The sequence below is a fragment of the Triturus cristatus genome, chromosome 1_1 (assembly GCF_964204655.1).
Source record: "Triturus cristatus chromosome 1_1, aTriCri1.1, whole genome shotgun sequence".
Taxonomy (NCBI): Eukaryota; Metazoa; Chordata; class Amphibia; order Caudata; family Salamandridae; genus Triturus; species Triturus cristatus.
This window is the reverse complement of record NC_140579.1, coordinates 583101168-583245346: the sequence shown is the minus strand read 5'-3', so window position 1 is coordinate 583245346 and position 144179 is coordinate 583101168.

The window sequence follows — 144179 nt, the reverse complement described above, 5'->3', positions numbered from 1 at the left end:
GCCCCAAAAATCTGCATCTGGTGGGGAGTCACAATCTGCAAAGGGAAAAGGCCAAAAGAAGCCCTGGTGCAAATTCTGTAAACAGAAAGGGCACTGGACTTCTGACTGTACAAAGTCCAAAGACCAAACCACCACCACTCCAGCCCCTAAGGCAACTGTTCCCCCTAGTGCAGCAAGTGGTGGAGGTAATACTCAGAATAAGGGTGTAGTAGGGTTGACCCTGGGTTCTGATGTGGACTCTGGCCTAGTAAGAGTACCAACACAGGCAATGCTAGTTTGTGAGGGAGACCTTGATATGTCCTTCCTAGTGAGCCCCAGTAATCTGGGCAAATACAAACAGCAGCCTATCATAAATGGCAAACAGGCTTTGGCATTTAGGGACACAGGTGCTAGTGTCACCATGGTGGCAGAGGACCTAGTGGACCCTACACAGATCATCCTGGGTGAAATGTACCAGGTAACCAATTCAAGCAACACCAGGACCAACCATAGCCTGGCAGTTGTGAATTTCTCCTGGGGAGGGGTAACTGGCCTCAAAAAGGTAGTAGTCAGTGCAGACCTCCCTGTCGAATGTTTGTTGGGCAATGATCTAGAGACTTCAGCCTGGTCTGAAGTAGAATTATGGACTCATGCTGAGATGTTGGGCATACCTGCAGATGTATTTGCTGTGACCAGGTCACAAGCCAAAATGCATAAAGCTGAACCAGCTCTGGATCTTGAAACTATGGACCAGGTGCTACCCAAGAGGAAGAGCAGTAGGGTTGAGGCTGGGCCTTCCCCTCTGTCTCAGATCTCAAATTCCCCTCATGAGGGAGGAGAAGCAGAGCCTGTAGAAGGAACTGCCCCAGAGGAACTTGAGCTTGGTCAGGTTGAGTTCTTGGGGGCAGGGGGCCCTTCCAGGGAAGATCTGAGCAAAGAGCAACAGTGCTGCTCCACTCTTGAACCCCTCAGACAGCTGGCTGCTTCTGAGGCTGCTGGTAGTGCTACTGGGTCCCAAAAGGTTTATTGGGATGAGGGGCTCCTATATTCTGAGGTTAGAGATCCTACCGCTGGAGCCACCAGGAGGCTGGTAATTCCTCAGAAGTTTAGGGGGTTCCTCTTGACCCTAGCACATGATATCCCTTTAGCAGGACACTTGGGCCAAAACAAGACCTGGGACAGGCTTGTACCAAATTTTCATTGGCCACACATGTCTGAAGACACAAAGGAGTTTTGTCGCTCCTGTGTCACTTGTCAAGCCAGTGGCAAGACAGGTGGCACCACAAAGGCCACCCTGATACCACTACCTGTGGTGGGGGTTCCCTTTGAAAGGGTAGGGATTGACATTGTTGGTCCCCTTGACCCACCAACAGCATCTGGGCACAGATTTATACTGGTGGTAGTGGATCATGCCACCAGGTATCCAGAAGCTATACCCCTAAGGACTACCACAGCTCCTGTGGTAGCAAGAGCCCTCATTGGAGTTTTCTCCAGAGTGGGTTTCCCAAAGGAGGTCATCTCTGACAGAGGTTCTAACTTTATGTCAGGATATCTAACTGCAATGTGGAAGGAGTGTGGTGTAAACTACAAATTCACTACTCCCTATCACCCACAATGCAATGGGTTAGTTGAGAGATTCAACAAGACCCTAAAGGGAGTGATTAAAGGACTCCCAGAGAAGCTTAGGCGAAAATGGGACCTTTTACTTCCCTGCCTTCTGTTTGCATACAGGGAGGTTCCTCAGAAGGGGGTTGGCTACAGCCCTTTTGAACTTCTGTTTGGGCACCCTGTTAGAGGACCATTATGTCTGGTGAATGAGGGATAGGAGTTACCTCTCAAGCCTCCCAAACAAGATGTAGTGGACTATGTACTTGGTCTCCGCTCCAGGATGGCTGAGTACATGAAGAAGGCCAGTAAAAACCTTGAGGCAAGCCAAGAACTCCAAAAAGCTTGGCATGACCAAAAGGCTGTCTTGACTGTTTACCAGCCAGGCCAGAAAGTGTGGGTGTTGGAGCCTGTGGCCCCAGCAGCTCTCCAGGACAAATGGAGTGGCCCCCATACAATTGTTGAAAAGAATGGAGAGGTCACCTACTTGGTAGATCTTGGCACTCCCAGGAGCCCCCTTAGGGTGCTCCATGTCAACAGACTTAAAGCATATGTGGACAGGGCTGACATGAGTTTGCTCATGGCAACTGATGAGGACCAGGAGGAGGAGAGTGACCCTCTCCCTGACCTGCTCTCACAGAACCCTGAAGATGGGTCAGTTGATGTGTTGCTTTGGCAAGCAGCCTCACTGAACATCAACAAACTGAATGTAGACAAGTGCTACAGCAGTTTAGACATATGTTTAGCCTGACCCCAAGTCAGACTTCCTGGTGCACCCATGAGGTAGACACTGGAGACAGTCTGCCTGTAAAGAGTAAAATCTACAGGCAACCTGACCATGTCAGGGACTGTATCAGGACTGAAGTCCAGAAAATGTTGGAGCTAGGTGTTATTGAGCCCTCAGATAGCCCTTGGGCTAGCCCAGTAGTCCTTGTCCCAAAACCTCACACCCAGGGCGGTAAGAAAGAGATGACGTTTTGTGTTGACTACAGGGGCCTCAATGCAGTCACCAGGACTGATGCCTACCCAATACCAAGGGCAGATGAACTAATAGACACTTTGGCCTCAGCCAAGTGTCTCAGTACATTTGACCTTACAGAAGGCTATTGGCAAATCAAGTTAGCTGATGATGCCAAGGCTAAAACAGCATTTTCGACCCCTGGTGGGCACTTTCACTTTGTGGTAATGCCCTTTGGTTTGAAGAATGCACCTGCCACATTTCAGAGGTTGGTGAATAAAGTTCTGACTGGTATGGAAACCTATTGCTCAGCATATCTTGATGATATTGCTGTCTATAGTTCCACCTGGCAGGATCACCTGGTCCACCTCAGGAATGTACTGGAGGTCCTGCAGAAAGCAGGCCTCACTATCAAAGCCACTAAGTGCCAGATAGGGCAGAGTCAGGTTGTGTACCTGGGCCACCTTGTAGGTGGATGCCAGGTTCAACCATTGCAGAGCAAGATCCAGACCATAATCGACTGGGTAGCTCCAACAACCCAGACACAGGTGAGAGCCTTCTTGGGCCTGACTGGGTATTACAGGAGGTTTGTTAAGGGATATGGATCTATAGTGACCCCCTTAAATGATCTAACCTCCAAGAAAATGCCAAAAAAGTTTCAGTGGACAGCTAGCTGTCAAAAGGCATTTGATGACCTCAAGCAGGCAATGTGCACTGCCCCCATCTTACAGAGTCCAGATTACAAAAAGAAGTTCATTGTCCAAACAGATGCTTCAGAGCTGGGTGTGGGAGCTGTACTGTCTCAACTTAATAATGAAGGTCAAGACCAGCCAGTAGCTTTTATAAGCAGAAGGCTGACCCCTAGAGAGAAACGTTGGTCAGCTATTGAGAGGGAGGCCTTTGCTGTGGTTTGGGCCCTGAAGAAGCTGAGGCCATACTTGTTTGGCACTCACTTCATAGTTCAGACTGACCATAAGCCCCTCCTATGGCTCAAACAGATGAAAGGTGAAAATCCTAAACTGCTCAGGTGGTCCATTTCCCTACAGGGGATGGACTATACAGTGGAACATAGACCTGGGACCCAACATGCCAATGCAGATGGACTCTCAAGGTATTTCCACTTAGAACATGAAGACTCAACTGGTCAAGGTTAGTTTAATGTCCCTGCGTTTGGGGGGGGGGGGGTTGTGTAGGAGAGTAGGATCTGCACTTGTGTTGCCCCCACTTTATTTCTGATGTATACATTGGTTTCTGGCTATAGTCTGGCTGGGTCCCTGCTAATTAGGGCCCCAGTCTTACTGATCTCTCTAAACAACTTGGTGTGCATATTAGATGCACTAGTGATTGGATACTGTGGTACCTTATGAGCCCCTAGTATTGGTACCTTAGGTACCAAGGGCATTGGTACTTTACAGGCCTACCAGGGGCTGCAGCATGTATTATGCCACCCCTGGGAAGCCCTCACAATCTGACACCACAGGCCTGCTACTGCAGCCTGTGTGAGGTAGTGTTAGCACAACTCACTGAGGTATAGGTTCCTATATCTCACCATACACACACATATAAACCTATCAGTCACCCCTATGGTAGACCCTATCAATCCCAAGGGCAGGGTGCATGGTTTACTATGTGAGGGGGTGCTTCTGCCTGAGCAGGACCCCTCTGCAGCTGGCAGAGTCTATTCTCTGCTGCTGTTTGTGGATGCGGTTAAACCATATACTCTTAAGTGCATTATAACCTCGCGGTAAATGCTAACTTTGGAATGACTGCATCAAAACATGTCGTGTTTTGTGTCAAACAACTTGGAATCCTACCCCCACACCAGTAACTGGTGTGGGAGTAGGATCCCACTCTTTTAGAGGGGACGACATGTACCCACTGTACTACACGGTAGAAATCATCTAGAGCCCTGGCATCACAAAATGGATGCCACCAGCACAGACACCGGGCTGCCCTCCTGCTACTGACCGAAACTCGCAGTGGAGGGAGCCCAACAAAGAGTTTCCTGTCACAGGGAGGTGTCACCACCTCCCAGACAGGATTTAGTGTATTGGAGCTGGGTGGGTGCACTCTTAGAGTGCTTTGAAGTCCTGCACTGGGGGAGCAGTAGGCTCCTCTGTGCATATGCCAGCTCAAACCGGTTCAGGGGCTACCTGCCCCTGCTCTGGTGCAAAACTGGACAAAGGGAAGTGGGTGTAACCACCCACTACCCTGACCCTCCTAGAGGAGTGGTCATAGAGCTAGTCGCTCCCATCTTTTTACTATAAGATACCAAAGCTTGCCAATGCAACTTAGATTACACCTGGACGACGCTCTACTAAGAAGAATCCTGGCCCTTCGACGTTCCACTATCTCTGGAAGACTGAAGAATCTCCCTTGGAGTCAAGGAGTGACTCCCCTGCTTGGCAGGCACCAAAACTCTTCACCAACGGTTGCAAACTTTACCGCTCCCGCCGGAGCCCGAAGTCCCTGCATCCCCTGGAGCAGATTTCCTGACCTCGCGATGGCCATTTTGAGTCCCCAGTGAAGCTGTGGCATCTGGACTTCACGAGTGACGAGAAACAGCAATACCAGGGAACCGTGCACTGATTTCAAGTGCAAGCCCTAATCTACGTTCAATGAAGTTGTGCTTTGGACCACTTGTTGTACAAGTCCCTAGCAGGTCTAGTACCGAAATTCAGTGGCCTACCCCGTTCCGAGTGACCGTGGGCTGTTATTAAACTTTTCCTGCAAAGGCGTCTTTGCGGTTGCTTGCCCATTGGCTAGTAACTCACCTGAAGACTTCCACATCAACTTCAAGAGCTCGACTGATTGCGCTGGGACTGCCCTCACTTACCCTTGCTGGGTAAGTCAATCAGACATTGCTGGTCTGCACCATTGCCAATCTTCACTCTACACAAGACTTGCAGTTGCCAAGGCTTGTTGGTTCCAATCCGGGTGCCGACACTGTCATCAGCTGTAGATTTCATGGGGACCTCCGAAGCCAGCTGCTGGTTGTCATCGATCCCTCCTGGTCCTCGTGAGCGAAGAGACAAAACACCATCATCAACCTGAAGAGACGCGACAGCTGTGGTCATCCGTCTTGCTGGCCACCGGTCACTGGCAAGTGACTCTGAACTCTGTCCCCTCAATTTCTAGGTCTTCTGCAACTCCAATCCATCGTCAGATTCAAACGGACACCTCTCCAGTCGTCACAAGCAGCAAGTCTTCAAGGATCTCCATTGAAAACAGCATCGCGACCCGACACCAAAGGACACCTATGCACCCGGCTTCCCTGGGTGAGGTAACTCATGCACTCCGGTGCCCAAGTGTGTGTTGGCTCTCGAATTACTTACCCTGTAAGTTGCTTGCCTGTTGACTTTTGCGAAGTGCCCTAGAACTGTAAAATACAATCCGCGACATTTGCCATTGAAACGCATTGAAAACCCGCATGTGTGTTTAGACACGGCACGCGTCTCCTGTGGGCTGATTACTTACCTGCTAACACTGCAGAAGTGAAGCCCCAGTGATTCCCAAGGCCCTAGGCCTCTTCATTTTGCAAGTCGAGTTTGTTAACCCATTATTTTAGTATATGGTCTGGTACGCCCCTAGGGCTACAGCCATATTTGTGCTTAATTTATTTAGAACTGTTGATCTTTTGCATGTTTACCTGGCTCTAATCTCATAAAGAGATTATTAGAGTATATTTAGAAATAAATACATATATATTTGATATATATACCTGTGTGGTGTCTTTTCATTTGGTAAATCAAGAGATTATAAGGTAAAACAAGCTGCTTTACATTCCTCAGAGACTTAGCCTGAAGGCTGCTCTCCACAGCTACCACTAGGATAGCTTTCTTTAAAAGGTTGTCTTTAAACCTATCTACCAAGAATCGAATTGGACTGGTGCAAGGTGGCCACTATAACTAGTGACCAGCATATGCCAGGCCAACTTCTCACACCATCCCACTCAGGGGTGACAAATGCAAAAACAACAGTTGATGGATAAAATGCAGAACAATGTCATACATTCACCCCAGTACAGAGATCTGGGCCTAAATCCATTGTTTTTTTGCTCACCATGCCATTCCAGTCTGAACCCAGCCATATGCAAATCAGTCTTGACCCTGTGCCTCATGGGAACAGTCCAGCCTGAACTGCCAAGCCAGGTCCGCCCTAGACTGGAAAAAAGCATCCTAAGACCGGTTTCGGGGTTTCACCCCTCTTCAGTCAGGTTAGCTTGAATCCAGGGGCATGGAGAGCATGGGACCCACGTCTAGCATACCCGTTCCACTCGGGGTGACAAATGCAAAAACAACAGTTGATGGACAGAATGCAGAACAATGTCATACATTCACCCCAGTACAGAGATCTGGGCCTAAATCCATAGTTTTTTTGCTCACCATGCCATTCCAGTCTGAACCCAGCCATTTGCAAATCAGTCTTGACCCTGTGCCTCATGGGAACAGTCCAGCGCGAACTGCCAAGCCAGGTCCTCCCTAGACTGGAAATAAGTATCCTAAGACCGGTTTCGGGGTTTTACCCCTCTTCAGCCAGGATAGCTTGGTTCCAGTGGCATGGTGAGCACGGGACCCACGTCTTGCCATACCCATCCCACTCGGGTGACAAATGCAAAAACAACAGTTGATGGACAGAATGCAGAACAATGTCATACATTCACCCCAGTACAGAGATCTGGGCCTAAATCCATCGTTTTTTTGCTCACCATGCTATTCCAGTTTGAACCCAGCCATATGCAAATCAGTCTTGACCCTGTGCCTCATGGGAACAGTCCAGCCCGAACTGCCAAGCCAGGCCCTCCCTAAACTGGAAACAAGCATCCTAGGACCGGTTTCAAGGTTTCACCCCTCTTCAGCCAGGTTAGCTTGATTCCAGTGGCATGGAGAGCATGGGGCCCACGTCTGGGCATACGCGTCCCACTCGGGTGACAAATGCAAAAACAACAGTTGATGGACAGAATGCAGAACAATGTCATACATTAACCCCAGTACATAGATCTGGGCATAAATCCATCGTTTTTTTGCTCACCGTGCCATTCCAGTCTGAACCCAGCCATATGCAAATCAGTCTCGACCCTGTGCCTCATGGGAACAGTCCAGAAAGAACTGCCAAGCCAGGTCCTCCCTAGACTGGAAACAAGCATCCTAGGACCGGTTTCATAGTTTCACCCCTCTTCAGCCAGGATAGCTTGATTCCAGTGGCATGGAGAGCACGGGACCCACGTCTGGGCATACCTCTCCCACTTGGGGTGACAAATACAAAAACAACAGTTGATGGACAGAATGCAGAACAATGTCATACATTCACCCCAGTACAGAGATCTGGGCCTAAATCCATCCTTTTTTTCCTCACTGTGCCATTCTAGTTCGAACCCAGCGATATGCAAATCAGTCGTGACCCTGTGCCTCATGGGAACAGTCCAGCCTGAACTGCCAAGCCAGGTCCTCCCTAGACTGGAAACAAGCATCGTAGGACCAGTTTCAGGGTTTCACCCCTCTTCAGCCAGGTTAGCTTGATTCCAGTGGCATGGAGAGCATGGGACCCAAGTCTGGGCATACTCGCCCCACTAAAGGTGACAAATGCAAAAAGAACAGTTGTTGGACAGAATAAAGAACAATGTCATACATTCACCCCAGTACAGAGATCTGGGCCTAAATCCATTGTTTTTTTGCTCACCATGTCATTCCAGTCTGAACCCAGCCATCTGCAAATCAGTCTTGAACCTGTGCCTCATGGGAACAGTTCAACCCGAACTGCCAAGCCAGATCTTCCCAAGACTGGAAACAAGCATGCTAGGACAGTTTTCGGGGTTTCACCCCTCTTCAGCCAGGATAGGTTGATTCCAGAGGCATGTAGAGCACGGGACCCACGTCTAAGCATACCCGTCCCACTCGGGGTGACAAATGCAAAAACAACAGTTGATGAACAGAATGCAGAACAATGTCATACATTCCCCCCAGTACAGAGATCTGGGCCTAAATCCACTGTTTTTTTCACTCACCATGCCATTCCAGTTTGAACCCAGCCATATGCAAATCAGTCTTGACCCTGTGCCTCATGGGAACAGTCTAGCCCGAACTGAAAAGCCAGGTCCTCCCTAGACTGGAAACAAGCATCCAAGGACTGGTTTCTTGATTTCACCCCTCTTCAGCCATTATAGCTTGATTCCAGTGGCATGGAGAACACGGGAACCAAGTCTGGGCATACCCGTCCCACTCGGGGTGACAAATGCAAAAACAACAGTTGATGGACAGAATGCAGAACAGTGTCATACATTCACCCCAGTACAGAGATCTGGGCCTAAATCCATCGTTTTTTTGCTCACCATTACATTCCAGTCTGAACCCAGCCATATGCAAATCAGTCTTGACCCTGTGCCTCATGGGAGCAGTCCAGCCCAAACTGCCAAGCCAGGTCTTTCCAAAACTGGAAATAAGCATCCTAGGACCGTTTTTGGTTTTTCACCCCTCTTCAGCCAGGATAGTTTGATTCCAGCGGCATGGAGAGCACGGGACCCACGTGTGGGCATACCCGTCCCACTCGGGGTGACAAAAGCAAAAACAACAGCTGATGGACAGAATGCAGAACAATGTCATACATTCACCCAAGTACAGAGATCTGGGCCAAAATCCATCATTTTTTTGTGCACCATGCCATTCCAGTTTGAACATAGCCATATGCAAATCAGTCTTGACCCTGTGCCTCATGGGAACAGTCCAGCCTGAACTGCCAAGCCAGGTCCTTCCTAGATTGGAAACAAGCATCCTAGAACCGTTTTCGGGGTTTCACCAGTCTTCAGCCAGGATAGCTTGATTCCAGTGGCATGGAGAGCACAGGACCGACGTCTGGGCATACCCGTCCCACTCGGGGTGACACATGCAAAAACTTCAGTTGATGGACAGAATGAAGAACAATGTCATACATTCCCCCCAGTACAGAGATCTGGGCCTAAATCTACCGTTTTTTTGCTCACCATGCCATTCCAGTCTGAACCCAGCCATATGCAAATCAGTCTTGACCCTTTGCCTCAGGGGAACAGTCCAGCCCGAACTGCCAAGCCAGGTCCTCCCTACACTGGAAACAAGCATCCTATGACCGGTTTCGGGTTTTACCCATCATTAGCCAGGATAGCATGATTCCAGTGGCATGGAGAGCACGGGACCCACGTCTGGGCATACATCTCCCACTTGGAGTGACAAATGCAAAAACAACAGGTGATGGACAGATTGCAGAACAATGTCATACATTCACCCCAGTACAGAGATCTGGGCCTAAGTCCATCAGTTTTTTTACTCACCATGCCATTCCAGTCTGAACCCAGCCATTTGCAATTCAGTCTTGACCCTGTGCCTCATGGCAGCAGTCCAGCCCGAACTGCCAAGCCAGGTCCTCCCTAGACTGGAAACAAGCATCCTATGACCGGTTTCGGGGTTTCACCCATCATTAGCCAGGATAGCATGATTCCAGTGGCATGGAGAGCACCGGACCCACGTCTGGGCATACCAGTCCCATTCGGGCTGACAAATGCAAAAACAACAGTTGATGGACAGAATGCAGAACAATGTCTTACACTCACCCCAGTACAGGGATCTGGGTATAAATCCATTGTTTTTTTGCTCACCTTGCCATTCCAGTTTGAACCCAGCCATATGCAAAACAGTCTTGACCCTGTGCCTCATGGTAACAGTCAAGACCGAACTGCCAAACCAGGTCCTCCCTAGACTGGAAACAAGCATCCAAGGACCGGTTTCGGGGTTTCACCCATCTTCAGCCAGGATAGCTTGATTCCAGTGGCCTGGAGAGCACGGGACCCACGTCTGGGCATACCCGTCCCACTCGGGGTGACAAATGCAAAAACAACAGTTGATGGACAGAATGCAGAACAATGTCATACATTCACCCCAGTACAGAGATCTGGGCCTAAATCCACCGCTTTTTTCATACACCATGCCATTCCAGTTTGAACCCAGCCATATGCAAATCAGTCTTGACCCTGTGCCTCATGGGAACAGTCTAGCCCGAACTGAAAAGCCAGGTCCTCCCTAGACTGGAAACAAGCATCCTACGACCGGTTTCTTGATTTCACCCCTCTTCAGCCATTATAGCTTGATTCCAGTGGCATGGAGAACACGGGAACCACGTCTGGGCATACCCGTCCCACTCGGGGTGACAAATGCAAAAACAACAGTTGATGGACAGAATGCAGAACAGTGTCATACATTCACCCCAGTACAGAGATCTGGGCCTAAATCCATCGTTTTTTTGCTCACCATTACATTCCAGTCTGAACCCAGCCATATGCAAATCAGTCTTGACCCTGTGCCTCATGGGAGCAGTCCAGCCCGAACTGCCAAGCCAGGTTCTCCCTAGACTGGAAACAAGCATCCTAGGACCGGTTTCTTGATTTCACCCCTCTTTAGCCATTATAGCTTGATTCCAGTGCCATGGAGAACACGGGAACCAAGTCTGGGCATACCCATCCCACTCGGGGTGACAAATGCAAAAACAACAGTTGATGGACAGAATGTAGAACAATGTCTTACACTCACCCCAGTACAGAGATCTGGGTCTAAATCCATCGGTTTTTTGCTCACCTTGCCATTCCAGTTTGAACCCAGCCATATGCAAAACAGTCTTGACCCTGTGCCTCATGGTAACAGTCCAGACCGAACTGCCAAACCAGGTCCTCCCTAGACTGGAAACAAGCATCCTAGGACCGGTTTCGGGGTTTTACCCATCTTCAGCCAGGATAGCTTGATTCCAGTGGCATGGAGAGCACGGGACCCACGTCTGGGCATACCTCTCCCACTTGGGGTGACAAATGCAAAAATAACAGTTGATGGACAGAATGCACAGCAATGTCATACATTCACCCCAGTACAGAGATCTGGGCCTAAATCCATCATTGTGTTGCTCACCGTGCCATTCCCGTCTGTACCCAGCCATATGCTAATCAGTCTTGATCCTGTGCCTCATGGGAACAGTTCAGCCTGAACTGCCAAGCCAGGTCCTCCCTAGACTGGAAACAAGCATCCTAGGACGGTTTCGGAGTTTCACCCCTCTTCAGCCAGGATAGCTTGATTCCAGTGACATGGAGAGCACGGGACCCACATCTGGGCATACCCGTCCCACTCGGGTGACAAATGCAAATACAACAGTTGATGGACAGAATGTAGTACAATGTCATACATTCACTCCAGTACAGAGATCTTGGGCTAAATCTATCGTTTTTTTGTTCACCATGCCATTCTAGTTTGAACCCAGCCGTACGCAACTCAGTTTTGACCCTGTGCCTCATGGGAACAGTCCATCACGAGCTGCCAAGCCAGGTCCTCCCTAGACTGGAAACAAGCATACTAGGACTGGTTTCGGGGTTTCACAGCTCTTCAGCCAGGTTAGCTTGATTCCAGTGTCATGGAGAGCATGTGACCAACGTCTGGGCATACCCGTCCCACTCGGGGTGAAAAATGTAAAAACAACAGTTGATGGACAGAATGCAGAACAATGTCATACATTCACCCCAGTACAGAGATCTGGGCCTAAATTCATCGATTTTTTGCTCACCATGACATTCCAGTCTGAACCCAGCCATATGCAAATCAGTCTTGACCCTGTGCCTCATGGGAGCAGTCCAGCGCGAACTGCCAAGCCAGGTCTTCCCAAGACTGGAAACAAGCATCCTAGGACCGTTTTCAGGGTTTCACCAGTCTTCAGCCAGGATAGCTTGATTCCAGTGGCATGGAGAGCACAGGACCGACGTCTGGGCATACCCGTCCCACTCGGGGTGACACATGCAAAAACTTCAGTTGATGGACAGAATGAAGAACAATGTCATACATTCCCCCCAGTACAGAGATCTGGGCCTAAATCTACAGTTTTTTTGCTCACCATGCCATTCCAGTCTGAACCCAGCCATATGCAAATCAGTCTTGACCCTTTGCCTCAGGGGAACAGTCCAGCCCGAACTGCCAAGCCAGGTCCTCCCTACACTGGAAACAAGCATCCTATGACCGGTTTCGGGTTTTACCCATCATTAGCCAGGATAGCATGATTCCAGTGGCATGGAGAGCACGGGACCCACGTCTGGGCATACATCTCCCACTTGGAGTGACAAATGCAAAAACAACAGGTGATGGACAGATTGCAGAACAATGTCATACATTCACCCCAGTACAGAGATCTGGGCCTAAGTCCATCAGTTTTTTTACTCACCATGCCATTCCAGTCTGAACCCAGCCATTTGCAATTCAGTCTTGACCCTGTGCCTCATGGCAGCAGTCCAGCCCGAACTGCCAAGCCAGGTCCTCCCTAGACTGGAAACAAGCATCCTATGACCGGTTTCGGGGTTTCACCCATCATTAGCCAGGATAGCATGATTCCAGTGGCATGGAGAGCACCGGACCCACGTCTGGGCATACCAGTCCCATTCGGGCTGACAAATGCAAAAACAACAGTTGATGGACAGAATGCAGAACAATGTCTTACACTCACCCCAGTACAGGGATCTGGGTATAAATCCATTGTTTTTTTGCTCACCTTGCCATTCCAGTTTGAACCCAGCCATATGCAAAACAGTCTTGACCCTGTGCCTCATGGTAACAGTCAAGACCGAACTGCCAAACCAGGTCCTCCCTAGACTGGAAACAAGCATCCAAGGACCGGTTTCGGGGTTTCACCCATCTTCAGCCAGGATAGCTTGATTCCAGTGGCCTGGAGAGCACGGGACCCACGTCTGGGCATACCCGTCCCACTCGGGGTGACAAATGCAAAAACAACAGTTGATGGACAGAATGCAGAACAATGTCATACATTCACCCCAGTACAGAGATCTGGGCCTAAATCCACCGCTTTTTTCACACACCATGCCATTCCAGTTTGAACCCAGCCATATGCAAATCAGTCTTGACCCTGTGCCTCATGGGAACAGTCTAGCCCGAACTGAAAAGCCAGGTCCTCCCTAGACTGGAAACAAGCATCCTACGACCGGTTTCTTGATTTCACCCCTCTTCAGCCATTATAGCTTGATTCCAGTGGCATGGAGAACACGGGAACCACGTCTGGGCATACCCGTCCCACTCGGGGTGACAAATGCAAAAACAACAGTTGATGGACAGAATGCAGAACAGTGTCATACATTCACCCCAGTACAGAGATCTGGGCCTAAATCCATCGTTTTTTTGCTCACCATTACATTCCAGTCTGAACCAAGCCATATGCAAATCAGTCTTGACCCTGTGCCTCATGGGAGCAGTCCAGCCCGAACTGCCAAGCCAGGTTCTCCCTAGACTGGAAACAAGCATCCTAGGACCGGTTTCTTGATTTCACCCCTCTTTAGCCATTATAGCTTGATTCCAGTGCCATGGAGAACACGGGAACCAAGTCTGGGCATACCCATCCCACTCGGGGTGACAAATGCAAAAACAACAGTTGATGGACAGAATGTAGAACAATGTCTTACACTCACCCCAGTACAGAGATCTGGGTCTAAATCCATCGGTTTTTTGCTCACCTTGCCATTCCAGTTTGAACCCAGCCATATGCAAAACAGTCTTGACCCTGTGCCTCATGGTAACAGTCCAGACCGAACTGCCAAACCAGGTCCTCCCTAGACTGGAAACAAGCATCCTAGGACCGGTTTCGGGGTTTTACCCATCTTCAGCCAGGATAGCTTGATTCCAGTGGCATGGAGAGCACGGGACCCACGTCTGGGCATACCTCTCCCACTTGGGGTGACAAATGCAAAAATAACAGTTGATGGACAGAATGCACAACAATGTCATACATTCACCCCAGTACAGAGATCTGGGCCTAAATCCATCATTGTGTTGCTCACCGTGCCATTCCCGTCTGTACCCAGCCATATGCTAATCAGTCTTGATCCTGTGCCTCATGGGAACAGTTCAGCCTGAACTGCCAAGCCAGGTCCTCCCTAGACTGGAAACAAGCATCCTAGGACGGTTTCGGAGTTTCACCCCTCTTCAGCTAGGATAGCTTGATTCCAGTGACATGGAGAGCACGGGACCCACATCTGGGCATACCCGTCCCACTCGGGTGACAAATGCAAATACAACAGTTGATGGACAGAATGTAGTACAATGTCATACATTCACCCCAGTACAGAGATCTTGGGCTAAATCTATCGTTTTTTTGTTCACCATGCCATTCTAGTTTGAACCCAGCCGTATGCAACTCAGTCTTGACCCTGTGCCTCATGGGAACAGTCCATCACGAGCTGCCAAGCCAGGTCCTCCCTAGACTGGAAACAAGCATACTAGGACTGGTTTCGGGGTTTCACAGCTCTTCAGCCAGGTTAGCTTGATTCCAGTGTCATGGAGAGCATGTGACCAACGTCTGGGCATACCCGTCCCACTCGGAGTGAAAAATGTAAAAACAACAGTTGATGGACAGAATGCAGAACAATGTCATACATTCACCCCAGTACAGAGATCTGGGCCTAAATTCATCGATTTTTTGCTCACCATGACATTCCAGTCTGAACCCAGCCATATGCAAATCAGTCTTGACCCTGTGCCTCATGGGAGCAGTCCAGCGCGAACTGCCAAGCCAGGTCTTCCCAAGACTGGAAACAAGCATCCTAGGACCGTTTTCAGGGTTTCACCCCTCTTCAGCCAGGATAGATTGATTCCAGTGGCATGGAGAGCACGGGACCCATGTCTGGGCATACCCGTCCCTCTCGGGGGTGAAAAATGCAAAAACAACAGTTGATGGATAGAATGCAGAACAATGTCATACATTCACCCCAGTACAGAGATCTGGGACTAAATCCATAATTTTTTTGCTCACCATGCCATTCCAGTCTGAACCCAGCCATATGCTAATCAGTCTTGATCCTGTGCCTCATGGGAACAGTGCAGCCCGAACTGCCAAGCCAGGTCCTCCCTAGACTGGAAACTAGCATCCTAGGACCGGTTTCTTGATTTCACCCCTCTTCAGCCATTATATCTTGATTCCAGTGGCATGGAGAACACGGGACCCACGTCTGGGCATTCCTGTCCCACTCGGGGTAACAAATGCAAAAACAACAGTTGATGAACAGAAAGCAGAACAATGTCTTACATTCATCCCAGTATAGAGATCTGGGCCTAAATCCATCGTTTTTTTACTCACCATGCCATTCCAGTTTGAACACAGCCATTTGCAAATCTGCCTTGATCCTGTGCCTCATGGAAACAGTTCAGCCCGAACTGCCAAGCCAGGTCATCCCTAGACTGTAAACTAGCATCCTAGGACCGGTTTCGGGGTTTCACCACTCTTCAGCCACGATAGCTTGATTCCAGTGGCATAGGGAGCACGGGACCCACGTCTGGGCATACCCGTCCTTCTCGGGGGTGACAAATGCAAAAACAACAGTTGTTGGATAGAATGCAGAACAATGTCATACATTCACCCCAGTACAGAGATCTGGGTCTAAATCCATCGTATTTTTGCTCAACATGCCATTCCAGTTTGAACCCAGCCGTATGCAACTCAGTCTTGACCCTGTGCCTCATGGGAACAGTCCATACCGAACTGCCAAGCATGTCCTCCCTAGACTGATAACAAACATCCTAGGACTGGTTTCGGGGTTTCAACCGTCTTCAGCCAGGATAGCTTGATTCCAGTGGCATGGATAGCACGAGACCCACGTCTGGGCATACCCGTCCCACTCGGGTGACAAATGCAAATACAACAGTTGAGGGACAGAATGCAGAACAATGTCAAACATTCACCCCAGTACAGAGATCTGGGCCTAAATCCATCGTTTTTTTGCTCACCATGACATTCCAGTCTGAACTCAGCCATATGCAAATCAGTCTTGATCCTGTGCCTCATGGGAGCAGTCCAGCCGAACTGCCAAGTCAGGTCTTCCCAAGACTGGAAACAAGCATCCTAGTACTGGTTTCAGGGTTTCACCCCTCTTCAGCCAGGATAGCTTGATTCCAGTGGCATGGAGAGCACGGGACCCACGTCTGGGCATGCCCATCCCACTCGGGGTGCAAATGCAAAAACAACAGTTGAAGGACAGAATTCAGAACAATGTCTTACATTCACCCCAGTACAGAGATCTAGGCCTAAATCCATTGTTTTTTTGCTCACCGGGCCATTCCAGTTTGAACCCAGCCATATGCAAATCTGCCTTGATCCTGTGCCTCATGGGAACAGTCCAGCCCGAACTGCCAAGCCAGGTCCTCCCTAGACTGGAAACAAGCATCCTAAGACCAGCTTCGGGGTTTCACCCCTCTTCAGTCAGGTTAGCTTGAATCCAGGGGCATGGAGAGCATGGGACCCAAGTCTAGAATACCGGTTCCACTCGGGGTGACAAATGCAAAAACAACAGTTGATGGACAGAATGCAGACAATTGTCATACATTCACCCCAGTACAGAGACTTGGGACTAAATCCACTGTTTTTTTACTCACCATGCCATTCCATTTTGAACCCAGCCATATGCAAATCAGTCTTGACCCTGTGCCTCATGGGAACAGTCTAGCATGAACTGCCAAGCCAGGTCCTCCCTAGACTGGAAACAAGCATGCTAGGACCGATTTCTTGATTTCACCCCTCTTCAGCCATTATAGCTTGATTCCAGTGGCATGGAGAGCATGAGGCCCACGTCTAGCATACCCGTTCCACTCGGGGTGACAAATGCAAAAGCAACAGTTGAAGGACAGAATGCAGAACAATGTCTTACATTCACCCCAGTACAGAGATCTGGGCCTAAATCCATCGTTTTTTTGCTCACCGTGCCATTCCAGTTTGAACCCAGCCATATGCAAATCTGCCTTGATCCTGTGCCTCATGGGAACAGTCCAGTCCGAACTGCCAAGCCAGGTCCTCCCTAGACAGGAAACAAGCATCCTAAGACCGGTTTCGGGGTTTCACCCCTCTTCAGTCAGGTTAGCTTGAATCCAGGGGCATGGAGAGCATGGGACCCACGTCTAGCATACCCGTTCCACTCGGGGTGACAAATGCAAAAACAACAGTTGAAGGACAGAATGCAGAACAATATCTTACATTCACCCCAGTACAGAGATCTGGGACTAAATCCATAGTTTTTTTGCTCACCATGCCATTCCAGTCCGAACCCAGCCATTTGCAAATCAGTCTTGACCCTGTGCCTCATGGGAACAGTCCAGCCCGAACTGCCAAGCCAGGTCCTCCCTAGACTGGAAATAAGTATCCTAAGACCGGTTTCGGGATTTCACCCCTCTTCAGCCAGGATAGCTTGGTTCCAGTGGCATGGTGAGCACGGGACCCACATCTGGGCATACCCGTCCCACTCGGGTGACAAATGCAAAAACAACAGTTGATGGACAGAATGCAGAACAATGTCATACATTCACTCCAGTACAGAGATCTGGGCCTAAATCCATAGTTTTTTTGCTCACCATGCTATTCCAGTTTGAACCAAGCCATATGCAAATCAGTCTTGACCCTGTGCCTCATGGGAACAGTCCAGCCCGAACTGCCAAGCCAGGCCCTCCCTAAACTGGAAACAAGCATCCTAGGACCGGTTTCGAGGTTTTACCCTTCTTCAGCCAGGTTAGCTTGATTCCAGTGGCATGGAGAGCATGGGGCCCACGTCTGGGCTTACGCGTCCCACTCGGGGTGACAAATGCAAAAACAACAGTTGATGGACAGAATGCAGAACAATGTCATACATTCACCCCAGTACAGAGATCTGGGCCTAAATCCATCGTTTTTTTGCCCACTGTGCCATTCCAGTCTGAACCCAGCCATATGCAAATCAGTCTTGACCCTGTGCCTCATGGGAACAGTCCACCCCGAACTGCCAAGCCAGGTCTTCCCAAGACTGGAAACTAGCATCCTAGGACCGTTTTCGGGGTTTCACCCCTCTTCAGCCAGGATAGTTTGATTCCAGTGGCATGGAGAGTACAGGACCCATGTCTGGGCATACCCATCCCACTCAGGGTGACGAATGCAAAAACAACAGTTGATGGATAGAATGCAGAACAATATCATACATTCACTCCAGTAGAGAGATCTGGGCCTAAATCCATCGTTTTTTTGCTCGCCATTCCAGTCTGAACCCAGCCATATGCAAATCAGTCTTGACCCCGTGCCTCATGGGAACAGTCCAGCCCGAACTGCCAAGCCAGGTCTTCCCAAGACTGGAAACAAGCATCCTAAGACCGTTGTCATTGTTTCACCCCTCTTCAGTCAGGATAGCTTGATTCCAGTGGCATGGAGAGCACGGGACCCACGTCTGGGCATACCCGTCCCACTCGGGGTGACAAATTCAAAAACAACAGTTTATGGATAGAATGCAGAACAATGTCATACATTCACCCCAGTACAGAGATCTGGGCCTAAATCCATAGTTTTTTTTTTCTCACCGTGCCATTCCAGTTTGAACCCAACCATATGCAAATCTGCCTTGATCCTGTGCCTCATGGGAACAGTCTAGCCCGAACTGCCAAGCCAGGTCCTCCCTAGACTGGAAACAAGCATCCTAGGACGGTTTTGGGGTTTCACCTCTCTTCAGCCGGGATAGCTTGATTCCAGTGGCATGGAGAGCACTGGACCCACGTCTGGGCATACCCGTCCCACTCGGGGTGACAAATGCAAAAACAACAGTTGATGGACAGAATGCAGAACAATGTCATACATTCACCCCAGTACAGAGATATGGGCATGAATCCACCGTTTTTTTACTCACCATGCCATTCCAGTTGGAACCCAGCCATATGCAAATCAGTCTTGACCCTGTGCCTCATGGGAACAGTCTAGCCCGAACTGCCAAGCCAGGTCCTCCTTAGACTGGAAACTAGCATCCTAGGACCGGTTTCTTGATTTCACCCCTCTTCAGCCATTATAGCTTGATTCCAGTGGCATGGAGAACATGGGACCCACGTCTGGGCATATCCGTCCCACTCGGGGTGACAAATGAAAAAACAACAGTTGATGGACAGAATGCAGAAGTATGTCTTACATTCACCCCAGTACAGAGATCTTGGCCTAAATCCATCATTTTTTTGCTCACCGTGCCATTCCAGTTTGTACACAGCCATATGCAAATCTGCCTTGATCCTGTGCCTCATGGGAACAATCCAGCCCGAACTGCCAAGCCAGGTCCTCCCTAGACTGGAAACAAGCATCCTAGGACCGGTTTTGGGGTTCCACCCCTCTTCAGCCACGATAATTTGATTCCAGTGGCATGGAGAGCACGGGACCCACGTCTGGGCATACCCATCCCACTCGAGGTGACAAATGCAAAAACAACAGTTGATGGATAGAATGCAGAACAATGTCATACATTCACCCCAGTACAGAGATCTGGGTCTAAATCCATCGTTTTTTTGCTCACCATGCCATTGCAGTTTGAACCCAGCCACATGCAAATCAGACTTGACCCTGTGCCTCATGGGAACAGTCCGGCCCGAACTGCCAAGCCAGGTCCTCCCTAGACTGGAAACAAGCATCATAGGACGGTTTCGGAGTTTCACCCCTCTTCAGCCAGGATAGCTTGATTCCAGTGACATGGAGAGCACGGGACCCACATCTCGGCATACCCGTCCCACTCGGGTGACAAATGCAAATACAACAGTTGATGGACAGAATGCAGAATAAAGTCATACATTCACCCCAGTACAGAGATCTGGGCCTAAGTCCATCATTTTTTTGCTCACCATGCCATTCCAGTCTGAACCCAGCCGTATGGAAATTAGTCTTGACGCTGTTCCTCATGGTAACAGTGCAGCCCGAACTGCCAAGCCATGTCCTCCCTAGACAAGAAACAAGCATCCTAGGACCGGTTTCCGGGTATCACGCCTCTTCAGCCAGGATAGCTTGATTCCAGTGGCATGGAGAGCACGGGACCCACGTCTGGGCATACCCGTCCCACTCGGGGTGACAAATGCAAAAACAACAGTTGATGGACAGAATACAGAACAATGTCATACATTCACTCCAGTACAGAGATCTCGACCTAAATCCACTGTTTTTTTACTCACCATGCCATTCCAGTTTGAACCCAGCCATATGCAAATCAGTCTTGACCCTGTGCCTCATGGGAACAGTCTAGCCTGAACTGCCAAGCCAGGTCCTCCCTAGTCTTGAAACAAGCATCCTAGGACCGGTTTCAGGGTTTCACCCCTCTTCAGCCAGGATAGCTTGATTCCAGTGGCATGGAGAGCACTGGACCCACGTCTGGGCATACCCGTCCCACTCGGGGGTGACAAAAGCAAAAACAAAAGTTGATGAATAGAATGCAGACCAATGTCATACATTCACCCCAGTACAAAGATCTGGGTCTAAATCCATTTTTTTGCTCACCATGCCATTCAAGTTTGAACCCAGCCATATGCAAATCAGTCTGGACCCTGTGCCTCATGGGAACAGTGCAGAACGAACTGCCAAGCCAGGTCCTCCCTAGACTGATAACAAGCATCCTAGGACCGGTTTCGGGGTTTCACCCCTCTTCAGCCAGGATAGCTTGATTCCAGTGGCATGGAGAGCACGGGACCCACGCCTGGGCATACCCGTCCCACTCGGGGTGACAAATGCAAAAACAACAGTTGATGGACAGAATGCAGAACAATGTCATACATTCACCCCAGTACAGAGCTCTGGTCCTAAATCCACCGTTTTTTTACTCACCATGCCATTCCAGTTTGAACCCAGCCATATGCAAATCAGTCTTGACCCTGTGCCTCATGGGAACAGTCTAGCCCGAACTGCCAAGCCAGGTCCTCCCTAGACTGGAAACTAGCATCCTAGGACCGGTTTCTTGATTTCACCCCTCTTCAGCCATTATATCTTGATTCCAGTGGCATGGAGAACACGGGACCCGCGCCTGGGCATACCCGTCCCACTCGGGGTAACAAATGCAAAAACAACAGTTGATGAACAGAAAGCAGAACAATGACTTACATTCATCCCAGTATAGAGATCTGGGCCTAAATCCATCGTTTTTTTGCTCACCATGCCATTCCAGTTTGAACACAGCCATATGCAAATCTGCCTTGATCCTGTGCCTCATGGGAACAGTCCATACCGAACTGCCAAGCATGTCCTCCCTAGACTGATAACAAACATCCTAGGACTGGTTTCGGGGTTTCAACCGTCTTCAGCCAGGATAGCTTGATTCCAGTGGCATGGATAGCACGAGACCCACGTCTGGGCATACCCGTCCCACTCGGGTGACAAATGCAAATACAACAGTTGAGGGACAGAATGCAGAACAATGTCAAACATTCACCCCAGTACAGAGATCTGGGCCTAAATCCATCGTTTTTTTGCTCACCATGACATTCCAGTCTGAACTCAGCCATATGCAAATCAGTCTTGATCCTGTGCCTCATGGGAGCAGTCCAGCCGAACTGCCAAGTCGGGTCTACCCAAGAATGGAAACAAGCATCCTAGTAATGGTTTCAGGGTTTCACCCCTCTTCAGCCAGGATAGCTTGATTTCAGTGGCATGGAGAGCACGGGACCCACGTCTGGGCATGCCCGTCCCACTCGGGGTGACAAATGCAAAAACAACAGTTGAAGGACAGAATTCAGAACAATGTCTTACATTCACCCCAGTACAGAGACCTGGGCCTAAATCCATCGTTTTTTTGCTCACCGTGCCATTCCACTTTGAACCCAGCCATATGCAAATCTGCCTTGATCCTGTGCCTCATGGGAACAGTCCAGCCCGAACTGCCAAGCCAGGTCCTCCCTAGACTGGAAACAAGCATCCTAAGACCAGTTTTAGGGTTTCACCCCTCTTCAGTCAGGTTAGCTTGAATCCAGGGCCATGGAGAGCATGGGACCCATGTCTAGCATACCCGTTCCACTCGGGGTGACAAATGCAAAAACAACAGTTGATGGACAGAATGCAGAACAATGTCATACATTCACCCCAGTACAGAGACCTGGGACTAAATCCACTGTTTTTTTACTCACCATGCCATTCCATTTGAACCCAGCCATATGCAAATCAGTCTTGACCCTGTGCCTCATGGGAACAGTCTAGCATGAACTGCCAAGCCAGGTCCTCCCTAGACTGGAAACAAGCATGCTAGGACCGATTTCTTGATTTCACCCCTCTTCAGCCATTATAGCTTGATTCCAGTGGCAATGAGAACACGGGACCCACGTCTGGGCATACCCATCCCACTCGGGGTGACAAATGCAAAAACAACAGTTGAAGGACAGAATGCAGAACAATGTCTTACATTCATCCCAGTATAGAGATCTGGGCCTAAATCCATCATTTTTTTGCTCACCATGCCATTCCAGTTTGAACACAGCCATATGCAAATCTGCCTTGATCCTGTGCCTCATGGAAACAGTTCAGCCCGAACTGCCAAGCCAGGTCCTCCCTAGGCTGGAAACTAGCATCCTAGGACCGGTTTCTTGATTTCACCCCTCTTCAGCCATTATAGCTTGATTCCAGTGGCATGAAGAACACGGAACCCACATCTGGGCATTCCCGTCCCACTCGGGTGACAAATGCAAAAACAACTGTTGAGGGACAGAATGCAGAACAATGTCAAACATTCACCCCAGTACAGAGATCTGGGCCTAAATCCATCGTTTTTTTGCTCACCATGACATTCCAGTCTGAACTCAGCCATATGCAAATCAGTCTTGATCCTGTGCCTCATGGGAGCAGTCCAGCCGAACTGCCAAGTCGGGTCTACCCAAGAATGGAAACAAGCATCCTAGTACTGGTTTCAGGGTTTCACCCCTCTTCAGCCAGGATAGCTTGATTTCAGTGGCATGGAGAGCACGGGACCCACGTCTGGGCATGCCCGTCCCACTCGGGGTGACAAATGCAAAAACAACAGTTGAAGGACAGAATTCAGAACAATGTCTTACATTCACCCCAGTACAGAGACCTGGGCCTAAATCCATCGTTTTTTTGCTCACCGTGCCATTCCACTTTGAACCCAGCCATATGCAAATCTGCCTTGATCCTGTGCCTCATGGGAACAGTCCAGCCCGAACTGCCAAGCCAGGTCCTCCCTAGACTGGAAACAAGCATCCTAAGACCAGTTTCAGGGTTTCACCCCTCTTCAGTCAGGTTAGCTTGAATCCAGGGCCATGGAGAGCATGGGACCCACGTCTAGCATACCCGTTCCACTCGGGGTGACAAATGCAAAAACAACAGTTGATGGACAGAATGCAGAACAATGTCATACATTCACCCCAGTACAGAGACCTGGGACTAAATCCACTGTTTTTTTACTCACCATGCCATTCCATTTGAACCCAGCCATATGCAAATCAGTCTTGACCCTGTGCCTCATGGGAACAGTCTAGCATGAACTGCCAAGCCAGGTCCTCCCTAGACTGGAAACAAGCATGCTAGGACCGATTTCTTGATTTCACCCCTCTTCAGCCATTATAGCTTGATTCCAGTGGCAATGAGAACACGGGACCCACGTTTGGGCATACCCATCCCACTCGGGGTGACAAATGCAAAAACAACAGTTGAAGGACAGAATGCAGAACAATGTCTTACATTCATCCCAGTATAGAGATCTGGGCCTAAATCCATCATTTTTTTGCTCACCATGCCATTCCAGTTTGAACACAGCCATATGCAAATCTGCCTTGATCCTGTGCCTCATGGAAACAGTTCAGCCCGAACTGCCAAGCCAGGTCCTCCCTAGGCTGGAAACTAGCATCCTAGGACCGGTTTCTTGATTTCACCCCTCTTCAGCCATTATAGCTTGATTCCAGTGGCATGAAGAACACGGAACCCACATCTGGGCATTCCCGTCCCACTCGGGTGACAAATGCAAAAACAACAGTTGGTGGACAGAATGCAGAACAATGTCTTACATTCACCCCAGTACAGAGATCAGGGCCTAAATCCATCGTTTTTTTGCTCACCGTGCCATTCCAGTTCTAACACAGCCTTATGCAAATCTGCCTTGATCCTGTGCCTCATGGGAACAATCTAGCCCGAACTGCCAAGCCAGGTCCTCCCTAGACTGGAAACTAGCATCCTAGGACCGGTTTCTTGATTTCACCCCTCTTCAGCCATTATAGCTTGATTCCAGTGGCATGGAGAACACGGGACACACGTCTGGGCATACCCGTCCCACTCGGGGTGACAAATGCAAAAACAACAGTTGATGGACAGAATGCAGAACAATGTCTTACATTCACCCCAGTGCAGAGATCTGGGCCTAAATCTATCATTTTTTTGCTCACCGTGCCATTCCAGTTTGAACCCAACCATATGCAAATCTGCCTTGATCCTGCGCCTCATGGGAACAGTCCAGCCCGAACTGCCAAGCCAGGTCCTCCCTAGACTGGAAACAAGCATCCTAGGACAGGTTTCAGGGTTTCACCCCTCTCCAGCCACGATAGATTGATTCCAGTGGCATGGAGAACACGGGACCAACGTCTGGGCATACCCGTCCCACTCGGGGGTGACAAATGCAAAAACAAAAGTTGATGGATAGAATGCAGAACAATGTCATACATTCACCCCAGTACAGAGATCTGGGCCTAAATCCATTGTTTTTTTGCTCACCATGCCATTCCAGTCTGAACCCAGCCATATGGAAATCAGTCTTGACCCTGTGTCTCATGGGAACAGTACAGCCCGAACTGCCAAGCCAGGTCCTCCTAGACTGGAAACAAGTAACGTAAGTCCGGTTTCGGGGTTTCACCCCTCTTCAGTCAGGTTAGCTTGAATCCAGGGGCATGGAGAGCATGGGACCCACATCTGGCATACCCGTCCCACTCGGGTGACAAATGCAAAAACAACAGTTGAAGGACAGAATGCAGAACAATGTCATACATTCACCCCAGTACAGAGATCTGCGCATGAATCCACAGTTTTTTTACTCACCATGCCATTCCAGTTGGAACCCAGCCATATGCAAATCAGTCTTGACCCTGTGCCTCATGGGAACAGTCTAGCCCGAACTGCCAAGCCAGGTCCTCCCTAGACTGGAAACTAGCATCCTAGGACCGGTTTCTTGATTTCACCCCTCTTCACCCATTATAGCTTGATTCCAGTGGCATGGAGAACATGGGACCCACGTCTGGGCATATCCGTCCCACTCGGGGTGACAAATGCAAAAACAACAGTTGATGGACAGAATGCAGAACAATGTCTTACATTCACCCCAGTACAGAGACCTTGGCCTAAATCCATCATTTTTTTGCTCACCGTGCCATTCCAGTTTGAACACAGCCATATGCAAATCTGCCTTGATCCTGTGCCTCATGGGAACTGTCCAGCCCGAACTGCCAAGCCAGGTCCTCCCTAGACTGGAAACAAGCATCTTAGGACCGCTTTTTGGGTTTCACCCCTCTTCAGCCACGATAATTTGATTCCAGTGGCATGGAGAGCACGGGACCCACGTCTGGGCATACCCGTCACACTCGGGGGTGACAAATGCAAAAACAACAGTTGATGGATAGAATGCAGAACAATGTCATACATTCACCCCAGTACAGAGAGCTGGGTCTAAATGGATCGTTTTTTTGCTCACCATGCCATTGTAGTTTGAACCCAGCCATATGCAAATCAGTCTTGACCCTGTGCCTCATGGGAACAGTCCAGCCCGAACTGCCAAGCCAGGTCCTCCCTAGACTGGAAACAAGCATCCTAGGACGGTTTCGGGGTTTCACCCCTTCTCAGCCAGGATAGCTTGATTCTAGCGACATGGAGATCACGGGACCCACATCAGGGCATACCCGTCCCACTCGGGTGACAAATGCAAAAACAACAGTTGATGAACAGAATGAAGAACAATGTCTTACATTCATCCCAGTACAGAGATCTGGGCCTAAATCCATCGTTTTTTTGCTCACCATGCCATTCCAGTTTGAACACAGCCACATGCAAATCTGCCTTGATCCTGTTCCTCATGGAAACAATTCAGCCCGAACTGCCAAGCCAGGTCATCCCTAGACTGGAAACAAGCATCCTAGGACCGGTTTCGGGGTTTCACCCCTTTTCAGCCAGGATAGCTTGATTCCAGTGACATGGAGAGCATGGGACCCACATCTGGGCATACCTGTCCCACTCGGGTGACAAATGCAAATACAACAGTTGATGGACAGAATGCAGAACAATGTCATACATTCACCCCAGTACAGAGATCTGGGCCTAAGTCCATCATTTTTTTGCTCACCATGCCATTCCAGTCTGAACCCAACCGTATGGAAATTAGCCTTCACGCTGTTCCTCATGGTAACAGTGCAGCCCGAACTGCCAAGCCATGTCCTCCCTAGACTAGAAACAAGCATCCTAGGACCGGTTTCGGGGTTTCACTCCTCTTCAGCCAGGATAGCTTGATTCCAGTGGCATGGAGAACACGGGACCCACGTCTGGGCATACCCGTCCCACTCGGGGTGACAAATGCAAAAACAACAGTTGATGAACAGAATGAAGAACAATGTCTTACATTCATCCCAGTACAGAGATCTGGGCCTAAATCCATCGTTTTTTTGCTCACCATGCCATTCCAGTTTGAACACAGCCACATGCAAATCTGCCTTGATCCTGTTCCTCATGGAAACAATTCAGCCCGAACTGCCAAGCCAGGTCATCCCTAGACTGGAAACAAGCATCCTAGGACCGGTTTCGGGGTTTCACCCCTTTTCAGCCACGATAGCTTGATTCCAGTGGCATGGAGAGCACGGGACCCACGTCTAGGCATACCCGTCCCACTCGGGGTGACAAATGCAAAAACAAAAGTTGATGGACAGAATGCAGAACAACGTCTTACATTGACCCCAGTATAGAGATCTGGGCCTAAATCCATCGTTTTTTTGCTCACCATGCCATTCCAGCTTGAACCCAGCCATATGTAAATCAGCCTTGACCCTGCGCCTGATGGGATCAGTCCAGCCCGAACTGCCAAGCCAGGTCCTCCTTAGACTGGAAACAAGCATCCTAGGACCTATTTCGGGGTTTCACCCCTCTTCAGCCAGGATAGCTTGATTCCAGTGACATGGAGAGCACTGGACCCACATCTGGGCATACCCGTCCCACTCGGGGGTGACAAAAGCAAAAACAAGAGTTGATGGATAGAATGCAGAACAATGTCATACATTCACCCCAGTACAGAGATCTGGATCTAAATCCGTTTTTTTGCTCACCATGCCATTCAAGTTTGAACCCAGCCATATGCAAATCAGTCATGACCCTGTGCCTCATGGGAACAGTGCAGAACGAACTGCCAAGCCAGGTCCTCCCTAGACTGATAACAAGCATCCTAGGACCGGTTTCGGGGTTTCACCCCTCTTCAGCCAGGATAGCTTGATTCCAGTGGCATGGAGAGCACGGGACCCACGTCTGGGCATACCCGTCCCACTCGGGGTGACAAATGCAAATACAACAGTTGATGGACAGAATGCACAACAATGTCATACATTCACCCCAGTACGGAGATCTGGTCCTAAGTCCATCATTTTTTTTCTCACCATGCCATTCCAGTCTGAACCCAGCCGTACGGAAATTAGTCTTGACACTGTTCCTCCTGGGAACAGTCCAGCCCGAACTGCTAAGCCAGGTCCTCCCTAGACTAGAAACAAGCTCCTAGGACCGGTTTATGGGTTTCACCCCTCTTCAGCCAGGATAGCTTGATTCCAGTGGCATGGAGAGCACGGGACCCACGTCTGGGCATACCCGTCCCACTCGGGGTGACAAATGCAAAAACAACAGTTGATGGACAGAATGCAGAACAATGTCATACATTCACCCCAGTACAGAGCTCTGGGCCTAAATCCACCGTTTTTTTACTCACCATGCCATTCCAGTTTGAACCGAGCCATATGCAAATCAGTCTTGACCCTGTGCCTCATGGGAACAGTCTAGTCCAAACTGCCAAGCCAGGTCCTCCCTAGACTGGAAACTAGCATCCTAGGACCGGTTTCTTGATTTCACCCCTCTTCAGCCATTATATCTTGATTCCAGTGTCATGGAGAACACGGGACCCACGTCTAGGCATACCCGTCCCACTCGGGGTAACAAATGCAAAAACAACAGTTGATGAACAGAAAGCAGAACAATGTCTTACATTCATCCCAGTATAGAGATCTGGGCCTAAATCCATCATTTTTTTGCTCACCATGCCATTCCAGTTTGAACACAGCCATATGCAAATCTGCCTTGATCCTGTGCCTCATGGAAACAGTTCAGCCCGAACTGCCAAGCCAGGTCATCCCTAGACTGTAAACTAGCATCCTAGGACCGGTTTCGGGGTTTCACCACTCTTCAGCCACGATAGCTTGATTCCAGTGGCATGGAGAGCACGGGACCCACGTCTGGGCATACCCGTCCTTCTCGGGGGTGACAAATGCAAAAACAACAGTTGATGGATAGAATGCAGAACAATGTCATACATTCACCCCAGTACAGAGATCTGGGTCTAAATCCATCGTATTTTTGCTCAATATGCCATCCCAGTTTGAACCCAGCCGTATGCAACTCAGTCTTGACCCTGTGCCTCATGGGAACAGTCCATACCGAACTGCCAAGCATGTCCTCCCTAGACTGATAACAAACATCCTAGGACTGGTTTCGGGGTTTCAACCGTCTTCAGCCAGGATAGCTTGATTCCAGTGGCATGGATAGCACGAGACCCACGTCTGGGCATACCCGTCCCACTCGGGTGACAAATGCAAATACAACAGTTGAGGGAAAGAATGCAGAACAATGTCAAACATTCACCCCAATACAGAGATCTGGGCCTAAATCCATCATTTTTTTGCTCACCATGACATTCCAGTCTGAACTCAGCCATATGCAAGTCAGTCTTGATCCTGTGCCTCATGGGAGCAGTCCAGCTGAATTGCCAAGTCAGGTCTTCCCAAGACTGGAAACAAGCATCCTAGTACTGATTTCAGGGTTTCACCCCTCTTCAGCCAGGATAGCTTGATTCCAGTGGCATGGAGAGCACGGGACCCACGTCTGGGCATGCCCGTCCGACTCGGAGTGACAAATGCAAAAACAACAGTTGAAGGACAGAATTCAGAACAATGTCTTACATTCACCCCACTACAGAGATCTGGGCCTAAATCCATCGTTTTTTTGCTCACCGTGCCATTCCAGTTTGAACCCAACCATATGCAAATCTGCCTTGATCCTCTGCCTCATGGGAACAGTCCAGCCCGAACTGCCAAGCCAGGTCCTCCCTAGACTGGAAACAAGCATCCTAAGGCCAGTTTCGGGGTTTCACCCCTCTTCAGTCAGGTTAGCTTGAATCCAGGGGCATGGAGAGCATGGGACCCACATCTAGCATACCCGTTCCACTAGGGGTGACAAATACAAAAACAACAGTTGATGGACAGAATGCAGAACAATGTCATACATTCACCCCAGTACAGAGACCTGGGACTAAATCCACTGTGTTTTTTACTCACCATGCCATTCCATTTTGAACCCAGCCATATGCAAATCAGTCTTGACCCTGTTCCTCATGGGAACCGTCTAGCATGAACTGCCAAGCCAGGTCCTCCCTAGACTGGAAACAAGCATGCTAGGACCGATTTCTTGGTTTCACCCCTCTTCAGCCATTATAGCTTGATTCCAGTGGCAATGAGAACACGGGACCCACGTCTGGGCATACCCATCCCACTCGGGGTGACAAATGCAAAAACAACAGTTGAAGGACAGAATGCAGAACAATGTCTTACATTCACCCCAGTACAGAGATCTGGGCCTAAATCCATCGTTTTTTTGCTCACCGTGCCATTCCAGTTTGAACCCAGCCATATGCAAATCTGCCTTGATCCTGTGCCTCATGGGAACAGTCCAGCCCGAACTGCCAAGCCAGGTCCTCCCCAGACTGGAAACAAGCATCCTAAGACCGGTTTCGGGGTTTCACCCCTCTTCAGTCAGGTTAGCTTGAATCCAGGGGCATGGAGAGCATGGGACCCACATCTAGCATACCCGTTCCACTCGGGGTGACAAATGCAAAAACAACAGTTGAAGGACAGAATGCAGAACAATATCTTACATTCACCCCAGTACAGAGATCTCGGTCTAAATCCATAGTTTTTTTGCTCACCATGCCATTCCAGTCTGAACCCAGCCATTTGCAAATCAGTCTTGACCCTGTGCCTCATGGGAACAGTCCAGCCCGAACTGCCAAGCCAGGTCCTCCCTAGACTGGAAACAAGCATCCTAAGACCGGTTTCGGGGTTTCACCCCTCTTCAGTCAGGTTAGCTTGAATCCAGGGGCATGGAGAGCATGGGACCCACGTCTAGCATACCCGTTCCACTCGTGGTGACAAATGCAAAAACAACAGTTGAAGGACAGAGTGCAGAACAATATCTTACATTCACCCCAGTACAGAGCTCTTGGCCTAAATCCACCGTTTTTTTACTCACCATGCCATTCCAGTTTGAACCCAGCCATATGCAAATCAGTCTTGACCCTGTGCCTCATGGGAACAGTCTAGCCCGAACTGCCAAGCCAGGTCCTCCCTAGACTGGAAACTAGCATCCTAGGACCGGTTTCTTGATTTCACCCCTCTTCACCCATTATAGCTTGATTCCAGTGGCATGGAGAACATGGGATCCTTGTCTGGGCATATCCGTCCCACTCGGGGTGACAAATGCAAAAACAACAGTTGATGGACTGAATGCAGAACAATGTCTTACATTCACCCCAGTACAGAGATCTGGGCCTAAATCCATCGTTTTTTTGCTCACCGTGCCATTCCAGTTTGAACACAGCCATATGCAAATCTGCCTTGATCCTGTGCCTCATGGGAACAGTCCAGCCCGAACTGCCAAGCCAGGTCCTCCCTAGACTGGAAACAAGCATCCTAAGACCAGTTTCGGGGTTTCACCCCTCTTCAGTCAGGTTAGCTTGAATCCAGGGGCATGGAGAGCATGAGACCCACGTCTAGCATACCCGTTCCACTCGGGGTGACAAATGCAAAAACAACAGTTGATGGACAGAATGCAGAACAATGTCATACATTCACCCCAGTACAGAGACCTGGGACTAAATCCACTGTTTTTTTACTCACCATGCCATTCCATTTTGAACCCAGCCATATGCAAATCAGTCTTGACCCTGTGCCTCATGGGAACCGTCTAGCATGAACTGCCAAGCCAGGTCCTCCCTAGACTGGAAACAAGCATGCTAGGACCGATTTCTTGATTTCACCCCTCTTCAGCCATTATAGCTTGATTCCAGTGGCATGGAGAACACGGGACCCACGTCTGGGCATACCCATCCCACTCAGGGTGACAAATGCAAAAACAACAGTTGAAGGACAGAATGCAGAACAATGTCTTACATTCACCCCAGTACAAAGATCTGGGCCTAAATCCATCGTTTTTTTGCTCACCGTGCCATTCCAGTTTGAACCCAGCCATATGCAAATCTGCCTTGATCCTGTGCCTCATGGGAACAGTCCAGCCCGAACTGCCAAGCCAGGTCCTCCCTAGACTGGAAACAAGCATCCTAAGACCGGTTTCGGGGTTTCACCCCTCTTCAGTCAGGTTAGCTTGAATCCAGTGGCATGGAGAGCATGGGACCCACATCTAGCATACCCGTTCCACTCGGGGTGACAAATGCAAAAACAACAGTTGAAGGACAGAATGCAGAACAATATCTTACATTCACCCCAGTACAGAGATCTGGGTCTAAATCCATAGTTTTTTTGCTCACCATGCCATTCCAGTCTGAACCCGGCCATTTGCAAATCAGTCTTGACCCTGTGCCTCATGGGAACAGTCCAGCCCGAACTGCCAAGCCAGGTCCTCCCTAGACTGGAAACAAGCATCCTAAGACCGGTTTCGGGGTTTCACCCCTCTTCAGTCAGGTTAGCTTAAATCCAGGGGCATGGAGAGCATGGGACCCACGTCTAGCATACCCGTTCCACTCGGGTTGACAAATGCAAAAACAACAGTTGAAGGACAGAATGCAGAACAATATCTTACATTCAACCCAGTACAGAGCTCTTGGCCTAAATCCACCGTTTTTTTACTCACCATGCCATTCCAGTTTGAACCCAGCCATATGCAAATCAGTTTTGACCCTGTGCCTCATGGGAACAGTCCAGCCCGAACTGCCAAGCCAGGTCCTCCCTAGACTGGAAACAAGCATCCTAAGACCGGTTTCGGGGTTTCACCCCTCTTCAGTCAGGTTAGCTTGAATCCAGGGGCATGGAGAGCATGGGACCCATGTCTAGCATACCCGTTCCACTCGGGGTGACAAATGCAAAAACAACAGTTGAAGGACAGAGTGCAGAACAATATCTTACATTCACCCCAGTACAGAGCTCTTGGCCTAAATCCACCGTTTTTTTACTCACCATGCCATTCCAGTTTGAACCCAGCCATATGCAAATCAGTCTTGACCCTGTGCCTCATGGGAACAGTCTAGCCCGAACTGCCAAGCCAGGTCCTCCCTAGACTGGAAACTAGCATCCTAGGACCGGTTTCTTGATTTCACCCCTCTTCACCCATTATAGCTTGATTCCAGTGGCATGGAGAACATGGGATCCTTGTCTGGGCATATCCGTCCCACTCGGGGTGACAAATGCAAAAACAACAGTTGATGGACTGAATGCAGAACAATGTCTTACATTCACCCCAGTACAGAGATCTGGGCCTAAATCCATCGTTTTTTTGCTCACCGTGCCATTCCAGTTTGAACACAGCCATATGCAAATCTGCCTTGATCCTGTGCCTCATGGGAACAGTCCAGCCCGAACTGCCAAGCCAGGTCCTCCCTAGACTGGAAACAAGCATCCTAAGACCGGTTTCGGGGTTTCACCCCTCTTCAGTCAGGTTAGCTTGAATCCAGGGGCATGGAGAGCATGGGACCCACATCTAGCATACCCGTTCCACTCGGGGTGACAAATGCAAAAACAACAGTTGAAGGACAGAATGCAGAACAATATCTTACATTCACCCCAGTAGAGAGATCTCGGTCTAAATCCATAGTTTTTTTGCTCACCATGCCATTCCAGTCTGAACCCAGCCATTTGCAAATCAGTCTTGACCCTGTGCCTCATGGGAACAGTCCAGCCCGAACTGCCAAGCCAGGTCCTCCCTAGACTGGAAACAAGCATCCTAAGACCGGTTTCGGGGTTTCACCCCTCTTCAGTCAGGTTAGCTTGAATCCAGGGGCATGGAGAGCATGGGACCCACGTCTAGCATACCCGTTCCACTCGGGGTGACAAATGCAAAAACAACAGTTGAAGGACAGAGTGCAGAACAATATCTTACATTCACCCCAGTACAGAGCTCTTGGCCTAAATCCACCGTTTTTTTACTCACCATGCCATTCCAGTTTGAACCCAGCCATATGCAAATCAGTCTTGACCCTGTGCCTCATGGGAACAGTCTAGCCCGAACTGCCAAGCCAGGTCCTCCCTAGACTGGAAACTAGCATCCTAGGACCGGTTTCTTGATTTCACCCCTCTTCACCCATTATAGCTTGATTCCAGTGGCATGGAGAACACGGGACCCACGTCTGGGCATACCCATCCCACTCGGGGTGACAAATGCAAAAACAACAGTTGAAGGACAGAATGCAGAACAATGTCTTACATTCACCCCAGTACAAAGATCTGGGCCTAAATCCATCGTTTTTTTGCTCACCGTGCCATTCCAGTTTGAACCCAGCCATATGCAAATCTGCCTTGATCCTGTGCCTCATGGGAACAGTCCAGCCCGAACTGCCAAGCCAGGTCCTCCCTAGACTGGAAACAAGCATCCTAAGACCGGTTTCGGGGTTTCACCCCTCTTCAGTCAGGTTAGCTTGAATCCAGTGGCATGGAGAGCATGGGACCCACATCTAGCATACCCGTTCCACTCGGGGTGACAAATGCAAAAACAACAGTTGAAGGACAGAATGCAGAACAATATCTTACATTCACCCCAGTACAGAGATCTGGGTCTAAATCCATAGTTTTTTTGCTCACCATGCCATTCCAGTCTGAACCCAGCCATTTGCAAATCAGTCTTGACCCTGTGCCTCATGGGAACAGTCCAGCCCGAACTGCCAAGCCAGGTCCTCCCTAGACTGGAAACAAGCATCCTAAGACCGGTTTCGGGGTTTCACCCCTCTTCAGTCAGGTTAGCTTGAATCCAGGGGCATGGAGAGCATGGGACCCACGTCTAGCATACCCGTTCCACTCGGGTTGACAAATGCAAAAACAACAGTTGAAGGACAGAATGCAGAACAATATCTTACATCAACCCAGTACAGAGCTCTTGGCCTAAATCCACCGTTTTTTTACTCACCATGCCATTCCAGTTTGAACCCAGCCATATGCAAATCAGTTTTGACCCTGTGCCTCATGGGAACAGTCCAGCCCGAACTGCCAAGCCAGGTCCTCCCTAGACTGGAAACTAGCATCCTAGGACCGGTTTCTTGATTTCACCCCTCTTCACCCATTATAGCTTGATTCCAGTGGCATGGAGAACATGGGATCCACGTCTGGGCATATCCGTCCCACTCGGGGTGACAAATGCAAAAACAACAGTTGATGGACAGAATGCAGAACAATGTCTTACATTCACCCCAGTACAAAGATCTTGGCCTAAATCCATCGTTTTTTTGCTCACCGTGTCATTCCAGTTTGAACAAAGCCATATGCAAATCTGCCTTGATCCTGTGCCTCATGGGAACAGTCCAGCCCGAACTGCCAAGCCAGGTCCTCCCTAGACTGGAAACAAGCATCTTAGGACCGCTTTTGGGGTTTCACCCCTCTTCAACCACGATTTGATTCCAGTGGCATGGAGAGCACGGGACCCACGTCTGGGCATACCCGTCCCACTCGGGGGTGACAAATGCAAAAACAACAGTTGATGGATAGAATGCAGAACAATGTCATACATTCACCCCAGTACAGAGATCTGGGTCTAAATGGATCGTTTTTTTGCTCACCATGCCATTGCAGTTTGAACCCAGCCATATGCAAATCAGTCTTGACCCTGTGCCTCATGGGAACAGTCCAGCCGGAACTGCCAAGCCAGGTCCTCCCTAGACTGAAAACAAGCATCCTAGGACGGTTTCGGGGTTTCACCCCTTCTCAGCCAGGATAGCTTGATTCTAGCGACATGGAGATCACGGGACCCACATCAGGGCATACCCGTCCCACTCGGGTGACAAATGCAAATACAACAGTTGATGGACAGAATGCAGAACAATGTCATACATTCACCCCAGTACAGAGATCTGGGCCTAAGTCCATCATTTTTTTGCTCACCATGCCATTCCAGTCTGAACCCAACCGTATGGAAATTAGTCTTGACGCTGTTCCTCATGGTAACAGTGCAGCCCGAACTGCCAAGCCATATCCTCCCTAGACTAGAAACAAGCATCCTAGGACCGGTTTCGGGGTTTCACTCCTCTTCAGCCAGGATAGCTTGATTCCAGTGGCATGGAGAACACGGGACCCACGTCTGGGCATACCCGTCCCACTCGGGGTGACAAATGCAAAAACAACAGTTGATGAACAGAATGCAGAACAATGTCTTACATTCATCCCAGTACAGATATCTGGGCATAAATCCATCGTTTTTTTGCTCACCATGCCATTCCAGTTTGAACACAGCCATATGCAAATCTGCCTTGATCCTGTTCCTCATGGAAACAGTTCAGCCCGAACTGCCAAGCCAGGTCATCCCTAGACTGTAAACTAGCATCCTAGGACCGGTTTCGGGGTTTCAACCCTCTTCAGCAAGGATAGCTTGATTCCAGTGGCATGGAGAGCACAGGACCCACATCTGGTCTGGGCATACCCGTCCTACTCGGGGTGACTACGCAAATACAACAGTTGATGGACAGAATGCAGAACAATATCTTACATTCACCCCAGTACAGAGATCTGGGCCTAAATCCATTGTTTTTTTGCTCACCATGCCATTCCAGTTTGAACACAGCCATATGCAAATCTGCCTTGATCCTGTGCCTCATGGGAACAGTCCAGCCCAAACTGCCAAGCCAGGTCCTCCCTAGACTGGAAACAAGCATCCTAGGACCGGTTTCGGGGTTTCACCCCTCTTCAGCCACGATAGCTTGATTCCAGTGGCATGGAGAGCACGGGACCCACGTCTAGGCATACCCATCCCACTCGGGGTGACAAATGCAAAAACAAAAGTTGATGGACAGAATGCAGAACAATGTCTTACATTGACCCCAGTATAGAGATCTGGGCCTAAATCCATCGTTTTTTTGCTCACCATGCCATTCCAGTTTGAACCCAGCCATATGTAAATCTGCCTTGACCTTGCGCCTGATGGGATCAGTCCAGCCCGAACTCTCAAGCCAGGTCCTCCTTAGACTGGAAACAAGCATCCTAGGACCTATTTCGGGGTTTCACCCCTCTTCAGCCAGGATAGCTTGATTCCAGTGGCATGGAGAGCACTGGACCCACGTCTGGGCATACCCGTCCCACTCGGGGGTGACAAAAGCAAAAACAAGAGTTGATGGATAGAATGCAGAACAATGTCATACATTCACCCCAGTACAGAGATCTGGTCCTAAGTCCATCATTTTTTTGCTCACCATGCCATTCCAGTCTGAACCCAGCCGTACGGAAATTAGTCTTGACACTGTTCCTCCTGGGAACAGTCCAGCCCGAACTGCCAAGCCAGGTCCTCCCTAGACTAGAAACAAGCTCCTAGGACCGGTTTATGGGTTTCACCCCTCTTCAGCCAGGATAGCTTGAATCCAGGGGCATGGAGAGCATGGGACCCACGTCTAGCATACCCGTTCCACTCGGGTTGACAAATGCAAAAACAACAGTTGAAGGACAGAATGCAGAACAATATCTTACATCAACCCAGTACAGAGCTCTTGGCCTAAATCCACCGTTTTTTTACTCACCATGCCATTCCAGTTTGAACCCAGCCATATGCAAATCAGTTTTGACCCTGTGCCTCATGGGAACAGTCCAGCCCGAACTGCCAAGCCAGGTCCTCCCTAGACTGGAAACTAGCATCCTAGGACCGGTTTCTTGATTTCACCCCTCTTCACCCATTATAGCTTGATTCCAGTGGCATGGAGAACATGGGATCCACGTCTGGGCATATCCGTCCCACTCGGGGTGACAAATGCAAAAACAACAGTTGATGGACAGAATGCAGAACAATGTCTTACATTCACCCCAGTACAAAGATCTTGGCCTAAATCCATCGTTTTTTTGCTCACCGTGTCATTCCAGTTTGAACAAAGCCATATGCAAATCTGCCTTGATCCTGTGCCTCATGGGAACAGTCCAGCCCGAACTGCCAAGCCAGGTCCTCCCTAGACTGGAAACAAGCATCTTAGGACCGCTTTTGGGGTTTCACCCCTCTTCAACCACGATTTGATTCCAGTGGCATGGAGAGCACGGGACCCACGTCTGGGCATACCCGTCCCACTCGGGGGTGACAAATGCAAAAACAACAGTTGATGGATAGAATGCAGAACAATGTCATACATTCACCCCAGTACAGAGATCTGGGTCTAAATGGATCGTTTTTTTGCTCACCATGCCATTGCAGTTTGAACCCAGCCATATGCAAATCAGTCTTGACCCTGTGCCTCATGGGAACAGTCCAGCCGGAACTGCCAAGCCAGGTCCTCCCTAGACTGAAAACAAGCATCCTAGGACGGTTTCGGGGTTTCACCCCTTCTCAGCCAGGATAGCTTGATTCTAGCGACATGGAGATCACGGGACCCACATCAGGGCATACCCGTCCCACTCGGGTGACAAATGCAAATACAACAGTTGATGGACAGAATGCAGAACAATGTCATACATTCACCCCAGTACAGAGATCTGGGCCTAAGTCCATCATTTTTTTGCTCACCATGCCATTCCAGTCTGAACCCAACCGTATGGAAATTAGTCTTGACGCTGTTCCTCATGGTAACAGTGCAGCCCGAACTGCCAAGCCATATCCTCCCTAGACTAGAAACAAGCATCCTAGGACCGGTTTCGGGGTTTCACTCCTCTTCAGCCAGGATAGCTTGATTCCAGTGGCATGGAGAACACGGGACCCACGTCTGGGCATACCCGTCCCACTCGGGGTGACAAATGCAAAAACAACAGTTGATGAACAGAATGCAGAACAATGTCTTACATTCATCCCAGTACAGATATCTGGGCATAAATCCATCGTTTTTTTGCTCACCATGCCATTCCAGTTTGAACACAGCCATATGCAAATCTGCCTTGATCCTGTTCCTCATGGAAACAGTTCAGCCCGAACTGCCAAGCCAGGTCATCCCTAGACTGTAAACTAGCATCCTAGGACCGGTTTCGGGGTTTCAACCCTCTTCAGCAAGGATAGCTTGATTCCAGTGGCATGGAGAGCACAGGACCCACATCTGGTCTGGGCATACCCGTCCTACTCGGGGTGACTACGCAAATACAACAGTTGATGGACAGAATGCAGAACAATATCTTACATTCACCCCAGTACAGAGATCTGGGCCTAAATCCATTGTTTTTTTGCTCACCATGCCATTCCAGTTTGAACACAGCCATATGCAAATCTGCCTTGATCCTGTGCCTCATGGGAACAGTCCAGCCCAAACTGCCAAGCCAGGTCCTCCCTAGACTGGAAACAAGCATCCTAGGACCGGTTTCGGGGTTTCACCCCTCTTCAGCCACGATAGCTTGATTCCAGTGGCATGGAGAGCACGGGACCCACGTCTAGGCATACCCATCCCACTAGGGGTGACAAATGCAAAAACAAAAGTTGATGGACAGAATGCAGAACAATGTCTTACATTGACCCCAGTATAGAGATCTGGGCCTAAATCCATCGTTTTTTTGCTCACCATGCCATTCCAGTTTGAACCCAGCCATATGTAAATCTGCCTTGACCTTGCGCCTGATGGGATCAGTCCAGCCCGAACTCTCAAGCCAGGTCCTCCTTAGACTGGAAACAAGCATCCTAGGACCTATTTCGGGGTTTCACCCCTCTTCAGCCAGGATAGCTTGATTCCAGTGGCATGGAGAGCACTGGACCCACGTCTGGGCATACCCGTCCCACTCGGGGGTGACAAAAGCAAAAACAAGAGTTGATGGATAGAATGCAGAACAATGTCATACATTCACCCCAGTACAGAGATCTGGTCCTAAGTCCATCATTTTTTTGCTCACCATGCCATTCCAGTCTGAACCCAGCCGTACGGAAATTAGTCTTGACACTGTTCCTCCTGGGAACAGTCCAGCCCGAACTGCCAAGCCAGGTCCTCCCTAGACTAGAAACAAGCTCCTAGGACCGGTTTATGGGTTTCACCCCTCTTCAGCCAGGATAGCTTGATTCCAGTGGCATGGAGAGCACGGGACCCACGTCTGGGCATACCCGTCCCACTCGGGGTGACAAATGCAAAAACAACAGTTGATGGACAGAATGCAGAACAATGTCATACATTCAACCCAGTACAGAGCTCTGGGCCTAAATCCACCGTTTTTTTACTCACCATGCCATTCCAGTTTGAACCCAGCCATATGCAAATCAGTCTTGACCCTGTGCCTCATGGGAACAGTCTAGCCCGAACTGCCAAGCCAGGTCCTCCCTAGACTGGAAACTAGCATCCTAGGACCGGTTTCTTGATTTCACCCCTCGTCACCCATTATAGCTTGATTCCAGTGGCATGGAGAACATGGGACCCACGTCTGGGCATATCCGTCCCACTCGGGGTGACAAATGCAAAAACAACAGTTGATGGACAGAATGCAGAACAATGTCTTACATTCACCCCAGTACAGAGATCTTGGCCTAAATCCATCGTTTTTTTGCTCACCGTGCCATTCCAGTTTGAACACAGCCATATGCAAATCTGCCTTGATCCTGTGCCTCATGGGAACAGTCCAGCCCGAACTGCCAAGCCAGGTCCTCCCTAGACTGGAAACAAGCATCTTAGGACCGCTTTTGGGGTTTCACCCCTCTTCAACCACGATAATTTGATTCCAGTGGCATGGAGAGCACGGGACCCACGTCTGGGCATACCCGTCCCACTCGGGGGTGACAAATGCAAAAACAACAGTTGATGGATAGAATGCAGAACAATGTCATACATTCACCCCAGTACAGAGATCTGGGTCTAAATGGATCGTTTTTTTGCTCACCATGCCATTGCAGTTTGAACCCAGCCATATGCAAATCAGTCTTGACCCTGTGCCTCATGGGAACAGTCCAGCCCGAACTGCCAAGCCAGGTCATCCCTAGACTGTAAACTAGCATCCTAGGACCGGTTTCGGGGTTTCACCCCTCTTCAGCCATTATATCTTGATTCCAGTGGCATGGAGAACACGGGACCCACGTCTGGGCATACCCGTCCCACTCGGGGTAACAAATGCAAAAATAAAAGTTGATGAACAGAAAGCAGAACAATGTCTTACATTCATCCCAGTATAGAGATCTGGGCCTAAATCCATCGTTTTTTTGCTCACTATGCCATTCCAGTTTGAACACAGCCATATGCAAATCTGCCTTGATCCTGTGCCTCATGGAAACAGTTCAGCCCGAACTGCCAAGCCAGGTCATCCCTAGACTGTAAACTAGCATCCTAGGACCGGTTTCGGGGTTTCACCACTCTTCAGCCACGATAACTTGATTCCAGTGGCATGGAGAGCACGGGACCCACGTCTGGGCATACCCGTCCTTCTCGGGGGTGACAAATGCAAAAACAACAGTTGATGGATAGAATGCAGAACAATGTCATACATTCACCCCAGTACAGAGATCTGGGTCTAAATCCATCGTATTTTTGCTCAACATGCCATTCCAGTTTGAACCCAGCCGTATGCAACTCAGTCTTGACTCTGTGCCTCATGGGAACAGTCCATACCGAACTGCCAAGCATGTCCTCCCTAGACTGATAACAAACATCCTAGGACTGGTTTCGGGGTTTCAACCGTCTTCAGCCAGGATAGCTTGATTCCAGTGGCATGGATAGCACGAGACCCACGTCTGGGCATACCCGTCCTACTCGGGTGACAAATGCAAATACAACAGTTGAGGGACAGAATGCAGAACAATGTCAAACATTCACCCCAGTACAGAGATCTGGCCCTAAATCCATCGTTTTTTTGCTCACCATGACATTCCAGTCTGAACTCAGCCATATGCAAATCAGTCTTGATCCTGTGCCTCATGGGAGCAGTCCAGCCGAATTGCCAAGTCAGGTCTTCCTAAGACTGGAAACAAGCATCCTAGTACTGGTTTCAGGGTTTCACCCCTCTTCAGCCAGGATAGCTTGATTCCAGTGGCATGGAGAGCACGGGACCCACGTCTAGCATACCCGTTCCACTCGGGGTGACAAATGCAAAAACAACAGTTGAAGGACAGAATGCAGAACAATATCTTACATTCACCCCAGTACAGAGATCTGGGTCTAAATCCATAGTTTTTTTGCTCACCATGCCATTCCAGTCTGAACTCAGCCATATGCAAATCAGTCTTGATCCTGTGCCTCATGGGAACAGTCCAGCCGGAACTGCCAAGCCAGGTCCTCCCTAGACTGAATACAAGCATCCTAGGACGGTTTCGGGGTTTCACCCCTTCTCAGCCAGGATAGCTTGATTCTAGCGACATGGAGATCACGGGACCCACATCAGGGCATACCCGTCCCACTCAGGTGACAAATGCAAATACAACAGTTGATGGACAGAATGCAGAACAATGTCATACATTCACCCCAGTACAGAGATCTGGGCCTAAGTCCATCATTTTTTTGCTCACCATGCCATTCCAGTCTGAACCCAACCGTATGGAAATTAGTCTTGACGCTGTTCCTCATGGTAACAGTGCAGCCCGAACTGCCAAGCCATATCCTCCCTAGACTAGAAACAAGCATCCTAGGACCGGTTTCGGGGTTTCACTCCTCTTCAGCCAGGATAGCTTGATTCCAGTGGCATGGAGAACACGGGACCCACGTCTGGGCATACCCGTCCCACTCGGGGTGACAAATGCAAAAACAACAGTTGATGAACAGAATGCAGAACAATGTCTTACATTCATCCCAGTACAGATATCTGGGCATAAATCCATCGTTTTTTTGCTCACCATGCCATTCCAGTTTGAACACAGCCATATGCAAATCTGCCTTGATCCTGTTCCTCATGGAAACAGTTCAGCCCGAACTGCCAAGCCAGGTCATCCCTAGACTGTAAACTAGCATCCTAGGACCGGTTTCGGGGTTTCAACCCTCTTCAGCAAGGATAGCTTGATTCCAGTGGCATGGAGAGCACGGGACCCACATCTGGTCTGGGCATACCCGTCCTACTCGGGGTGACTACGCAAATACAACAGTTGATGGACAGAATGCAGAACAATATCTTACATTCACCCCAGTACAGAGATCTGGGCCTAAATCCATTGTTTTTTTGCTCACCGTGCCATTCCAGTTTGAACACAGCCATATGCAAATCTGCCTTGATCCTGTGCCTCATGGGAACAGTCCAGCCCAAACTGCCAAGCCAGGTCCTCCCTAGACTGGAAACAAGCATCCTAGGACCGGTTTCGGGGTTTCACCCCTCTTCAGCCACGATAGCTTGATTCCAGTGGCATGGAGAGCACGGGACCCACGTCTAGGCATACCCGTCCCACTCGGGGTGACAAATGCAAAAACAAAAGTTAATGGACAGAATGCAGAACAATGTCTTACATTGACCCCAGTATAGAGATCTGGGCCTAAATCCATCGTTTTTTTGCTCACCATGCCATTCCAGTTTGAACCCAGCCATATGTAAATCTGCCTTGACCTTGCGCCTGATGGGATCAGTCCAGCCCGAACTCCCAAGCCAGGTCCTCCTTAGACTTGAAACAAGCATCCTAGGACCTATTTCGGGGTTTCACCCCTCTTCAGCCAGGATAGCTTGATTCCAGTGGCATGGAGAGCACTGGACCCACGTCTGGGCATACCCGTCCCACTCGGGGGTGACAAAAGCAAAAACAAGAGTTGATGGATAGAATGCAGAACAATGTCATACATTCACCCCAGTACAGAGATCTGGTCCTAAGTCCATCATTTTTTTGCTCACCATGCCATTCCAGTCTGAACCCAGCCGTACGGAAATTAGTCTTGACACTGTTCCTCCTGGGAACAGTCCAGCCCGAACTGCCAAGCCAGGTCCTCCCTAGACTAGAAACAAGCTCCTAGGACCGGTTTATGGGTTTCACCCCTCTTCAGCCAGGATAGCTTGATTCCAGTGGCATGGAGAGCACGGGACCCACGTCTGGGCATACCCGTCCCACTCGGGGTGACAAATGCAAAAACAACAGTTGATGGACAGAATGAAGAACAATGTCATACATTCAACCCAGTACAGAGCTCTGGGCCTAAATCCACCGTTTTTTTACTCACCATGCCATTCCAGTTTGAACCCAGCCATATGCAAATCAGTCTTGACCCTGTGCCTCATGGGAACAGTCTAGCCCGAACTGCCAAGCCAGGTCCTCCCTAGACTGGAAACTAGCATCCTAGGACCGGTTTCTTGATTTCACCCCTCGTCACCCATTATAGCTTGATTCCAGTGGCATGGAGAACATGGGACCCACGTCTGGGCATATCCGTCCCACTCGGGGTGACAAATGCAAAAACAACAGTTGATGGACAGAATGCAGAACAATGTCTTACATTCACACCAGTACAGAGATCTTGGCCTAAATCCATCGTTTTTTTGCTCACCGTGCCATTCCAGTTTGAACACAGCCATATGCAAATCTGCCTTGATCCTGTGCCTCATGGGAACAGTCCAGCCCGAACTGCCAAGCCAGGTCCTCCCTAGACTGGAAACAAGCATCTTAGGACCGCTTTTGGGGTTTCACCCCTCTTCAACCACGATAATTTGATTCCAGTGGCATGGAGAGCACGGGACCCACGTCTGGGCATACCCGTCCCACTCGGGGGTGACAAATGCAAAAACAACAGTTGATGGATAGAATGCAGAACAATGTCATACATTCACCCCAGTACAGAGATCTGGGTCTAAATGGATCGTTTTTTTGCTCACCATGCCATTGCAGTTTGAACCCAGCCATATGCAAATCAGTCTTGACCCTGTGCCTCATGGGAACAGTCCAGCCCGAACTGCCAAGCCAGGTCATCCCTAGACTGTAAACTAGCATCCTAGGACCGGTTTCGGGGTTTCACCCCTCTTCAGCCATTATATCTTGATTCCAGTGGCATGGAGAACACGGGACCCACGTCTGGGCATACCCGTCCCACTCGGGGTAACAAATGCAAAAATAAAAGTTGATGAACAGAAAGCAGAACAATGTCTTACATTCATCCCAGTATAGAGATCTGGGCCTAAATCCATCGTTTTTTTGCTCACTATGCCATTCCAGTTTGAACACAGCCATATGCAAATCTGCCTTGATCCTGTGCCTCATGGAAACAGTTCAGCCCGAACTGCCAAGCCAGGTCATCCCTAGACTGTAAACTAGCATCCTAGGACCGGTTTCGGGGTTTCACCACTCTTCAGCCACGATAACTTGATTCCAGTGGCATGGAGAGCACGGGACCCACGTCTGGGCATACCCGTCCTTCTCGGGGGTGACAAATGCAAAAACAACAGTTGATGGATAGAATGCAGAACAATGTCATACATTCACCCCAGTACAGAGATCTGGGTCTAAATCCATCGTATTTTTGCTCAACATGCCATTCCAGTTTGAACCCAGCCGTATGCAACTCAGTCTTGACTCTGTGCCTCATGGGAACAGTCCATACCGAACTGCCAAGCATGTCCTCCCTAGACTGATAACAAACATCCTAGGACTGGTTTCGGGGTTTCAACCGTCTTCAGCCAGGATAGCTTGATTCCAGTGGCATGGATAGCACGAGACCCACGTCTGGGCATACCCGTCCTACTCGGGTGACAAATGCAAATACAACAGTTGAGGGACAGAATGCAGAACAATGTCAAACATTCACCCCAGTACAGAGATCTGGCCCTAAATCCATCGTTTTTTTGCTCACCATGACATTCCAGTCTGAACTCAGCCATATGCAAATCAGTCTTGATCCTGTGCCTCATGGGAGCAGTCCAGCCGAATTGCCAAGTCAGGTCTTCCTAAGACTGGAAACAAGCATCCTAGTACTGGTTTCAGGGTTTCACCCCTCTTCAGCCAGGATAGCTTGATTCCAGTGGCATGGAGAGCACGGGACCCACGTCTAGCATACCCGTTCCACTCGGGGTGACAAATGCAAAAACAACAGTTGAAGGACAGAATGCAGAACAATATCTTACATTCACCCCAGTACAGAGATCTGGGTCTAAATCCATAGTTTTTTTGCTCACCATGCCATTCCAGTCTGAACCCAGCCATTTGCAAATCAGTCTTGACCCTGTGCCTCATGGGAACAGTCCTGCCCGAACTGCCAAGCCAGGTCCTCCCTAGACTGGAAACAAGCATCCTAAGACCGGTTTCGCGGTTTCACCCCTCTTCAGTCAGGTTAGCTTGAATCCAGGGGCATGGAGAGCATGGGACCCACATCTAGCATACCCGTTCCACTCGGGGTGACAAATGCAAAAACAACAGTTGAAGGACAGAACGCAGAACAATATCTTACATTCACCCCAGTACAGAGCTCTGGGCCTAAATCCACCGTTTTTTTACTCACCATGCCATTCCAGTTTGAACCCAGCCATATGCAAATCAGTCTTGACCCTGTGCCTCATGGGAACAGTCTAGCCCGAACTGCCAAGCCAGGTCCTCCCTAGACTGGAAACTAGCATCCTAGGACCGGTTTCTTGATTTCAACCCTCGTCACCCATTATAGCTTGATTCCAGTGGCATGGAGAACATGGGACCCACGTCTGGGCATACCCGTCCCACTCGGGGTAACAAATGCAAAAACAACAGTTGATGAACAGAAAGCAGAACAATGTCTTACATTCATCCCAGTATAGAGATCTGGGCCTAAATCCATCGTTTTTTTGCTCACCATGCCATTCCAGTTTGAACACAGCCATATGCAAATCTGCCTTGATCCTGTGCCTCATGGAAACAGTTCAGCCCGAACTGCCAAGCCAGGTCATCCCTAGACTGTAAACTAGCATCCTAGGACCGGTTTCGGGGTTTCACCACTCTTCAGCAACGATAGCTTGATTCCAGTGGCATGGAGAGCACGGGACCCACGTCTGGGTATACCCGTCCTTCTCGGGGGTGACAAATGCAAAAACAACAGTTGATGGATAGAATGCAGAACAATGTCATACATTCTCCCCAGTACAGAGATCTGGGTCTAAATCCATCGTATTTTTGCTCAACATGCCATTCCAGTTTGAACCCAGCCGTATGCAACTCAGTCTTGACTCTGTGCCTCATGGGAACAGTCCATACCGAACTGCCAAGCATGTCCTCCCTAGACTGATAACAAACATCCTAGGACTGGTTTCGGGGTTTCAACCGTCTTCAGCCAGGATAGCTTGATTCCAGTGGCATGGATAGCACGAGACCCACGTCTGGGCATACCCGTCCCACTCGGGTGACAAATGCAAATACAACAGTTGAGGGACAGAATGCAGAACAATGTCAAACATTCACCCCAGTACAGAGATATGGGCCTAAATCCATCGTTTTTTTGCTCACCATGACATTCCAGTCTGAACTCAGCCATATGCAAATCAGTCTTGATCCTGTGCCTCAAGGGAGCAGTCCAGCCGAACTGCCAAGTCAGGTCTTCCCAAGACTGGAAACAAGCATCCTAGTACTGGTTTCAGGGTTTCACCCCTCTTCAGCCAGGATAGCTTGATTCCAGTGGCATGGAGAGCACGGGACCCACGTCTGGGCATGCCCGTCCCACTCGGGGTGACATATGCAAAAACAACAGTTGAAGGACAGTATTCAGAACAATGTCTTACATTCACCCCAGTACAGAGATCTGGGCCTAAATCCATAGTTTTTTTGCTCACCGTGCCATTCCAGTTTGAACCCAGCCATATGCAAATCTGCCTTGATCCTGTGCCTCATGGGAACAGTCCAGCCCGAACTGCCAAGCCAGGTCCTCCCTAGACTGGAAACAAGCATCCTAAGACCAGTTTCGGGGTTTCACCCCTCTTCAGTCAGGTTAGCTTGAATCCAGGGGCATGGAGAGCATGGGACCCACGTCTAGCATACCCGTTCCACTCGGGGTGACAAATGCAAAAACAACAGTTGATGGACAGAATGCAGAACAATGTCATACATTCACCCCAGTACAGAGACCTGGGACTAAATCCACAGTTTTTTTACTCACCATGCCATTCCATTTTAAACCCAGCCATATGTAAATCAGTCTTGACCCTGTGCCTCATGGGAACCGTCTAGCATGAACTGCCAAGCCAGGTCCTCCCTAGACTGGAAACAAGCATGCTAGGACCGATTTCTTGATTTCACCCCTCTTCAGCCATTATAGCTTGATTCCAGTGGCATGGAGAACACGGGACCCACGTCTGGGCATACCCATCCCACTCGGGGTGACAAATGCAAAAACAACAGTTGAAGGACAGAATGCAGAACAATGTCTTACATTCACCCCAGTACAGAGATCTGGGCCTAAATCCATCGTTTTTTTGCTCACCGTGCCATTCCAGTTTGAACCCAGCCATATGCAAATCTGCCTTGATCCTGTGCCTCATGGGAACAGTCCAGCCCGAACTGCCAAGCCAGGTCCTCCCTAGACTGGAAACAAGCATCTTAGGACCGCTTTTGGGGTTTCACCCCTCTTCAACCACGATAATTTGATTCCAGTGGCATGGAGAGCACGGGACCCACGTCTGGGCATACCCGTCCCACTCGGGGGTGACAAATGCAAAAACAACAGTTGATGGATAGAATGCAGCACAATGTCATACATTCACCCCAGTACAGAGATCGGGGTCTAAATGGATCGTTTTTTTGCTCACCATGCCATTGCAGTTTGAACCCAGCCATATGCAAATCAGTCTTGACTCTGTGCCTCATGGGAACAGTCCAGCCCGAACTGCCAAGCCAGGTCCTCCCTAGACTGGAAACAAGCATCCTAGGACGGTTTCGGGGTTTCACCCCTTCTCAGCCAGGATAGCTTGATTCTAGCGACATGGAGATAACGGGACCCACATCAGGGCATACCCGTCCCACTCGGGTGACAAATGCAAATACAACAGTTGATGGACAGAATGCAGAACAATGTCATACATTCACCCCAGTACAGAGATCTGGGCCTAAGTCCATCATTTTTTTGCTCACCATGCCATTCCAGTCTGAACCCAACCGTATGGAAATTAGTCTTGACGCTGTTCCTCATGGTAACAGTGCAGCCCGAACTGCCAAGCCATGTCCTCCCTAGACTAGAAACAAGCATCCTAGGACCGGTTTCGGGGTTTCACTCCTCTTCAGCCAGGATAGCTTGATTCCAGTGGCATGGAGAACACGGGACCCACGACTGGGCATACCCGTCCCACTCGGGGTGACAAATGCAAAAACAACAGTTGATGAACAGAATGCAGAACAATGTCTTACATTCATCCCAGTACAGATATCTGGGCCTAAATCCATCGTTTTTTTGCTCACCGTGCCATTCCAGTTTGAACACAGCCATATGCAAATCTGCCTTGATCCTGTGCCTCATGGGAACAGTCCAGCCCAAACTGCCAAGCCAGGTCCTCCCTAGACTGGAAACAAGCATCCTAGGACCGGTTTCGGGGTTTCACCCCTCTTCAGCCACGATAGCTTGATTCCAGTGGCATGGAGAGCACGGGACCCACGTCTAGGCATACCCGTCCCACTCGGGGTGACAAATGCAAAAACAAAAGTTGATGGACAGAATGCAGAACAATGTCTTACATTGACCCCAGTATAGAGATCTGGGCCTAAATCCATTGTTTTTTTGCTCACCATGCCATTCCAGTTTGAACCCAGCCATATGTAAATCTGCCTTGACCCTGCGCCTGATGGGATCAGTCCAGCCCGAACTCCCAAGCCAGGTCCTCCTTAGACTGGAAACAAGCATCCTAGGACCTATTTCGGGGTTTCACCCCTCTTCAGCCAGGATAGCTTGATTCCAGTGGCATGGAGAGCACTGGACCCACGTCTGGGCACACCCGTCCCACTCGGGGGTGACAAAAGCAAAAACAAGAGTTGATGGATAGAATGCAGAACAATGTCATACATTCACCCCAGTACAGAGATCTGGGTCTAAATCCATTTTTTTGCTCACCATGCCATTCAAGTTTGAACCCAGCCATATGCAAATCAGTCTTGACCCTGTGCCTCATGGGAACAGTGCAGAACAAACTGCCAAGCCAGGTCCTCCCTAGACTGATAACAAGCATCCTAGGACCGGTTTCGGGGTTTCACCCCTCTTCAGCCAGGATAGCTTGATTCCAGTGGCATGGAGAGCACGGGACCCACGTCTGGGCATACCCGTCCCACTCGGGGTGACAAATGCAAATACAACAGTTGATGGACAGAATGCACAACAATGTCATACATTCACCCCAGTACAGAGATCTGGTCCTAAGTCCATCATTTTTTTGCTCACCATGCCATTCCAGTCTGAACCCAGCCGTACGGAAATTAGTCTTGACACTGTTCCTCCTGGGAACAGTCCAGCCCGAACTGCCAAGCCAGGTCCTCCCTAGACTAGAAACAAGCTCCTAGGACCGGTTTACGGGTTTCACCCCTCTTCAGCCAGGATAACTTGATTCCAGTGGCATGGAGAGCACGGGACCCACGTCTGGGCATACCCGTCCCACTCGGGGTGACAAATGCAAAAACAACAGTTGATGGACAGAATGCAGAACAATGTCATACATTCAACCCAGTACAGAGCTCAGTGCCTAAATCCACCGTTTTTTTACTCACCATGCCATTCCAGTTTGAACCCAGCCATATGCAAATCAGTCTTGACCCTGTGCCTCATGGGAACAGTCTAGCCCGAACTGCCAAGCCAGGTCCTCCCTAGACTGGAAACTAGCATCCTAGGACCGGTTTCTTGATTTCACCCCTCTTTAGCCATTATATCTTGATTCCAGTGGCATGGAGAACACGGGACCCACGTCTGGGCATACCCGTCCCACTCGGGGTAACAAATGCAAAAACAACAGTTGATGAACAGAAAGCAGAACAATGTCTTACATTCATCCCAGTATAGAGATCTGCGCCTAAATCCATCGTTTTTTTGCTCACCATGCCATTCCAGTTTGAACACAGCCATATGCAAATCTGCCTTGATCCTGTGCCTCATGGAAACAGTTCAGCCCGAACTGCCAAGCCAGGTCATCCCTAGACTGTAAACTAGCATCCTAGGACTGGTTTCGGGGTTTCACCACTCTTCAGCCACGATAGCTTGATTCCAGTGGCATGGAGAGCACGGGACCCACGTCTGGGCATACCCGTCCTTCTCGGGGGTGACAAATGCAAAAACAACAGTTAATGGATAGAATGCAGAACAATGTCATACATTCACCCCAGTACAGAGATCTGGGTCTAAATCCATCGTATTTTTGCTCAACATGCCATTCCAGTTTGAACCCAGCCGTATGCAACTCAGTCTTGACTCTGTGCCTCATGGGAACAGTCCATACCGAACTGCCAAGCATGTCCTCCCTAGACTGATAACAAACATCCTAGGACTGGTTTCGGGGTTTCAACCGTCTTCAGCCAGGATAGCTTGATTCCAGTGGCATGGATAGCACGAGACCCACGTCTGGGCATACCCGTCCCACTCGGGTGACAAATGCAAATACAACAGTTGGGGGACAGAATGCAGAACAATGTCAAACCTTCACCCCAGTACAGAGATCTGGCCCTAAATCCATCGTTTTTTTGCTCACCATGACATTCCAGTCTGTACTCAGCCATATGCAAATCAGTCTTGATACTGTGCCTCATGGGAACAGTCCACCCCGAACTGCCAAGTCAGGTCTTCCCAAGACTGGAAACAAGCATCCTAAGACCAGTTTCGGGGTTTCACCCCTCTTCAGTCAGGTTAGCTTGATTCCAGTGGCATGGAGAGCACGGGACCCACGTCTGGGCATGCCCGTCCCACTCGGGTGACAAATGCAAAAACAACAGTTGAAGGACAGTATTCAGAACAATGTCTTACATTCACCCCAGTACAGAGATCTGGGCCTAAATCCATCGTTTTTTTGCTCACCGTGCCATTCCAGTTTGAACCAAGCCATATGCAAATCTGCCTTGATCCTGTGCCTCATGGGAACAGTCCAGCCCGAACTGCCAAGCCAGGTCCTCCCTAGACTGGAAACAAGCATCCTAAGACCAGTTTCGGGGTTTCACCCCTCTTCAGTCAGGTTAGCTTGAATCCAGGGGCATGGAGAGCATGGGACCCACGTCTAGCCTACCCGTTCCACTCGGGGTGACAAATGCAAAAACAACAGTTGATGGACAGAATGCAGAACAATGTCATACATTCACCCCAGTACAGAGACCTGGGACTAAATCCACTGTTTTTTTACTCACCATGCCATTCCATTTTGAACCCAGCCATATGCAAATCAGTCTTGACCCTGTGCCTCATGGGAACCGTCTAGCATGAACTGCCAAGCCAGGTCCTCCCTAGACTGTAAAAAAGCATGCTAGGACCGATTTCTTGATTTCACCCCTCTTCAGCCATTATAGCTTGATTCCAGTGGCATGGAGAACACGGGACCCACGTCTGGGCATACCCATCCCACTCGGGGTGACAAATGCAAAAACAACAGTTGAAGGACAGAATGCAGAACAATGTCTTACATTCACCCCAGTACAGAGATCTGGGCCTAAATCCATCGTTTTTTTGCTCACCGTGCCATTCCAGTTTGAACCCAGCAATATGCAAATCTGCCTTGATCCTGTGCCTCATGGGAGCAGTCCAGCCCGAACTGCCAAGCCAGGTCCTCCCTAGACTGGAAACAAGCATCCTAAGACCGGTTTCGGGGTTTCACCCCTCTTCAGTCAGGTTAGCTTGAATCCAGGGGCATGGAGAGCATGGGACCCACGTCTAGCATACACGTTCCACTCGGGATGACAAATGCAAAAACAACAGTTGAAGGACAGAATGCAGAACAATATCTTACATTTACCCCAGTACATAGATCTGGGTCTAAATCCATAGTTTTTTTGCTCACCATGCCATTCCAGTCTGAACCCAGCCATTTGCAAATCAGTCTTGACCCTGTGCCTCATGGGAACAGTCCAGCCCGAACTGCCAAGCCAGGTCCTCTCTAGACTGGAAATAAGTATCCTAAGACCGGTTTCGGGATTTCACCCCTCTTCAGCCAGGATAGCTTGGTTCCAGTGGCATGGTGAGCACGGGACCCTCATCTGGGCATACCCGACCCACTCGGATGACAAATGCAAAAACAACAGTTGATGGACAGAATGCAGAACAATGTCATACATTCACTCCAGTACAGAGATCTGGGTCTAAATCCATCGTTTTTTTGCTCACCATGCTATTCCAGTTTGAACCAAGCCATATGCAAATCTGCCTTGATCCTGTGCCTCATGGGAACAGTCCAGCCCGAACTGCCAAGCCAGGTCCTCCCTAGACTGGAAACAAGCATCCTAGGACCGGTTTTGGGGTTCCACCCCTCTTCAGCCACGATAATTTGATTCCAGTGGCATGGAGAGCACGGGACCCACGTCTGGGCATACCCGTCCCACTCGGGGTGACAAATTCAAAAACAACAGTTGATGGATAGAATGCAGAACAATGTCATACATTCACCCCAGTACAGAGATCTGGGCATGAATCCACCGTTTTTTTACTCACCATGCCATTCCAGTTGGAACCCAGCCATATGCAAATCAGTCTTGACCCTGTGCCTCATGGGAACAGTCTAGCCCGAACTGCCAAGCCAGGTCCTCCTTAGACTGGAAACTAGCATCCTATGACCGGTTTCTTGATTTCACCCCTCTTCAGCCATTATAGCTTGATTCCAGTGGCATGAAGAACATGGGACCCACGTCTGGGCATATCCGTCCCACTCGGGGTGACAAATGCAAAAACAACAGTTGATGGACAGAATGCAGAAGTATGTCTTACATTCACCCCAGTACAGAGATCTTGGCCTAAATCCATCATTTTTTTGCTCACCGTGCCATTCCAGTTTGAACACAGCCATATGCAAATCTGCCTTGATCCTGTGCCTCATGTGAACAATCCAGCCTGAACTGCCAAGCCAGGTCCTCCCTAGACTGGAAACAAGCTTCCTAGGACCGGTTTCGGAGTTTCACCCCTCTTCAGCCAGGATAGCTTGATTCCAGTGACATGGAGAGCACGGGACCCACATCTGGGCATACCCGTCCCACTCGGGTGACAAATGCAAATACAACAGTTGATGGACAGAATGCAGAACAATGTCATACATTCACCCCAGTACAGAGATCTGGGCCTAAGTCCATCATTGTTTTGCTCACCATGCCATTAAAGTCTGAACCCAGCCGTATGGAAATTAGTCTTGACGCTGTTCCTCATGGTAACAGTGCAGCCCGAACTGCCAAGCCATGTCCTCCCTAGACTAGAAACAAGCATCCTAGGACCGGTTTCAGGGTATCACACCTCTTCAGCCAGGATAGCTTGATTCCAGTGGCATGGAGAGCACGGGACCCACGTCTGGGCATACCCGTCCCACTCGGGGTGACAAATACAAAAACAACAGTTGATGGACAGAATGCAGAACAATGTCATACATTCACCCCAGTACAGAGATCTGGGCATGAATCCACCGTTTTTTTACTCACCATGCCATTCCAGTTGGAACCCAGCCATATGCAAATCAGTCTTGACCCTGTGCCTCATGGGAACAGTCTAGCCCGAACTGCCAAGCCAGGTCCTCCTTAGACTGGAAACTAGCATCCTATGACCGGTTTCTTGATTTCACCCCTCTTCAGCCATTATAGCTTGATTCCAGTGGCATGGAGAACATGGGACCCACGTCTGGGCATATCCGTCCCACTCGGGGTGACAAATGCAAAAACAACAGTTGATGGACAGAATGCAGAAGTATGTCTTACATTCACCCCAGTACAGAGATCTTGGCCTAAATCCATCATTTTTTTGCTCACCGTGCCATTCCAGTTTGAACACAGCCATATGCAAATCTGCCTTGATCCTGTGCCTCATGGGAACAATCCAGCCTGAACTGCCAAGCCAGGTCCTCCCTAGACTGGAAACAAGCTTCCTAGGACCGGTTTCGGAGTTTCACCCCTCTTCAGCCAGGATAGCTTGATTCCAGTGACATGGAGAGCACGGGACCCACATCTGGGCATACCCGTCCCACTCGGGTGACAAATGCAAATACAACAGTTGATGGACAGAATGCAGAACAATGTCATACATTCACCCCAGTACAGAGATCTGGGCCTAAGTCCATCATTGTTTTGCTCACCATGCCATTAAAGTCTGAACCCAGCCGTATGGAAATTAGTCTTGACGCTGTTCCTCATGGTAACAGTGCAGCCCGAACTGCCAAGCCATGTCCTCCCTAGACTAGAAACAAGCATCCTAGGACGGTTTCGGGGTTTCACCTCTCTTCAGCCGGGATAGCTTGATTCCAGGGGCATGGAGAGCACTGGACCCACGTCTGGGCATACCCGTCCCACTCGGGGTGACAAATGCAAAAACAACAGTTGATGGACAGAATGCAGAACAATGTCATACATTCACCCCAGTACAGAGATCTGGGCATGAATCCACCGTTTTTTTACTCACCATGCCATTCCAGTTGGAACCCAGCCATATGCAAATCAGTCTTGACCCTGTGCCTCATGGGAACAGTCTAGCCCGAACTGCCAAGCCAGGTCCTCCTTAGACTGGAAACTAGCATCCTATGACCGGTTTCTTGATTTCACCCCTCTTCAGCCATTATAGCTTGATTCCAGTGGCATGAAGAACATGGGACCCACGTCTGGGCATATCCGTCCCACTCGGGGTGACAAATGCAAAAACAACAGTTGATGGACAGAATGCAGAAGTATGTCTTACATTCACCCCAGTACAGAGATCTTGGCCTAAATCCATCATTTTTTTGCTCACCGTGCCATTCCAGTTTGAACACAGCCATATGCAAATCTGCCTTGATCCTGTGCCTCATGGGAACAATCCAGCCTGAACTGCCAAGCCAGGTCCTCCCTAGACTGGAAACAAGCTTCCTAGGACCGGTTTCGGAGTTTCACCCCTCTTCAGCCAGGATAGCTTGATTCCAGTGACATGGAGAGCACGGGACCCACATCTGGGCATACCCGTCCCACTCGGGTGACAAATGCAAATACAACAGTTGATGGACAGAATGCAGAACAATGTCATACATTCACCCCAGTACAGAGATCTGGGCCTAAGTCCATCATTGTTTTGCTCACCATGCCATTAAAGTCTGAACCCAGCCGTATGGAAATTAGTCTTGACGCTGTTCCTCATGGTAACAGTGCAGCCCGAACTGCCAAGCCATGTCCTCCCTAGACTAGAAACAAGCATCCTAGGACCGGTTTCAGGGTATCACACCTCTTCAGCCAGGATAGCTTGATTCCAGTGGCATGGAGAGCACGGGACCCACGTCTGGGCATACCCGTCCCACTCGGGGTGACAAATACAAAAACAACAGTTGATGGACAGAATGCAGAACAATGTCATACATTCACCCCAGTACAGAGATCTGGGCATGAATCCACCGTTTTTTTACTCACCATGCCATTCCAGTTGGAACCCAGCCATATGCAAATCAGTCTTGACCCTGTGCCTCATGGGAACAGTCTAGCCCGAACTGCCAAGCCAGGTCCTCCTTAGACTGGAAACTAGCATCCTATGACCGGTTTCTTGATTTCACCCCTCTTCAGCCATTATAGCTTGATTCCAGTGGCATGGAGAACATGGGACCCACGTCTGGGCATATCCGTCCCACTCGGGGTGACAAATGCAAAAACAACAGTTGATGGACAGAATGCAGAAGTATGTCTTACATTCACCCCAGTACAGAGATCTTGGCCTAAATCCATCATTTTTTTGCTCACCGTGCCATTCCAGTTTGAACACAGCCATATGCAAATCTGCCTTGATCCTGTGCCTCATGGGAACAATCCAGCCTGAACTGCCAAGCCAGGTCCTCCCTAGACTGGAAACAAGCTTCCTAGGACCGGTTTCGGAGTTTCACCCCTCTTCAGCCAGGATAGCTTGATTCCAGTGACATGGAGAGCACGGGACCCACATCTGGGCATACCCGTCCCACTCGGGTGACAAATGCAAATACAACAGTTGATGGACAGAATGCAGAACAATGTCATACATTCACCCCAGTACAGAGATCTGGGCCTAAGTCCATCATTGTTTTGCTCACCATGCCATTAAAGTCTGAACCCAGCCGTATGGAAATTAGTCTTGACGCTGTTCCTCATGGTAACAGTGCAGCCCGAACTGCCAAGCCATGTCCTCCCTAGACTAGAAACAAGCATCCTAGGACGGTTTCGGGGTTTCACCTCTCTTCAGCCGGGATAGCTTGATTCCAGGGGCATGGAGAGCACTGGACCCACGTCTGGGCATACCCGTCCCACTCGGGGTGACAAATGCAAAAACAACAGTTGATGGACAGAATGCAGAACAATGTCATACATTCACCCCAGTACAGAGATCTGGGCATGAATCCACCGTTTTTTTACTCACCATGCCATTCCAGTTGGAACCCAGCCATATGCAAATCAGTCTTGACCCTGTGCCTCATGGGAACAGTCTAGCCCGAACTGCCAAGCCAGGTCCTCCTTAGACTGGAAACTAGCATCCTATGACCGGTTTCTTGATTTCACCCCTCTTCAGCCATTATAGCTTGATTCCAGTGGCATGAAGAACATGGGACCCACGTCTGGGCATATCCGTCCCACTCGGGGTGACAAATGCAAAAACAACAGTTGATGGACAGAATGCAGAAGTATGTCTTACATTCACCCCAGTACAGAGATCTTGGCCTAAATCCATCATTTTTTTGCTCACCGTGCCATTCCAGTTTGAACACAGCCATATGCAAATCTGCCTTGATCCTGTGCCTCATGGGAACAATCCAGCCTGAACTGCCAAGCCAGGTCCTCCCTAGACTGGAAACAAGCTTCCTAGGACCGGTTTCGGAGTTTCACCCCTCTTCAGCCAGGATAGCTTGATTCCAGTGACATGGAGAGCACGGGACCCACATCTGGGCATACCCGTCCCACTCGGGTGACAAATGCAAATACAACAGTTGATGGACAGAATGCAGAACAATGTCATACATTCACCCCAGTACAGAGATCTGGGCCTAAGTCCATCATTGTTTTGCTCACCATGCCATTAAAGTCTGAACCCAGCCGTATGGAAATTAGTCTTGACGCTGTTCCTCATGGTAACAGTGCAGCCCGAACTGCCAAGCCATGTCCTCCCTAGACTAGAAACAAGCATCCTAGGACCGGTTTCAGGGTATCACACCTCTTCAGCCAGGATAGCTTGATTCCAGTGGCATGGAGAGCACGGGACCCACGTCTGGGCATACCCGTCCCACTCGGGGTGACAAATGCAAAAACAACAGTTGATGGACAGAATGCAGAACAATGTCATACATTCACCCCAGTACAGAGATCTGGGCATGAATCCACCGTTTTTTTACTCACCATGCCATTCCAGTTGGAACCCAGCCATATGCAAATCAGTCTTGACCCTGTGCCTCATGGGAACAGTCTAGCCCGAACTGCCAAGCCAGGTCCTCCTTAGACTGGAAACTAGCATCCTATGACCGGTTTCTTGATTTCACCCCTCTTCAGCCATTATAGCTTGATTCCAGTGGCATGGAGAACATGGGACCCACGTCTGGGCATATCCGTCCCACTCGGGGTGACAAATGCAAAAACAACAGTTGATGGACAGAATGCAGAAGTATGTCTTACATTCACCCCAGTACAGAGATCTTGGCCTAAATCCATCATTTTTTTGCTCACCGTGCCATTCCAGTTTGAACACAGCCATATGCAAATCTGCCTTGATCCTGTGCCTCATGGGAACAATCCAGCCTGAACTGCCAAGCCAGGTCCTCCCTAGACTGGAAACAAGCTTCCTAGGACCGGTTTCGGAGTTTCACCCCTCTTCAGCCAGGATAGCTTGATTCCAGTGACATGGAGAGCACGGGACCCACATCTGGGCATACCCGTCCCACTCGGGTGACAAATGCAAATACAACAGTTGATGGACAGAATGCAGAACAATGTCATACATTCACCCCAGTACAGAGATCTGGGCCTAAGTCCATCATTGTTTTGCTCACCATGCCATTAAAGTCTGAACCCAGCCGTATGGAAATTAGTCTTGACGCTGTTCCTCATGGTAACAGTGCAGCCCGAACTGCCAAGCCATGTCCTCCCTAGACTAGAAACAAGCATCCTAGGACCGGTTTCAGGGTATCACGCCTCTTCAGCCAGGATAGCTTGATTCCAGTGGCATGGAGAGCACGGGACCCACGTCTGGGCATACCCGTCCCACTCGGGGTGACAAATGCAAAAACAACAGTTGATGGACAGAATGCAGAACAATGTCATACATTCACCCCAGTACAGAGATCTGGACCTAAATTCACTGTTTTTTTACTCACCATGCCATTCCAGTTTGAACCCAGCCATATGCAAATCAGTCTTGACCCTGTGCCTCATGGGAACAGTCTATACTGAACTGCCAAGCCAGGTCCTCCCTACACTGGAAACAAGCATCCTAGGACCGGTTTCGGGGTTTCACCCCACTTCAGCCAGGATAGCTTGATTCCAGTGGCATGGAGAGCACTGGACCCACATCTGGGCATACCCGTCCCACTCAGGGTGACAAATGCAAAAACAACAGTTGATGGACAGAATGCAGAACAATGTCTTACATTGACCCCAGTATAGAGATCTGGGCCTAAATCCATCGTTTTTTTGCTCACCATGCCATTCTAGTTTGAACCCTGCCATATGTAAATCTGCCTTGACCCTGCGCCTGATGGGATCAGTCCAGCACGAACTGCCAAGCCAGGTCCTCCTTAGACTGGAAACAAGCATCCTAGGACCTATTTCGGGGTTTCACCCCTCTTCAGCCAGGATAGCTTGATTCCAGTGGCATGGAGAGCACTGGACCCACATCTGGGCATACCCGTCCCACTCAGGGTGACAAATGCAAAAACAACAGTTGATGGACAGAATGCAGAACAATGTCTTACATTCACCCCAGTACAGAGATCTTGGCCTAAATCCTTCGTTTTTTTGCTCACAGTGCCAATCCAGTTTGAACACAGCCATATGCAAATCTGCCTTGATCCTGTGCCTCATGGGAACAGTCCAGCCCGAACTGCCAAGCCAGGTCCTCCCTAGACTGGAAACAAGCATCCTAGGACCGGTTTCGGGGTTTCACCCCTCTTCAGCCAGGATAGCTTGATTCCAGTGGCATGGAGAGCACTGGACCCACATCTGCGCATACCCGTCCCACTCAGGGTGACAAATGCAAAAACAACAGTTGATGGACAGAATGCAGAACAATGTCTTACATTGACCCCAGTATAGAGATCTGGGCCTAAATCCATCGTTTTTTTGCTCACCATGCCATTCTAGTTTGAACCCAGCCATATGCAAATCAGTCTTGACCCTGTGCCTCATGGGAACAGTCTAGCCTGAACTGCCAAGCCAGGTCCTCCCTACACTGGAAACAAGCATCCTAGGACCGGTTTCGGGGTTTCACCCCTCTTCAGCCAGGATAGCTTGATTCCAGTGGCATGGAGAGCACTGGACCCACATCTGGGCATACCCGTCCCACTCGGGGGTGACAAAAGCAAAAACAAGAGTTGATGGATAGAATGCAGAACAATGTCATACATTCACCCCAGTACAGAGATCTGGGTCTAAATCCATTTTTTTGCTCACCATGCCATTCAAGTTTGAACCCAGCCATATGCAAATCAGTCTTGACCCTGTGCCTCATGGGAACAGTGCAGAACGAACTGCCAAGCCAGGTCCTCCCTAGACTGATAACAAGCATCCTAGGACCGGTTTCGGGGTTTCACCCCTCTTCAGCCAGGATAGCTTGATTCCAGTGGCATGGAGAGCACGGGACCCACGTCTGGGCATACCCGTCCCACTCGGGGTGACAAATGCAAATACAACAGTTGATGGACAGAATGCACAACAATGTCATACATTCACCCCAGTACAGAGATCTGGTCCTAAGTCCATCATTTTTTTGCTCACCATGCCATTCCAGTCTGAACCCAGCCGTACGGAAATTAGTCTTGACACTGTTCCTCCTGGGAACAGTCCAGCCCGAACTGCCAAGCCAGGTCCTCCCTAGACTAGAAACAAGCTCCTAGGACCGGTTTACGGGTTTCACCCCTCTTCAGCCAGGATAACTTGATTCCAGTGGCATGGAGAGCACGGGACCCACGTCTGGGCATACCCGTCCCACTCGGGGTGACAAATGCAAAAACAACAGTTGATGGACAGAATGCAGAACAATGTCATACATTCAACCCAGTACAGAGCTCTGGGCCTAAATCCACCGTTTTTTTACTCACCATGCCATTCCAGTTTGAACCCAGCCATATGCAAATCAGTCTTGACCCTGTGCCTCATGGGAACAGTCTAGCCCGAACTGCCAAGCCAGGTCCTCCCTAGACTGGAAACTAGCATCCTAGGACCGGTTTCTTGATTTCACCCCTCTTCAGCCATTATATCTTGATTCCAGTGGCATGGAGAACACGGGACCCACGTCTGGGCATACCCGTCCCACTCGGGGTAACAAATGCAAAAACAACAGTTGATGAACAGAAAGCAGAACAATGTCTTACATTCATCCCAGTATAGAGATCTGCGCCTAAATCCATCGTTTTTTTGCTCACCATGCCATTCCAGTTTGAACACAGCCATATGCAAATCTGCCTTGATCCTGTGCCTCATGGAAACAGTTCAGCCCGAACTGCCAAGCCAGGTCATCCCTAGACTGTAAACTAGCATCCTAGGACTGGTTTCGGGGTTTCACCACTCTTCAGCCACGATAGCTTGATTCCAGTGGCATGGAGAGCACGGGACCCACGTCTGGGTATACCCGTCCTTCTCGGGGGTGACAAATGCAAAAACAACAGTTAATGGATAGAATGCAGAACAATGTCATACATTCACCCCAGTACAGAGATCTGGGTCTAAATCCATCGTATTTTTGCTCAACATGCCATTCCAGTTTGAACCCAGCCGTATGCAACTCAGTCTTGACTCTGTGCCTCATGGGAACAGTCCATACCGAACTGCCAAGCATGTCCTCCCTAGACTGATAACAAACATCCTAGGACTGGTTTCGGGGTTTCAACCGTCTTCAGCCAGGATAGCTTAATTCCAGTGGCATGGATAGCACGAGACCCACGTCTGGGCATACCCGTCCCACTCGGGTGACAAATGCAAATACAACAGTTGAGGGACAGAATGCAGAACAATGTCAAACCTTCACCCCAGTACAGAGATCTGGCCCTAAATCCATCGTTTTTTTGCTCACCATGACATTCCAGTCTGAACTCAGCCATATGCAAATCAGTCTTGATACTGTGCCTCATGGGAACAGTCCACCCCGAACTGCCAAGTCAGGTCTTCCCAAGACTGGAAACAAGCATCCTAGGACCGTTTTTGGGGTTTCACCCCTCTTCAGCCAGGATAGCTTGATTCCAGTGGCATGGAGAGCACGGGACCCACGTCTGGGCATGCCCGTCCCACTCGGGTGACAAATGCAAAAACAACAGTTGAAGGACAGTATTCAGAACAATGTCTTACATTCACCCCAGTACAGAGATCTGGGCCTAAATCCATCGTTTTTGTGCTCACCGTGCCATTCCAGTTTGAACCAAGCCATATGCAAATCTGCCTTGATCCTGTGCCTCATGGGAACAGTCCAGCCCGAACTGCCAAGCCAGGTCCTCCCTAGACTGGAAACAAGCATCCTAAGACCATTTTCGGGGTTTCACCCCTCTTCAGTCAGGTTAGCTTGAATCCAGGGGCATGGAGAGCATGGGACCCACGTCTAGCATACCCGTTCCACTCGGGGTGACAAATGCAAAAACAACAGTTGATGGACAGAATGCAGAACAATGTCATACATTCACCCCAGTACAGAGACCTGGGACTAAATCCACTGTTTTTTTACTCACCACGCCATTCCATTTTGAACCCAGCCATATGCAAATCAGTCTTGACCCTGTGCCTCATGGGAACCGTCTAGCATGAACTGCCAAGCCAGGTCCTCCCTAGACTGTAAAAAAGCATGCTAGGACCGATTTCTTGATTTCACCCCTCTTCAGCCATTATAGCTTGATTCCAGTGGCATGGAGAACACGGGACCCACGTCTGGGCATACCCATCCCACTCGGGGTGACAAATGCAAAACAACAGTTGAAGGACAGAATGCAGAACAATGTCTTACATTCACCCCAGTACAGAGATCTGGGCCTAAATCCATCGTTTTTTTGCTCACCGTGCCATTCCAGTTTGAACCCAGCAATATGCAAATCTGCCTTGATCCTGTGCCTCATGGGAGCAGTCCAGCCCGAACTGCCAAGCCAGGTCCTCCCTAGACTGGAAACAAGCATCCTAAGACCGGTTTCGGGGTTTCACCCCTCTTCAGTCAGGTTAGCTTGAATCCAGGGGCATGGAGAGCATGGGACCCACGTCTAGCATACACGTTCCACTCGGGGTGACAAATGCAAAAACAACAGTTGAAGGACAGAATGCAGAACAATATCTTACATTCACCCCAGTACATAGATCTGGGTCTAAATCCATAGTTTTTTTGCTCACCATGCCATTCCAGTCTGAACCCAGCCATTTGCAAATCAGTCTTGACCCTGTGCCTCATGGGAACAGTCCAGCCCGAACTGCCAAGCCAGGTCCTCTCTAGACTGGAAATAAGTATCCTAAGACCGGTTTCGGGATTTCACCCCTCTTCAGCCAGGATAGCTTGGTTCCAGTGGCATGGTGAGCACGGGACCCACATCTGGGCATACCCGACCCACTCGGATGACAAATGCAAAAACAACAGTTGATGGACAGAATGCAGAACAATGTCATACATTCACTCTAGTACAGAGATCTGGGTCTAAATCCATCGTTTTTTTGCTCACCATGCTATTCCAGATTGAACCAAGCCATATGCAAATCAGTCTTGACCCTGTGCCTCATGGGAACAGTCCAGCCCGAACTGCCAAGCCAGGCCCTCCCTAAATTGGAAACAAGCATCCTAGGACCGGTTTCGAGGTTTCACCCCTCTTCAGCCAGGTTAGCTTGATTCCAGTGGCATGGAGAGCATGGGGCCCACGTCTGGGCTTACGCGTCCCACTCGGGGTGACAAATGCAAAAACAACAGTTGATGGACAGAATGCAGAACAATGTCATACATTCACCCCAGTACAGAGGTCTGGGCCTAAATCCATCGTTTTTTTGCCCACTGTGCCATTCCAGTCTGAACCCAGCCATATGAAAATCAGTCTTGATACTGTGCCTCATGGGAACAGTCCACCCCGAACTGCCAAGTCAGGTCTTCCCAAGACTGGAAACAAGCATCCTAGGACCGGTTTTGGGGTTCCACCCCTCTTCAGCCACGATAATTTGATTCCAGTGGCATGGAGAGCACGGGACCCACGTCTGGGCATACCCGTCCCACTCGGGGTGACAAATTCAAAAACAACAGTTGATGGATAGAATGCAGAACAATGTCATACATTCACCCCAGTACAGAGATCTGGGCCTAAATCCATAGTTTTTTTGCTCACCGTGCCATTCCAGTTTGAACCCAACCATATGCAAATCTGCTTTGATCCTGTGCCTCATGGGAACAGTCTAGCCCGAACTGCCAAGCCAGGTCCTCCCTAGACTGGAAACAAGCATCCTAGGACGGTTTCGGGGTTTCACCTCTCTTCAGCCGGGATAGCTTGATTCCAGTGGCATGGAGAGCACTGGACCCACGTCTGGGCATACCCGTCCCACTCGGGGTGACAAATGCAAAAACAACAGTTGATGGACAGAATGCAGAACAATGTCATACATTCACCCCAGTACAGAGATCTGGGCATGAATCCACCGTTTTTTTACTCACCATGCCATTCCAGTTGGAACCCAGCCATATGCAAATCAGTCTTGACCCTGTGCCTCATGGGAACAGTCTAGCCCGAACTGCCAAGCCAGGTCCTCCTTAGACTGGAAACTAGCATCCTATGACCGGTTTCTTGATTTCACCCCTCTTCAGCCATTATAGCTTGATTCCAGTGGCATGGAGAACATGGGACCCACGTCTGGGCATATCCGTCCCACTCGGGGTAACAAATGCAAAAACAACAGTTGATGGACAGAATGCAGAAGTATGTCTTACATTCACCCCAGTACAGAGATCTTGGCCTAAATCCATCATTTTTTTGCTCACCGTGACATTCCAGTTTGAACACAGCCATATGCAAATCTGCCTTGATCCTGTGCCTCATGGGAACAATCCAGCCTGAACTGCCAAGCCAGGTCCTCCCTAGACTGGAAACAAGCTTCCTAGGACCGGTTTCGGAGTTTCACCCCTCTTCAGCCAGGATAGCTTGATTCCAGTGACATGGAGAGCATGGGACCCACATCTGGGCATACCTGTCCCACTCGGGTGACAAATGCAAATACAACAGTTGATGGACAGAATGCAGAACAATGTCATACATTCACCCCAGTACAGAGATCTGGGCCTAAGTCCATCATTGTTTTGCTCACCATGCCATTAAAGTCTGAACCCAGCCGTATGGAAATTAGTCTTGACGCTGTTCCTCATGGTAACAGTGCAGCCCGAACTGCCAAGCCATGTCCTCCCTAGACTAGAAACAAGCATCCTAGGACCGGTTTCAGGGTATCACGCCTCTTCAGCCAGGATAGCTTGATTCCAGTGGCATGGAGAGCACGGGACCCACGTCTGGGCATACCCGTCCCACTCGGGGTGACAAATGCAAAAACAACAGTTGATGGACAGAATGCAGAACAATGTCATACATTCACCCCAGTACAGAGATCTGGACCTAAATTCACTGTTTTTTTACTCACCATGCCATTCCAGTTTGAACCCAGCCATATGCAAATCAGTCTTGACCCTGTGCCTCATGGGAACAGTCTAGCCTGAACTGCCAAGCCAGGTCCTCCCTACACTGGAAACAAGCATCCTAGGACCGGTTTCGGGGTTTCACCCCACTTCAGCCAGGATAGCTTGATTCCAGTGGCATGGAGAGCACTGGACCCACATCTGGGCATACCCGTCCCACTCGGGGTGACAAATGCAAAAACAACAGTTGATGGACAGAATGCAGAACAATGTCATACATTCACCCCAGTACAGAGATCTGGGCCTAAATCCATCGTTTTTTTGCCCACTGTGCCATTCCAGTCTGAACCCAGCCATATGAAAATCAGTCTTGATACTGTGCCTCATGGGAACAGTCCACCCCGAACTGCCAAGTCAGGTCTTCCCAAGACTGGAAACAAGCATCCTAGGACCGGTTTTGGGGGTTCCACCCCTCTTCAGCCACGATAATTTGATTCCAGTGGCATGGAGAGCACGGGACCCACGTCTGGGCATACCCGTCCCACTCGGGGTGACAAATTCAAAAACAACAGTTGATGGATAGAATGCAGAACAATGTCATACATTCACCCCAGTACAGAGATCTGGGCCTAAATCCATAGTTTTTTTGCTCACCGTGCCATTCCAGTTTGAACCCAACCATATGCAAATCTGCTTTGATCCTGTGCCTCATGGGAACAGTCTAGCCCGAACTGCCAAGCCAGGTCCTCCCTAGACTGGAAACAAGCATCCTAGGACGGTTTCGGGGTTTCACCTCTCTTCAGCCGGGATAGCTTGATTCCAGTGGCATGGAGAGCACTGGACCCACGTCTGGGCATACCCGTCCCACTCGGGGTGACAAATGCAAAAACAACAGTTGATGGACAGAATGCAGAACAATGTCATACATTCACCCCAGTACAGAGATCTGGGCATGAATCCACCGTTTTTTTACTCACCATGCCATTCCAGTTGGAACCCAGCCATATGCAAATCAGTCTTGACCCTGTGCCTCATGGGAACAGTCTAGCCCGAACTGCCAAGCCAGGTCCTCCTTAGACTGGAAACTAGCATCCTATGACCGGTTTCTTGATTTCACCCCTCTTCAGCCATTATAGCTTGATTCCAGTGGCATGGAGAACATGGGACCCACGTCTGGGCATATCCGTCCCACTCGGGGTGACAAATGCAAAAACAACAGTTGATGGACAGAATGCAGAAGTATGTCTTACATTCACCCCAGTACAGAGATCTTGGCCTAAATCCATCATTTTTTTGCTCACCGTGACATTCCAGTTTGAACACAGCCATATGCAAATCTGCCTTGATCCTGTGCCTCATGGGAACAATCCAGCCTGAACTGCCAAGCCAGGTCCTCCCTAGACTGGAAACAAGCTTCCTAGGACCGGTTTCGGAGTTTCACCCCTCTTCAGCCAGGATAGCTTGATTCCAGTGACATGGAGAGCATGGGACCCACATCTGGGCATACCTGTCCCACTCGGGTGACAAATGCAAATACAACAGTTGATGGACAGAATGCAGAACAATGTCATACATTCACCCCAGTACAGAGATCTGGGCCTAAGTCCATCATTGTTTTGCTCACCATGCCATTAAAGTCTGAACCCAGCCGTATGGAAATTAGTCTTGACGCTGTTCCTCATGGTAACAGTGCAGCCCGAACTGCCAAGCCATGTCCTCCCTAGACTAGAAACAAGCATCCTAGGACCGGTTTCAGGGTATCACGCCTCTTCAGCCAGGATAGCTTGATTCTAGTGGCATGGAGAGCACGGGACCCACGTCTGGGCATACCCGTCCCACTCGGGGTGACAAATGCAAAAACAACAGTTGATGGACAGAATGCAGAACAATGTCATACATTCACCCCAGTACAGAGATCTGGACCTAAATTCACTGTTTTTTTACTCACCATGCCATTCCAGTTTGAACCCAGCCATATGCAAATCAGTCTTGACCCTGTGCCTCATGGGAACAGTCTAGCCTGAACTGCCAAGCCAGGTCCTCCCTACACTGGAAACAAGCATCCTAGGACCGGTTTCGGGGTTTCACCCCACTTCAGCCAGGATAGCTTGATTCCAGTGGCATGGAGAGCACTGGACCCACATCTGGGCATACCCGTCCCACTCAGGGTGACAAATGCAAAAACAACAGTTGATGGACAGAATGCAGAACAATGTCTTACATTGACCCCAGTATAGAGATCTGGGCCTAAATCCATCGTTTTTTTGCTCACCATGCCATTCTAGTTTGAACCCTGCCATATGTAAATCTGCCTTGACCCTGCGCCTGATGGGATCAGTCCAGCACGAACTGCCAAGCCAGGTCCTCCTTAGACTGGAAACAAGCATCCTAGGACCTATTTCGGGGTTTCACCCCTCTTCAGCCAAGATAGCTTGATTCCAGTGGCATGGAGAGCACTGGACCCACATCTGGGCATACCCGTCCCACTCAGGGTGACAAATGCAAAAACAACAGTTGATGGACAGAATGCAGAACAATGTCTTACATTCACCCCAGTACAGAGATCTTGGCCTAAATCCTTCGTTTTTTTGCTCACAGTGCCAATCCAGTTTGAACACAGCCATATGCAAATCTGCCTTGATCCTGTGCCTCATGGGAACAGTCCAGCCCGAACTGCCAAGCCAGGTCCTCCCTAGACTGGAAACAAGCATCCTAGGACCGGTTTCGGGGTTTCACCCCTCTTCAGCCAGGATAGCTTGATTCCAGTGGCATGGAGAGCACTGGACCCACATCTGCGCATACCCGTCCCACTCAGGGTGACAAATGCAAAAACAACAGTTGATGGACAGAATGCAGAACAATGTCTTACATTGACCCCAGTATAGAGATCTGGGCCTAAATCCATCGTTTTTTTGCTCACCATGCCATTCTAGTTTGAACCCAGCCATATGCAAATCAGTCTTGACCCTGTGCCTCATGGGAACAGTCTAGCCTGAACTGCCAAGCCAGGTCCTCCCTACACTGGAAACAAGCATCCTAGGACCGGTTTCGGGGTTTCACCCCTCTTCAGCCAGGATAGCTTGATTCCAGTGGCATGGAGAGCACTGGACCCACATCTGGGCATACCCGTCCCACTCAGGGTGACAAATGCAAAAACAACAGTTGATGGACAGAATGCAGATCAATGTCTTACATTCACCCCAGTACAGAGATCTTGGCCTAAGTCCTTCGTTTTTTTGCTCACAGTGCCATTCCAGTTTGAACACAGCCATATGCAAATCTGCCTTGATCCTGTGCCTCATGGGAACAGTCCAGCCCGAACTGCCAAGCCAGGTCCTCCCTAGACTGGAAACAAGCATCCTAGGACCGGTTTTGGGGTTCCACCCCTCTTCAGCCACGATAATTTGATTCCAGTGGCATGGAGAGCACGGGACCCACGTCTGGGCATACCCGTCCCACTCGGGGGTGACAAAATCAAAAACAACAGTTGATGGATAGAATGCAGAACAATGTCATACATTCACCCCAGTACAGAGATCTGGGCCTAAATCCATAGTTTTTTTGCTCACCGTGCCATTCCAGTCTGAACCCAGCCATATGAAAATCAGTCTTGATACTTTGCCTCATGGGAACAGTCCAACCCGAACTGCCAAGTCAGGTCTTCCCAAGACTGGAAACAAGCATCCTAGGACCGGTTTTGGGGGTTCCACCCCTCTTCAGCCACGATAATTTGATTCCAGTGGCATGGAGAGCACGGGACCCACGTCTGGGCATACCCGTCCCACTCGGGGTGACAAATTCAAAAACAACAGTTGATGGATAGAATGCAGAACAATGTCATACATTCACCCCAGTACAGAGATCTGGGCCTAAATCCATAGTTTTTTTGCTCACCGTGCCATTCCAGTTTGAACCCAACCATATGCAAATCTGCTTTGATCCTGTGCCTCATGGGAACAGTCTAGCCCGAACTGCCAAGCCAGGTCCTCCCTAGACTGGAAACAAGCATCCTAGGACGGTTTCGGGGTTTCACCTCTCTTCAGCCGGGATAGCTTGATTCCAGTGGCATGGAGAGCACTGGACCCACGTCTGGGCATACCCGTCCCACTCGGGGTGACAAATGCAAAAACAACAGTTGATGGACAGAATGCAGAACAATGTCATACATTCACCCCAGTACAGAGATCTGGGCATGAATCCACCGTTTTTTTACTCACCATGCCATTCCAGTTGGAACCCAGCCATATGCAAATCAGTCTTGACCCTGTGCCTCATGGGAACAGTCTAGCCCGAACTGCCAAGCCAGGTCCTCCTTAGACTGGAAACTAGCATCCTATGACCGGTTTCTTGATTTCACCCCTCTTCAGCCATTATAGCTTGATTCCAGTGGCATGGAGAACATGGGACCCACGTCTGGGCATATCCGTCCCACTCGGGGTGACAAATGCAAAAACAACAGTTGATGGACAGAATGCAGAAGTATGTCTTACATTCACCCCAGTACAGAGATCTTGGCCTAAATCCATCATTTTTTTGCTCACCGTGACATTCCAGTTTGAACACAGCCATATGCAAATCTGCCTTGATCCTGTGCCTCATGGGAACAATCCAGCCTGAACTGCCAAGCCAGGTCCTCCCTAGACTGGAAACAAGCTTCCTAGGACCGGTTTCGGAGTTTCACCCCTCTTCAGCCAGGATAGCTTGATTCCAGTGACATGGAGAGCATGGGACCCACATCTGGGCATACCTGTCCCACTCGGGTGACAAATGCAAATACAACAGTTGATGGACAGAATGCAGAACAATGTCATACATTCACCCCAGTACAGAGATCTGGGCCTAAGTCCATCATTGTTTTGCTCACCATGCCATTAAAGTCTGAACCCAGCCGTATGGAAATTAGTCTTGACGCTGTTCCTCATGGTAACAGTGCAGCCCGAACTGCCAAGCCATGTCCTCCCTAGACTAGAAACAAGCATCCTAGGACCGGTTTCAGGGTATCACGCCTCTTCAGCCAGGATAGCTTGATTCTAGTGGCATGGAGAGCACGGGACCCACGTCTGGGCATACCCGTCCCACTCGGGGTGACAAATGCAAAAACAACAGTTGATGGACAGAATGCAGAACAATGTCATACATTCACCCCAGTACAGAGATCTGGACCTAAATTCACTGTTTTTTTACTCACCATGCCATTCCAGTTTGAACCCAGCCATATGCAAATCAGTCTTGACCCTGTGCCTCATGGGAACAGTCTAGCCTGAACTGCCAAGCCAGGTCCTCCCTACACTGGAAACAAGCATCCTAGGACCGGTTTCGGGGTTTCACCCCACTTCAGCCAGGATAGCTTGATTCCAGTGGCATGGAGAGCACTGGACCCACATCTGGGCATACCCGTCCCACTCAGGGTGACAAATGCAAAAACAACAGTTGATGGACAGAATGCAGAACAATGTCTTACATTGACCCCAGTATAGAGATCTGGGCCTAAATCCATCGTTTTTTTGCTCACCATGCCATTCTAGTTTGAACCCTGCCATATGTAAATCTGCCTTGACCCTGCGCCTGATGGGATCAGTCCAGCACGAACTGCCAAGCCAGGTCCTCCTTAGACTGGAAACAAGCATCCTAGGACCTATTTCGGGGTTTCACCCCTCTTCAGCCAAGATAGCTTGATTCCAGTGGCATGGAGAGCACTGGACCCACATCTGGGCATACCCGTCCCACTCAGGGTGACAAATGCAAAAACAACAGTTGATGGACAGAATGCAGAACAATGTCTTACATTCACCCCAGTACAGAGATCTTGGCCTAAATCCTTCGTTTTTTTGCTCACAGTGCCAATCCAGTTTGAACACAGCCATATGCAAATCTGCCTTGATCCTGTGCCTCATGGGAACAGTCCAGCCCGAACTGCCAAGCCAGGTCCTCCCTAGACTGGAAACAAGCATCCTAGGACCGGTTTCGGGGTTTCACCCCTCTTCAGCCAGGATAGCTTGATTCCAGTGGCATGGAGAGCACTGGACCCACATCTGCGCATACCCGTCCCACTCAGGGTGACAAATGCAAAAACAACAGTTGATGGACAGAATGCAGAACAATGTCTTACATTGACCCCAGTATAGAGATCTGGGCCTAAATCCATCGTTTTTTTGCTCACCATGCCATTCTAGTTTGAACCCAGCCATATGCAAATCAGTCTTGACCCTGTGCCTCATGGGAACAGTCTAGCCTGAACTGCCAAGCCAGGTCCTCCCTACACTGGAAACAAGCATCCTAGGACCGGTTTCGGGGTTTCACCCCTCTTCAGCCAGGATAGCTTGATTCCAGTGGCATGGAGAGCACTGGACCCACATCTGGGCATACCCGTCCCACTCAGGGTGACAAATGCAAAAACAACAGTTGATGGACAGAATGCAGATCAATGTCTTACATTCACCCCAGTACAGAGATCTTGGCCTAAGTCCTTCGTTTTTTTGCTCACAGTGCCATTCCAGTTTGAACACAGCCATATGCAAATCTGCCTTGATCCTGTGCCTCATGGGAACAGTCCAGCCCGAACTGCCAAGCCAGGTCCTCCCTAGACTGGAAACAAGCATCCTAGGACCGGTTTTGGGGTTCCACCCCTCTTCAGCCACGATAATTTGATTCCAGTGGCATGGAGAGCACGGGACCCACGTCTGGGCATACCCGTCCCACTCGGGGGTGACAAAATCAAAAACAACAGTTGATGGATAGAATGCAGAACAATGTCATACATTCACCCCAGTACAGAGATCTGGGCCTAAATCCATAGTTTTTTTGCTCACCGTGCCATTCCAGTCTGAACCCAGCCATATGAAAATCAGTCTTGATACTGTGCCTCATGGGAACAGTCCACCCCGAACTGCCAAGTCAGGTCTTCCCAAGACTGGAAACAAGCATCCTAGGACCGGTTTTGGGGGTTCCACCCCTCTTCAGCCACGATAATTTGATTCCAGTGGCATGGAGAGCACGGGACCCACGTCTGGGCATACCCGTCCCACTCGGGGTGACAAATTCAAAAACAACAGTTGATGGATAGAATGCAGAACAATGTCATACATTCACCCCAGTACAGAGATCTGGGCCTAAATCCATAGTTTTTTTGCTCACCGTGCCATTCCAGTTTGAACCCAACCATATGCAAATCTGCTTTGATCCTGTGCCTCATGGGAACAGTCTAGCCCGAACTGCCAAGCCAGGTCCTCCCTAGACTGGAAACAAGCATCCTAGGACGGTTTCGGGGTTTCACCTCTCTTCAGCCGGGATAGCTTGATTCCAGTGGCATGGAGAGCACTGGACCCACGTCTGGGCATACCCGTCCCACTCGGGGTGACAAATGCAAAAACAACAGTTGATGGACAGAATGCAGAACAATGTCATACATTCACCCCAGTACAGAGATCTGGGCATGAATCCACCGTTTTTTTACTCACCATGCCATTCCAGTTGGAACCCAGCCATATGCAAATCAGTCTTGACCCTGTGCCTCATGGGAACAGTCTAGCCCGAACTGCCAAGCCAGGTCCTCCTTAGACTGGAAACTAGCATCCTATGACCGGTTTCTTGATTTCACCCCTCTTCAGCCATTATAGCTTGATTCCAGTGGCATGGAGAACATGGGACCCACGTCTGGGCATATCCGTCCCACTCGGGGTGACAAATGCAAAAACAACAGTTGATGGACAGAATGCAGAAGTATGTCTTACATTCACCCCAGTACAGAGATCTTGGCCTAAATCCATCATTTTTTTGCTCACCGTGACATTCCAGTTTGAACACAGCCATATGCAAATCTGCCTTGATCCTGTGCCTCATGGGAACAATCCAGCCTGAACTGCCAAGCCAGGTCCTCCCTAGACTGGAAACAAGCTTCCTAGGACCGGTTTCGGAGTTTCACCCCTCTTCAGCCAGGATAGCTTGATTCCAGTGACATGGAGAGCATGGGACCCACATCTGGGCATACCTGTCCCACTCGGGTGACAAATGCAAATACAACAGTTGATGGACAGAATGCAGAACAATGTCATACATTCACCCCAGTACAGAGATCTGGGCCTAAGTCCATCATTGTTTTGCTCACCATGCCATTAAAGTCTGAACCCAGCCGTATGGAAATTAGTCTTGACGCTGTTCCTCATGGTAACAGTGCAGCCCGAACTGCCAAGCCATGTCCTCCCTAGACTAGAAACAAGCATCCTAGGACCGGTTTCAGGGTATCACGCCTCTTCAGCCAGGATAGCTTGATTCTAGTGGCATGGAGAGCACGGGACCCACGTCTGGGCATACCCGTCCCACTCGGGGTGACAAATGCAAAAACAACAGTTGATGGACAGAATGCAGAACAATGTCATACATTCACCCCAGTACAGAGATCTGGACCTAAATTCACTGTTTTTTTACTCACCATGCCATTCCAGTTTGAACCCAGCCATATGCAAATCAGTCTTGACCCTGTGCCTCATGGGAACAGTCTAGCCTGAACTGCCAAGCCAGGTCCTCCCTACACTGGAAACAAGCATCCTAGGACCGGTTTCGGGGTTTCACCCCACTTCAGCCAGGATAGCTTGATTCCAGTGGCATGGAGAGCACTGGACCCACATCTGGGCATACCCGTCCCACTCAGGGTGACAAATGCAAAAACAACAGTTGATGGACAGAATGCAGAACAATGTCTTACATTGACCCCAGTATAGAGATCTGGGCCTAAATCCATCGTTTTTTTGCTCACCATGCCATTCTAGTTTGAACCCTGCCATATGTAAATCTGCCTTGACCCTGCGCCTGATGGGATCAGTCCAGCACGAACTGCCAAGCCAGGTCCTCCTTAGACTGGAAACAAGCATCCTAGGACCTATTTCGGGGTTTCACCCCTCTTCAGCCAAGATAGCTTGATTCCAGTGGCATGGAGAGCACTGGACCCACATCTGGGCATACCCGTCCCACTCAGGGTGACAAATGCAAAAACAACAGTTGATGGACAGAATGCAGAACAATGTCTTACATTCACCCCAGTACAGAGATCTTGGCCTAAATCCTTCGTTTTTTTGCTCACAGTGCCAATCCAGTTTGAACACAGCCATATGCAAATCTGCCTTGATCCTGTGCCTCATGGGAACAGTCCAGCCCGAACTGCCAAGCCAGGTCCTCCCTAGACTGGAAACAAGCATCCTAGGACCGGTTTCGGGGTTTCACCCCTCTTCAGCCAGGATAGCTTGATTCCAGTGGCATGGAGAGCACTGGACCCACATCTGCGCATACCCGTCCCACTCAGGGTGACAAATGCAAAAACAACAGTTGATGGACAGAATGCAGAACAATGTCTTACATTGACCCCAGTATAGAGATCTGGGCCTAAATCCATCGTTTTTTTGCTCACCATGCCATTCTAGTTTGAACCCAGCCATATGCAAATCAGTCTTGACCCTGTGCCTCATGGGAACAGTCTAGCCTGAACTGCCAAGCCAGGTCCTCCCTACACTGGAAACAAGCATCCTAGGACCGGTTTCGGGGTTTCACCCCTCTTCAGCCAGGATAGCTTGATTCCAGTGGCATGGAGAGCACTGGACCCACATCTGGGCATACCCGTCCCACTCAGGGTGACAAATGCAAAAACAACAGTTGATGGACAGAATGCAGATCAATGTCTTACATTCACCCCAGTACAGAGATCTTGGCCTAAGTCCTTCGTTTTTTTGCTCACAGTGCCATTCCAGTTTGAACACAGCCATATGCAAATCTGCCTTGATCCTGTGCCTCATGGGAACAGTCCAGCCCGAACTGCCAAGCCAGGTCCTCCCTAGACTGGAAACAAGCATCCTAGGACCGGTTTTGGGGTTCCACCCCTCTTCAGCCACGATAATTTGATTCCAGTGGCATGGAGAGCACGGGACCCACGTCTGGGCATACCCGTCCCACTCGGGGGTGACAAAATCAAAAACAACAGTTGATGGATAGAATGCAGAACAATGTCATACATTCACCCCAGTACAGAGATCTGGGTCTAAATCCATTTTTTTGCTCACCATGCCATTCAAGTTTGAACCCAGCCATATGGAAATCAGTCTTGACCCTGTGCCTCATGGGAACAGTGCAGAATGAACTGCCAAGCCAGGTCCTCCCTAGACTGATAACAAGCATCCTAGGACCGGTTTCGGGGTTTCACCCCTCTTTAGCCAGGATAGCTTGATTCCAGTGGCATGGAGAGCACGGGACTCACGTCTGGGCATACCCGTCCCACTCGGGGTGACAAATGCAAATACAACAGTTGATGGACAGAATGCACAACAATGTCATACATTCACCCCAGTACAGAGATCTGGTCCTAAGTCCATCATTTTTTTGCTCACCATGCCATTCCAGTCTGAACCCAGCCGTACGGAAATAAGTCTTGACACTGTTCCTCCTGGGAACAGTCCAGCCCGAACTGCCAAGCCAGGTCCTCCCTAGACTAGAAACAAGCTCCTAGGACCGGTTTATGGGTTTCACCCCTCTTCAGCCAGGATAGCTTGATTCCAGTGGCATAAAGAGCACGGGACCCACGTCTGGGCATACCTGTCCCACTCGGGGTGACAAATGCAAAAACAACAGTTGATGGAAAGAATGCAGAACAATGTCATACATTCACCCCAGTACAGAGCTCTGGGCCTAATTCCACTGTTTTTTTACTCACCATGCCATTCCAGTTTGAACCCAGCCATATGCAAATCAGTCTTGACCCTGTGCTTCATGGGAAAAGTCTAGCCCGAACTGCCAAGCCAGGTCCTCCCTAGACTGGAAACTAGCATCCTAGGACCGGTTTCTTGATTTCACCCCTCTTCAGCCATTATATCTTGATTCCAGTGGCAAGGAGAACACGGGACCCACGTCTGGGCATACCCGTCCCACTTGGGGTAACAAATGCAAAAACAACAGTTGATGAACAGAAAGCAGAACAATGTCTTACATTCATCCCAGTACAGAGATCTGGGCCTAAATCCATCATTTTTTTGCTCACCATGCCATTCCAGTTTGAACACAGCCATATGCAAATCTGCCTTGATCCTGTGCCTCATGGAAACAGTTCAGCCCGAACTGCCAAGCCAGGTCATCCCTAGACTGTAAACTAGCATCCTAGGACCGGTTTCGGGGTTTCACCACTCTTCAGCCACGATAGCTTGATTCCAGTGGCATGGAGAGCACGGGACCCACATCTGGGCATACCCGTCCTTCTCGGGGGTGACAAATGCAAAAACAACAGTTGATGGATAGAATGCAGAACAATGTCATACATTCACCCCAGTACAGAGATCTGGGTCTAAATCCATCGTATTTTTGCTCAACATGCCATTCCAGTTTTAACCCAGCCGTATGCATCTCAGTCTTGACCCTGTGCCTCATGGGAACAGTCCAGCCCGAACTGTCAAACCAGGTCCTCCCTAGACTGGAAATAAGTATCCTAAGACCGGTTTTGGGATTTCACCCCTCTTCAGCCAGGATAGCTTGGTTCCAGTGGCATGGTGAGCACGGGACCCACATCTGGGCATACCCGTCCCACTCGGGTGACAAATGCAAAAACAACAGTTGATGGACAGAATGCAGAACAATGTCATACATTCACTCCAGTACAGAGATCTGGGCCTAAATCCATCGTTTTTTTGCTCACCATGCTATTCCAGTTTGAACCAAGCCATATGCAAATCAGTCTTGACCCTGTGCCTCATGGGAACAGTCCAGCCCGAACTGCCAAGCCAGGCCCTCCCTAAACTTGAAACAAGCATCCTAGGACCGGTTTCAAGGTTTCACCCCTCTTCAGCCAGGTTAGCTTGATTCCAGTGGCATGGAGAGCATGGGGCCCACGTCTGGGCTTACACGTCCCACTCGGGGTGACAAATGCAAAAACAACAGTTGATGGACAGAATGCAGAACAATGTCATACATTCACCCCAGTACAGAGATCGGGGCCTAAATCCATCGTTTTTTTGCCCACTGTGCCATTCCAGTCTGAACCCAGCCATATGCAAATCAGTCTTGACCCTGTGCCTCATGGGAACAGTCCACCCCGAACTGCCAAGCCAGGTCTTCCCAAGACTGGAAATAAGCATCCTAGGACCGTTTTCGGGGTTTCACCCCTCTTCAGCCAGGATAGTTTGATTCCAGTGGCATGGAGAGTACAGGACCCATGTCTGGGCATACCCATCCCACTCAGGGTGACGAATGCAAAAACAACAGTTGATGGATAGAATGCAGAACAATGTCATACATTCACTCCAGTAGAGAGATCTGGGCCTAAATCCATCGTTTTTTTGCTCGCCATTCCAGTCTGAACAGAGCCATATGCAAATCAGTCTTGACCCCATGCCTCATGGGAACAGTCCAGCCCGAACTGCCAAGCCAGGTCTTCCCAAGACTGGAAACAAGCATCCTAAGACTGTTGTCATTGTTTCACCCCTCTTCAGTCAGGATAGCTTGATTCCAGTGGCATGGAGATCACGGGACCAACGTCTGGGCATACCCGTCCCACTCGGGGTGACAAATTCAAAAACAACAGTTGATGGATAGAATGCAGAACAATGTCATACATTCACCCCAGTACAGAGATCTGGGCCTAAATCCATCATTTTTTTGCTCACAATGCCTTTCCAGTTTGAACTCAGCCATATGCAACTCAGTCTTCACCCTGTGCTTCATGGGAACAGTCCAGCCCGAACTGCCAAGCCAGGTGCTCCCTAGACTGGAAACAAGCATCCTAGGACCGGTTTCGGGGTTTCGCCCCTCTTCAGCCATTATTATTATTATTAATATTTATTTTTATAGAGCGCGTAGTCATCCGTAAGTATCCCAGCGCTAAGATCAGTACAACTGGGGAGTCAGCGGGAGCTGGGAAGGAGGTCGGTTAGGGGAAAAGGTGGGTTTTCAATTTCTTCCTGAACCGTAGGTAATTAGGTTCAGTTCTCAGGAGGTGAGGTAGGGCGTTCCAGAGGCGTGCGGTGTGAACCGAGAAGCGTCTTCCTCCTGTTCGTGCCTTCTTCACTCTGGGAGTGACGATACGATGTTCCTTGTCGGAGCGGAGGGATCTAGGGGCTTTGTAGGGTTTGATAAATTTTTCCAGGCTTGGGGGGCCATTGTTTTGAAGCAGTCTATGTGCCAAGCAGAGGGCCTTGAACATCACACGTTCTCTCACCGGGAGCCAGTGGAGACGCTTCAGAGCTGGTTTGACCGAAGCTCTGGCAGGGGTGTTAGTGAGGATCCGGGCAGCTGCATTTTAGCTTGATTTCAGTGGCATGGAGAACACGGGACACACGTCTGGGCATACCCGTCCCACTCGGGGTGACAAATGCAAAAACAACAGTTGATGGACAGAATGCAGAACAATGTCTTACATTCACCCCAGTACAGAGATCTGGGCCTAAATGCATAGTTTTTTTGCTCACCGTGCCATTTCAGTTTGAACTCAACCATATGCAAATCTGCCTTGTTCCTGTGCCTCATGGGAACAGTCCAGCCCGAACTGCAAAGCCAGGTCCTCCCTAGACTGGAAACAAGCATCCTAGGACAGGTTTCGGGGTTTCACCCCTCTTCAGCCACGATAGCTTGATTCCAGTGGCATGGAGAACATGGGACCCACGTCTGGGCATACCCGTCCCACTCGGGGGTGACAAATACAAAAACAACAGTTGATGGATAGAATGCAGAACAATGTCATACATTCACCCCAGTACAGAGATCTGGGTCTAAATCCATTTTTTTTGCTCACCATGCCATTCAACTTTGAACCCAGCCATATGCAAATCAGTCTTGACCCTGTGCCTCATGGGAACAGTCTAGCCCGAACTGCCAAGCCATGTCCTCCCTAGACTGGAAACAATCATCCTAGGACCGTTTTCGGGGTTTCACCCCTCTTCAGCCAGAATAGTTTGATTCCAGTGGCATGGAGAGCACTGGACCCACGTCTGGGCATACCCGTCCCACTCGGGGTGACAAATGCAAAAACAACAGTTGATGGACAGAATGCAGAACAATGTCATACATTCACCCCAGTACAGAGATCTGGGCATGAATCCACCGTTTTATTACTCACCATGCCATTCCAGTTGGAACCCAGCCATATGCAAATCAGTCTTGACCCTGTGCCTCATGGGAACAGTCTAACCCGAACTGCCAAGCCAGGTCCTCCCTAGACTGGAAACAAGCATCCTAGGACGGTTTCGGGGTTTCACCTCTCTTCAGCCGGGATAGCTTGATTCCAGTGACATGGAGAGCACGGGAACCACATCTGGGCATACCCGTCCCACTCGGGTGACAAATGCAAATACAACAGTTGATGGACAGAATGCAGAACAATGTCATACATTCACCCCAGTACAGAGATCTGGGCCTAAGTCCATCATATTTTTGCTCACCATGCCATTCCAGTCTGAACCCAGCCATATGGAAATTAGTCTTGACGCTGTTCCTCATGGTAACAGTCCAGCCCGAACTGCCAAGCCAGGTCCTCCCTAGACTGGAAACAAACATCCTAGGACCGGTTTTGGGGTTCCACCCCTCTTCAGCCACGATAATTTGATTCCAGTGGCATGGAGAGCACGGGACCCACGTCTGGGCATACCCGTCCCACTCGGGGGTGACAAATGCAAAAACAACAGTTGATGGATAGAATGCAGAACAATGTCATACACTCACCCCAGTACAGAGATCTTAGCATGAATCCACTGTTTTTTTGCTCACCTTGCCATTGCAGTTTGAACCCAGCCATATGCAAATCAGTCTTGACCCTGTGCCTCATGGGAACAGTCCAGCCCGAACTGCCAAGCCAGGTCCTCCCTAGACTGGAAACAAGCATCCTAGGACGGTTTCGGAGTTTCACCCCTCTTCAGCCAGGATAGCTTGATTCCAGTGACATGGAGAGCACGGGACCCACATCTGGGCATACCCGTCCCACTCGGGTGACAAATGCAAATACAACAGTTGATGCACAGAATGCAGAACAATGTCATACATTCACCCCAGTACAGAGATCTGGGCCTAAGTCCATCATATTTTTGCTCACCATGCCATTCCAGTCGGAACCCAGCCATATGGAAATTAGTCTTGACGCTGTTCCTCATGGTAACAGTGCAGCCCGAACTGCCAAGCCATGTCCTCCCTAGACTAGAAACAAGCATCCTAGGACCGATTTCAGGGTATCACGCCTCTTCAGCCAGGATAGCTTGATTCCAGTGGCATGGAGAGCACGGGACCCACGTCTGGGCATACCCGTGCCACTCGGGGTGACAAATGCAAAAACAACAGTTGATCGACAGAATGCAGAACAAAGTCATACCTTCACCCCAGTACAGAGATCTGGACCTAAATCCACTGTTTTTTTACTCACCATGCCATTCCAGTATGAACCCAGCCATATGCAAATCAGTCTTGACCCTGTGCCTCATGGGAACAGTCTAACCCGAACTGCCAAGCCAGGTCCTCCCTAGACTGGAAACAAGCATCCTAGGACGGTTTCGGGGTTTCACCTCTCTTCAGCCGGGATAGCTTGATTCCAGTGGCATGGAGAACATGGGACCCACGTCTGGGCATATCCGTCCCACTCGGGGTGACAAATGCAAAAACAACAGTTGATGGACAGAATGCAGAAGTATGTCTTAAATTCACCCCAGTACAGAGATCTTGGCCTAAATCCATCGTTTTTTTGCTCACAGTGCCATTCCAGTTTGAACACAGCCATATGCAAATCTGCCTTTATCCTGTGCCTCATGGGAACAGCCCAGCCCGAACTGCCAAGCCAGGTCCTCCCTAGACTGGAAACAAGCATCCTAGGACCGGTTTTGGGGTTCCACCCCTCTTCAGCCACGATAATTTGATTCCAGTGGCATGGAGAGCACGGGACCCACGTCTGGGCATACCCGTCCCACTCGGGGGTGACAAATACAAAAACAACAGTTGATGGACAGAATGCAGAACAATGTCATACATTCACCCCAGTACAGAGATCTGGACCCAAATCCACAGTTTTTTTACTCACCATGCCAATCCAGTTTGAACCCAGCCATATGCAAATCAGTCTTGACCCTGTGCCTCATGGGAACAGTCTAGCCTGAACTGCCAAGCCAGGTCCTTCCTAGACTGGAAACTAGCATCCTAGGACCGGGTTCTTGATTTCACCCCTCTTCAGCCATTATAGCTTGACTCCAGTGGCATGAAAAACACGGGACCCACGTCTGGGCATACATGTCCCACTCGGGGTGACAAATGCAAAAACAACAGTTGATGGACAGAATGCAGAACATGTCTTACATTCACCCCAGTACAGAGATCTGGGTCTAAATCAATTTTTTTTGCTCACCATGCCATTCAACTTTGAACCCAGCCATATGCAAATCAGTCTTGACCCTGTGCCTCATGGGAACAGTCTAGCCCGAACTGCCAAGCCAGGTCCTCCCTAGACTGGAAACTAGCATCCTAGGACCGGTTTCTTGATTTCACCCCTTTTCAGCCATTATATCTTGATTCCAGGTGCATGGAGAACACGGGACCCACGTCTGGGCATACCCGTCCTACTCGGGGTAACAAATGCAAAAACAACAGTTGATGAACAGAATGCAGAACAATGTCTTACATTCATCCCAGTATAGAGATCTGGGCCTAAATCCATAGTTTTTTTGCTCACCATGCCATTCCAGTTTGAACACAGCCATATGCAAATCTGCCTTGATCCTGTGCCTCATGGGAACAGTCCAGCCCGAACTGCCAAGCCAGGTCCTCCCTAGACTGGAAACAAGCATCCTAGGACAGGTTTCGGGGTTTCACCCCTCTTCAGCCACGATAGCTTGATTCCAGTGGCATGGAGAACATGGGACCCACGTCTGGGCATACCCGTCCCACTCGGGGGTGACAAATGCAAAAACAACAGTTGATGGATAGAATGCAGAACAATGTCATACATTCACCCCAGTACAGAGATCTGGGTCTAAATCCATTTTTTTTGCTCACCATGCCATTCAACTTTGAACCCAGCCATATGCAAATCAGTCTTGACCCTGTGCCTCATGGGAACAGTCCAGCCCAAACTGCCAAGCCAGGTCCTCCCTAGACTGGAAACAAGCATCCTAGGACCGGTTTCGGAGTTTCACGCCTCTTCAGCCAGGATAGCTTGATTCCAGTGACATGGAGAGCACGGGACCCACATCTGGGCATACCCTTCCCACTCGGGTGACAAATGCAAATACAACAGTTGATGGACAGAATGCAGAACAATGTCATACATTCACCCCAGTACAGAGATCTGGGCCTAAGTCCATCATTTTTTTGCTCACCATGCCATTCCAGTCTGAACCCAGCCGTATGGAAATTAGTCTTGACACTGTTCCTCCTGGGAAGAGTCCAGCCCGAACTGCCAAGCCAGGTCCTCCCTAGACTAGAAACAAACATCCTAGGACCGGTTTCGGGGTTTCACCCCTCTTCAGCCAGGATAGCTTGATTCCAGTGGCATGGAGAGCATGGGACCCACGTCTGGGCATACCCGTCCCACTCGGGGTGACACATGCAAAAACAACAGTTGATGGACAAAATGCAGAACACTGTCATACATTTACCCCGGTACAGAGCTCTGGGCCTAAATCCACCGTTTTTTAACTCACCATGCTCTTCCAGTTTGAACCCAGCCATATGCAAATCAGTCTTGACCCTGTGCCTCACGGGAACAGTCTAGCCCGAACTGCCAAGCCAGGTCCTCCCTAGACTGGAAACTAGCATCCTAGGACCGGTTTCTTGATTTCACCCCTCTTCAGCCATTATAGCTTGATTCCAGTAGCATGGAGAACACGGGACCCACGTCTGGGCATACCCGTCCCACTCGGGGTGACAAATGCAAAAACAACAGTTGATGAACAGAATGCAGAACAATGTCTTACATTCATCCCAGTACAGAGATCTGGGCCTAAATCCATCGTTTTTATGCTCACCATGCCATTCCAGTTTAAACCCAGCCATATGTAAATCTGCCTTGACCCTGCACCTGATGGGATCAGTCCAGCCCGAACTGCCAAGCCAGGTCCTCCTTAGACTGGAAACAAGCATCCTAGGACCTATTTCGGGGTTTCACCCCTCTTCAGCCAGGATAGCTTGATTCCAGTGGCATGGAGAGCACTGGACCCACGTCTGGGCATACTCCTCCCACTCGGGGGTGACAAAAGCAAAAACAACAGTTGATGGATAGAATGCAGAACAATGTCATACATTCACCCCAGTACAGAGATCTGGGTCTAAATCCATTTTTTTTGCTCCCCATGCCATTCAAGTTTGAACACAGCCATGTGCAAATCAGTCTTGACTCTAAGCCTCATGGGAACAATGCAGCCCGGACTGCCAAGCCAGGTCTTCCCTAGACTGATAACAAGCATCCTAGGACCGGTTTCGGGGTTTCATACCTCTTCAGCCAAGATAGCTTGATTCCAGTGGCATGGAGAGCACGGGACCCACGTCTGGGGATACCCGTCCCACTCGGGGTGACAAATGCACATACAACAGTTGATGGACAGAATGCAGAACAATGTCATACATTCACCCCAGTACAGAGATCTGGGCCTAAGTCCATCATTTTTTTGCTCACCATGCCATCCCAGTCTGAACCCAGCCGTATGGAAATTAGTCTTGACACTGTTCCTCCTGGAAACAGTCCAGCCCGAACTGCCAAGCCAGGTCCTCCCTAGACTAGAAACAAGCATCCTAGGACCGGTTTCGGGGTTTCACCCCTCTTCAGCCAGGATAGCTTGATTCCAGTGGCACGGAGAGTATTGGACCCACGTCTGGGCATACCCGTCCCACTCGGGGTGACAAATGCAAAAACAACAGTTGATGGACAGAATGCAGAACAATGTCATACATTCACCCCAGTACAGAGCTCTGGGCCTAAATCCACTGTTGTTTTACTCACCATGCTATTCCAGTTTGAACCCAGCCATATGCAAATCAGTCTTGACCCTGTGCCTCACGGGAACAGTCTAGCCCGAACTGCCAAGCCAGGTCCTCCCTAGACTGGAAACTAGCATCCTAGGACCGGTTTCTTGATTTCACACGTCTTCAGCCATTATAGCTTGATTCCAGTGGCATGGAGAACACGGGACCCACGTCTGGGCATACCCGTCCCACTTGGGGTGACAAATGCAAAAACAACAGTTGATGAACAGAATGCAGAACAATGTCTTACATTCATCCCAGTACAGAGATCTGGGCCTAAATCCATCGTTTTTTTGCTCACCATGCCATTCCAGTTTGAACACAGCCATATGCAAATCTGCCTTGATCCTGTGCCTCATGGGAACAGTCCAGCCCGAACTGCCAAGCCAGGTCCTCCCTAGACTGGAAACAAGCATCCTAGGACCGGTTTCGGGGTTTCACCCCTCTTCAGCCACGATAGCTTGATTCCAGTGGCATGGAGAGCACGGGACGCACGTCTAGGCATACCCGTCCCACTCGGGGTGACAAATGCAAAAACAAAAGTTGATGGACATAAAGCAGAACAATGTCTTACATTCACCCCAGTATAGAGATCTGGGCCTAAATCCATCGTTTTTTTGCTCACCATGCCATTCCAGTTTGAAACCAGCCATATGCAAATCAGTCTTGATCTTGTGCCTCATGGGAACAGTCTAGCCCGAACTGCCAAGTCAGGTCCTCCCTAGACTGGAAACTAGCATCCTAGGACCGGTTTCTTGATTTCACCCCTCTTCAGCCATTATAGCTTGATTCCAGTGGCATGGAGAACATGGTACCCACGTCTGGGCATATCCGTCCCACTCGGGGTGACAAATGCAAAAACAACAGTTGATGGACAGAATGCAGAAGAATGTCTTACATTCACCCCAGTTCAGAGATCTTGGCCTAAATCCATCGTTTTATTGCTCACCATGCCATTCCAGTTTAAACCCAGCCATATGTAAATCTGCCTTGACCCTGCACCTGATGGGATCAGTCCAGCCCGAACTGCCAAGCCAGGTCCTCCTTAGACTGGAAACAAGCATCCTAGGACCTATTTCGGGGTTTCACCCCTCTTCAGCCAGGATAGCTTGATTCCAGTGGCATGGAGAGCACTGGACCCACGTCTGGGCATACTCGTCCCACTCGGGGGTGACAAAAGCAAAAACAACAGTTGATGGATAGAATGCAGAACAATGTCATACATTCACCCCAGTACAGAGATCTGGGTCTAAATCCATTTTTTTGCTCCCCATGCCATTCAAGTTTGAACCCAGCCATATGCAAATCAGTCTTGACTCTAAGCCTCATGGGAACAATGCAGCCCGGACTGCCAAGCCAGGTCTTCCCTAGACTGATAACAAGCATCCTAGGACCGGTTTCGGGGTTTCACACCTCTTCAGCCAGGATAGCTTGATTCCAGTGGCATGGAGAGCACGGGACCCACGTCTGGGCATACCCGTCCCACTCGGGGTGACAAATGTACATACAACAGTTGATGGACAGAATGCAGAACAATGTCATACATTCACCCCAGTACAGAGATCTGGGCCTAAGTCCATCATTTTTTTGCTCACCATGCCATCCCAGTCTGAACCCAGCCGTATGGAAATTAGTCTTGACACTGTTCCTCCTGGAAACAGTCCAGCCCGAACTGCCAAGCCAGGTCCTCCCTAGACTAGAAACAAGCATCCTAGGACCGGTTTCGGGGTTTCACCCCTCTTCAGCCAGGATAGCTTGATTCCAGTGGCACGGAGAGTATTGGACCCACGTCTGGGCATACCCGTCCCACTCGGGGTGACAAATGCAAAAACAACAGTTGATGGACAGAATGCAGAACAATGTCATACATTCACCCCAGTACAGAGCTCTGGGCCTAAATCCACTGTTGTTTTACTCACCATGCTATTCCAGTTTGAACCCAGCCATATGCAAATCAGTCTTTACCCTGTGCCTCACGGGAACAGTCTAGCCCGAACTGCCAAGCCAGGTCCTCCCTAGACTGGAAACTAGCATCCTAGGACCGGTTTCTTGATTTCACACGTCTTCAGCCATTATAGCTTGATTCCAGTGGCATGGAGAACACGGGACCCACGTCTGGGCATACCCGTCCCACTTGGGGTGACAAATGCAAAAACAACAGTTGATGAACAGAATGCAGAACAATGTCTTACATTCATCCCAGTACAGAGATCTGGGCCTAAATCCATCGTTTTTTTGCTCACCATGCCATTCCAGTTTGAACACAGCCATATGCAAATCTGCCTTGATCCTGTGCCTCATGGAAACAGTTCAGCCTGAACTGCCAAGCCAGGTCATCCCTAGACTGTAAACTAGCATCCTAGGACCGGTTTCGGGGTTTCACCCCTCTTCAGCCAGGATACCTTGATTGCAGTGGCATGGAGAGCACGGGACCCACATCTGGGCATACCCGTCCCACTCGGGGTGACAAATGCAAATACAACATTTGATGGACAGAATGCAGAACAATGTCTTATATCCACCCCAGTACAGAGATCTGGGCCTAAATCCATCGTTTTTTTGCTCACCGTGCCATTCCAGTTTGAACACAGCCATATGCAAATCTGCCTTGATCCTGTGCCTCATGGGAACAGTCCAGCCCGAACTGCCAAGCCAGGTCCTCCCTAGACTGGAAACAAGCATCCTAGGACCGGTTTCGGGGTTTCACCCCTCTTCAGCCACGATAGCTTGATTCCAGTGGCATGGAGAGCACGGGACGCACGTCTAGGCATACCCGTCCCACTCGGGGTGACAAATGCAAAAACAAAAGTTGATGGACATAAAGCAGAACAATGTCTTACATTCACCCCAGTATAGAGATCTGGGCCTAAATCCATCGTTTTTTTGCTCACCATGCCATTCCAGTTTGAAACCAGCCATATGCAAATCAGTCTTGATCTTGTGCCTCATGGGAACAGTCTAGCCCGAACTGCCAAGTCAGGTCCTCCCTAGACTGGAAACTAGCATCCTAGGACCGGTTTCTTGATTTCACCCCTCTTCAGCCATTATAGCTTGATTCCAGTGGCATGGAGAACATGGTACCCACGTCTGGGCATATCCGTCCCACTCGGGGTGACAAATGCAAAAACAACAGTTGATGGACAGAATGCAGAAGAATGTCTTACATTCACCCCAGTTCAGAGATCTTGGCCTAAATCCATCGTTTTATTGCTCACCATGCCATTCCCGTTTGAACCCAGCCATATGTAAATCTGCCTTGACCCTGCACCTGATGGGATCAGTCCAGCCCGAACTGCCAAGCCAGGTCCTCCTTAGACTGGAAACAAGCATCCTAGGACCTATTTCGGGGTTTCACCCCTCTTCAGCCAGGATAGCTTGATTCCAGTGGCATGGAGAGCACTGGACCCACGTCTGGGCATACTCGTCCCACTCGGGGGTGACAAAAGAAAAAACAACAGTTGATGGATAGAATGCAGAACAATGTCATACATTCACCCCAGTACAGAGATCTGGGTCTAAATCCATTTTTTTGCTCCCCATGCCATTCAAGTTTGAACCCAGCCATATGCAAATCAGTCTTGACTCTAAGCCTCATGGGAACAATGCAGCCCGGACTGCCAAGCCAGGTCTTCCCTAGACTGATAACAAGCATCCTAGGACCGGTTTCGGGGTTTCACACCTCTTCAGCCAGGATAGCTTGATTCCAGTGGCATGGAGAGCACGGGACCCACGTCTGGGCATACCCGTCCCACTCGGGGTGACAAATGTACATACAACAGTTGATGGACAGAATGCAGAACAATGTCATACATTCACCCCAGTACAGAGATCTGGGCCTAAGTCCATCATTTTTTTGCTCACCATGCCATCCCAGTCTGAACCCAGCCGTATGGAAATTAGTCTTGACACTGTTCCTCCTGGAAACAGTCCAACCCGAACTGCCAAGCCAGGTCCTCCCTAGACTAGAAACAAGCATCCTAGGACCGGTTTCGGGGTTTTACCCCTCTTCAGCCAGGATAGCTTGATTCCAGTGGCACGGAGAGTATTGGACCCACGTCTGGGCATACCCGTCCCACTCGGGGTGACAAATGCAAAAACAACAGTTGATGGACAGAATGCAGAACAATGTCATACATTCACCCCAGTACAGAGCTATGGGCCTAAATCCACTGTTGTTTTACTCACCATGCTATTCCAGTTTGAACCCAGCCATATGCAAATCAGTCTTTACCCTGTGCCTCACGGGAACAGTCTTGCCCGAACTGCCAAGCCAGGTCCTCCCTAGACTGGAAACTAGCATCCTAGGACCGGTTTCTTGATTTCACACGTCTTCAGCCATTATAGCTTGATTCCAGTGGCATGGAGAACACGGGACCCACGTCTGGGCATACCCGTCCCACTTGGGGTGACAAATGCAAAAACAACAGTTGATGAACAGAATGCAGAACAATGTCTTACATTCATCCCAGTACAGAGATCTGGGCCTAAATCCATCGTTTTTTTGCTCACCATGCCATTCCAGTTTGAACACAGCCATATGCAAATCTGCCTTGATCCTGTGCCTCATGGAAACAGTTCAGCCTGAACTGCCAAGCCAGGTCATCCCTAGACTGTAAACTAGCATCCTAGGACCGGTTTCGGGGTTTCACCCCTCTTCAGCCAGGATACCTTGATTGCAGTGGCATGGAGAGCACGGGACCCACATCTGGGCATACCCGTCCCACTCGGGGTGACAAATGCAAATACAACATTTGATGGACAGAATGCAGAACAATGTCTTATATCCACCCCAGTACAGAGATCTGGGCCTAAATCCATCGTTTTTTTGCTCACCGTGCCATTCCAGTTTGAACACAGCCATATGCAAATCTGCCTTGATCCTGTGCCTCATGGGAACAGTCCAGCCCGAACTGCCAAGCCAGGTCCTCCCTAGACTGGAAACAAGCATCCTAGGACCGGTTTCGGGGTTTCACCCCTCTTCAGCCACGATAGCTTGATTCCAGTGGCATGGAGAGCACGGGACGCACGTCTAGGCATACCCGTCCCACTCGGGGTGACAAATGCAAAAACAAAAGTTGATGGACATAAAGCAGAACAATGTCTTACATTCACCCCAGTATAGAGATCTGGGCCTAAATCCATCGTTTTTTTGCTCACCATGCCATTCCAGATTGAAACCAGCCATATGCAAATCAGTCTTGATCCTGTGCCTCATGGGAACAGTCTAGCCCGAACTGCCAAGTCAGGTCCTCCCTAGACTGGAAACTAGCATCCTAGGACCGGTTTCTTGATTTCACCCCTCTTCAGCCATTATAGCTTGATTCCAGTGGCATGGAGAACATGGTACCCACGTCTGGGCATATCCGTCCCACTCGGGGTGACAAATGCAAAAACAACAGTTGATGGACAGAATGCAGAAGAATGTCTTACATTCACCCCAGTTCAAAGATCTTGGCCTAAATCCATCGTTTTATTGCTCACCATGCCATTCCCGTTTGAACCCAGCCATATGCAAATCAGTCTTGACCCTGTGTCTCATGGGTACAGTCCAACCCGAGCTGCCAAGCTAGGTCCTCCCTAGACTGGAAACAAGCATCCTAATACCGGTTCTGGGGTTTCATCCCTCTTCAGCCAGGATAGCTTGATTCCAGTGGCATGGAGAGCACGGGACCCACGTCTGGGCATACCCGTCCCACTCGGGGGTGACAAATGCAAAAACAACAGTTGAAGGATAGAATGCAGAACAATGTCATACATTCACCCCAGTACAGAGATCTGGGTCTAAATCCATCGTTTTTTTGCTCACCATGCCATTGTAGTTTGAACCCAGCCATATGCAAATCAGTCTTGACCCTGTGCCTCATGGGAACAGTCCAGCCCGAACTGCCAAGCCAGGTCCTCCCTAGACTTGAAACAAGCATCCTAGGACGGTTTCGGGGTTTCACCCCTCTTAAGCCAGGATAGCTTGATTCCAGTGACATGGAGAGCACGGGACCCACATCTGGCCATACCCGTCCCACACGGGTGACAAATGCAAATACAACAGTTGATGGACAGAATGCAGAACAATGTCATACATTCACCCCAGTACAGAGCTCTGGGCCTAAATCCACCGTTTTTTTACTCACCATGCTATTCCAGTTTGAACCCAGCCATATGCAAATCAGTCTTGACACTGTGCCTCATGGAAACAGTTCAGCCCGAACTGCCAAGCCAGTTCATCCCTAGACTGTAAACTAGCATCCTAGGACCGGTTTCGGGGTTTCACCCCTCTTCAGCCAGGATAGCTTGATTGCAGTGGCATGGAGAGCACGGGACCCACATCTGGGCATACCCGTCCCACTCGGGGTGACAAATGCAAATACAACAGTTGATGGACAGAATGCAGAACAATGTCATACATTCACCCCAGTACAGAGATCTGGGCATGAATCCACTGTTTTTTTACTCACCATGCCATTCCAGTTGGAACCCAGCCATATGCAAATCAGTCTTGACCCTGTGCTTCATGGGAACAGTCTAGCCCGAACTGCCAAGCCAGGTCCTCCTTAGACTGGCAACTAGCATCCTAGGACCGGTTTCTTGATTTCACCCCTCTTCAACCATTATAGCTTGATTCCAGTGGCATGGAGAACATGGGACCCACGTCTGGGCATATCCGTCCCACTCGTGGTGACAAATGCAAAAACAACAGTTGATGGACAGAATGCAGAAGTATGTCTTACATTCACCCCAGTACAGAGATCTTGGCCTAAATCCATCGTTTTTTTGCTCACCGTGCCATTCCAGTTTGAATACAGCCGTATGCAAATCTGCCTTGATCCTGTGCCTCATGGGAACAGTCCAGCCCGAACTGCCAAGCCAGGTCCTCCCTAGACTGGAAACAAGCATCCTAGGACCAGTTTTGGGGTTCCACCCCTCTTCAGCCACGATAATTTGATTCCAGTGGCATGGAGAGCACGGGACACACGTCTGGGCATGCCCGTCCCACTCGGGGGTGACAAATGCAAAAACAACAGTTGATGGATAGAATGCAGAACAATGTCATACATTGACCCCAGTATAGAGATGTGGGCAAAGTCCATCATATTTTTGCTCACCCTGCCATTCCAGTCTGAACCCAGCCGTATGGAAATTAGTCTTGACGCTGTTCCTCATGGTAACAGTGCAGCCCGAACTGCCAAGCCATGTCCTCCCTAGACTAGAAACAAGCATCTAAGGACCGGTTTAAGGGTATCACGCCTCTTCAGCCAAGATAGCTTGATTCCAGTGGCATGGAGAGCACGAGACCCACGTCTGGGCATACCCGTCCCACTCGGGGTGACACATGCAAAAACAACAGTTGATGGACAGAATGCAGAACAATGTCATACATTCACCCCAGTACAGAGATCTGGACCCAAATCCACTGTTTTTTTACTCACCATACCAATCCAGTTTGAACCCAGCCATATGCAAATCAGTCTTGACCCTGTGCCTCATAGGAACAGTCTAGCCTGAACTGCCAAGCCAGGTCCTTCCTAGACTGGAAACTAGCATCCTAGGACCGGTTTCTTGATTTCACCCCTCTTCAACCATTATAGCTTGATTCCAGTGGCATGAAAAACACGGGACCCACGTCTGGGCATACCCGTCCCACTCGGGGTAACAAATGCAAAAACAACAGTTGTTGAACAGAATGCAGAACAATGTCTTACATTCATCCCAGTATAGAGATCTGGGCCTAAATCCATCGTTTTTTTGCTCACCATGCCATTCCAGTTTGAACACAGCCATATGCAAATCTGCCTTGATCCTGTGCCTCATGGAAACAGTTTAGCCCAAACTGCCAAGCCAGGTCATCCCTAGACTGTAAACTAGCATCCTAGGACCGGTTTCGGGGTTTCACCACTCTTCAGCCACGATAGCTTGATTCCAGTGGCATGGAGAGCACGGGACCCACGTCTGGGCATACCCGTCCTTCTCGGGGGTGACAAATGCAAAAACAACAGTTGATGGATAGAATGCAGAACAATGTCATACATTCACCCCAGTACAGAGATCTGGGTCTAAATCCATCGTTTTTTTGCTCAACATGCCATTCCAGTTTGAACCCAGCCGTATGCAACTCAGTCTTGACCCTGTGCCTCATGGGAACAGTCCGTACCGAACTGCCAAGCAAGGCCTCCCTAGACTGATAACAAGCATCCTAGGACTGGTTTCGGGGTTTCAACCGTCTTCAGCCAGGATAGCTTGATTCCAGTGGCATGGAGAGCACAAGACCCACGTCTGGGCATACCCGTCCCACTCGGGTGACAAATGCAAATACAACAGTTGATGGACAGAATGCAGAACAATGTCATACATTCACCCCAGTACAGAGATCTGGGCCTAAATCCATCGTTTTTTTGCTCACCATGACATTCCAGTCTGAACTCAGCCATATGCAAATCAGTCTTGATCCTGTGCCTCATGGGAGCAGTCCAGCTGAACTGCCAAGTCAGGTCTTCCCAAGACTGGAAACAAGCATCCTAGTACTAGTTTCAGGGTTTCACCCCTCTTCAGCCAGGATAGCTTGATTCCAGTGGCATGGAGACCACGGGACCCACGTCTGGGCATACCCGTCCCACTCGGGGTGACAAATGCAAAAACAACAGTTGAAGGACAGAATTCAGAACAATGTCTTAAATTCACCCCAGTACAGAGATCTGGGCCTATATCCATCGTTTTTTTGCTCACCGTGCCATTCCAGTTTGAACCCAGCCATATGCAAATCTGTCTTGATCCTGTGCCTCATGGGAACAGTCCAGCCCGAACTGCCAAGCCATTTTCTCCCTAGACTGGAAACAAGCATCCTAAGACCGGTTTCGGGGTTTCACCCCTCTTCAGTCAGGTTAGCTTGAATCTAGGGGCATGGAGAGCATGGGACCCATGTCTAGCATACCCGTTCCACTCGGGGTGACAAATGCAAAAACAACAGTTGATGGACAGAATGCAGAACAATGTCATACATTCACCCCAGTACAGAGATCTGGGCCTAAATCCATAGTTTTGTTGTTCACCATGCCATTCCAGTCTGAACCCAGCCATTTGCAAATCAGTCTTGACCCTGTGCCTCATGGGAACAGTCCATCCCGAACTGCCAAGCCAGGTCCTCCCTAGACTGGAAATAAGTATCCTAAGACCGGTTTCGGGATTTAACCCCTCTTCAGCCAGGATAGCTTGGTTCCAGTGGCATGGTGAGCACGGGACCCACGTCTGGGCATATCCGTCCCACTTGGGTGACAAATGCAAAAACTACAGTTGATGGACAGAATGCAGAACAATGTCATACATTCACTCCAGTACAGAGATCTGGGCCTAAATCCATAGTTTTTTTGCTCACCATGCTATTCCAGTTTGAACCCAGCCATATGAAAATCAGTCTTGACCCTGTGCCTCATGGGAACAGTCCAGCCCGAACTGCCAAGCCAGGCCCTCCCTAAACTGGAAACAAGCATCCTAGGACCGGTTTCGGGATTTCACCCCTATTCAGCCAGGATAGCTTGATTCCAGTGGCATGGAGAGCACAGGACCCACGTCTGGGCATACCCGTCCCACTCGGGGTGACAAATGCAAAAACAACAGTTGATGGACAGAATGCAAAACAATGTCATACATTCAGCCCAGTACAGAGATCTGGGCCTAAGTCCATCGTTTTTTTCTTCACCGTGCCATTCCAGTTCGAACCCAGCGATATGCAAATCAGTCATGACCCTCTGCCTCATAAGAACAGTCCAGCCTGAACTGCCAAGCCAGGTACTCCCTAGACTGGAAACAAGCATCGTAGGACCGGTTTCGGGGTTTCACCCCTCTTCATCCAGGTTAGCTTGATTCCAGTGGCATGGAGAGCATGGGACCCACGTCTGGGCATACCTCTCCCTCTTGGGGTGACAAATACAAAAACAACAATTGATGGACAGAATGCAGAACAATGTCATACATTCACCCCAGTACAGAGATCTGGGCCTAAATCCATCATTTTTTTGCTCACCATGCCATTCCAGTCTGAACCCAGCCATATGGTAATCAGTCTTGATCCTGTGCCTCATGGGAACAGTGCAGCCCGAACTGCCAAGCCAGGTCCTCCCTAGACTGATAACAAGCATCCTAGGACCGGTTTCGGGGTTTCACCCCTCTTCAGCCAGGATAGCTTGATTCCAGTGGCATGGAGAGCACGGGACCCATGTCTGGGCATACTCATCCCACTCAGGGTCACGAATGCAAAAACAATAGTTGATGGATAGATTGCAGAACAATGTCATACATTCACTCCAGTACAGAGATCTGTGCCTAAATCCATCATTTTTTTGCTCGCCATTCCAGTCTGAACCCAGCCATATGCAAATCAGTCTTGACCCCGTGCCTCATGGGAACAGTCCAGCCCGAACTGCCAAGCCAGGTCTTCCCAAGACTGGAAACAAGCATCCTAAGACCGTTGTCATTGTTTCACCCCTCTTCAGTCAGGATAGCTTGATTCCAGTGGCATGGAGAGCACGGGACCCACATCTGGGCATACCCGTCCCACTCGGGGTGGCAAATGCAAAAACAACAGTTGATGGACAGAATGCAGAACAATGTCATACATTCACCCCAGTACAGAGATCTGGGCCTAAATCCATAGTTTTGTTGTTCACCATGCCATTCCAGTCTGAACCCAGCCATTTGCAAATCAGTCTTGACCCTGTGCCTCATGGGAACAGTCCATCCCGAACTGCCAAGCCAGGTCCTCCCTAGACTGGAAATAAGTATCCTAAGACCGGTTTCGGGATTTAACCCCTCTTCAGCCAGGATAGCTTGGTTCCAGTGGCATGGTGAGCACGGGACCCACGTCTGGGCATATCCGTCCCACTTGGGTGACAAATGCAAAAACTACAGTTGATGGACAGAATGCAGAACAATGTCATACATTCACCCCAGTACAGAGATCTGGGCCTAAATCCATAGTTTTTTTGCTCACCATGCTATTCCAGTTTGAACCCAGCCATATGCAAATCAGTCTTGACCCTGTGCCTCATGGGAACAGTCCAGCCCGAACTGCCAAGCCAGGCCCTCCCTAAACTGGAAACAAGCATCCTAGGACCGGTTTCGGAATTTCACCCCTATTCAGCCAGGATAGCTTGATTCCAGTGGCATGGAGAGCACAGGACCCACGTCTGGGCATACCCGTCCCACTCGGGGTGACAAATGCAAAAACAACAGTTGATGGACAGAATGCAAAACAATGTCATACATTCAGCCCAGTACAGAGATCTGGGCCTAAGTCCATCGTTTTTTTCTTCACCGTGCCATTCCAGTTCGAACCCAGCGATATGCAAATCAGTCATGACCCTCTGCCTCATAAGAACAGTCCAGCCTGAACTGCCAAGCCAGGTACTCCCTAGACTGGAAACAAGCATCGTAGGACCGGTTTCGGGGTTTCACCCCTCTTCATCCAGGTTAGCTTGATTCCAGTGGCATGGAGAGCATGGGACCCACGTCTGGGCATACCTCTCCCTCTTGGGGTTACAAATACAAAAACAACAATTGATGGACAGAATGCAGAACAATGTCATACATTCACCCCAGTACAGAGATCTGGGCCTAAATCCATCATTTTTTTGCTCACCATGCCATTCCAGTCTGAACCCAGCCATATGGTAATCAGTCTTGATCCTGTGCCTCATGGGAACAGTGCAGCCCGGACTGCCAAGCCAGGTCCTCCCTAGACTGATAACAAGCATCCTAGGACCGGTTTCGGGGTTTCACCCCTCTTCAGCCAGGATAGCTTGATTCCAGTGGCATGGAGAGCACGGGACCCATGTCTGGGCATACTCATCCCACTCAGGGTCACGAATGCAAAAACAATAGTTGATGGATAGATTGCAGAACAATGTCATACATTCACTCCAGTACAGAGATCTGTGCCTAAATCCATCATTTTTTTGCTCGCCATTCCAGTCTGAACCCAGCCATATGCAAATCAGTCTTGACCCCGTGCCTCATGGGAACAGTCCAGCCCGAACTGCCAAGCCAGGTCTTCCCAAGACTGGAAACAAGCATCCTAAGACCGTTGTCATTGTTTCACCCCTCTTCAGTCAGGATAGCTTGATTCCAGTGGCATGGAGAGCACGGGACCCACATCTGGGCATACCCGTCCCACTCGGGGTGACAAATGCAAAAACAACAGTTGATGGATAGAATGCAGAACAATGTCATACATTCACCCCAGTACAGAGATCTGGGCCTAAATCCATCGTTTTTTTGCTCACAATGCCATTCCAGTTTGAACTCAGCCATATGCAACTCATTCTTGACCCTGTGCTTCATGGGAACAGTCCAGCCTGAACTGCCAAGCCAGGTCCTCCCTAGACTGGAAACAAGCATCCTAGGACCAGTTTTGGGGTTCCACCCCTCTTCAGCCACGATAATTTGATTCCAGTGGCATGGAGAGCACGGGACACACGTCTGGGCATGCCCGTCCCACTCGGGGGTGACAAATGCAAAAACAACAGTTGATGGATAGAATGCAGAACAATGTCATACATTGACCCCAGTATAGAGATGTGGGCAAAGTCCATCATATTTTTGCTCACCATGCCATTCCAGTCTGAGCCCAGCCGTATGGAAATTAGTCTTGACGCTGTTCCTCATGGTAACAGTGCAGCCCGAACTGCCAAGCCATGTCCTCCCTAGACTAGAAACAAGCATCTAAGGACCGGTTTAAGGGTATCACGCCTCTTCAGCCAAGATAGCTTGATTCCAGTGGCATGGAGAGCACGAGACCCACGTCTGGGCATACCCGTCCCACTCGGGGTGACACATGCAAAAACAACAGTTGATGGACAGAATGCAGAACAATGTCATACATTCACCCCAGTACAGAGATCTGGACCCAAATCCACTGTTTTTTTACTCACCATACCAATCCAGTTTGAACCCAGCCATATGCAAATCAGTCTTGACCCTGTGCCTCATAGGAACAGTCTAGCCTGAACTGCCAAGCCAGGTCCTTCCTAGACTGGAAACTAGCATCCTAGGACCGGTTTCTTGATTTCACCCCTCTTCAACCATTATAGCTTGATTCCAGTGGCATGAAAAACACGGGACCCACGTCTGGGCATACCCGTCCCACTCGGGGTAACAAATGCAAAAACAACAGTTGTTGAACAGAATGCAGAACAATGTCTTACATTCATCCCAGTATAGAGATCTGGGCCTAAATCCATCGTTTTTTTGCTCACCATGCCATTCCAGTTTGAACACAGCCATATGCAAATCTGCCTTGATCCTGTGCCTCATGGAAACAGTTTAGCCCAAACTGCCAAGCCAGGTCATCCCTAGACTGTAAACTAGCATCCTAGGACCGGTTTCGGGGTTTCACCACTCTTCAGCCACGATAGCTTGATTCCAGTGGCATGGAGAGCACGGGACCCACGTCTGGGCATACCCGTCCTTCTCGGGGGTGACAAATGCAAAAACAACAGTTGATGGATAGAATGCAGAACAATGTCATACATTCACCCCAGTACAGAGATCTGGGTCTAAATCCATCGTTTTTTTGCTCAACATGCCATTCCAGTTTGAACCCAGCCGTATGCAACTCAGTCTTGACCCTGTGCCTCATGGGAACAGTCCGTACCGAACTGCCAAGCAAGGCCTCCCTAGACTGATAACAAGCATCCTAGGACTGGTTTCGGGGTTTCAACCGTCTTCAGCCAGGATAGCTTGATTCCAGTGGCATGGAGAGCACAAGACCCACGTCTGGGCATACCCGTCCCACTCGGGTGACAAATGCAAATACAACAGTTGATGGACAGAATGCAGAACAATGTCATACATTCACCCCAGTACAGAGATCTGGGCCTAAATCCATCGTTTTTTTGCTCACCATGACATTCCAGTCTGAACTCAGCCATATGCAAATCAGTCTTGATCCTGTGCCTCATGGGAGCAGTCCAGCTGAACTGCCAAGTCAGGTCTTCCCAAGACTGGAAACAAGCATCCTAGTACTAGTTTCAGGGTTTCACCCCTCTTCAGCCAGGATAGCTTGATTCCAGTGGCATGGAGACCACGGGACCCACGTCTGGGCATACCCGTCCCACTCGGGGTGACAAATGCAAAAACAACAGTTGAAGGACAGAATTCAGAACAATGTCTTAAATTCACCCCAGTACAGAGATCTGGGCCTATATCCATCGTTTTTTTGCTCACCGTGCCATTCCAGTTTGAACCCAGCCATATGCAAATCTGTCTTGATCCTGTGCCTCATGGGAACAGTCCAGCCCGAACTGCCAAGCCATTTTCTCCCTAGACTGGAAACAAGCATCCTAAGACCGGTTTCGGGGTTTCACCCCTCTTCAGTCAGGTTAGCTTGAATCTAGGGGCATGGAGAGCATGGGACCCACATCTGGGCATACCCGTCCCACTCGGGGTGACAAATGCAAAAACAACAGTTGATGGACAGAATGCAGAACAATGTCATACATTCACCCCAGTACAGAGATCTGGGCCTAAATCCATAGTTTTGTTGTTCACCATGCCATTCCAGTCTGAACCCAGCCATTTGCAAATCAGTCTTGACCCTGTGCCTCATGGGAACAGTCCATCCCGAACTGCCAAGCCAGGTCCTCCCTAGACTGGAAATAAGTATCCTAAGACCGGTTTCGGGATTTAACCCCTCTTCAGCCAGGATAGCTTGGTTCCAGTGGCATGGTGAGCACGGGACCCACGTCTGGGCATATCCGTCCCACTTGGGTGACAAATGCAAAAACTACAGTTGATGGACAGAATGCAGAACAATGTCATACATTCACCCCAGTACAGAGATCTGGGCCTAAATCCATAGTTTTTTTGCTCACCATGCTATTCCAGTTTGAACCCAGCCATATGCAAATCAGTCTTGACCCTGTGCCTCATGGGAACAGTCCAGCCCGAACTGCCAAGCCAGGCCCTCCCTAAACTGGAAACAAGCATCCTAGGACCGGTTTCGGAATTTCACCCCTATTCAGCCAGGATAGCTTGATTCCAGTGGCATGGAGAGCACAGGACCCACGTATGGGCATACCCGTCCCACTCGGGGTGACAAATGCAAAAACAACAGTTGATGGACAGAATGCAAAACAATGTCATACATTCAGCCCAGTACAGAGATCTGGGCCTAAGTCCATCGTTTTTTTCTTCACCGTGCCATTCCAGTTCGAACCCAGCGATATGCAAATCAGTCATGACCCTCTGCCTCATAAGAACAGTCCAGCCTGAACTGCCAAGCCAGGTACTCCCTAGACTGGAAACAAGCATCGTAGGACCGGTTTCGGGGTTTCACCCCTCTTCATCCAGGTTAGCTTGATTCCAGTGGCATGGAGAGCATGGGACCCACGTCTGGGCATACCTCTCCCTCTTGGGGTGACAAATACAAAAACAACAATTGATGGACAGAATGCAGAACAATGTCATACATTCACCCCAGTACAGAGATCTGGGCCTAAATCCATCATTTTTTTGCTCACCATGCCATTCCAGTCTGAACCCAGCCATATGGTAATCAGTCTTGATCCTGTGCCTCATGGGAACAGTGCAGCCCGGACTGCCAAGCCAGGTCCTCCCTAGACTGATAACAAGCATCCTAGGACCGGTTTCGGGGTTTCACCCCTCTTCAGCCAGGATAGCTTGATTCCAGTGGCATGGAGAGCACGGGACCCATGTCTGGGCATACTCATCCCACTCAGGGTCACGAATGCAAAAACAATAGTTGATGGATAGATTGCAGAACAATGTCATACATTCACTCCAGTACAGAGATCTGTGCCTAAATCCATCATTTTTTTGCTCGCCATTCCAGTCTGAACCCAGCCATATGCAAATCAGTCTTGACCCCGTGCCTCATGGGAACAGTCCAGCCCGAACTGCCAAGCCAGGTCTTCCCAAGACTGGAAACAAGCATCCTAAGACCGTTGTCATTGTTTCACCCCTCTTCAGTCAGGATAGCTTGATTCCAGTGGCATGGAGAGCACGGGACCCACATCTGGGCATACCCGTCCCACTCGGGGTGACAAATGCAAAAACAACAGTTGATGGATAGAATGCAGAACAATGTCATACATTCACCCCAGTACAGAGATCTGGGCCTAAATCCATCGTTTTTTTGCTCACAATGCCATTCCAGTTTGAACTCAGCCATATGCAAATCATTCTTGACCCTGTGTCTCATGGGTACAGTCCAGCCCGAACTGCCAAGCCAGGTCCTCCCTAGACTGGAAACAAGCATCCTAATACCAGTGTCGGGGTTTCACCCCTCTTCAGCCAGGATAGCTTGATTCCAGTGGCATGGAGAGCACGGGACCCACGTCTGGGCATACCTCTCCCACTTGTGGTGACAAATGCAAAAACAACAGTTGATGGACAGAATGCAGAATAATGTCATACATTCACCCCAGTACAGAGATCTGGGTCTAAATCCATCATTTTTTTCCTCACCATGCCTTTCCAGTCTGAACCTAGCCATATGCAAATCGGTCTTGACCCTGTGCATCATGGGGACAGTCCAGCCTGAACTGCCAAGCCAGGTCCTCCCTAGACTGGAAACAAGCATCCTAGGACCGGTTTTGGGGTTTCACCCCTCTTCAGCCAGGATAGCTTGATTCTAGTGGCATGAAGAGCACGGGACCCACGTCTGGGCATACCTCTCCCACTTGGGGTGACAAATGCAAAAACAACAGTTGATGGACAGAATGCAGAACAATGTCATACATTCACCCCAGTACAGAGATCTGGGCCTAAATCCATCATTTTGTTGCTCACCATGCCATTCCAGTCTGAACCCAGCCATATGCTAATCAGTCTTGATCCTGTGCCTCATGGGAACAGTCTAGCCCGAACTGCCAAGCCAGGTCCTCCCTAGACTGGAAACAAGCATCCTAGGACCGGTTTCGGGGTTTCACCCTTCTTTAGCCAGGATAGCTTGATTCCAGTGGCATAGAGAGCACGGGACCAACGTCTGGGCATACCCATCCCACTCGGGGTGACAAATGAAAAAACAACAGTTGATAGACAGAATGTAGAACAATGTCATACATTCACCCAGTACAGAGATCTGGGTCTAAAGCCATTTTTTTTTTGCTCACCATGCCATTCCAGTTTGAACCCAGCCGTATGCAAATCAGTTTTGACCCTGTGCCTCATTGGAACAGTCCTTCCCGAACTGCCTAGCCAGGTCTTCCAAAACTGGAAACAAGCATCCTAGGACTGTTGTCATTGTTTCACCCCTCTTCAGCCAGGATAGCTTGATTCCAGTGGCATGGAGAGCATGGGACCCACTTCTGGGCATACACGTCCCGCTCGGGGGTGACAAATGCAAAAACAACAGTTTATGGATAGAATGCAGAACAATGTCATACATTCACCCCAGTACAGAGATCTGGGTCTAAATCCATCGTTTTTTTGCTCACCATGCCATTCCAGTTTCAACCTAGCCATATGCAAATCAGTCTCGACCCTGTGCCTCATGGGAACAGTCCAGAAAGAACTGCCAAGCCAGGTCCTCCCTAGACTGGAAACAAGCATCCTAGGACCGGTTTCATAGTTTCACCCCTCTTCAGCCAGGATAGCTTGATTCCAGTGGCATGGAGAGAACGGGACCCACGTCTGGGCATACCTCTCCCACTTGGGATGACAAATACAAAAACAACAGTTGATGGACAGAATGCAGAACAATGTCATACATTCACCCCAGTACAGAGATCTGGGCCAAAATCCATCGTTTTTTTCTCACTGTGCCATTCTAGTTCTAACCCAGCGATATGCAAATCAGTCGTGACCCTGTGCCTCATGGGAACAGTCCAGCCTGAACTGCCAAGCCAGGTCCTCCCTAGACTGGAAACAAGCATCGTAGGACCAGTTTCAGGGTTTCACCCCTCTTCAGCCAGGTTAGCTTGATTCCAGTGGCATGGAGAGCATGGGACGCAAGTCTGGGCATACTTGCCCCACTCAAGGTGACAAATGCAAAAAGAACAGTTGTTGGACAGAATGAAGAACAATGTCATACATTCACCCCAGTACAGAGATCTGGGCCTAAATCCATTGTTTTTTTGCTCACCATGTCATTCCAGTCTGAACCCAGCCATCTGCAAATAAGCCTTGAACCTGTGCCTCATGGGAACAGTTCAACCCGAACTGCCAAGCCAGGTCTTCCCAAGACTGGAAACAAGCATGCTAGGACCGTTTTCGGGGTTTCACCCCTCTTCAGCCAGGATAGGTTGATTCCAGAGGCATGTAGAGCACGGGACCCACGTCTGGGCATACCCGTCCCACTTGGGGTGACAAATGCAAAAACAACAGCTGATGGACACAATACAGAACAATGTCATACATTCACCCCAGTTCAGAGATCTGGGCCTAAATCCATTGTTTTATTGCTCACCATGCCATTCCCGTTTGAACCCAGCCATATGCAAATCAGTCTTGACCCTGTGTCTCATGGGTACAGTCCAACCCGAGCTGCCAAGCTAGGTCCTCCCTAGACTGGAAACAAGCATTCTAATACCGGTTCTGGGGTTTCATCCCTCTTCAGCCAGGATAGCTTGATTCCAGTGGCATGGAGAGCACGGGACCCACGTCTGGGCATACCCGTCGCACTCGGGGTGGCAAATGCAAATACAACAGTTGATGGACAGAATGCAGAACAATGTCATACATTCACCCCAGTACAGAGATCTGGGCCTAAATCCATCGTTTTTTTGCTCACAATGCCATTCTAGTTTGAACTCAGCCATATGCAACTCATTCTTGACCCTGTGCTTCATGGGAACAGTCCAGCCCGAACTGCCAAGCCAGGCCCTCCCTAAACTGGAAACAAGCATCCTAGGACCGGTTTCGAGGTTTCACCCCTCTTCAGACAGGTTGGCTTGATTCCAGTGGCATGGAGAGCATGGGGCCCACGTCTGGGCATACGCGTCCCACTCGGGGTGACGAATGCAAAAACAACAGTTGATGGACAGAATGCAGAACAATGTCATACATTCACCCCAGTACATAGATCTGGGCCTAAATCCATCGTTTTTTTGCTCACCGTGCCATTCCAGTCTGAACCCAGCCATATGCAAATCAGTCTTGACCCTGTGCCTCATGGGAACAGTCCACCCCGAACTGCCAAGCCAGGTCTTCCCAAGACTGGAAACAAGCATCCTAGGACCGTTTTCGGGGTTTCACCCCTCTTCAGCCAGGATAGTTTGATTCCAGTGGCATGGAGAGTACAGGACCCATGTCTGGGCATACCCATCCCACTCAGGGTCACGAATGTAAAAACAACAGTTGATGGATAGATTGCAGAACAATGTCATACATTCACTCCAGTACAGAGATCTGTGCCTAAATCCATCGTGTTTTTTGCTCGCCATTCCAGTCTGAACCCAGCCATATGCAAATCAGTCTTGACCCCGTGTCTCATGGGAACAGTCCAGCCCGAACTGCCAAGCCAGGTCTTCCCAAGACTGGAAACAAGCATCCTAGGACCGTTTTCGGGGTTTCACCCCTCTTCAGCCAGGATAGTTTGATTCCAGTGGCATGGAGAGTACAGGACCCATGTCTGGGCATACCCATCCCACTCAGGGTCACGAATGCAAAAACAACAGTTGATGGATAGATTGCAGAACAATGTCATACATTCACTCCAGTACAGAGATCTGTGCCTAAATCCATCGTTTTTTTGCTCGCCATTCCAGTCTGAACCCAGCCATATGCAAATCAGTCTTGACCCTGTGCCTCATGGGAACAGTCCACCCCGAACTGCCAAGCCAGGTCTTCCCAAGATTGGAAACAAGCATCGTAGGACCGTTTTCGGGGTTTCACCCCTCTTCAGTCAGGATAGCTTGATTCCAGTGGCATGGAGAGCACGGGACCCACATCTGGGCATACCCGTCCTACTCGGGGTGACAAATGCAAAAACTACAGTTGATGGATAGAATGCAGAACAATGTCATACATTCACCCCAGTACAGAGATCTGGGCCTAAATCCATCGTTTTTCTGCTCACAATGCCATTCCAGTTTGAACTCAGCCATATGCAATTCATTCTTGACCCTGTGCTTCATGGGAACAGTCCAGCCCAAGTGCCAAGTCAGGTGCTCCCTAGACTTGGACACAAGCATCCAAGGACCGGTTTCGGGGTTTCTCCCTCTTCAGCCAGGATAGCTTGATTCCAGTGGCATGGAGAGCACGGGACCCACGTCTGGGCATACCCATCCCACTCGGGGTGACAAATGCAAAAACAACAGTTGATGGACAGAATGGAAAACAATGTCATACATTCAGCCCAGTACAGAGATCTGGGCCTAAATCCATCGTTTTTTTCTTCACCGTGCCATTTCAGTTCGAACCCAGCGATATGCAAATCAGTCATGACCCTCTGCCTCGTAGGAGCAGTCCAGCCTGAACTGCCAAGCCAGGTCCTCCCTAGACTGGAAACAAGCATCGTAGGACCGGTTTCAGGGTTTCACCCCTCTTCATCCAGGTTAGCTTGATTCCAGTGGCATGGAGAGCATGGGACCCACGTCTGGGCATACTCGTCCCACTCGAGGTGACAAATGCAAAAACAACAGTTGATAGACAGAATGCAGAACAATGTCATACATTCACCCCAGTACAGAGATCTGGGTCTAAATCCATCGTTTTTTTGTTCACCATGCCATTCCAGTTTGAACCCAGCCATATGCAAATCATTCTTGATCCTGTGTCTCATGGGTACAGTCCAGCCCGAACTGCCAAGCCAGGTCCTCCCTAGACTGGAAACAAGCATCCTAATACCGGTTCCGGGGTTTCACCCCTCTTCAGCCAGGATAGCTTGATTCCAGTGGCATGGAGAGCACGGGACCCACGTCTGGGCATACCTCTCCCACTTGTGGTGACAAATGCAAAAACAACAGTTGATGGACAGAATGCAGAATAATGTCATACATTCACCCCAGTACAGAGATCTGGGTCTAAATCCATCATTTTTTTCCTCACCATGCCTTTACAGTCTGAACCCAGCCATATGCAAATCGGTCTTGACACTGTGCATCATGGGGACAGTCCAGCCTGAACTGCCAAGCCAGGTCCTCCCTAGACTGGAAACAAGCATCCTAGGACCGGTTTTGGGGTTTCACCCCTCTTCAGCCAGGATAGCTTGATTCTAGTGGCATGAAGAGCACGGGACCCACGTCTGGGCATACCTCTCCCACTTGGGGTGACAAATGCAAAAACAACAGTTAATGGACAGAATGCAGAACAATGTCATACATTCACCCCAGTACAGAGATCTGGGCCTAAATCCATCATTTTGTTGCTCACCATGCCATTCCAGTCTGAACTCAGCCATATGCTAATCAGTCTTGATCCTGTGCCTCATGGGAACAGTCTAGCCCGAACTGCCAAGCCAGGTCCTCTCTAGACTGGAAACAAGCATCCTAGGACCGGTTTCGGGGTTTCACCCTTCTTTAGCCAGGATAGCTTGATTCCAGTGGCATAGAGAGCACGGGACCAACGTCTGGGCATACCCATCCCACTCGGGGTGACAAATGAAAAAACAACAGTTGATGGACAGAATTCAGAATAATGTCATACATTCACCCCAGTGCAGAGATCTGTGTCTAAATCCATTATTTTTTTCCTCACCATGCCATTCCAGTCTGAACCCAGCCATATGCAAATCGGTCTTGACCCTGTGCCTCATGGGGACAGTCCAGCCTGAACTGCCAAGCCAGGTCCTCCCTAGACTGGAAACAAGCATCCTAGGACCGGTTTCGAGGTTTCACCCCTCTTCAGCCAGGTTAGCTTGATTCCAGTGGCATGGAGAGCACAGGACCCACGTCTGGGCATACCTCTCCCACTTGTGGTGACAAATGCAAAAACAACAGTTGATGGACAGAATGCAGAACAATGTCATACATTCACCCCAGTACATAGATCTGGGCCTAAATCCATCGTTTTTTTGCTCACCGTGCCATTCCAGTCTGAACCCAGCCATATGCAAATCAGTCTTGACCCTGTGCCTCATGGGAACAGTCCACCCCGAACTGCCAAGCCAGGTCTTCCCAAGATTGGAAACAAGCATCGTAGGACCGTTTTTCAGGGTTTCACCCCTCTTCAGCCAGGATAGTTTGATTCCAGTGGCATGGAGAGCACGGGACCCACATCTGGGCATACCCGTCCCACTCGGGGTGACAAATGCAAAAACAACAGTTGATGGATAGAATGCAGAACAATGTCATACATTCACCCCAGTACAGAGATCTGGGCCTCAATCCATCGTTTTTTTGCTCACAATGCCATTCCAGTTTGAACTCAGCCATATGCAACTCATTCTTGACCCTGTGCTTCATGGGAACAGTCCAGCCCAAACTGCCAAGCCAGGTGCTCCCTAGACTTGGACACAAGCATCCAAGGACCGGTTTCGGGGTTTCTCCCTCTTCAGCCAGGATAGCTTGATTCCAGTGGCATGGAGAGCACGGGACCCACGTCTGGGCATACCCGTCCCACTCGGGGTGACAAATGCAAAAACAACAGTTGATGGACAGAATGGAAAACAATCTCATACATTCAGCCCAGTACAGAGATCTGGGCCTAAATCCATCGGTTTTTTTTTCACCGTGCCATTTCAGTTCGAACCCAGCGATATGCAAATCAGTCATGACCCTCTGCCTCATAAGAGCAGTCCAGCCTGAACTGCCAAGCCAGGTCCTCCCTAGACTGGAAACAAGCATCGTAGGACCGGTTTCAGGGTTTCACCCCTCTTCATCCAGGTTAGCTTGATTCCAGTGGCATGGAGAGCATGGGACCCATGTCTGGGCATACTCGTCCCACTCGAGGTGACAAATGCAAAAACAACAGTTGATAGACAGAATGCAGAACAATGTCATACATTCACCCCAGTACAGAGATCTGGGTCTAAATCCATCATTTTTTGTTCACCATGCCATTCCAGTTTGAACCCAGCCATATGCAAATCATTCTTGACCCTGTGTCTCATGGGTACAGTCCAGCCCGAACTGCCAAGCCAGGTCCTTCCTAGACTGGAAACAAGCATCCTAATACCGGTTCTGGGGTTTCACCCCTCTTCAGCCAGGATAGCTTGATTCCAGTGGCATGGAGAGCACGGGACCCACGTCTGGGCATACCTCTCCCACTTGTGGTGACAAATGCAAAAACAACAGTTGATGGACAGAATGCAGAATAATGTCATACATTCACCCCAGTACAGAGATCTGGGTCTAAATCCATCATTTTTTTCCTCACCATGCCATTCCAGTCTGAACCCAGCCATATGCAAATCGGTCTTGACCCTGTGCATAATGGGGACAGTCCAGCCTGAACTGCCAAGCCAGGTCCTCCCTAGACTGGAAACAAGCATCCTAGGACCGGTTTTGGGGTTTCACCCCTCTTCAGCCAGGATAGCTTGATTCTAGTGGCATGGAGAGCACGGGACCCACGTCTGGGAATACCTCTCCCACTTGGGGTGACAAATGCAAAAACAACAGTTGATGGACAGAATGCAGAACAATGTCATACATTCACCCCAGTACAGAGATCTGGGCCTAAATACATCGTTTTTTTCTCACTGTGCCATTCTAGTTCGAACCCAGCGATATGCAAATCAGTCGTGACCCGGTGCCTCATGGGAACAGTCCAGCCTGAACTGCCAAGCCAGGTCCTCCCTAGACTGGAAACAAGCATCGTAGGACCAGTTTCAGGGTTTCACCCCTCTTCAGCCAGGTTAGCTTGATTCCAGTGGCATGGAGAGCATGGGACCCAAGTCTGGGCATACTCGCCCCACTCAAGGTGACAAATGCAAAAAGAACAGTTGTTGGACAGAATGAAGAACAATGTCATACATTCACCCCAGTACAGAGATCTGGGCCTAAATCCATTGTTTTTTTGCTCACCATGTCATTCCAGTCTGAACCCAGCCATCTGCAAGTAAGCCTTGAACCTGTGCCTCATGGGGACAGTCCAACCCGAACTGCCAAGCCAGGTCTTCCCAAGACTGGAAACAAGCATGCTAGGACCGTTTTCGGGGTTTCACCCCTCTTCAGCCAGGATAGGTTGATTCCAGAGGCATGTAGAGCACGGGACCCACGTCTGGGCATACCCGTCCCACTCGGGTGACAAATGCAAAAACAACAGTTGATGGACAGAATACAGAACAATGTCATACATTCACCCCAGTACAGAGATCTGGGCCTAAATCCATTGTTTTATTGCTCACCATGCCATTCCAGTTTGAACCCAGCCATATGCAAATCAGTCTTGACCCTGTGTCTCATGGGTACAGTCCAACCCGAGCTGCCAAGCTAGGTCCTCCCTAGACTGGAAACAAGCATCCTAATACCGGTTCCGGGGTTTCATCCCTCTTCAGCCAGGATAGCTTGATTCCAGTGGCATGGAGAGCACAGGACCCACGTCTGGGCATACCCGTCGCACTCGGGGTGGCAAATGCAAATACAACAGTTGATGGACAGAATGCAGAACAATGTCATACATTCACCCGTGTACAGAGATCTGGGCCTAAATCCATCATTTTTTTGCTCACCATGCCATTCCAGTGTGAATCCAGCCATATGCTAATCAGTCTTGACCCTGTGACTCATGGGAGCAGTCCAGCCCGAACTGCCAAGCCAGATCTTCCCAAGACTGGAAACAAGCATCCTAGGACCGTTTTCGGGGTTTCACCCCTCTTCAGCCAGGATAGTTGATTCCAGTGGCATAGCTTGATTCTAGTGGCATGGAGAGCATGGGACCCACGTCTGGGCATACATCTCCCACTTGCAGTGACAAATGCAGAAACAACAGTTGATGGACAGAATGCAGAACAATGTCATACATTCACCCCAGTACAGAGACCTGGACCTAAGTCCATCATTTTTTTGCTCACCATGCCATTCCAGTCTGAACCCAGCAATATGGAAATTAGTCTTGATACTGTGCCTCAAGGGAACAGTCCAGACCCAAATGCAAAGCCAGGTCCTTCCTAGACTAGAAACAAGCATCCTAGGACCGGTTTCAGGGATTCACCCCTCTTCAGCCAGGATAGCTTGATTCCAGTGGCATGGAGAGCACGGGACCCACGTCTGGGCATACCCGTCCCACTCGGGGTGACAAATGCAAAAACAACAGTTGATGGACAGAATGCAGACAATGTCATACATTCACCCCAGTACAGAGATCTGGGCCTAAATCCACCATTTTTTTACTCACCATGCCATTCCAGTTTGAACCCAGCCATATGCAAATCAGTCTTGACCCTGTGCCTCATGGGAACAGTCCAGACCGAACTGCCAAGCCAGATCCTCCCTAGACTGGAAACAAGCATCCTAGTACCGGTTTCGGGGTTTCACCCCTCTTCAGCCAGGATAGCTTGAATCCAGTGGCATGGAGAGCACGGGACCAACGTCTGGGCATACCCGTCCCACTCGGGTGACAAATGCAAAAACAACAGTTGATGGACAGAATGTAGAACAATGTCATACATTCACCCCAGTACACAGATCAGGGCCTAAATCCATCGTTTTTTTGCTCACCATGACATTCCAGTTCGAACCCAGCGATATGCAAATCAGTCATGACCCTCTGCCTCATAAGAGCAGTCCAGCCTGAACTGCCAAGCCAGGTCCTCCCTAGAATGGAAACAAGCATCGTAGGACCGGTTTCAGGGTTTCACCCCTCTTCAGCAAGGATAGCTTGATTCCAGTGGCATGGAGAGTACGGGACCCACGTCTGGGCATACCCGTCCCACTCGGGGTGACAAATGCAAAAACAACAGTTGATGGACAGAATGGAAAACAATGTCATACATTCAGCCCAGTACAGAGATCTGGGCCTAAATCCATCGTTTTTTTCTTCACCGTGCCATTCCAGTTCGAACCGAGCGATATGCAAATCAGTCATGACCCTCTGCCTCATAAGAGCAGTCCAGCCTGAACTGCCAAGCCAGGTCCTCCCTAGACTGGAAACAAGCATCGTAGGACCGGTTTCAGGGTTTCACCCCTCTTCAGCCAGGATAGCTTGATTCCAGTGGCATGGAGAGCACGGGACCCACGTCTGGGCATACCCGTCCCACTCGGGGTGACAAATGCAAAAACAACAGTTGATGGACAGAATGCAGACAATGTCATACATTCACCCCAGTACAGAGATCTGGGCCTAAATCCACCATTTTTTTACTCACCATGCCATTCCAGTTTGAACCCAGCCATATGCAAATCAGTCTTGACCCTGTGCCTCATGGGAACAGTCCAGACCGAACTGCCAAGCCAGATCCTCCCTAGACTGGAAACAAGCATCCTAGTACCGGTTTCGGGGTTTCACCCCTCTTCAGCCAGGATAGCTTGAATCCAGTGGCATGGAGAGCACGGGACCAACGTCTGGGCATACCCGTCCCACTCGGGTGACAAATGCAAAAACAACAGTTGATGGACAGAATGTAGAACAATGTCATACATTCACCCCAGTACACAGATCTGGGCCTAAATCCATCGTTTTTTTGCTCACCATGACATTCCAGTTCGAACCCAGCGATATGCAAATCAGTCATGACCCTCTGCCTCATAAGAGCAGTCCAGCCTGAACTGCCAAGCCAGGTCCTCCCTAGAATGGAAACAAGCATCGTAGGACCGGTTTCAGGGTTTCACCCCTCTTCAGCCAGGATAGCTTGATTCCAGTGGCATGGAGAGTACGGGACCCACGTCTGGGCATACCCGTCCCACTCGGGGTGACAAATGCAAAAACAACAGTTGATGGACAGAATGGAAAACAATGTCATACATTCAGCCCAGTACAGAGATCTGGGCCTAAATCCATCGTTTTTTTCTTCACCGTGCCATTCCAGTTCGAACCCAGCGATATGCAAATCAGTCATGACCCTCTGCCTCATAAGAGCAGTCCAGCCTGAACTGCCAAGCCAGGTCCTCCCTAGACTGGAAACAAGCATCGTAGGACCGGTTTCAGGGTTTCACCCCTCTTCATCCAGGTTAGCTTGATTCCAGTGGCATGGAGAGCATGGGACCCACGTCTGGGCATACTCGTCCCACTCGAGGTGACAAATGCAAAAACAACAGTTGATGGACAGAATGCAGAACAATGTCATACATTCACCCCAGTACAGAGATCTGGGCCTAAATCCATCATTTTGTTGCTCACCATGCCATTCCAGTCTGAACCAAGCCATATGCTAATCAGTCTTGATCCTGTGCCTCATGGGAACAGTCTAGCCCGAACTGCCAAGCCAGGTCCTCCCTAGACTGGAAACAAGCATCCTAGTACCGGTTTCGGGGTTTCACCCTTCTTTAGCCAGGATAGCTTGATTCCAGTGGCATGGAGAGCACGGGACCTACGTCTGGGCATACCCATCCCACTCGGGGTGACAAATGCAAAAACAACAGTTGATAGACAGAATGTAGAACAATGTCATACATTCACCCAGTACAGAGATCTGGGTCTAAAGCCATTTTTTTTGCTCACCATGCCATTCCAGTTTGAACCCAGCCATATACAAATCAGTTTTGACCCTATGCCTCATGGGAACAGTCCTTCCCGAACTGCCTTGCCAGGTCTTCCAAAACTGGAAACAAGCATCCTAGGACTGTTGTCATTGTTTCACCCCTCTTCAGCCAGGATAGCTTGATTCCAGTGGCATGGAGAGGATGGGACCCACTTCTGGGCATACACGTCCCACTCGGGGGTGACAAATGCAAAAACAACAGTTTATGGATAGAATGCAGAACAATGTCATACATTCACCCCAGTACAGAGATCTGGGTCTAAATCCCTTGTTTTTTTGCTCACCATGCCATTCCAGTTTGAACCCAGCCATATGCAAATCAGTCTCGACCCTGTGCCTCATGGGAACAGTCCAGAAAGAACTGCCAAGCCAGGTCCTCCCTAGACTGGAAACAAGCATCCTAGGACCGGTTTCATAGTTTCACCCTTCTTCAGCCAGGATAGCTTGATTCCAGTGGCATGGAGAGCACGGGACCCAAGTCTGGGCATACCTCTCCCACTTGGGGTGACAAATACAAAAACAACAGTTGATGGACAGAATGTAGAACAATGTCATACATTCACCCCAGTACAGAGATCTGGGCCTAAATCCATCGTTTTTTTCCTCACTGTGCCATTCTAGTTCGAACCCAGTGATATGCAAATCAGTCGTGACCCTGTGCCTCATGGGAACAGTCCAGCCTGAACTGCCAAGCCAGGTCCTCCCTAGACTGGAAACAAGCATCTTAGGACCAGTTTCAGGGTTTCAACCCTCTTCAGCCAGGTTGGCTTGATTCCAGTGGCATGGAGAGCATGGGACCCAAGTCTGGGCATACCCGTCCCACTCGGGTGACAAATGCAAAAACAACAGTTTATGGATAGAATGCAGAACAATGTCATACATTCACCCCAGTACAGACATCTGGGTCTAAATCCCTTGTTTTTTTGCTCACCATGCCATTCCAGTTTGAACCCAGCCATATGCAAATCAGTCTCGACCCTGTGCCTCATGGGAACAGTCCAGAAAGAACTGCCAAGCCAGGTCCTCAATAGACTGGAAACAAGCATCCTAGGACCGGTTTCATAGTTTCACCCCTCTTCAGCCAGGATAGCTTGATTCCAGTGGCATGGAGAGCACGGGACCCACGTCTGGGCATACCTCTCCCACTTGGGGTGACAAACACAAAAACAACAGTTGATGGACAGAATGCAGAACAATGTCATACATTCACCCCAGTACAGAGATCTGGGCCTAAATCCATCGTTTTTTTCCTCACTGTGCCATTCTAGTTCAAACCCAGTGATATGCAAATCAGTCGTGACCCTGTGCCTCATGGGAACAGTCCAGCCTGAACTGCCAAGCCAGGTCCTCCCTAGACTGGAAACAAGCATCTTAGGACCAGTTTCAGGGTTTCACCCCTCTTCAGCCAGGTTGGCTTGATTCCAGTGGCATGGAGAGCATGGGACCCAAGTCTGGGCATACCCATCCCACTCGGGTGACAAATGCAAAAACAACAGTTGTTGGACAGAATGCAGAACAATGTCATACATTCACCCCAGTACACAGATCTGGGCCTAAATCCATCGTTTTTTTGCTCACCATGACATTCCAGTCTGAACCCAGCCATATGCAAATTAGTCTTGACCCTGTGCCTCATGGGAGAAGTCCAGCCAGAACTGCCAAGCCAGGTCTTCCCAAGACTGGAAACAAGCATCCTAGGACCGTTTTCAGGGTTTCACCCCTCTTCAGCCAGGATAGCTTGATTCCAGTGGCATGGAGAGCACGGGACCCACGTCTGGGCATACCCATCCCGCTCGGGGGTGACAAATGCAGAAACAACAGTTGATGGATAGAATGCAGAACAATATCATACATTCACCCCAGTACAGAGATCTGGGTGTAAATCCATTGTTTTTTTGCTCACCATGCCATTCCAGTTTGAACCCAGCCATATGCAAATCAGTCTTGACCCTGTGCCTCATGGGAACAGTCCAGACCAAACAGCCAAGCCAGGTCCTCCTTAGACTGGAAACAAGCATCCTAGGATAGGTTTCGGCGTTACACCCCTCTTCAGCCAGGATAGCTTGATTCCAGTGGTATGGAGAGCACGGGACCCACGTCTGGGCATACCTCTCCCACTTGGGATGACAAATACAAAACCAACAGTTGATGGACAGAATGCAGAACAATGTCATACGTTCACCCCAGTACAGAGATTTGGGCCTAAATACATCATTTTTTTGCTCATTTGCTCACCATGCCATTCCAGTCTGAACCAAGCCATATGCTAATCAGTCTTGATCCTGTGCCTCATGGGAACAGTGCAGCCCGAACTGCCAAGCCAGGTCCTCCCTAGACTGGAAACATGCATCCTAGGACCGTTTTCAGGGTTTCACCAATCTTCAGCCAGGATAGCATGATTCCAGTGGCATGGAGAGCACGGGACCCACGTCTGGGCATATCCGTCCCATTCGGGGGTGACAAATGCAAAAACAACAGTTGATCGATAGAATGCAGAACAATGTCATACATTCACCAAAGTACAGAGATCTGGGTCTAAATCCATCGTTTTTTTGCTCACCATGCCATTCCAGTTTGAACCCAGCCATATGCAAATCAGTCTTGACCCTGTGCCTCATGGGAACAGTCCAGACCGAACTGCCAAGCCAGGTCCTCCCTAGACTGGAAACAAGCATCCTAGGACCGGTTTCGGGGTTTCATCCCTCTTCAGCCAGGATAGCTTGATTCCAGTGGCATGGAGAGCACGGGACCCACGTCTGGGCATGCCTCTCCAACTTGGGATGACAAATACAAAAACAACAGTTGATGGACAGAATGCAGAACAATGTCATACATTCACCCCAGTACAGAGATCTGGGTCTAAATCCATCATTTTTTGTTCACCATGCCATTCCAGTTTGAACCCAGCCATATGCAAATCATTCTTGACCCTGTGTCTCATGGGTACAGTCCAGCCCGAACTGCCAAGCCAGGTCCTTCCTAGACTGGAAACAAGCATCCTAATACCGGTTCTGGGGTTTCACCCCTCTTCAGCCAGGATAGCTTGATTCCAGTGGCATGGAGAGCACGGGACCCACGTCTGGGCATACCTCTCCCACTTGTGGTGACAAATGCAAAAACAACAGTTGATGGACAGAATGCAGAATAATGTCATACATTCACCCCAGTACAGAGATCTGGGTCTAAATCCATCATTTTTTTCCTCACCATGCCATTCCAGTCTGAACCCAGCCATATGCAAACCGGTCTTGACCCTGTGCATAATGGGGACAGTCCAGCCTGAACTGCCAAGCCAGGTCCTCCCTAGACTGGAAACAAGCATCCTAGGACCGGTTTTGGGGTTTCACCCCTCTTCAGCCAGGATAGCTTGATTCTAGTGGCATGGAGAGGACGGGACCCACGTCTGGGCATACCTCTTCCACTTGGGGTGACAAGTGCAAAAACAACAGTTGATGGACAATGTCATACATTCACCCCAGTACAGAGATCTGGGCCTAAATACATCGTTTTTTTCTCACTGTGCCATTCTAGTTCGAACCCAGCGATATGCAAATCAGTCGTGACCCGGTGCCTCATGGGAACAGTCCAGCCTGAACTGCCAAGCCAGGTCCTCCCTAGACTGGAAACAAGCATCGTAGGACCAGTTTCAGGGTTTCACCCCTCTTCAGCCAGGTTAGCTTGATTCCAGTGGCATGGAGAGCATGGGACCCAAGTCTGGGCATACTCGCCCCACTCAAGGTGACAAATGCAAAAAGAACAGTTGTTGGACAGAATGAAGAACAATGTCATACATTCACCCCAGTACAGAGATCTGGGCCTAAATCCATTGTTTTTTTGCTCACCATGTCATTCCAGTCTGAACCCAGCCATCTGCAAATAAGCCTTGAACCTGTGCCTCATGGGGACAGTTCAACCCGAACTGCCAAGCCAGGTCTTCCCAAGACTGGAAACAAGCATGCTAGGACCGTTTTCGGGGTTTCACCCCTCTTCAGCCAGGATAGGTTGATTCCAGAGGCATGTAGAGCACAGGACCCACGTCTGGGCATACCCGTCCCACTCGGGTGACAAATGCAAAAACAACAGTTGATGGACAGAATACAGAACAATGTCATACATTCACCCCAGTACAGAGATATGGGCCTAAATCCATCGTTTTATTGCTCACCATGCCATTCCAGTTTGAACCCAGCCATATGCAAATCAGTCTTGACCCTGTGTCTCATGGGTACAGTCCAACCCGAGCTGCCAATCTAGGTCCTCCCTAGACTGGAAACAAGCATCCTAATACCGGTTCCGGGGTTTCATCCCTCTTCAGCCAGGATAGCTTGATTCCAGTGGCATGGAGAGCACGGGACCCACGTCTGGGCATACCCGTCGCACTCGGGGTGGCAAATGCAAATACAACAGTTGATGGACAGAATGCAGAACAATGTCATACCTTCACCCGTGTACAGAGATCTGGGCCTAAATCCATCATTTTTTTGCTCACCATGCCATTCCAGTGTGAACCCAGCCATATGCTAATCAGTCTTGAACCTGTGACTCATGGGAGCAGTCCAGCCCGAACTGCCAAGCCAGATCTTCCCAAGACTGGAAACAAGCATCCTAGGACCGTTTTCGGGGTTTCACCCCTCTTCAGCCAGGATAGTTGATTCCAGTGGCATAGCTTGATTCTAGTGGCATGGAGAGCATGGGACCCACGTCTGGGCATACATCTCCCACTTGCAGTGACAAATGCAGAAACAACAGTTGATTGACAGAATGCAGAACAATGTCATACATTCACCCCAGTACAGAGACCTGGACCTAAGTCCATCATTTTTTTGCTCACCATGCCATTCCAGTCTGAACCCAGCAATATGTAAATTAGTCTTGACACTGTGCCTCAAGGGAACAGTCCAGACCGAAATGCAAAGCCAGGTCCTTCCTAGACTAGAAACAAGCATCCTAGGACCGGTTTCAGGGATTCACCCCTCTTCAGCCAGGATAGCTTGATTCCAGTGGCATGGAGAGCACGGGACCCACGTCTGGGCATACCCGTCCCACTCGGGGTGACAAATGCAAAAACAACAGTTGATGGACAGAATGCAGACAATGTCATACATTCACCCCAGTACAGAGATCTGGGCCTAAATCCACCATTTTTTTACTCACCATGCCATTCCAGTTTGAACCCAGCCATATGCAAATCAGTCTTGACCCTGTGCCTCATGGGAACAGTCCAGACCGAACTGCCAAGCCAGATCCTCCCTAGACTGGAAACAAGCATCCTAGTACCGGTTTCGGGGTTTCACCCCTCTTCAGCCAGGATAGCTTGAATCCAGTGGCATGGAGAGCACGGGACAAACGTCTGGGCATACCCGTCCCACTCGGGTGACAAATGCAAAAACAACAGTTGATGGACAGAATGTAGAACAATGTCATACATTCACCCCAGTACACAGATCTGGGCCTAAATCCATCGTTTTTTTTCTCACCATGACATTCCAGTTCGAACCCAGCGATATGCAAATCAGTCATGACCCTCTGCCTCATAAGAGCAGTCCAGCCTGAACTGCCAAGCCAGGTCCTCCCTAGACTGGAAACAAGCATCGTAGGACCGGTTTCAGGGTTTCACCCCTCTTCAGCCAGGATAGCTTGATTCCAGTGGCATGGAGAGTACGGGACCCACGTCTGGGCATACCCGTCCCACTCGAGGTGACAAATGCAAAAACAACAGTTGATGGACAGAATGCAGAACAATGTCATACATTCACCCCAGTACAGAGATCTGGGCCTAAATCCATCATTTTGTTGCTCACCATGCCATTCCAGTCTGAACCAAGCCATATGCTAATCAGTCTTGATCCTGTGCCTCATGGGAACAGTCTAGCCCGAACTGCCAAGCCAGGTCCTCCCTAGACTGGAAACAAGCATCCTACTACCGGTTTCGGGGTTTCACCCTTCTTTAGCCAGGATAGCTTGATTCCAGTGGCATGGAGAGCACGGGACCTACGTCTGGGCATACCCATCCCACTCGGGGTGACAAATGCAAAAACAACAGTTGATAGACAGAATGTAGAACAATGTCATACATTCACCCAGTACAGAGATCTGGGTCTAAAGCCATTTTTTTTGCTCACCATGCCATTCCAGTTTGAACCCAGCCATATGCAAATCAGTTTTGACCCTATGCCTCATGGGAACAGTCCTACCCGAACTGCCTTGCCAGGTCTTCCAAAACTGGAAACAAGCATCCTAGGACTGTTGTCATTGTTTCACCCCTCTTCAGCCAGGATAGCTTGATTCCAGTGGCATGGAGAGGATGGGACCCACTTCTGGGCATACACATCCCACTCGGGGGTGACAAATGCAAAAACAACAGTTTATGGATAGAATGCAGAACAATGTCATACATTCACCCCAGTACAGAGATCTGGGTCTAAATCCCTTGTTTTTTTGCTCACCATGCCATTCCAGTTTGAACCCAGCCATATGCAAATCAGTCTCGACCCTGTGCCTCATGGGAACAGTCCATCAAGAACTGCCAAGCCAGGTCCTCCCTAGACTGGAAACAAGCATCCTAGGACCGGTTTCATAGTTGCACCCTTCTTCAGCCAGGATAGCTTGATTCCAGTGGCATAGAGAGCACGGGACCCACGTCTGGGCATACCTCTCCCACTTGGGGTGACAAATACAAAAACAACAGTTGATGGACAGAATGTAGAACAATGTCATACATTCACCCCAGTACAGAGATCTGGGCCTAAATCCATCGTTTTGTTCCTCACTGTGCCATTCTAGTTCGAACCCAGTGATATGCAAATCAGTCGTGACCCTGTGCCTCATGGGAACAGTCCAGCCTCAACTGCCAAGCCAGTTCCTCCCTAGACTGGAAACAAGCATCTTAGGACCAGTTTCAGGGTTTCACCCCTCTTCAGCCAGGTTGGCTTGATTCCAGTGGCATGGAGAGCATGGGACCCAAGTCTGGGCATACCTGTCCCACTCGGGTGACAAATGCAAAAACAACAGTTTATGGATAGAATGCAGAACAATGTCATACATTCACCCCAGTACAGACATCTGGGTCTAAATCCCTTGTTTTTTTGCTCACCATGCCATTCCAGTTTGAACCCAGCCATATGCAAATCAGTCTCGACCCTGTGCCTCATGGGAACAGTCCAGAAAGAACTGCCAAGCCAGGTCCTCAATAGACTGGAAACAAGCATCCTAGGACCGGTTTCATAGTTTTACCCCTCTTCAGCCAGGATAGCTTGATTCCAGTGGCATGGAGAGCACGGGACCCACGTCTGGGCATACCCGTCCCACTCGGGTGACAAATGCAAAAACAACAGTTGTTGGACAGAATGCAGAACAATGTCATACATTCACCCCAGTACACAGATCTGGGCCTAAATCCATCGTTTTTTTGCTCACCATGACATTCCAGTCTGAACCCAGCCATATGCAAATTAGTCTTGACCCTGTGCCTCATGGGAGAAGTCCAGCCAGAACTGCCAAGCCAGGTCTTCCCAAGACTGGAAACAAGCATCCTAGGACCGTTTTCAGGGTTTCACCCCTCTTCAGCCAGGATAGCTTGATTCCAGTGGCATGGAGAGCACGGGACCCACGTCTGGGCATACCCATCCCGCTCGGGGGTGACAAATGCAGAAACAACAGTTGATGGATAGAATGCAGAACAATATCATACATTCACCCCAGTACAGAGATCTGGGTATAAATCCATTGTTTTTTTGCTCACCATGCCATTCCAGTTTGAACCCAGCCATATGCAAATCAGTCTTGACCCTGTGCCTCATGGGAACAGTCCAGACCAAACAGCCAAGCCAGGTCCTCCTTAGACTGGAAACAAGCATCCTAGGATAGGTTTCGGCGTTTCACCCCTCTTCAGCCAGGATAGCTTGATTCCAGTGGTATGGAGAGCACGGGACCCACGTCTGGGCATACCTCTCCCACTTGGGATGACAAATACAAAACCAACAGTTGATGGACAGAATGCAGAACAATGTCATACGTTCACCCCAGTACAGAGATTTGGGCCTAAATACATCATTTTTTTGCTCATTTGCTCACCATGCCATTCCAGTCTGAACCAAGCCATATGCTAATCAGTCTTGATCCTGTGCCTCATGGGAACAGTGCAGCCCGAACTGCCAAGCCAGGTCCTCCCTAGACTGGAAACATGCATCCTAGGACCGTTTTCAGGGTTTCACCAATCTTCAGCCAGGATAGCATGATTCCAGTGGCATGGAGAGCACGGGACCCACGTCTGGGCATATCCGTCCCATTCGGGGGTGACAAATGCAAAAACAACAGTTGATCGATAGAATGCAGAACAATGTCATACATTCACCAAAGTACAGAGATCTGGGTCTAAATCCATCGTTTTTTTGCTCACCATGCCATTCCAGTTTGAACCCAGCCATATGCAAATCAGTCTTGACCCTGTGCCTCATGGGAACAGTCCAGACCGAACTGCCAAGCCAGGTCCTCCCTAGACTGGAAACAAGCATCCTAGGACCGGTTTCGGGGTGTCATCCCTCTTCAGCCAGGATAGCTTGATTCCAGTGGCATGGAGAGCACGGGACCCACGTCTGGGCATGCCTCTCCAACTTGGGATGACAAATACAAAAACAACAGTTGATGGACAGAATGCAGAACAATGTCATACATTCACCCCAGTACAGAGATCTGGGCCTAAATCCATCATTTTTTTTCTCACCATGCCATTCCAGTCAGAACCCAGCCATATGCTAATCAGTCTTGATCCTGTGCCTCATGGGAACAGTGCAGCCCGAACTGCCAAGCCTGGTCCTCCCTAGACTGGAAACAAGCATCCTAGGACCGGTTTCTTGATCTCACCCCTCTTCAGCCATTATAGCTTGATTCCAGTGGCATGGAGAAGACGGGACCCACGTCTGGGCATAGCCGTCCCACTCGGGGGGACAAATGAAAAAACAACAGTTTATGGACAGAATGCAGAACAATATCTTACATTCACCCCAGTACAGAGATCTGGGCCTAAATCCATCGTTTTTTGCTCACCATGCCATTCCAGTTTGAACCCAGATATATGCAAATCTGCCTTGTTCCTGTGCCTCATGGGAACAGTCCAGCCCGAAATGCCAAGCCATGTCCTCCCTAGACTGGAAACAAGCATCCTAGGACCGGTTTCGGGGTTTCCACACTCTTCAGCCACGATAGCTTGAATCCAGTGGCATGGAGAGCACGGGACCAATGTCTAGGCATACCCGTCCCACTCGGGGTGACAAATGCAAAAACAACAGTTGATGGACAAAATGTAGAACAATGTCATACATTCACCCCAGTACAGAGATCTGGGTCTAAATCCATCGGTTTTTTGCTCACCATGCCATTCCAGTTTGAACCCAGCCGTATGCAACTCAGTCTTGACCCTGTGCCTCATGGGAACAGTCCATCCCAAACTGCCAAGCCAGATCCTCCCTAGACTGGAAACAAGCATACTAGGACTGGTTTCGGTGTTTCACACCTCTTTATCCAGGTTAGCTTGATTCCAGTGGCATGGAGAGCATGGGACCAACGTCTGGGCATACCCGTCCCACTCGGAGTGACAAATGTAAAAACAACAGTTGATGGACAGAATGCAGAACAATGTCATACATTCACCCCAGTACAGAGATCTGGGCCTAAATCCATCGTTTTTTTGCTCAACATGACATTGAACTCTGAACCCAGCCATACGCAAATCAGTCTTGACGCTGTGCCTCATGGGAGTAGTCCAGTCCAAACTGCCAAGCCAGGTCTTCCCAAGACTGGAAACAAGCATCCTAGGACCGTTTTCAGGGTTTCACCCCTCTTCAGCCAGGATAGCTTGATTCCAGTGGCATGGAGAGCACAGGACCCACGTCTGGGCATACCCGTCCCACTCGGGGGTGACAAATGCAAAAACAACAGTTGATGGATAGAATGCAGAACAATGTCATACATTCACCCCAGTACAGAGATCCGGGTCTAAATCCATCGTTTTTTTGCTCACCATGCCATTCCAGTTTGAACCCAGCCATATGCAAATCAGTCTTGACCCTGTGCCTCATGGGAACAGACCAGCCCGAAATGCCAAGCCATGTCCTCCCTAGACTGGAAACAAGCATCCTAGGACCGGTTTCGGGGTTTCACCCCTCTTCAGCCAGGATAGCTTGATTCTAGTGGCATGGGGAGCACGGGACCCACGTCTGGGCATAACTCTCCCACTTTGGGTGACAAATGCAAAAACACCACTTGATGGACAGAATGCAGAACAATGTCATACATTCACCCCAGTACAGAGATCTGGGCCTAAATCCATCGTTTTTTTGCTCACCATGCCATTCCAGTTTGAACCCAGACATATGCAAATCAGTCTTGACCCTGTGTCTCTTGGGTACAGTCCAGCCCTAACTGCCAAGCCAGGTCCTCCCTAGACTGGAAACAAGCATCCTAATACCGGTTCCGGGGTTTCACCCCTCTTCAGCCAGGATAGCTTGATTCTAGTGGCTTGGGGAGCACGGGACCCACGACTGGGCATAACTCTCCCACTTTGGGTGACAAATGCAAAAACACCAGTTGATGGACAGAATGCAGAACAATGTCATACATTCACCCCAGTACAGAGATCTGGGTGTAAATCCATTGTTTTTTTGCTCACCATGCCATTCCAGTTTGAGCCCAGCCATATGCAAATCAGTCTTGACCCTGTGCCTCATGGGAACAGTCCAGACCAAACAGCCAAGCCAGGTCCTCCTTAGACTGGAAACAAGCATCCTAGGATAGGTTTCGGCGTTTCACCCCTCTTCAGCCAGGATAGCTTGATTCCAGTGGTATGGAGAGCACGGGACCCACGTCTGGGCATACCTCTCCCACTTGGGATGACAAATACAAAACCAACAGTTGATGGACAGAATGCAGAACAATGTCATACGTTCACCCCAGTACAGAGATTTGGGCCTAAATACATCATTTTTTTGCTCATTTGCTCACCATGCCATTCCAGTCTGAACCAAGCCATATGCTAATCAGTCTTGATCCTGTGCCTCATGGGAACAGTGCAGCCCGAACTGCCAAGCCAGGTCCTCCCTAGACTGGAAACATGCATCCTAGGACCGTTTTCAGGGTTTCACCAATCTTCAGCCAGGATAGCATGATTCCAGTGGCATGGAGAGCACGGGACCCACGTCTGGGCATATCCGTCCCATTCGGGGGTGACAAATGCAAAAACAACAGTTGATCGATAGAATGCAGAACAATGTCATACATTCACCAAAGTACAGAGATCTGGGTCTAAATCCATCGTTTTTTTGCTCACCATGCCATTCCAGTTTGAACCCAGCCATATGCAAATCAGTCTTGACCCTGTGCCTCATGGGAACAGTCCAGACCGAACTGCCAAGCCAGGTCCTCCCTAGACTGGAAACAGGCATCCTAGGACCGGTTTCGGGGCTTCACCTCTCTTCAGCCAGGATAGCTTGATTCCAGTGGCATGGAGAGCACAGGACCCAAGTCTGGGCAGACCCCAGCCCACTTGGGGTGACAAGTGCAAAAACAACAGTTGATGGACAGAATGCAGAACAATGTCATACATTCACCCCAGTACAGAGATCTGGGCCTAAGTCCATCATTTTTTTGCTCACCATGCCATTCCAGTCTAAACACAGCCATATGGAAATTAGTCTTGACACTGTGCCTCATGGGAACAGTCGAGACCGAAATACAAAGCCAGTTCCTCCCTAGACTAGAAACAAGCATCCTAGGACCGGTTTCGGGGTTTCACCCCTCTTCAGCCAGGATAGCTTGATTCTAGTGGCTTGGGGAGCACGGGACCCACGACTGGGCATAACTCTCCCACTCGGGGTGACAAATGCAAAAACAACAGTTGATGGTCAGAATGCAAAACAATGTCATACATTCAGCCCAGTACAGAGATCTGGGCCTAAATCGATCGTTTTTTTCCTCACTGTGCCATTCCAGTTCGAACCCAGCGATATTCAAATCAGTCATGACCCTGTGCCTCATGGGAACAGTCCAGCCTGAACTGCCAAGCCAGGTCCTCCCTAGACTGGAAACAAGCATGCTAGGACCGTTTTCGGGGTTTCACCCCTCCTCAGCCAGGATAGGTTGATTCCAGTGGCATGGAGAACACAGGACCCGCATCTGGGCATACCTCTCCCACTTGGGGTGACAAATGCAAAAACAACAGTTGATGGACAGAATGCAGAATAATGTCATACATTTACCCCAGTACAGAGATCTGGGCCCAAATCCATCATTTTTTTGCTCACCATGCCATTCTAGTCTGAACCCAGCCATATGCAAATCGGTCTTGACCCTGTGCCTCATGGGAACAGTCCAACCCGAACTGCCAAGCCAGGTCCTCCCTAGACTGGAAACAAGCATCCTAGGACCGGTTTCGGGGTTTCACCCCTCTTCAGCCAGGATAGCTTGATCACAGTGGCATGGAGAGCATGGGACCCACGTCCGGGCATACCCGTGCCACTCAGGTTGACAAATACAAAAACAACAGTTGATGGACAGTATGTAATACAATGTCATACATTTACCCCAGTAGAGATCTGAGACTAAATCCATTTTTTTTTTGCTCATCATGCCATTCCAGGCTGAACCCAGCCATATGGAAATTAGTCTTGACACTGTACCTCATGGGAACAGTCAAGCCCGAACTGCCAAGCCAGGTCCTCCCTAGACTGGAAACAAGCATCGTAGGACCGGTTTCAGGGTTGCACCCCTCTTCAGCCAGGTTAGCTTGATTCCAGTGGCATGGAGAGCATGGGACCCACGTCTGGGCATACTCGTCCCACTCGAGGTGACAAATGCAAAAAGAACAGTTGATGGACAGAATGAAGAACAATGTCATACATTCACCCCATTACAGAGATCTGGGCCTAAATCCATTGTTTTTTTGCTCACAATGCCATTCCAGTCTAAACCCAGCCATATGCAAATCATTCTTGAACCTGTGCCTCATGGGAACAGTCCAACCCGAACTGCCAAGCCAGGTCTTCCCAAGACTGGAAACAAGCATGCTAGGACCGTTTTCGGTGTTTCACCCCTCTTCAGCCAGGATAGCTTGATCACAGTGGCATGGAGAGCATGGGACCCACGTCTGGGCATACCCATCCCACTCGGGGTGACAAATGCGAAAACAACAGTTGATGGACAGAATGCAAAACAATGTCATACATTCAGCCCAGTACAGAGATCTGGGCCTAAATCCATCGTTTTTTTCCTCACCGTGCCATTCCAGTTCGAACCCAGCGATATTCAAATCAGTCATGACCCTGAGCCTCATGGGAACAGTCCAGCCTGAACTGCCAAGCCAGGTCCTCCCTAGACTGGAAACAAGCATCGTAGGACCTGTTTCAGGGTTTCACCCCTCTTCAGCCAGGTTAGCTTGATTCCAGTGGCATGGAGAGCATGGGACCCACGTCTAAGCAAACGCGTCCACTCGAGGTGACAAATGCAAAAAGAACAGTTGATGGACAGAATGAAGAACAATGGCATACATTCACCCCATTTCAGAGATCTGGGCCTAAATCCATTGTTTTTTTCTCACCATGCTTTTCCAGTCTGAACCCAGCCATATGCAAATCAGTCTTGAACCTGTGCCTCATGGGAACAGTCCAACCCGAACTGTCAAGCCAGGTCTTCCCAAGACTGGAAACAAGCATGCTAGGACCGGTTTCGGGGTTTCACCCCTCCTCAGCCAGGATAGGTTGATTCCAGTGGCATGTAGAGCACAGGACCCATGTCTGGGCATACCCGTCCCACTCAGGGTGACCAATGCAAAAACAACAGTTGATGGACAGAATGCAGAACAATGTCATACATTCACCCCAGTACAGAGATCTGGGCCTAAATCCATCGTTTTTTTGCTCACCATGCCATTCCAGTTTGAACCCAGCCATATGCAAATCAGTCTTGACCCTGTGTCTCATGGGTACAGTCCAGCCCTAACTGCCAAGCCAGGTCCTCCCTAGACTGGAAACAAGCATCCTAATACCGGTTCCGGGGTTTCACCCCTCTTCAGCCAGGATAGCTTGATTCTAGTCGCATGGGGAGCACGGGACGCACGTCTGGGCACAACTCTCCCACTTTGGGTGACAAATGCAAAAACACCAGTTGATGGACAGAATGCAGAACAATGTCATACATTCACCCCAGTACAGAGATCTGGGCCTAAATCCATCATTTTTTTGCTCACCATGCCATTCATGTCTGAACCCAGCCATATGCAAATCGGTCCTGACCCTGTGCCTCATGGGAACAGTCCAGCCCGAACTGCCAAGCCAGGTCCTCCCTAGACTAGAAACAAGCATGCTAGGACCTGTTTCGGGGTTTCACCCCTCTTCAGCCAGGATAGCTTGATCACAGTGGCATGGAGAGCATGGGACCCACGTCTGGGCATACCCGTCCCACTGGGGGTGACAAATGCAAAAACAACAGTTGATGGACAGAATGCAGAACAATGTCATACATTCACCCCAGTACAGAGATATGGGCCTAAATCCACCGTTTTTTTTACTCATCATGCTATTCCAGTTTGAACACAGCCATATGCAAATCAGTCTTGACCCTGTGCCTCATGGGAACAGTCTAGCCCGAACTGCCAAGCCAGGTCCTCCCTAGACTGGAAACAAGCATCCTAGGACCGGTTTCTTGATTTTACCCCTCTTCAGCCATTATAGCTTGATTCCAGTGGCATGGAGAACACGGGACCCACGTCTGGGCATATCCGTCCCACTCGGGGTGACAAATGCAAAATCAACAGTTTATGGACAGAATGCAATACAATGTCTTACATTCACCCCAGTACAGAGATCTGGGCCTAAATCCATCGTTTTTTGTCTCACCATGCCATTCCAGTTTGAACCCAGCCATATGCAAATCAGCATTGTTCCTGTGCCTCATGGGAACAGTCCAGCCCGAAATGCCAAGCCATGTCCTCGCTGGACTGGAAACAAGCATCCTAATACCGGTTTCGGGGTTTCACAACTCTTCAGCCACGATAGCTTGATTCCAGTGGCATGGAGAGCACGGGACCCACGTCTGGGCTTACCCGTCCCACTCGGTTGTGACAAATGCAAAGACAACAGTTGATGGATAGAATGCAGAACAATGTCATACATTCACCCCAGTACAGAGATATGGGTCTAAATCCATCTTTTTTTGCTCACCATGCCATTCCAGTTTGAACCCAGTCATATGCAAATCAGTCTTGACCCTGTGCCTCATGGGAACAGTCCAGACCGAACTGCCAAGCCAGGTCCTCCCTAGACTGGAAACAAGCATCCTAGTACCGGTTTCGGGGTTTCACCCCTCTTCAGTCAGGATAGCTTGAATCCAGTGGCATGGAGAGCACGGGACCAACGTCTGGGCATACCCGTCCCACTTGGGGTGACAAATGCAAAATCAACAGTTGATGGACAGAATGTAGAACAATGTCATACATTCACCCCAGTACAGAGATCTGGGTCTAAATCCATAGTTTTTTTGCTCACCATGCAATTCCAGTTTGAACCCAGCCGTATGCAACTCAGTCTTGACCCTGTGCCTCATGGGAACAGTCCATCCGGAACTGGCAAGCCAGGTCCTCCCTAGACTGGAAACAAGCCTACTAGGACTGGTTTCAGGGTTTCACACCTCTTTAGCCAGGTTAGCTTGATTCCAGTGACATGGAGAGCATGGGACCAACGTCTGGGCATACCCGTCCCACTCGGAGTGACAAATGCAAAAACAACAGTTGATGGACAGAATGCAGTACAATGTCATACATTCACCCCAGTACAGAGATCTGGGCCTAAATCCATCGTTTTTTTGCTCACCATGACATTCCAGTCTGAACCCAGCCATATGCAATTCAGTCTTGACCCTGTGCCTCATGGGAGCAGTCCAGCCTGAACTGCCAAGCAGGTCTTCCCAAGACTGGAAACAAGCATCCTAGGACCGTTTTATGGGTTTCACACCTCTTCAGCCAGGATAGCTTGATTCCAGTGGCATGGAGAGCACGGGACCCACGTCTGGGCATACCCGTCCCACTCGGGGGTGACAAATGCAAAAACAACAGTTGATGGATAGAATGCAGAACAATGTCATACATTCACCCCAGTACAGAGATCCGGGTCTAAATCCATCGTTTTTTTGCTCACCATGCCATTCCAGTCTGAACCCAGTCATATGGAAATTAGTCTTGACACTGTGCCTCATAGGAACAGTCCAGCCCAAACTGCCAAGCCAGGTCCTCCCTAGACTAGAAACAAGTATCCTAGGACCGGTTTCGGGGTTTCACCCCTCTTCAGCCAGGATAGCTTGATTCCAGTGGCATGGAAAGCACGAGAACCACATCTGGGCATACCCGTCCCACTTGGGGGTGACAAATGCAAAAACAACAGTTGATGGATAGAATGCAGAACAATGTCATACATTCACCAAAGTACAGAGATCTGGGTCTAAATCCATCGTTTTTTTGCTCACCATGCCATTCCAGTTTGAACCCAGCCATATGCAAATCAGTCTTGACCCTGTGCCTCATGGGAACAGTCCAGACCGAACTGCCAAGCCAGGTCCTCCCTAGACTGGAAACAAGCATCCTAGGACCGGTTTCGGGGTTTCACCCCTCTTCAGCCAGGATAGCTTGATTCCAGTGGCATGGAGTGCACGTGACCCACGTCTGGGCATACCCGTCCCACTCGTGGTGACAAATGCAAATACAACAGTTGATGGATAGAACGCAGAACAATTTCATACATTCACCCCAGTACAGAGATATGGGCCTAAATCCACAGTTTTTTTATTCCCCATGCTATTCCAGTTTGAACCCAGCCATATGCAAATCAGTCTTGAACCTGTGCCTCATGGGAACAGTCTAGCCCGAACTGCCAAGCCAGGTCCTCCCTAGACTGGAAACAAGCATCCTAGGACCGGTGTCTTGATTTCACCCCTCTTCAGCCATTATAGATTGATTGCAGTGGCATGGAGAACACGGGACCCACGTCTGGGCATACCCGTCCCACTCGGGGTGACAAATGCAAAAACAACAGTTTATGGATAGAATGCAGAACAATGTCTTACATTCACCCCAGTACAGAGATCTGGGCCTAAATCCATCGTTTTTTTGCTCACCATGCCATTCCAGGTTGAACCCAGCCATATGCAAATCTGCTTGTTCCTGTGCCTCATGGGAACAGTCCAGCCCGAAATGCTAAGCCATGTCCTCCCTAGACTGGAAACAAGCCTCCTAGGACTGGTTTCGGGGTTTTACCACTCTTCAGCCACGATAGCTTGATTCCAGTGGCATGGAGAGCACGGGACCCACGTCTGGGCATACCCGTCCCACTCGGTTGTGACAAATGCAAAAACAACAGTTGATGGATAGAATGCAGAACAATGTCATACATTCACCCCAGTACAGAGATATGGGTCTAAATCCATCGTTTTTTTGCTCACCATGCCATTCCAGTTTGAACCCAGTCATATGCAAATCAGCCTTGACCCTGTGCCTCATGGGAACAGTCCAGACTGAACTTCCAAGCCAGGTCCTCCCTAGACTGGAAACAAGCATCCTAGTACCGGTTTCGGGGTTTCACCCCTCTTCAGCCAGGATAGCTTGAATCCAGTGGCATGGAGAGCACGGGACCAACGTCTGGGCATACCCGTCCCACTCGGGGTGTCAAATGCAAATACAACAGTTGATGGACAGAATGTAGAACAATGTCATACATTCACCCCAGTACAGAGATCTGGGTCTAAATCGATTGTTTTTTTGCTCACCATGCCATTCCAGTTTGAACCCAGCCGTATGCAACTCAGTCTTGACCCTGTGCCTCATGGGAACAGTCCATCCCAAACTGCCAAGCCAGGTCCTCCCTAGACTGGAAACAAGCATACTAGGACTGGTTTCGGGGTTTCACACCTCTTTAGCCAGGTTAGCTTGATTCCAGTGGCATGGAGAGCATGGGACCAACATCTGGGCATACCCGTCCCACTCGGAGTGACAAATGCAAAAACAACAGTTGATGGACAGAATGCAGAACAATGTCATACATTCACCCAAGTACAGAGATCTGGGCCTAAATCCATCGTTTTTTTGCTCAACATGACATTGAAGTCTGAACCCAGCCATACGCAAATCAGTCTTGACCCTGTGCCTCATGGGAGTAGTCCAGCTCGAACTGCCAAGCCAGGTCTTCCCAAGACTGGAAACAAGCATCCTAGGACCGTTTTCAGGGTTTCACCCCTCTTCAGCAAGGATAGCTTGATTCCAGTGGCATGGAGAGCACAGGACCCACGTCTGGGCATACCTCTCCCACTTGGGATGACAAATAAAAAAACAACAGTTGATGGACAGAATGCAGAACAATGTCATACATTCACCCCAGTACAGAGATCTGGGCCTAAATCCATCGTTTTTTTGCTCACCATGCCATTCCAGTTTGAACCCAGCCATATGCAAATCAGTCTTGACCCTGTGCCTCATGGGAACAGTCCAGACCGAACTGCCAAGCCAGGTCCCCCCTAGACTGGAAACAAGCATCCTAGAACCGGTTTCGGGGTTTGACCCCTCTTCAGCCAGGATAGCTTGATTCCAGTGGCATGGAGAGCACAGGACCCACGTCTGGGCATACCTCTTCCACTTGGGATGACAAATACAAAAACAACAGTTGATGGACAGAATGCAGAACAATGTCATACATTCACCCCAGTACAGAGATCTGGGCCTAAATCTATCATTTTTTTGCTCACCATGCTATTCCAGTCTGAACCCAGCCATATGCAAATCAGTCTTGACCCTGTTCCTCATGGGAAAAGTCCATCCCGAACTGCCAAGCCAGGTCCTCCCTAGACTGGAAACAAGCATACTAGGACTGGTTTCGGGGTTTCACACCTCTTTAGCCAGGTTAGCTTGATTCCAGTGGAATGGAGAGCATGGGACCAACATCCGGGCATACCCGTCCCACTCAGGGTGACAAAATCAAAAACAACAGTTGATGGATAGAATTCAGAACAATGTCATACATTCACCCCAGTACAGAGATCTGGGCCTAAATCCATCGTTTTTTTGCTCAACATGACATTGAAGTCTGAACCCAGCCATACGCAAATCAGTCTTGACCCTGTGCCTCATGGGAGTAGTCCAGCTCGAACTGCCAAGCCAGGTCTTCCCAAGACTGGAAATAAGCATCCTAGGACCGTTTTCAGGGTTTCACCCCTCTTCAGCAAGGATAGCTTGATTCCAGTGGCATGGAGAGCACAGGACCCACGTCTGGGCATACCTCTCCCACTTGGGATGACAAATAAAAAAACAACAGTTGATGGACAGAATGCAGAACAATGTCATACATTCACCACAGTACAGAGATCTGGGCCTAAATCCATCATTTTTTTGCTCACCATGCCATTCCAGTCTGAACCCAGCCATATGCAAATCAGTCTTGACCCTGTTCCTCATGGGAAAAGTCCATCCCGAACTGCCAAGCCAGGTCCTCCCTAGACTGGAAACAAGCATACTAGGACTGGTTTCGGGGTTTCACACCTCTTTAGCCAGGTTAGCTTGATTCCAGTGGCATGGAGAGCATGGGACCAACATCCGGGCATACCCGTCCCACTCGGGGTGACAAATGCAAAAACAACAGTTGATGGATAGAATTCAGAACAATGTCATACATTCACCCCAGTACAGAGATCTGGGTCTAAATCCATCGTTTTTTTGCTCACCATGCCATTCCAGTTTGAACCCAGCCATATGCAAATCAGTCTTGACCCTGTGCCTCATGGGAACAGTCCAGACCAAACTGCCAAGCCAGGTCCTCCCTAGACTGGAAACAAGCATCCTAGGACCGGTTTCGGGGCTTCACCCCTCTTCAGCCAGGATAGCTTGATTCCAGTGGCATGGAGAGCACAGGACCCACTTCAGGGCATACCTCTCCCACTTGGGATGACAAATACAAAAACAACAGTTGATGGACAGAATGCAGAACAATGTCATACATTCACCCCAGTACAGAGATCTGGGCCTAAATCCATCATTTTTTTGTTCACCATGCCATTCCAGTCTGAACCCAGCCATATGCTAATCAGTCTTGATCCTGTGCCTCATGGGAGCAGTCCAGCCCGAACTACCAAGCCAGGTCATCCCAAGACTGGAAACAAGCATCCTAGGACCGTTTGCAGGGTTTCACCCCTCTTCAGCCAGGATAGCTTGATTCCAGTGGCATGGAGAGTATGGGACCCACGTCTGGGCATATCCGTCCCACTCGGGGGTGACATATGCATAAACAACAGTTGATGGATAGAATGTAGAACAATTTCATACATTCACCCCAGTACAGATATCTGGGTCTAAATCCATCGTTTTTTTGCTCACCATGCCATTCCAGTTTGAACCCAGCCATATGCAAATCAGTCTTGACCCTGTGCCTCATGGGAACAGTCCAGACCGAACTGCCAAGCCAGGTCCTCCCTAGACTGGAAACAAGCATCCGAGGACCGGTTTCGGGGTTTGACCCCTCTTCAGCCAGGATAGCTTGATTCCAGTGGCATGGAGAGCACAGGACCCACGTCTGGGCATACCTCTTCCACTTGGGATGACAAATACAAAAACAACAGTTGATGGACAGAATGCAGAACAATGTCATACATTCACCCCAGTACAGAGATCTGGGCCTAAATCCATCATTTTTTTGCTCACCATGCCATTCCAGTCTGAACCCAGCCATATGAAAATCAGTCTTGACCCTGTTCCTCATGGGAAAAGTCCATCCCGAACTGCCAAGCCAGGTCCTCCCTAGACTGGAAACAAGCATACTAGGACTCGTTTCGGGGTTTCACACCTCTTTAGCCAGGTTAGCTTGATTCCAGTGGAATGGAGAGCATGGGACCAACATCCGGGCATACCCGTCCCACTCAGGGTGACAAAATCAAAAACAACAGTTGATGGATAGAATTCAGAACAATGTCATATATTCACCCCAGTACGGAGATCTGGGTCTAAATCCATTGTTTTTTTGCTCACCATGCCATTCCAGTTTGAACCCAGCCATATGCAAATCAGTCTTGACCCTGTGCCTCATGGGAACAGTCCAGACCGAACTGCCAAGCCAGGTCCTCCCTAGACTGGAAACAGGCATCCTAGGACCGGTTTCGGGGCTTCACCTCTCTTCAGCCAGGATAGCTTGATTCCAGTGGCATGGAGAGCACAGGACCCACTTCTGGGCATACCTCTCCCACTTGGGATGACAAATACAAAAACAACAGTTGATGGACAGAATGCAGAACAATGTCATACATTAACCCCAGTACAGAGATCTGGGTCTAAATCCATAGTTTTTTTGCTCACCATGCAATTCCAGTTTGAACCCAGCCGTATGCAACTCAGTCTTGACCCTGTGCCTCATGGGAACAGTCCATCCGGATCTGCCAAGCCAGGTCCTCCCTAGACTGGAAACAAGCCTACTAGGACTGGTTTCGGGGTTTCACACCTCTTTAGCCAGGTTAGCTTGATTCCAGTGACATGGAGAGCATGGGACCAAAGTCTGGGCATACCCGTCCCACTCGGAGTGACAAATGCAAAAACAACAGTTGATGGACAGAATGCAGTACAATGTCATATATTCACCCCAGTACAGAGATCTGGGCCTAAATCCATCGTTTTTTTGCTCACCATGACATTCCAGTCTGAACCCAGCCATATGCAATTCAGTCTTGACCCTGTGCCTCATGGGAGCAGTCCAGCCTGAACTGCCAAGCCAGGTCTTCCCAAGACTGGAAACAAGCATCCTAGGACCGTTTTATGTGTTCCACACCTCTTCAGCCAGGATAGCTTGATTCCAGTGGCATGGAGAGCATGGGACCCACGTTTGGGCATACATCTCCCACTTGGAGTGACAAAGGCAAAAACAACAGTTGATGGACAGAATGCAGAACAATGTCATACATTCACCCCAGTTCAGAGATCTGGGCCTAAGTCCATCATTTCTTTACTCACCATGCCATTCCAGTCTGAACCCAGTCACATGGAAATTAGTCTTGACACTGTGCCTCATGGGAACAGTCCAGTCCAAACTGCCAAGCCAGGTCCTCCCTAGACTAGAAACAAGTATCCTAGGACCGGTTTCGGGGTTTCACCCCTCTTCAGCCAGGATAGCTTTATTCCAGTGGCATGGAGAGCACGGGAACCACATCTGGGCATACCCGTCCCACTTGGGGGTGACAAATGCAAAAACAACAGTTGATGGATAGAATGCAGAACAATGTCATACATTCACCAAAGTACAGAGATCTGGGTCTAAATCCATCGTTTTTTTGCTCACCATGCCATTCCAGTTTGAACCCAGCCATATGCAAATCAGTCTTGACCCTGTGCCTCATGGGAACAGTCCAGACCGAACTGCCAAGCCAGGTCCTCCCTAGACTGGAAACAAGCATCCTAGGACCGGTTTCGGGGTTTCACCCCTCTTCAGCCAGGATAGCTTGATTCCAGTGGCATGGAGTGCACGTGACCCACGTCTGGGCATACCCGTCCCACTCGGGGTGACAAATGCAAATACAACAGTTGATGGATAGAACGCAGAACAATGTCATACATTCACCCCAGTACAGAGATATGGGCCTAAATCCACAGTTTTTTTACTCACCATGCTATTCCAGTTTGAACCCAGCCATATTCAAATCAGTCTTGACCCTGTGCCTCATGGGAACAGTCTAGCCCGAACTGCCAAGCCAGGTCCTCCCTAGACTGGAAACAAGCATCCTAGGACCGGTGTCTTGATTTCACCCCTCTTTAGCCATTATAGCTTGATTCCAGTGGCATGGAGAACACGGGACCCACGTCTGGGCATACCCGTCCCACTCGGGGTGACAAATGCAAAAACAACAGTTTATGGACAGAATGCAGAACAATGTCTTACATTCACCCCAGTATAGAGATCTGGGCCTAAATCCATCGTTTTTTTGCTCACCATGCCATTGCAGTTTGAACCCAGCCATATGCAAATCTGCCTTGTTCCTGTGCCTCATGGGAACAGTCCAGCCCGAAATGCTAAGCCATGTCCTCCCTAGACTGGAAACAAGCATCCTAGGACTGGTTTCAGGGTTTTACCACTCTTCAGCCACGATAGCTTGATTCCAGTGGCATGGAGAGCACGGGACCCACGTCTGGGCATACCCGTCCCACTCGGTTGTGACAAATGCAAAAACAATAGTTGATGGATAGAATGCAGAACAATGTCATACATTCACCCCAGTACAGAGATATGGGTCTAAATCCATCGTTTTTTTGCTCACCATGCCATTCCAGTTTGAACCCAGTCATATGCAAATCAGTCTTGACCCTGTGCCTCATGGGAACAGTCCAGACTGAACTTCCAAGCCAGGTCCTCCCTAGACTGGAAACAAGCATCCTAGTACCGGTTTCGGGGTTTCACCCCTCTTCAGCCAGGATAGCTTGAATCCAGTGGCATGGAGAGCACGGGACCAACGTCTGGGCATACCCGTCCCACTCGGGGTGACAAATGCAAATACAACAGTTGATGGACAGAATGTAGAGCAATGTCATACATTCACCCCAGTACAGAGATCTGGGTCTAAATCCATTGTTTTTTTGCTCACCATGCCATTCCAGTTTGAACCCAGCCGTATGCAACTCAGTCTTGACCCTGTGCCTCATGGGAACAGTCCATCCCGAACTGCCAAGCCAGGTCCTCCCTAGACTGAAAACAAGCATACTAGGACTGGTTTCGGGGTTTCACACCTCTTTAGCCAGGTTAGCTTGATTCCAGTGGCATGGAGAGCATGGGACCAACGTCTGGGCATACCCGTCCCACTCGGAGTGACAAATGCAAAAACAACAGTTGATGGACAGAATGCAGAACAATGTCATACATTCACCCCAGTACAGAGATCTGGGCCTAAATCCATCGTTTTTTTGCTCAACATGACATTGAAGTCTGAACCCAGCCATACGCAAATCAGTCTTGACCCTGTGCCTCATGGGAGTAGTCCAGCTCGAACTGCCAAGCCAGGTCTTCCCAAGACTGGAAACAAGCATCCTAGGACCGTTTTCAGGGTTTCACCCCTCTTCAGCAAGGATAGCTTGATTCCAGTGGCATGGAGAGCACAGGACCCACGTCTGGGCATACCTCTCCCACTTGGGATGACAAATACAAAAACAACAGTTGATGGACAGAATGCAGAACAATGTCATACATTCACCCCAGTACAGAGATCTGGGCCTAAATCCATCATTTTTTTGCTCACCATGCCATTCCAGTCTGAACCCAGCCATATGCAAATCAGTCTTGACCCTGTTCCTCATGGGAAAAGTCCATCCCGAACTGCCAAGCCAGGTCCTCCCTAGACTGGAAACAAGCATACTAGGACTGGTTTCGGGGTTTCACACCTCTTTAGCCAGGTTAGCTTGATTCCAGTGGCATGGAGAGCATGGGACCAACATCCGGGCATACCCGTCCCACTCGGGGTGACAAATGCAAAAACAACAGTTGATGGATAGAATTCAGAACAATGTCATACATTCACCCCAGTACAGAGATCTGGGTCTTAATCCATCGTTTTTTTGCTCACCATGCCATTCCAGTTTGAACCCAGCCATATGCAAATCAGTCTTGACCCTGTGCCTCATGGGAACAGTCCAGCCTGAACTGCCAAGGCAGGTCCTCCCTAGACTGGAAACAAGCTTCCTAGGACCGGTTTCAGGGTTTCACCCCTCTTCAGCCACAATAGCTTGATTCCAGTGGCATGGAGAGCACGGGACCCACGTCTGGGCATACCTGTCCCACTCGGGGGTGACAAATGCAAAAACAACAGTTGATAGATAGAATGCAGAACAATGTCATACATTCACCCCAGTACAGAGATCTGGGCCTAAGTCCATCATTTTTTTGCTCACCATGCCATTCCAGTCTGAACCCAGCCGTATGGAAATTAGTCTTGACGCTGTTCCTCATGGGAACACTCCAGCCTGAACTGCCAAGCCAGGTCCTTCCTAAACTGGAAACAAACATCGTAGGACCGGTTTCAGGGTTTCACCCATCTTCAGCCAGGTTAGCTTGATTCCAGTGGCATGGAGAGCATGGGACCCACGTCTGGGCCTACTCGTCCCACTCAAGGTGACAAATACAAAAAGAACAGTTGATGAATAGAATTAAGAACAATGTCATACATTCACCCCATAACAGAGATCTGGGCCTAAATCCATTGTTTTTTGCTCACCATGCCATTCCAGTCTGAACCCAGCCATATGCAAATCAGTCTTGAACCTGTGCCTCATGGGAACAGTCCAACCCGAACTGCCAAGCCGGGTCTTCCCAAGACTGGAAACAAGCATGCTAGGACCGTTTTCGGGGCTTCACCCCTTCTCAGCCAGGATAGGTTGATTCCAGTGGCATGTAGAGCACGGGACCCATGTCTGGGCATACCCGTCCCACTCAGGGTGACAAATGCAAATACAACAGTTGATGGACAGAATGCAGAACAATGTCATACATTCACCCCAGTACAGAGATCTGGGCCTAAATCCATCGTTTTTTTGCTCACCAAGACATTCCAGTCTGAACCCAGCCATATGCAATTCAGTCTTGACCCTGTGCCTCATGGGAGCAGTCCAGCCTCAACTGCCAAGCCAGGTCTTCCCAAGACTGGAAACAAGCATCCTAGGACCGTTTTATGGGTTTCACACCTCTTCAGCCAGGATAGCTTGATTCCAGTGGCATGGAGAGCACGGGACCCACGTCTGGGCATACATCTCCCACTTGGAGTGACAAATGCAAAAAACAACAGTTGATGGACAGAATGCAGAACAATGTCATACATTCACCCCAGTACAGATATCTGGGCCTAAGTCCATCATTTTTTTACTGACCATGCCATTCCAGTCTGAACCCAGCATATGGATATTAGTCTTGACACTGTGCCTCATGGGAACAGTCCAGCCCAAACTGCCAAGCTAGGTCCTCCCTAGACTAGAAACAAGCAACCTAGGACCGGTTTCGGGGTTTCACCCCTCTTCAGCCAGGATAGCTTGATTCCAGTGGCATGGAGAGCACGGGAACCAAGTCTGGGCATACCCGTCCCACTTGGGGGTGACAAATGCAAAAACAACAGTTGATGGATAGAATGCAGAACAATGTCATACATTCACCAAAGTACAGAGATCTGGGTCTAAATCCATCGTTTTTTTGCTCACCATGCCATTCCAGTTTGAACCCGGCCATATGCAAATCAGTCTTGACCCTGTGCCTCATGGGAACAGTCCAGACCGAACTGTCAAGCCAGGTCGTCCCTAGACTGGAAACAAGCATCCTAGGACCGGTTTCGGGGTTTCACCCCTCTTCAGCCAGGATAGCTTGATTCCAGTGGCATAGAGTGCACGTGACCCACGTCTGGGCATACCCGTCCCACTCGGGGTGACAAATGCAAATACAACAGTTGATGGACAGAATGCAGAACAATGTCATACATTCACCCCAGTACAGAGATATGGGCCTAAATCCACCGTTTTTTTACTCACCATGCTATTCCAGTTTGAACCCAGCCATATGCAAATCAGTCTTGACCCTGTGCCTCATGGGAACAGTCTATCCCGAACTGCCAAGCCAGGTCCTCCCTAGACTGGAAACAAGCATCCTAGGACCGGTTTCTTGATTTCACCCCTCTTCAGCCATAATAGCTTGATTCCAGTGGCATGGAGAGCATGGGACGCACGTCTGGGCATACCCGTCCCACTCAGGGTGACAAATGCAAAAACAACAGTTTATGGACAGAATGCAATACAAAGTCTTGCATTCACCCCAGTACAGAGATCTGGGCCTAAATCCATTGTTTTTTTGCTCACCATGCCGTTCCAGTTTGAACCCAGCCCTATGCCAATCTGCCTTGTTCCTGTGCCTCATGGGAACAGTCCAGCCCGAAATGCCAAGCCATGTCCTCGCTAGACTGGAAACAAGCATCCTAATACCGGTTTCGGGGTTTCACCACTCTTCAGCCACGATAGCTTGATTCCAGTGGCATGGAGAGCACGGGACCCACGTCTGGGCATACCCGTCCCACTCGGGGTGACAAATGCAAAAACAAAAGTTGATGGACAGAATGTAGAACAATATCATACATTCACCCCAGTACAGAGATATGGGTCTAAATCCATCATTTTTTTGCTCACCATGCCATTCTAGTTTGAACCCAGTCATATGCAAATCAGTCTTGACCCTGTGCCTCATGGGAACAGTCCAGACCGAACTGCCAAGCCAGGTCCTCCCTAGACTGGAAACAAGAATCCTAGTACCGGTTTCGGGGTTTCACCCCTCTTCAGCCAGGATAGCTTGAATCCAGTGGCATGGAGAGCACGGGACCAACATCTGGGCATACACGTTCCACTTGGGGTGACAAATGCAAAAACAACAGTTGATGGACAGAATGTAGAACAATGTCATACATTCACCCCAGTACAGAGATCTGGGTCTAAATCCATCGTTTTTTTGCTCACCATGCCATTCCTGTGTGAACCCAGCCGTATGCAACTCAGTCTTGAACCTGTGTCTCATGGGAACAGTCCATCCCGAACTGCCAAGCCAGGTCCTCCCTAGACTGGAAACAAGCCTACTAGGACTGGTTTCGGGGTTTCACACCTCTTTAGCCAGGTTACCTAAATTCCAGTGACATGGAGAGCATGGGACTACCGTCTGGGCATACCCGTCCCACTCGGAGTGACAAATGCAAAAACAACAGTTGATGGACAGAATGCAGAACAATGTCATACATTCACCCCAGTACAGAGATCTGGGCCTAAATCCAATGTTTTTTTGCTCACCATGACATTGAAGTCTGAACCCAGCCAATACGCAAATCAGTCTTGACCCTGTGCCTCATGGGAGTAGTCCAGCCCGAACTGCCAAGCCAGGTCTTCCCAAGACTGGAAACAAGCATCCTAGGGCCGTTTTTAGGGTTTCACACCTCTTCAGCCAGGATAGCTTGATTCCAGTGGCATGGAGAGCACAGGACCCACGTCTGGGCATACCTCGCCCACTTGGGATGACAAATACAAAAACAACAGTTGATGGACAGAATGCAAAACAATGTCATACATTAACCCCAGTACAGAGATCTGGGCCTAAATCCATCATTTTTTTGCTCACCATGCCATTCCAGTCTCAACCCAGCCGTATGGAAATTAGTCTTGACGCTGTTCCTCATGGTAACAGTGCAGCCCGAACTGCCAAGCCATGTCCTCCCTAGACTAGAAACAAGCATCTAAGGACCGGTTTTAGGGTATCACGCCTCTTCAGCCAGGATAGCTTGATTCCAGTGGCATGGAGAGCACGGGACCCACGTCTGGGCATACCCGTCCCACTCGGGGTGACACATGCAAAAACAACAGTTGATGGACAGAATGCAGAACAATGTCATACATTCACCCCAGTACAGAGATCTGGACCCAAATCCACTGTTTTTTTACTCACCATGCCAATCCAGTTTGAACCCAGCCATATGCAAATCTGTCTTGACCCTGTGCCTCATGGGAACGGTCTCGCCTGAACTGCCAAGCCAGGTCCTTCCTAGACTGGAAACTAGCATCCTAGGACCGGTTTCTTGATTTCACCCCTCTTCAGCCATTATAGCTTGATTCCAGTGGCATGAAAAACACGGGACCCACGTCTGGGCATACCTGTCCCACTCGGGGTGACAAATGCAAAAACAACAGTTGATGGATAGAATGCAGAACATGTCTTCCATTCACCCCAGTACAGAGATCTGGGCCTAAATCAATCGTTTTTTTGTTCACCCTGCCATTCCAGTCTGAACCCAGCCGTATGGAAATTAGTCTTGACCCTGTGCCTCATGGGAACAGTCCAGCCGAAACTGCCAAGCCAGGTCCTCCCTAGACTGGAAACAAGCATCCTAGGACCGGTTTCGGAGTTTCACGCCTCTTCAGCCAGGATAGCTTGATTCCAGTGACATGGAGAGCACGGGACCCACATCTGGGCATACCCGTCCCACTCGGGTGACAAATGCAAATACAACAGTTGATGGACAGAATGCAGAACAATGTCATACATTCACCCCAGTACAGAGATCTGGGCCTAAGTCCATCATTTTTTTGCTCACCATGCCATTCCAGTCTGAACCCAGCCGTATGGAAATTAGTCTTGACACTGTTCCTCCTGGGAACAGTCCAGCCCGAACTGCCAAGCCAGGTCCTCCCTAGACTAGAAACAAACATCCTAGGACCGGTTTCGGGGTTTCACCCCTCTTCAGCCAGGATAGCTTGATTCCAGTGGCATGGAGAGCATGGGACCCACGTCTGGGTATACCCGTCCCACTCGGGGTGACACATGCAAAAACAACAGTTGAGGGACAAAATGCAGAACACTGTCATACATTCACCCCAGTACAGAGCTCTGGGCCTAAATCCACTGTTTTTTAACTCACCATGCTCTTCCAGTTTGAATCCAGCCATATGCAAATCAGTCTTGACCCTGTGCCTCACGGTAACAGTCTAGCCCGAACTGCCAAGCCAGGTCCTCCCTAGACTGGAAACTAGCATCCTAGGTCCGGTTTCTTGATTTCACCCCTCTTCAGCCATTATAGCTTGATTCCAGTAGCATGGAGAACACGGGACCCACGTCTGGGCATACCCGTCCCACTCGGGGTGACAAATGCAAAAAAAACAGTTGATGGACAGAATGCAGAACAATGTCATACATTCACCCCAGTACAGAGATCTGGGCCTAAATCCATCGTTTTTTTGCACACCATGCCATTCCAGTTTGAACCCAGCCATATGCAAATCAGTGTTGACCTTGTGCCTCATGGGAACATTCCAGCCCGAACTCCCAAGCCAGGTCCTTCCTAGACTGGAAACAAGCATCCTAGGATCGGATTAGGGGCTTCACCCCTCTTCAGCCAGGATAGCTTGATTCCAGTGGCATGGAGAGCACGGGACCCACGTCTGGGCATACCTGTCCCACTCGGGGTGACAAATGCAAAAACAACAGTTGATGGACAGAATGAAGAACAATGTCATACATTGACCTCAGTACAGAGATCTGGGCCTAAATCCATCGATTTTTTGCTCACCGTGCCATTCCAGTTTGAACACAGCCATATGCAAATCTGCCTTGATCCTGTGCCTCAAGGGAACAGTCCAGCCCGAACTGCCAAGCCAGGTCCTCCCTAGACTGGAAACAAGCATCCTAGGACCGGTTTCGGGGTTTCACCCCTCTTCAGCCACGATAGCTTGATTCCAGTGGCATGGAGAGCACGGGACCCACGTCTAGGCATACCCGTCCCACTCGGGGTGACAAATGCAAAAACACAAGTTGATGGACAGAATGCAGAACAATTTCTTACATTCACCCCAGTATAGAGATCTTGGCCTAAATCCATCGGTTTTTTGCTCACCATGCCATTCCAGTTTGAACCCAGCCATATGTAAATCTGCCTTGACTCTGCGCCTGATGGGATCAGTCCAGCCCGAACGGCCAAGCCAGGTCCTCCTTAGACTGGAAAATTGCATCCTAGGACCTATTTCGGGGTTTCACCCCTCTTCAGCCAGGATAGCTTGATTCCAGTGGCATGGAGAGCACGGGACCCACGTCTGGGCATACCCGTCCCACTCGGGGTGACAAATGCAAATACAACAGTTGATGGACAGATTGCAGAACGATGTCATACATTCACCCCAGTACAGAGATCTGGGACTAAGTCCATCATTTTTTCTCACCATGCCATTCAAGTTTGAACCCAGCCATATGCAAATCAGTCTTGACCCTGTGCCTCATGGGAACAGTGCAGCCCGAACTGCCAAGCCAGGTCCTCCCTAGACTGATAACAAGCATCCTAGGACCGGTTTCTGGGTTTCACCCCTCTTTAGCCAGGATAGCTTGATTCCAGTGGCATGGAGAGCACGGGACCCACGTCTGGGCATACCCGTCCCACTCGGGGTGACAAATGCAAATACAACAGTTGATGGAGAGAATGCAGAACAATGTCTTACATTCACCCCAGTACAGAGATCTGGGCCTAAATCCATCGATTTTTTGCTCACCGTGCCATTCCAGTTTGAACACAGCCATATGCAAATCTGCCTTGATCCTGTGCCTCAAGGGAACAGTCCAGCCCGAACTGCCAAGCCAGGTCCTCCCTAGACTGGAAACAAGCATCCTTGGACCGGTTTCGGGGTTTCACCCCTCTTCAGCCACGATAGCTTGATTCCAGTGGCATGGAGAGCACGGGACCCACGTCTAGGTATACCCGTCCCACTCGGGGTGACAAATGCAAAAACAAAAGTTGATGGACAGAATGCAGAACAATGTCTTACATTCACCCTAGTATAGAGATCTTGGCCTAAATCCATCGTTTTTTTGCTCACCATGCCATTCCAGTTTGAACCCAGCCATATGTAAATCTGCCTTGACCCTGCGCCTGATGGGATCAGTCCAGCCCGAATGGCCAAACCAGGTCCTCCTTAGACTGGAAACTTGCATCCTAGGACCTATTTCTGGGTTTCACCCCTCTTCAGCCAGGATAGCTTGATTCCAGTGGCATGGAGAGCACGGGACCCACGTCTGGGCATACCCGTCCCACTCGAGGTGACAAATGCAAATACAACAGTTGATGGACAGAATGCAGAACAATGTCATACATTTACCCCAGTACAGAGATCTTGGCCTAAGTCCATCATTTTTTCTCACCATGCCATTTAAGTTTGAACCCAGCCATATGCAAATCAGTCTTGACCCTGTGCCTCATGGGAACAGTGCAGCCCGAACTGCCAAGCCAGGTCCTCCCTAGACTGATAACAAGCATCCTAGGACCAGTTTCTGGGTTTCACCCCTCTTCAGCCAGGATAGCTTGATTCCAGTGGCATGGAGAGCACGGGACCCACGTCTGGGCATACCCGTCCCACTCGGGGTGACAAATGCAAATACAACAGTTGATGGACAGAATGCAGAACAATGTCATACATTCACCCCAGTACAGAGATCTGGGCCTAAGTCCATCATTTTTTTGCTCACCATGCCATTCCAGTCTGAACCCAGCCGTATGGAAATTAGTCTTGACACTGTTCCTCCTGGGAACAGTCCAGCCCGAACTGCCAAGCCAGGTCCTCCCTAAACTAGAAACAAGCATCCTAGGACCGGTTTCGGGGTTTCACCCCTCTTCAGCCAGGATAG